At 43.5% G+C, this 122,661-nt stretch overlaps 4 protein-coding genes and 1 pseudogene across 4 annotated transcripts; all 5 read right to left on the minus strand.

Annotated features, from left to right (window-relative positions):
- Nucleotides 1–24,309: 24,309 nt before the first annotated feature.
- On the minus strand, nucleotides 24,310–58,978 carry STX7 (syntaxin 7). The gene is made up of 10 exons (XM_066611202.1): nucleotides 58,860–58,978; nucleotides 54,054–54,193; nucleotides 39,548–39,617; nucleotides 37,812–37,902; nucleotides 35,897–36,034; nucleotides 32,508–32,560; nucleotides 30,983–31,067; nucleotides 28,538–28,610; nucleotides 27,383–27,465; nucleotides 24,310–26,129 (listed from the first exon to the last, which is right to left on the minus strand). The coding sequence occupies exons 2-10, from the start codon at nucleotides 54,136–54,138 to the stop codon at nucleotides 26,034–26,036; spliced, it is 774 nt and encodes a 257-aa protein (XP_066467299.1). The 5' UTR covers nucleotides 54,139–54,193; nucleotides 58,860–58,978; the 3' UTR covers nucleotides 24,310–26,033.
- A 14,422-nt stretch (nucleotides 58,979–73,400) lies between these two features.
- Nucleotides 73,401–74,423, minus strand: LOC136647086 (trace amine-associated receptor 5-like). The gene has a single exon (XM_066622744.1). It carries the CDS (start codon nucleotides 74,421–74,423, stop codon nucleotides 73,401–73,403), a length of 1,023 nt encoding a protein of 340 aa, XP_066478841.1.
- A 6,506-nt stretch (nucleotides 74,424–80,929) lies between these two features.
- LOC136637054 (5S ribosomal RNA) lies at nucleotides 80,930–81,046 on the minus strand (annotated as a pseudogene).
- A 2,204-nt stretch (nucleotides 81,047–83,250) lies between these two features.
- TAAR2 (trace amine associated receptor 2) lies at nucleotides 83,251–84,183 on the minus strand. The gene has a single exon (XM_066622745.1). The coding sequence runs from the start codon at nucleotides 84,181–84,183 to the stop codon at nucleotides 83,251–83,253; it is 933 nt and encodes a 310-aa protein (XP_066478842.1).
- Nucleotides 84,184–95,235: 11,052 nt separating this feature from the next.
- On the minus strand, nucleotides 95,236–96,243 carry TAAR1 (trace amine associated receptor 1). Its single transcript, XM_066611203.1, has one exon. The coding sequence runs from the start codon at nucleotides 96,241–96,243 to the stop codon at nucleotides 95,236–95,238; it is 1,008 nt and encodes a 335-aa protein (XP_066467300.1).
- Between the last annotated feature and the right edge of the window lie 26,418 nt (nucleotides 96,244–122,661).

A 122,661-nucleotide genomic window follows, 5' to 3' on the forward strand; every position in this document is an offset into this window, starting at 1 on the left:
GTGTTCTACTGTCAACAGAAGTGTAGCTGCTGGTTGTTCCATTCAGCCTTCTCTTTGTGATGCACTCCTTGCTTTGCTGGGATGCCCTCACCACTTGTACTGCTACTGATATTGCTGATATTGTTATTGGAGTTGTTTTTTTTTTTTAATGTGTTTAATTTTAGCTTCTTTTCATGTATCTGCTTTGTTGTATGCCTTAAGCCTAATGGAAGGGGAAAGTGGAATGGAATGGGCCTAATGGAAGGGAAAAGTGCAGGATAAAAAAATATTTTAATAAATGAATAAACACAAAAGCCCTCTCTCTACACCAGATCGCGGACTAATTCTCTGCACTGTTCACCAGTTGTTGTTTTTCCATTCACAGTACACATGGAATTTCAACAGTTCTTCCACATGGCAGAAACAGTAGGCGGACCTTCCCCCCTGTACCCTTTCTGCTTCTCTTAGTACTTTTCGTTGTGGCCACAGCAACCTGGGTTCAAATCCCAGTCATGGCAAAGATATTTTGGCAGCAACTGTTACCCTGCACATGCCCGACCTTGTCTGATCTTGGAAGCTAAGCAGGGTCAGGCCTGGTTAGTACTTGGATGGGAGACCGCCTGAGAATACCAGGTGCTGTAGGTTTATACCATAGTCTTTCAAGACTGAAGGTTGCCAACCATGTGGCCTGTTGCATTTGAGGATGCACTTCTTAACAAAGAAAGTGCTCAATGCAGAAATTGCACTGTAATATTTCTGCTCTCATTATTGATAGATTTTCCCAATTAATAGATGCAATGATTTAAGCACAAGGAAAATGCAGGTGGAAAATCATGTGAACCCCATGTGGGGAGTGGGTGATCAAAATGTAACAATTCCAGAATAAACACCTGTCTGAATGTGCCCTCAGTCAGTCCTTACCCTCCAGTTTAGCACCTCAGTGCTAACTCAGAAAGGCAGAAGGAGCTGCCCTGAAAAGTGTTTGGAAAATTCAATTGATACATAATGTGGTGGCAACATTGTTAACCAAACCTGCTTGGATCACATTACCCTAATTGCTATGAATTGCATTGGTTTCCAGTTTTGTTTCTGGGCTCAGTTCAGGGTGTCTGTGATAACCTTTAAATCTCAAATGGAATGGGACCTGTATATCTTAAGGATTGCCTCATCCCAGTAAAGGAAGGACTGCCTTCCCATACAGTTGGTTCATCAGCTCTGGTGTTGCCGTGGGCACGCTTGCCCTCAAAGGTGTGACAGACATCCACCAGGAGAAGGCCCTTTGCAGTAGTGGTACTGACTCTATGGCATGCCTTCCTCACTAACATTCATTTGGTCCCTACCCTACAATCCTGGGTAAAAACTGAGTAAAACTTGGTGTTTTTGTTAAGTTTTTGTGGGGGATTGAGAGTTGTCATGGTGAAATTAGGATGGTCTTCAGTTTGGATTTTTTTTATTGCAATTGTTTTCTTTGTTAGTGTTATTGTTGCTTTAATCTCTGTTCTATAAATCTCCTTGGGTTGCCTTTGTGTCAAGAAAGGTGGTATCTAAATATTAAAAAAAAAATAAGTTGAACCAGCTGTGATCTGACAGAACCTAACAATGCAGTCCTAAACATGTTTTCTCATACAAAAGTTCTGCTAAGTTACATGATATTTACTCCCTATAAAGTGTGTTTAGGATTGCAGCCTTAGGGCCCAATTCTAGTCAACGTTCCAGAGCTGATTCATCTGTGCCAACATGGCATACACTGCATCCTGTAGTGCTGGGGCGGTCACAGAGGCCACCTCAAGGTAAGGGAACATTTGTTTCCTTACCTTTGGGCTGCATTGTGGCTGCATCGGTGCTGGAAAGTTGGATAGGATTGGGTCCTTAGTTTCTGTACACAGCAAAGAGACCTCTTACTGTAAAGAGAAATCATTCTGAGAGCATTAAATAGTCACTTTAAAATAGAAATAGCAACAAACCACAAGCAGTTGTGGTAAGGAAGTGAAATTCCAGAGAGTTTCAAAAGAGCCACATTTGGGCAATACCTTCTCAGGTGCACACAAAATGTCTTCTTGAATTATATACTGTCTAAAGTACATTAATAATTTTCTCTCTAATTGTATATTTAGGCTTCAGGGTAAAGAAAATGTGGGGAATAAAATCTAAACTACTAGAAGGGGGGAATAGCAAAATGGCATCATCTATATGAAAGAAGGGGAAATTTCCACCTTCCAACCACAATGTACACTTTTCTCACTTCAGTCCCTAAAGGATGACATGACCACATCATCACAGAATTAAAGGGATGGAAATCTTTACTAAGCAAAATAATGCAACTGAGGAAAGAAGTCAGCTTTTATAATCACTTGGTATTTTTCTATGTCGTATGTGTGGTATATAATTCACAGACAGGTATGTGCATCTCACTGCTAAAATAAGGCATGAGGTCACATGTTTCCTTTTAACCTTTTTAAACTTGCTTTTTTGAAATCTTCTCTTAAAAATGTTTGGTGCAGGCAGTTTCAGATGCAAAAGCTTCTGCTCCAGGCCCTTGCCTCTTCATCTCAAACACCTTCCTTCGTGGATCCTGGTTCAATGGGGCAGATGTTCTGAAAATGTCTTCAGATCTTGAGTGTCCCTTGGGCCTTCAAAGAGCATTGCCTCCAAGCTATCAAGCTCTCTCATATACTCACATGCCTCCTTTAAAACTCCTGGATCCATCAGTGGCCTGTGTTCTAATTTGTTTGGAAGTTAGCAAGCCTTACTGCACTATATATCCAGAGTAGAGGTAAAGGACCTCTGAATAAAAGCAGAGAGGAACAACTGCAAACTAGTGGGTAGAGGAAACTCCAGAAAACTTTTCCAAATAGGGTTGCTAGTGTCAGCAGTGCATAACTTTGGAAGTGCACTTTATACACTGAAGTATAGGAGGCTAGTTGGAACCATACCTAAAAACATGAGAGAGGACCATGAACATGCATGGACAAGACATCATCCAACTACCCTCAAATCACATGGGGGGGTCAATTAAACACTAAAGTAGTGTTTAATTCACACTTAGGAGTAGTTCAGATTAAGCCATTTCTGCCCAATGTTGCATATACACAACAGGAAACATATGTGTACGCCTGTAGGCCAAGCAAAAATGGGTTAACTGCCTCTGAGCAATTAGAGGGAAGCAGGAAGACACTTCAGGTCAGGGGAGAGACATGCACCTGTGCCTTTTTCTCCATGCAATGATGTCAGATCAGCAGATGGAACACCTGAAATAGTCCCATGTTAAGAAGCATAACAGTAGAAGAGATGCACTTAATGCAAATCCAAGTTTTAAAATGAAATCCTCATTACAGAAAGGTATATTGTATACATTTGTTCTCAATAACCACAGTTTCAACCATTTATTGATAGCCCTTATCTGAGAATCTGTGTAGGGCTCTCCAGTGGGGAGTCTCCACCATGGATTTTGTAGGGCTCCCATTCATGCATGCAGAGCATACACATGTGAAGTCTATGCATGGGTGAGCGATTTACTCTTTTTACTAAATGCACCTAGGGTGAGCCGAAGCCTGCTACCACAGTCCTGCTCACTCTGCCTCGATTATCCAAAAAATACTGATGTTATTTTTCATGTGACAACCTTTTGAGGCAGGTCATAGTTATTCCCATTGCTCACATGGAGGGAAATGAAGCTGATTATGAGACTGACTTTCTCCAAGCAATTCCATGGTAAAGCTGGAATTTAATTTCTAACCATCAAATTCATTGCCAATTCCTTCTCTGGACTTCATTACACCTTCCAAACACTCAGTGGATGTAACATTAAGAAAACAGGGATCAACTAGGTTAATATGAGACTATGCAGTATACATTCTGTACATTTCCATTGTCAGCTGAAGTAGTGGGAGAAGGCAGGCTGATTGAGGAGAGTAGCATCTAGTGCAGTGTTTCTCAAACTGTGGGTTGGGACCCACTAGGTGGGATCGCGAACCAATTTCAGATGGGTCCACATTCATTTCAATATTTTATTTTTAATATGTTAGACTTGATAGACTAACATATTACTGGAAATGGAAAAGGTGCAAAAGAGAGCGACTAAGATGATTACGGGGCTGGGGCACCTTCCTTATGAGGAAAGGCTATGGCGTTTGGGCCTCTTCAGCCTAGAAAAGAGACGCTTGAGGGGGGACATGATTGAGACATACAAAATTATGCAGGGGATGGACAGAGTGGATAGGGAGATGCTCTTTACACTCTCACATAATACCAGAACCAGGGGACATCCACTAAAATTGAGTGTTGGGCGGGTTAGGACAGACAAAAGAAAATATTTCTTTACTCAGCGCGTGGTTGGTCTGTGGAACTCCTTGCCACAGGATGTGGTGCTGGCGTCTAGCCTAGACGCCTTTAAAAGGGGATTGGACGAGTTTCTGGAGGAAAAATCCATTATGGGGTACAAGCCATGATGTGTATGCGCAACCTCCTGATTTTAGGAATGGGTTAAGTCAGAATGCCAGATGTAGGGGAGAGCACCAGGATGAGGTCTCTTGTTATCTGGTGTGCTCCCTGGGGCATTTGGTGGGCCGCTGTGAGATACAGGAAGCTGGACTAGATGGGCCTATGGCCTGATCCAGTGGGGCTGTTCTTATGTTCTTATGTTGATGCTACCATGGTATGTGACTGCATTTGGGAAAATGTTACACACCTGTACTTTTAACAAAATACTATGTATATTCTTTTAACATTGATAGTCAATGGGACTTAACTCTGGGTAAGTGTGGATAGGATTGCAGCCTGTTATTGTTAAAAATTTTCCTGCTTGATGATGTCATGACACCAGTTCCGGTGAGTCCTGACAGATTCTCATTCTAAAAAGTGGGTCCCAGTGCTAAATGTGTAAGAACCACTGATCTAATGGTTCTTGCATCCCTGCTTGTGCTCTGTTTTCCTGTTTTACTGAGACTGCAATCCTATCCACACTTACCTGGGAGTAAGCACAACTGGCTATAATGAGACTTACATCTGAGAAGACATACACAGGATTGGGCTCTATTTAGCGTATGGTATATAATACATGGACTTATACATCAATTAGACTAGATCAAATGTCAATGTCCAGTTCGTCTAGCCATTCAAGGACAGAGTCCTTCATTGAAAAAGTCAAGACCATGGGTCAGAATATGCCCTCAGTTTGCAGCCAGACACAATGTGGTATATGGTTTGGCAGGAGAACCCACAATCACACTGTGGGGTAGATACTAGCCCCCATTTAAACATTGAGTCCTGACTAACACCATGTAGAGTACGGATCCTGTTCAAAGTTTTCCATTGCTGGTGAGGTAAGTCGAAACCTGGCACCTTAAGTGTAGGATCATCTACATAACTACTATGTTCTGGGCGTTCAACTGCCCAAATAGCTTTCCATTGGACATTGATGTTAAAATTGTTGTGCAGGTGTTGTGCGAGTGTCAGAAAAGGCTTTCTAGATTTAAGCCTACCGATTGACAGATGAGGACGATCGGCAAGTACTGGTAAAAGTGAGTTGTTGGTGATTTTTCTATAATCTTTCACTAAAGCCTCTTGTCTCCGTAGGGCTGGTGGTGCTATGTGGCTCAAGACGGGGAGCCAACAGACAGGAGTGGGTCTTATACAGCTGCTTATGATTCTCATGGTTTCATTTAATCTGGCATCAGTCTTGCTAGTATGACAGCTATTCAGCCATAATGGAGCACAGTATTCTGCTGTGGAGTAGATCAATCCTAATGCTGATGTTCTGAGAGTAGTGGCTGAAGCTCCCCATCTTGTTCCTGTTAATTTCTGGAGTATGTTGTTCCTGGTATTGATTTTTGAGTATGCGTTCTCAAGATGTGGCTTATAAGAGAGAGTCCGGTCCAAAGTTACTCCAAGATATTTTGGATGGGGATTGTAAGGGAGTAGGTTGTCATTTAGATAGACCTTCGGGGCTGCATTAGCTAATTTATTGTTAAGGTGGAAGCATGTAGTCACTGTTTTGCTGAGACTGGGTATTAACCTCCAGTCAGGAAAATATTTTCCCAGGATCTTGAGATCTTCTGAGAGGAGGCCATCCAACGCTTCCATGTTTTTTCCCTGCACTGCTAGAGCCAAGTTGTCGGCAAATCCAAATTTATGTCCCCTTGTTAGTGGCAAGTCTGAGATGTACAGGTTAAATAGTGTGGGTGCCATTACAGAGCCTTGTGGGAGACCATTGTTTAACCTTCTTACCTTACTTGCATTGTTCCCCCATTATGATCTGGAAATATCTGTCACTTAGCATATTGTTGACTAATCGATATAGTTTTTTACATGGGATGATGTGACACAATTTATATAGCAGACGCTCCCTCCACACGGTGTCATATGCTGCAGTTAGGTCGATAAATACAACTGTAGTTTTTAAACCTCATTGAAAGTCAGCCTCAATATAGCTTGTCAAGCTCAACACCTGATCAACACAGCTACCATTTTGTCAAAAACCCGCTTGTTCTACAGGCAGATGTTCAGCTATTATAGTGTCAATTCTGGTTATGATTAGTTTCTCCAAAAGTCTGTAGCATGAGCTCAGAAGGGCATTTGGGCAATAACTGTCTACTCTGTCTTGCAGGTTACTGGGTTTCAGAACTGATATTACTTTAGCTTTTTAAATTTTTGGTGGAAGGTGTCCACTAGAAAGTATGTCCGAGAAGAATTCTTCTGAGCCACTTCCCAGAATGTACAAAAAACTCAGGATGGATGCTGTCAAAGCCAGGGGCTGTGCCACACTTCAGACTGCTGATAGCTGCGTTGATTTTGTCAATTGAAAATGGGTGGGAAAATTCGGGATGTGTTTGGGACGACCGCCGAAAAGCTGTAAGGGCTCTCTTGATGGTAGTAGAGTGCTCTTTCCCCCTAGAGGCTTTGAAAAGGGATACAACTTGAGAGGCTACTTGATCAGGGGTTACACTGGGTATTTGTCATGCGGGTTGACTGGCACCACCCAGTTTCCTTAAAAGGCTCCAGGCTTTCCTGCTTGATTTCCTGAAATTTAATGATGAAGTGCAGGCACTGTGTGGCCTGCACTGTGCTGGCTGCTGCATTGGTGCAAGTGGGGTTGGGTAGGATTGGACTGCTCATCCTGGTCGTATTTTGATCGTATGGTTAGTTTAATGTCCATCATGCTGAACTGAAACTGATTTAACGCTGATCAACAGCACTTTCCACTGGAAAATCTGGGAATCTGTATATGTTCTTATGCAGTTCAAATTTTTCCCACTTTTGAAAAGGAGTATAGTTTCCTCTCAAACCTTAGCACAAGACAAAATATGTGGGAACAGAAGTCTTGTGCATGGAACATTCATTAAGCCATAACAGCTGCTGCTGGGTGGAGTGAACTGATCAGTACCTGTGGCCTGTTTTGCCTTTTGCCTGCTGCCTCAATATTTTTCTCATGGCTCAATATACAATATGCTTAAGCACCTTGAAATCAAAGTTAGTAGCTTTCAACAGGACTTCAACTCCACTTTGACTAATTTAAGCCTGGTTGATGTCAATGGTACTTAAGCATGACTAACTTTCTCTGGATTTAGGCCAAAGTGTCCTGGGAAAACCCTCAGAAGAGAAAAAAACAATATTTCCACAAAACACTTGAGATAGCAAGTTTTAACAAAGCTTCCCCCAAAGGCAAAAAATAAGGACAGTGCAAAACAGATGACCTGTTCTTCTGTCGTTCAGTTAGACGTACTCCAGGAAAGTGTGCATAGGATTGCAGCATTACTCTCTCAGGAAGTCTCTACACAATTCTCCATGAGAACACAAAGAAAACCTTAAACAACCATTCAAAATTCATTTAAACCTTCCTTAAATTGGATATCTAATTTCATTCCCTTAATGACTTAAGTGTAACCCCCACTTTGCCTTTGACACTGGGATAATAAATGGTTCAGGTTCAATTTATGGGTAAATTTGGCATGAGCCCCCAGTCTAAAATGTTTTAGGGTTGTTGTTTTGTTTGTTTTTTAACACACAGACTTTCACACATTCCCCCAAGTCACACTTTTACACACACACGCACGCACGCACGCACGCACGCACACACACACACACACACACACACACACACACACACCTCTTTCTCACATTCTCTAGACAAAACATGACATGTTCAGAAAACATATATTGTTACTTCAGAATATTCACAGAGAAATAGTTTAATTATCAACTAAGGAAACTATACACTATTTACAGCTTACTAAAACCATAGCATAATAATAACAACAGCGATAACGATAACATTAACAACAACAACAGTTCCTGGTTGCACTACAGAAGAGCCTGTTCCCTGTAGCCCATTTTTTGTGCCCTGTAGCCCAAATTCAATCAGTTGAGAAAGAATGTAAGTTGAACAGCACAGTTCCTCATGCTGCAAAGCAATACAAGGCACATGATGGATGAACCCAATGTAATGGTAAACTAAGGTTAAATGGTATCCTTGGAGGGAGGATCAGAATGGAGACAGGCAGCCCAGTACTATGCCCTGGTGACATCCAGCGGCACTGCGGTACTGAGATGGCTTCACTGTATCCTGTGGGGGCAGGGCAGCCACCAGAGTCTCCTCGGATAAGGGAACAGATGCTTCCTTGCCCCATATTGATCTCCGCCTTCAGCAATGGGTCTCCGCAGATCTGCCCCTGCTATTTGGTGAGTGCAGAACCGAGGCTCATGTTGGGCTTCCAGGTGCGGGAAGGAGCATAGGATTTGGTGGCAGACTGTGCTGCCAGCCCCGGCCGCCTCCCAAGCCTGATCATCCCCTCAGTCCCCTCCACTCCACCCAGTTCACAGAATCAGGTTGTAATTCCACTGTAAAGAATGAGAGTGAGGACCCAATCCTACTCACTGTGCACCAGCTCACTGCCAGTGCACACTGTTGCAAACGTGCCATAAGGGAGGAGGCAGGGAGGAGGCGTTCTGGGGTGGGGGAAGCGGAGGGAGGGTGGGGAGAGGGCAGGAAGGAGACCTGCCGGGGGAGGGAGTGGGGCGGGAGGGAGTGGGACTGATGGAGCTTTTCTCCACCAGATCCTGAGCCTCCATGAGAGACTGGCCACCCAACACAGAGGCTCTGAATTCTATACGACCCTTGGGTCACCATAGAATTGAGTAGCCCCATTGCGGGACTGCTCACCTTACCCGGGGGGAGGGGGACAAAAAACCCCTTCTCCCTAGGAGGCAGCAGCAGCTGCTGCCTGGAGCGCACTGGAGGCGGCAGCAGCCATTTTTGGCACCACTGCAGCCGGGCAGCTCAGGATTGGGCTATGAAACATTTACTCAAGTGCCCTTGGAGTACATTCTAGTCTCAAGCTGGGAATGCTTAAACAGCGGTGATTTCTGTGAGATTTGGGAATTCCAAGCTGTCCACTGGAATGTGGCCAGCATGTCTAGTATTTTTAAAAACCCCAGTGGCTCAAATTTCTCCCATTGATTTGCCAGTATTAAAATACCACTGATTTCAAGTAAGGTGGGATGCTGTGGAACTGAGACGTAAAAAGGGAATTGTGAAATGTTAATACTTGACAGTTTTGATCTGATGAGTTGAAGAACATCCACAAATGTCTTTATGCTAAACAGAATTTACAGACACTGAGTGCATTCCTGGTTTTAGGCTCTTCAGTCAGTCTTACTAATCATTTTTAATAACAGTGATTAAAGATGAGCAAAGTAATTAGGGTGTGGAGGTAAGAGGAAATATCCAACTCTGTTTCCAGGCTAAATATTTTGAACCCTTTACAAGTATATAAAATAAACTCTGTCAAAAGCTTAGAAAACATAACTGTATTAGTAGAAAGGTGAGAGTGTAAGCTCAAAACAAAGAATGATTGAACAAATCAGTGGACAGAAAGAATTACTCATCATAGCAAAATCCTAAAACCAGTTAAAAAACACAGCATAAACCAGACCTGTGCTCAGCTACCAAGTGCAACTAAGATTTAGGGCACAAGCCTAACCAACATTCCAGCACTGACATAGCTGTGCCAGTGGGGCGTGCACTGCATCCTGCAGTGGGGTAGCAGTCAAGGGGGCCTCCTCAAGGTAAGGGTATGTTTGTTACCTTACCTTGGGGCTGCATTGTGGCTCGGTCAGTGCTGGAAAGTTGGTTAGGATTGCACCCAAAGTCACTAATAAACCCACTTGTTTGGCGCAGAGTTGATTAGGAGCAGAAGGGGCTGGTGGGAAGTTGGTCCGAAAGTGGGTCTTTAAAGCTATCTTTAACCCAGAGAAGCTTGCAATCAGTTCGGTTTAACAGCACAAAGGCAGAAAATTGGATTTTGATGCTTCCCCCCACCCCACCCTTGTTACTAGGCATTTAAAGGTGGACCCCGGTATCGGTTGTGAGTTGATTGGCAGTGAATGGCAAATCAGTGGATACCAAGGTCCCACCTGCACCTCATTAACTCATGCTACACCCAGTCAACATGCCCTTTCTGTTCCTTCATTTGTCCTTTTTAAATCTTAACCAACCGCGTTTTCTGTACACTGCATTACTCTCTCCTGGTCTGAATTCTACTACTCTCACTCTCCCTACAGGATAGCCCTGTACAGCCTGATGCCAGTCTAATAGCCCAAGGCCAGTTTAAGACCTCCTGATGTCTGAGATGGCATGCTGAATGCTGCTGCCACCCCCTCCCCTGCAGTTCAGTGATGTGCCAGCCTCCGCTCCTCTTACTATCCAGTTTTCCAGCTCAGCACACTCCTCCCCTCCACAGTTTCTCCCTTCCCCTCCCCCCTCTTCCTTTTCCAATTCCAGGAGTGGAAGGAGAAGGAAGAGCTGTGGAGGCAAGCAAGTGAACAGAAATGGATGCCACCCACCAGTCTGGTGCTCGAGGCGACCGTTTCAGTTGCCCTCATGGATGGGTCAGCCCTAAGACAGCCTCTCCACTTTTCTCCTACTATAGGTTGAACATGGGACAGAATGAGATGGGATGGAGTTGCAGAGGGACAAGAGAGAAAGTGACCTGTATCAGAAAGAATATGAATAAATGACAGAGGATGTCAGAAGCAGTTCCCCCAACTGTGTTGTTTTTTTTAAATAAAAGAAAGTTGTGAGAGACTGTCATGTTGCTTAACCCTTTCCTGATCCAGGCATTTGCCTGTTCAAAATTGCACACTCACCCAAGCTGCTTTTTCACTGTTGGGGAAAAGATTGGGAAAAATTTTGGGTAGACTAATAGCTGGAGAGAAAAAAAGTGAAGCAAACCCTTCTCTTGTCTTCCTTCTGCTCTAACTTGTAGCCTCCTGGGTCACCTTTTGGTAAAACAAATGTCAGGGGACTGATAGCACTGTCTGCCACGTAATATCTCCTCTGGCCCAAAGAGAATAGTGATCTAAGGAAGTTCTCAACACATGAGCTGATCATAACTGAAATAGCCTTGAGGGATATATTCTTTGGATGAAATGAGCCCAAGAATTTAATCTCCTTTGCATTAATTGTGCTTCCTATTTTTGTCTTGCTCAATCTTCCTCCCGGGAAGAGAAAGCAGCAGAAGACAGGCAAACCCAGCAGCTAGAAATCAGAATGGGAAGAACTCATTTTTCAATCCTGATATCCACAATTAAATCTAAATTAAAAAGTTCTTGGAAACTTGCCACCGCGCAAGTGATAAAAGCCTGCCAAATTTTGTTTATGCACAACTGCTGCCGATGTTATGTTATATAAACTTGACTAAAGCTATGTTTATCATCATATAAGTCCAATTGCAAGTAATAGGCCATACCTCTAAATCAATGTGCATAAGATTGCACCATAAGTAGGGAAGAGAACTGTTATCCATAATGATATACCATTATGTAACGTGGTTAGAGACTCCTTCCAACGCTTCATTCCATCTCATGACAGCTAGAACGAGCAGAAGGATTCAAACAAAGGGGCCACCATAGCTGCAGTTAGCCACAGCTGACCAGGGTGGTCTACAAAAGCAGGCAGAAAGCCTGTCCTTGCACATTTTGGGATCTGAATGTGGGCAGCTCACTGCAAACCAGGACCCAAATGTCCATGTTCACAGTACTTTCCAGCAGCCACATCCCACATCCAGCAGGCATGCGAATATCCCTTGTATTGTAGGTCAGGTTGACCATCAGCTATGCACATGAAAATGAAATTCAAGATCAAGGAGGATCCACAGGGTAAGCTTATCAGCTGATAAAGAGCTATGGCCACAGAGAAAGCTGGAATGAGAAAGGGGGAAAAAATCAATAGCCAAAAGTTTCATGTAGAAGAACACTTAAGATACTTGCTGAAATACTTTATTGGCCTGAAGCCCAGCCTTGCAAACTGCTCTCGGAAAGCACTAAAACGCTCTCTGGGGATGCAGAAAAGCTGAAGAATGGTGAGCTTCTACACAATCATAAAAGTGTTCAAATGTAACATAATGTTAGATGTTGCCCTTTAAGGATGTGGCCTTCATCACATAGCCATATTGACATTTAAAAAATTTTTCTTTTTAGAAACAGAAGTTGTTTTGTTTTTGCTTATAAAATCCACATGACCTGCTGAAGACACATCTCTGGTGTAAAGTTTCAGATGATTATTCACATGCCAGGATGGGCATTAGCCACAACCCCCTCAAATATACAGAGACTTATGCAATTTCCACTATCCCAGGAAAAGGAACTAATAAAAGTTTCAAATCCCAAAGCTTTCAGGGACACTGGATTTAGTTGGTTAAGAAGCATACTGTACTCCAGAGAAGCTGTGTGCTTAAATCATCTTGCAATGAAAAGATCTTCTACACCCTATGATATTTATACCATTTTGGTTCAGTGTGTGTGTTTTTAAGCTATGACTTTAATAGAAATGTGTAGTGTTTAGACGACAGCTGCATAAATACTGCAGCCCGGAGACAGCACTGACAGATGCTGTCTTGCCGACAGATTATGAAGACAAACATGTAATTATTCTGTCATATAAAATTTTCCAGAAAATTTCAACATTTGGTGGAGCTGTAGTCTGTTTCAGCTGAAGACAATAACTTCAAACCTCCAAGAACCTATGGCATATTTTCTTACCTGGATAAATACAAAATGATATTTTGATATTCGCTTCTGTGCATGGGAGGAAGGAAGGAAGGAAATATGGGTGATTAGCAGAGTTACAGTCCATGAAACTATTTAGTTGACCCATCTCTGCGATTTAGGACCCACATTCACGTCTACATGTAACGTGTCCAACAGATGTGACCATCTTCTGAAAAAATTGACCTTCATTTGTTACAGATGATGCTCTTCTTATCCTCATAATAAAATGTAAAGAGTAACTGCACAGCCCTCTCAGGAGTAGTCTGAAGTGAGGCCCTCTGAGCTCTGGAAACACCTTAGGGAACCTTTGGAGGAAGGGTTGTAGTTCCAGGTAGAATTCATGCTTCATATACTGAAGGTCCCATGTTCAATCTCCAGCTAGGGAACGACCCCTGTCTGAAACCCTGTGGGCTGCTGCTACTCAATTAGACAATGCTGCATGAATCAGAATTTTTATATGAAGCCCCCTTTCCCATTTTGAGAGATACTTTTGGGGCATTGGCAGAATGGCTGCCCTGCTACTCCACGGAACAGGAGCAATTGGAATGTGTTGTAGCCTTTGAAGGCATCATCTGCAGGGGAGTGGTGCTCTGAATCACAAGCAAATAATTTGCACATCATCACTCTTGGATGACAAAGCAACTGCAGGGTGACATGAAAGAAGCATACTGTACTTGTTTCTTCTGAACACATGTGACTGTGAGATAGCTCAAGGCATTCCCACCAAGTCCAGCATAGGTCCTTTGTTCCAAGTGAAAAATAATGAAAGAGCGGATGAAGGGGACTCATGGATAATCAAAACCAAGAATAGTCTGCCTGAATGCAAATATGTACTTATCAAAGTTCTACCTTTTAAAAATCAGTTTGGACAGTTATGAGGGCATGAATATTTTCTTTTAATTCAGAATGTGTGGTTTTAATGACTTATTGGAATGTCCAATCTTTTGCTATTCAGATTGGAAATAACATTCATGTCCTGATTTTGATTATACAAGAAGTTAGTATCTCAGAATGTCTGGTATACACAGGTTGATTTCCAATGCAGGGGCAGCTTTGCCAGTACAATACAAATAATAATCCTTTATTTTAACCATTTCATTCTATGAAACTGTAAAAAATAAAAATAAAAAATAAATGTGGTCTCCTTTTCCAGTTTCTCATTTGTTCCTTCTCTCACAAATGCCTTCAATTTACAGGTGACTACATGCTCAGGTTGTACTAGGACTACAATCCTATACCCCTTTTCCAGAGAGTAAGTCCCATTGAACACAATGCATAGGATTGTGCTGCCATATAGGAAAGCATGGATGGAAAGGAGCAAGGAGGAAAAGTAGACCTTCAAATCCACTCAGGCTGTTTTGAAGAGAACAAAAGGGATCATATAGGACTTGTTCACAGAATGTGGAGTTATCAACTAAAAATACTGAACATGCTAATCCATAGGTAACAGCATAGTCTTTCATAGCAGAGGTGCAAGTCAGGTATACTTTAGTATGCTGGTGATAACACAGCATTCGGTAGAGAATTCTGAGAAACAATATTCAGTGTACAAGAGGGCACGAAGGACTGTGGGTCTCCTTAGAATGCACAAAGAACATAAGAAGGACCCTGCTGGATCAGGTCAAAATCTGATTCCGATGTCTTGTATCTTACAGTGGCCCACTAGATACCTCTGGGAGCACAAAAGTTAACATGATGCATGCATCTTGTTGCCACTCCCTTACCCCTAAAACCTAGAGGTTGCATACAACCATCATGACTCGTGTGATGAACTTTTCTTCTATGAAGATGCCCAACCCCTTTCTACAGGCATCTAGACACCTGCTATCCTGACCCCTGTGCCACCTGGAAGCAGGACCACAGAATGCTCCTCACTGGTTGCCTTTCTTACCTTTGGGTCTGGGGCCACACACAGCCTCCCTAGCCCTCCAGAAGGCTTCTAAGGCCTCTGGACGGCCTTTAAACATAATGTCCAGTTTTCATTGGAAAACTGGAAGTGACATTTAGAAGCCCTCTGAAGGCCTCAGAAGGCCTTCAAAGGGGTGGAGAAGGCCACCTGCAGCCTCTCCAGCACTCATAAGGGCTTCAGAGGGTGGCCAAAGGCAGCAGCAGGGGGCCTGGGTGATGGCAGAACCCCCAGAGGTGTGGTGCTCCGGGGCATTGGCCCCCTTGACCTCCCCAGGTATGTCAATGAATCTAGACCAGGAACCATCACAATATCCTGTGACAGAAATTCAACAGATTAAAGAAAACAGCATGTTTGAACATTCCCATTTGTCAACATTTATCACATAATCAGTGAAAAAATATTAAAATACAGTGCTTAGCTGCAATTTGTATTGCATTGTTCAGTGAAGAAGCTGTTTAAAATAACTGTGTCTGCTCAGCAGGAGATGTTAAAAAGGTAGTGAACAAAAGTGATCAATTCCTAAACATCTCCTGAGAATAAATAGGAAGAAAAGCAAGAATAGAGCAACCACTGACTGAGGATCTCGGACTGTGCAGATTTACAGCTTCCTAACCTTTGCTAATTTGAACAGAGAGAGAGAGGTTTTTTAAATGAAATGTAACAAATCATTACTCTATCCATAATACAAGCCAAAGAGTGAGCTCATGACCTTAGTTTTCTCCAGAATGGAGTGACAAATAGTTGTCTCCGTTCCATTTACCCACTGGAGTTAAACCCTGCAAAACCTTTTGTTTAAAAAAAAACCATACACAAAAACAACAATTCCTTTGCAGGTAAAAGCAACATCTACATCCGAGCCCATGTGGGAGTGGAAGGAAGTATATGAGTTGGAGTTCCAAGGCTGAAATGAGATCTAATCCTTCTTCGGAGAGGCAATTAGATCTGAACTCTTCAGGGACATCCCTACCCCACGTTTAAAATTGTGGGAAGCAGGAAAAGGTCATCGAGGGGTAACTGACTATTAGTGAGGCTGTTGCTGTCACAACTGTGTTTTTTGTGTGTATCAGCCATAACCACTAAAAAAACTCCACACACCTTGCCCTTATGTCAAGACTCCTTCAAAATGTTGGGAAATAAATAACCTCAAGGGCAGTCCATCCATTAGGCAAGCTGATGCAGGTTGCATCAATGGAAGGCTGCATGAGGAGCAAGAGGGCAGTGGATTCACCCCAAGGGCGAATCCTTCTCCCAAAGTCTGCTGTGTCCACGGACTCCCTCCAGCCTGCTGCCACCGATGCTACCTGCCCAGATCTGCTTTCTGCCCAGTAAAAGCGAGTGGAAACTGGATCGCCCGTCTCCGTACTTTGCTCCAGGCACAGCTTCTTTAAACACAGAAGCGCAGGACTTCCAATTTGATTGGCAAGAAAGGAGCTCTTTTTAAACCAAACCAAAAATCCTGCTGTGCTGCAAATGAAGAGACGGTGTAAGGAGCGTGGCAAGCTGCCTTTTTGGGGAATTGTGCAGAGACGGCAGATCCGAGGTGGCATTGGACAGCTTTCCAAGTCATACTGCTGCTGAATAACTTCCTCTTCCCAAGCTAGTGCTTGCTTCAAACACACAGGCACTGCCATGCATTACCATCTCAAAACTGGCATCCGTTTCCACTACAGAGCATTTTAAGTAAACATCTTCCTTTTCAATACAATTGAGAAGCAAATGTTTTAAATAGATGCCCGAGGGCAGATTCTTTCTCAGCCTCTCTCAGGTGTTCATGGAAACAGGGCCAGCCTTAGGAGTTGTGGGGCCCAATACAAAACATTTTGGGGGGCCCTCCTACCTGTGAGCCCCCCCCACTTGCTAGGATGAGCAGCAGTGGTGAGGCACTTTGGCAGTGGCATAACTGCCAACTGCCAGGGGGGGCTGATTTTAAGCACAATCAGACCCAGGGGCAAGAGAGAGGGAGGGCCGTCCAGTGGTAATGCTCTTTTCACCTCACTTTCCTCACAATGCCTTGCTATGGAAGGTTCCATGCTGGAGCGTCTGTTACAGAGAAAGGTGCTGGCTGTGGGCGCTCTGCACACCACCCTACTGGGGGCCCCCTTCAGGCACAGGGCCCAATTTGGCCAGATTGCCTTAAGGCTGGCTCCTCATGGAAATAAGAAATACACACTCTGGAAAGTTTCTTTTTCTCTGGTCTCCTGCTTAGAGAGTTGACACACTTCAGCCTACAGTTGGGCACATTCAACTTTCATTCAATAAAGAAACACACTAAAAAGTGTAGGTGGAAGGATGCAAGATCTCTCTCTGGCTGTTGGAAGGCGAAAGGTATTTTTCTATAGAGGGTAACTGCAGCTTTTTTTTAGCGTTGTACTAACAATAGCACTTGGCGCCCTACCGACTCCATCCTCACCAAAAGGAAAGGCTACTTTCACTGTATTGGAGAAGGACCATTGGCTGTTTTATGTGTAGACCTATGCTTTAGTTCCAGAAAATAGTAAGCTCTAGGGGGAGAGGAGACTGGAAAGGTGGCAAAAAAGAGGAATTTCACTGATGAGCTCTGAAAATGGATAGATGAAGACGGACATGGTAATATGTTTCACAGGCACCAATCTATAGGCACTCATGACCCTCATGATGCAACTATCAACCTCATGGGAAGGAAGCTGAATAGTCATACTTAGTAGAGGCCAAGAATTTAACATGTTTTCTGGGAAGATAGACCCTTTTTCAACTGTTGCAATAACAAGTAATTCCAAGGAATAGGGGGTCATTTCTCCAGCAATGTGGGTTTTTTTTTTTGGGGGGGGGCACCTAGTTGATTCATAGCGGAGCTGTCATCCCTGGAAAACCACAGCATCTGGAAAGATTCTCAGGCACAGACAATTGGTTAAACTTCACTTTTACTAATTAATTCTATCCGCAAATGGTGGGGGCATGGGCTCAACAACACACGGTCCCATAAACAAAACAATGTCATACATAATTGAATACACATTTGTGGGTGGCTGCCATCATTGACCCAACACCCCATTTAATGAGCTTATGTGACTCTGTAACCCCTCATGGGAAGATGAACAGTTTCTTTAGATTAGTATCCCTACCCTCTCAATTCAAGCCCATGTCACCAAGATCAGTCATGACAGCCATGCTATAGAAACCAAACAACTGCATGAGAGCAATGGACTACACATTGGACTCCATGTGGTGTAGCTGCATCCTGGTGGTGCTTTCTCCAGTGAAAATCAATTCTGCAAGAGGCAAATAGAGTGAAGAAATGACAAAAGCAAAGGGAGAGGTGCTTAACCTTTTCCCCACTTGCTATTTTTCCTTTCTGTATCCCACTCCCCAAATATTTCCCATCTCATAGGATTTCAAGAGCATGTTTTTACTGTGCCTCCCAAGGAAGCATGTGAACACTTCCCTCATTCCCCTTTAACAATATAACAGCAGCTACTCTGATTCCCATTTCTTGATCTAATGGGAGTGGGAAAAGAAACTATTCATAGCCTGGAGGGAAGGAGGGCCTCCTATTTTTCAAGAGCAATTTACCATACCAATTAACAATGGTACATTCTGTCAACATAGATTTGATTGTTGTGAGGGTCAAATCAGAACATGCAGAAAGCTCTGCTGGATTAGACCAGTCTAGTCAATCTTTCTCACAATGGCCCACCAGTTCCCACTGGGAAGCCTACAAGAAGGACTGAATACTTTCCACCTGCCATTACTGCTTTGCCATTGATATTCAGAGGCATACTGCTGCCACTGAACCTGGCAGATATGGAACACTGTTACTGGCAGTGCTTTTCAATACACATGTAATATGTGCACACAGATGAAAAACAATCATTTGCAGGGATCCTATTCATGACCAGTAGCTCAGCTATGTAATTCAGTGGGGAAAGGAAAATGGAGACAAGGGTGAAGGTACAAGAGAATCTCATTTTCAAAACCAAGAAAAGTGGAGTTTAGAACTAAGTTAACTGAAGTAGTTCACACAGGCTGCAATTCCATCCACACTTCCCTGGGAGCAAGCCCCATTATTTATAATGGGACTTACTTCTGAGTAGACATGGTTAGGACTGGGCTCACACACACTTAAAGTAGATGGGGAATTTCTACAGCTAACTTACACACTATGGAGCCCTGGGGGAAGCAGTTAGCAGCAGTGGCGTAGCTAAGGAGGTGCAGGGGGTAGCAGTTGCATCAGGAATCAGGCTTTAGGGGGGCAACAAGCTGAGCTTGACACTAGTGACCAAAATTGTGAAAATCTTGGTGTGTATAATAACATCATGTTATATATCATTGGAAAGGTAATTTAATGCAGAATGCAATGCAACAAACTGCACTGGAATATCTATATTCTATCAAACGGTATGGCCAATTAACCAGAAAATGAAAACACAACTGCCTTTTGGAACAAAAAAATGGATGTGCTTAACTCCAAACCAACCTATGAGACTGATTGTTCTGAGTGCCAATGGCACGTTGTTATGATACAGTAAAGAACCAATAACTTTTTATTTATTTACTTAATTAAATTTGATTTTGTCATGCAGGGGGACTACAAAATCTACTTTGACCCCAGGTAGCAGATATATGCCTTAGCTATGCAACTGACTGGGGGGAGACAACACAGCAAGTGGCTGGTGAGTTGCTGGCGGGAGGAGATAGATTCCTCCCAATTTTCACTTTTTTAAAAGAACGGGCGTGATGTCAGTTTCGGTTGTGACATCACTTCCGGGGCAACACTTTGAACTTGGCACTGAGCTACACAATCATTAGCTACACCACTGATTTGGAAGAGAAACTAGAAGAGGGAAGGGAAAGGGAAGCTCCTTAGAAGAAAGATGCAGAGCAAAGTGAAGGAAAATGTGAAAGGGAAGGGAAGGATAGGGAGACTCCCATAGGAACCTGGGAGAGGTAATGGAAGGTTTGGGAGTGCAAGGGAGAAGGAAGAGGAAAGTTAGTAGGAGAGAAAGCAGTTCAAGCTGCTGCTAAAGACTGTAGCAGTAGCCTTGGTGGGAGCAGGGAAAAATCTGCCTTTTTCGAAAGGAAAGGGCACTTAGAGAGAAAAGCGGTATTAAATAGTGGGTCCATGCGAATAAAGGAAGGCATAGAGGTAACAGCTCAACACATTTATTTCATCTTCAGAACAGGACCTGGCAATGAAAACAGAAGGCAACACCCCTGCCTTTATACCCTTAGCTCCGCCCAGGTCCCCATGACAGTAGGATTTCAATAAGACTGGGTCAATTGGTTATGCAGGATTTCGATCCTGCATACATACATACATCCTGCATACATAACAAGCGGCATACAAGGTTAGCTGACCATGCCGCACTGTCTCAGCAGCTACCACTTAAGGTTATCCACATCAGCCTGCTGCCCAAAGTGTGAAAGCAAACACTGCAACAGAGAGCGCAAGATCACTATAACTGCATGTTCCTGTTTATAACTATTTTCTGCATCTGTGTGTGCTAAATTTGTGGTTCACTTAAACAAATCCTATATAAATTAACACAGAAGTTAGTTAATTTAACTATATAAGTTAACCTAGCAGTCTTGCTAGGTCCAATGCACTTTGCTATCATCACCATGCACAGGATTGCAACTGGAAACTGATCCATTAGTGAAAGTAATGAGTAAATTTCAGTAACATTTGAGTAAGCATGCATAGGATAAAGCTGCACAGATCCACAGAAATATTTGCAGTACTGTATTGCTTCGACTCCAAGATAGATACCTGGATCCTATAAGCAAGTTTCTACCCTACTAAACAAGAATTCAGTCTTTCTACTACCCCCCTATTGTACAGATAAAACATCAGTACCAACCCTGCTCAGCCATCTTAGCTGCCCAAGGAATGCAACCCTTATGCAAGCAACTGCAGGCTGACCCATCTCCACAGGAAGTGGCTCGTTCAGACTGAAGTAGCAGCTCAGCTGAGAAGTAGCAGTGGCATGAAGGAGATACAGGAGCAGCTCCCATAAAGAGGGAACTCCCACATCCTGTGTGGAAAGCAGAATGCACAGTTCGGATGTGTGTGTAAAGCTGGGGAAGGCAGGGCAAGGCAGAGCTTCATTTCTGATGAGGTCAGGAACATGAGTCATCTTGTTCCAGCAAGACAGGACACAGTTTTATGATGCTTTGGTCTTATCGCCATGAAAACCTTCAAGGTAAGATTCCACAAGATTCTAGGCAGCTTGTACCCTTGCTGATCTGCTCCAAGTTTCCCCCTAAACTTCTTTTTGGGTGTCTTAGGCTGCCTAAATGTCTTTTGTTGATTTGTATTAGTATTCCAAGCTTAACTTCACCTTGATGTGAAGTTGGCCAGCTCATATATAAAGTGACAGGCAATACACTATAAAAGAAGCAGCCCAGACTTGTTCTAAAACTTTATCCATTCTCCACCCCAGCCATGATCCAATGAAGCTCTGTGTGCATCCACAGATGAGGCCTGCACACGCAGCTTTCATTGACGTTTTTTGGTCCAGCATGTCTCACTGAGAGAGAGAGAGAGAGAGAGAGAGAGGCATAGGTCCAGTTCCTCTGAGCAGGCCCAGAATCCAGGAGCCCCATTTCTCTTAAAATTCAGCTGATACCACTATCATCATAACAGCATCTCTTGCCTGAAAATCTCTTTCAGTAAGCATGAAGAAGACCATTTACCAACAGAACTTCCTGAGTAAATAGTCTAACTGCAAACTTCTTATACTAGGTTAAAACTTCTATTCTTGAAGATAAATATTTTCCAGTTCAGCTTTTATTCACATTAAATACTTGTGGTTCAGTACTATAGCCAACCACCTTTCCTGGCATTAAGAGCCAGATGTTTTACACTCGGTTTAAATATCCAAGGTCAATTGGTACAAATTCCTCTTGAGGAACTTCTTGGGTTAAGGTTTACCTACAACTGTGCTGTACTGTACAGGAATTAAGTGGGCACTCAAAAAAAATCCTTTAAACCCAAAATATGTATAACATAGTCTCTAAACCAGTCTAAACAAGTCTCGCCTGCTAACGAAGCTGGCACTGAGACCAAAGTCAAAACAAGCTGAGGATGAGAGGCAGCTCCAATACCCTCTTGTCACGTAATGCAAAGGAAAGGAAAACATGGAGAAATTTAGGAACAGTAATATAAGCCACAGCCCATCTGAGTACCCATTGCATTAAATACAATCTAGGAGGAAAGAAAATATAAATCTCTGGGAAGCAGTGGTAATTTTTTTGATGTGCAGGAGCTCATCATGACACCCTACTTAAGCACGCCTCATTAAGATTAGATTGCAAAACACACACTCACAAATTCAAATTTCTTCATTCAAGTGTTTTCTCGTCCTGCCATTTATTCCATCTTTGAGAGTTAAGTACAGGTTGCATATCCCATCTCTGGACTACTTGGGATTGAAAGGTGTCTAGATTTCAGATTTGTCTGGATTTTGGAATACAGGAGGGGCCTCTTACCTGCTGATTCGACACCTGCAGATTTGCTTCACTGTGGATGCTGAACTCCTCGGATAGCCCCACTGAAGACTGCCCAAACATAACTGGAACCTTGTTCTGGTCTTCTGGGAGGTTTCCTGAGCCTAGGAGAGGCTTCAAGTCACCAAAAGAGACTCCTGGCAGCATTCTGTGCCTCAGAAAGACTGCATACAGCCTCTCTGAGGCTCAGAAGGGCTCCAGACATGACAGGAGCAAGACTCTGGTCATGTTCAGAGCTGAGATAGGCTCTGAAAACCACAGATTTTGTTATCCTTGGAGGGTCCTGGAACCCCCATGGAAAACCAGGCTCCAACTGTAATGGCATAACATAATCGGGAAATATCTCCTCTTGCTTTTTTCGACTGTTATCCATACAGGTGTCTGCTGGTCTCTTTGCCATTTTTCAACAATGTCTGTACAGGTACACACCACAGACCAGAGAATATAACTTACAGCCTGTTCCTGCACAGTAGGTGGGATTGAGCACAAGACCTTCTAGTGTTCACAATGCAGAAAGTTAAAAAAAAAATATTTGACTAAAATGTCTGGATTTTGGATGTTCAGGTAAAGGGTAATCTACCTGTATTTCATTTAAACTTCTAATCTAGCTCATTCCATCCCAAACCCTTGGAGCAGGTTGCCATAGAACAAAGTTTAAAGACTGAACTAAAAAAACTTCCCAGATAAATACAAAAGACCTATTAGAGTGCTAGTCTCTGCATGTTTTTTCCAGAAATCCCACTGTGTAAAAGAGAACTTACTCCCAGGTAAATTCACATAGAATTGTATGTGTTACATGTTACATTAAGGGAAACTGACATTTCTCTAAAGGCATATATCTAGGCCTTTTTCCCAAGCCTGTGCCAGTTTCCCTCCTGAGCCTTATGGTTAAACTAATCTTTTGAAAAGTTTCCAAGGCAGTTTCTGAACATTTCTCTGCCTCCTCCCCAACTAAACCCCTAGTTAAAAGGCACAATTTAATGATACTACTATATATGATTAAGTGCCTAGTGTTGGACCAGGAAGACATGAGTTCAAATCCCTATCCAGACATAAAACTGCAGAGAACGTAGGAATGAAGAGTCATCTTCTCTCATCCAATTTTTCACTCCCTTTTCCTTCCCATTCCAAAGGGAAACTGTACGAAGAATTGAGGGCATTCATTTTGCAATGAAGGGTGTGAGCAATCAACATTCACCCTCGGGAGGGAATAATAACCATACCAGGCGACTTAAAGCCTACATATAATGATGCACCACACAGACAAAAACCCTCCTTGAACTACACACTGAAAGAGCTGTACATTTCTCTAGTTCAGCTTTGGCCACTTTTCCATATGTGGTGAAGCACTGACCGACACTTCCTACAGATCCATGCATTACAAGTAGCTCAGGAATGAACAAGTATGCAAGCATTCAGTTGCCCTTTGGCAAAATAAATGGTTTTATATCCATGCAACAAGGCCATGAGGTATAATCCTATATTTTGTCAAAGCAAATCAGCAAAGAGGCTGAAAATGAATATCAAGGAGAGCCACTTTGGATAAAGGCTGGGGCACAAGGACTGGTGGCTACAAATTAGACATTAGTAAAATGTGATTTTGCCTGGTATGACGTGCTGATATGCCGTCTGATATGCTTTCCCCAGCAAAGCTGTAGGCCCAAAAATCTCACTGCATGAACTGGAGAACTGAACATGGAGAACTGAATAATGGCATCGGCACAAGTGAAATAGCAAGCACATAATGAACTTCATGCTCTTTATGCAAGCTTTAAGTATGTGTGTTCTTGCTTTCAGTTTGGACTCTGTTTTAAGCCTGCAATTCATCCCCTTTTAAAAGCCAAGATTTAATCCCATCAATAAAAATAAAGGAGAAAAGACATCTGCAAACATTCGCTTTGAAAACTACCTTTATTTAAATGGTGCAGTCTAAATTTAGTTTGTAGGTACTTTGATTTCTCCCCAAAGTCTCCAAGCATCTCATGTAAATGCTGTTACTCTATCAAACTGCTGTACAAAAGAGGTATAAGACAGAAGTAACATTATACCATAAATTTTAATTAGTTCAGTAATCATCAATTTAAAAAATGCAAAATTGATTAGCTAGCAAATACCTTTGTATTCCTTTTCCAACATATGTTACTACAAAATGACACAAAAGAAGTTTCTTAAAAACCTCAACAATACTTGAGAAACTGAATTTCATTGTTTAGAAACCAAAACATCACAAAGCTGTTTTGGGGTTATTTTAAATACTTGCACATCCAGGGAAGAGAAAATTAATCATTTTTTAAAGAAACCAGACAGGGCTTGCTGCTTACATTGGGTAGGAATCACTAGAATTTGAGGTGCATTAAATTAGGAACTTGCATTAATTGCCACCAAGAATCTGAAGACCAAGACCTGTGGCTGCATCTCCTGTGATTTTTAAACAGGTACATGCAGCTGTGAGTGGTGGCAATTTAGATTGAGACTATAGTGCTGGGGAGGGAGTTAACTTTCCCCGGTCCCATTTTCAATTCTCATTTCCCCTCCCCACAGGTATCTGGACCTGAACTCAGTCCAATAACAGAACTTCAGCTGCCTTGTCTCATTGATTCCTAAGACAAATTGACTAACAGTTCAATTTATAGTCAGGTCTGTGTATATTATTTGGAGATTTTAAAACAATAGGCAGTAGTGCAGGTCCAACTTTTCAACAAGACTACGGTATATATTAGTTTTTCCCCATATACTTTAAATATTTGATAAGTGTATACACTAAGGTGCAGATCTGAGCTAATTTTAAGAGTGCCCTGAAGTCTTATCTTTAAAGGTAAGCATAACATACACAATCTATATTACCCATCAAACCCTTCTTATTAGATAGGCTTTGCCAAATTTGCCAATGTCCAGTATCAGGTTTGTATCAAAATCTGAAAGAGTGAGATACTTAAGCAAAAGAGAAAGTGCAGAATTAATCCAAAAGTTTCAGAAATAAACAGAACAATCTCTAACATCCAAACTCAAATGATGCAGAGGAGTGCATACCTCTCTACTAGTTTACAAGAAAAATAATTGGGACAGCACATATGGCATCTCAAAGATGAGACGGAATTAAGTCTCATTCAGACTAGAAATACAGATAGAGTGACAATCTTCAAAAGTTATGAATGGTTTAGTAAATTAAGTTTCCTCTGGAAAGTCATGGGTTCAAGTTCACCAGTGAACCTGGAGTTTACAAGGTGTAGCCTGCAAATGGCTTTCCTTGCAAAACTTCAAAGGGTGCAACAGAAAACCCTGTAAGGTGAACGTTTGGCCCACTATTAAAAGGTCATTGCTGGACTAAGTGCACAAGTCATGTACCCAATAACCATCATTACTTGGCCTGGAGGCAAGACAGGCCATCAGACAGGAAGGTGCTCTCACCTAGTTGAATTTTACATTGCTGCAGCCAGTGCTGCAATACAAGCAAATTAATCTTATGATGGAAGCTGGGGGAGGAGGCAGGGCGGAAGCACTTAGATTAAAAATGCACTGTGTAGAAAAGCAGAAGTGATAAAGACAGATACATCATTTACCGAACCGGTTCACAATGAGACACAACCAGAGAAGTTCTCCTGCATAATTTAGCACATCAATTTTTTGTTGCTCCCCATATGATTAGGGCAAGGATGGCTGCTCCTACAAGTACTACGAGGATGAGGATACACATTTTCTTACGAGACTTGCGCTGCAGAGGCAAGGAGAGAGGAGACTGTTAGTGGAAATGCCGGAGTGGGACACTTAGGCCACAAGTGTTCTGTCACTGTTTCAAGTAAGCTGTATTAATATACATTAAGGAAGGAACCAACCCCACCTTAAGCTACAGTACATGAAAAAATCGGCACAAGAAGAGCCTTTTTTAGAGTAAAACTTCTTAAGTTGCAAATTAGTGACTTGCAGACTTTCAGCAACTGGTTGGAAACAAACAATTGCACTTGGTAACCAAAGTCATTCAGTAATGCTACCAGCTAGAAGCTTCTGATGCCATTAACCCATTAAGGCATCCTTCTGGAATGCCCATCCTGGTTAGCTGTTGGTTCTAAAAGGTGGTGCTGGAGGATTTTTATTATAGTTCTTGACATTCATGAAAGGTCTCTATTATTATTCTCCACGTAACTTATCATTAGATGGCAACACAGGCTGAAGAGATTAATCTTCAGATTAATCTTCAGATTAATCTAGAGATTAAACGGAGATGCCATCAGTACAATGGGATCACCCAGTCCTGTTTTTACACAATATCCAATTCTGCCAAAGAGAAGACATGTTGTGCAAGTGTCTTGAGCAGGCTGGATTAGGGCTAATAAGGTGAAATGCAAGCAAAATAAGACAGGTTCTGTACAAGAAGTGGGTCTTCATTCTGGTAAGAATTGCTCTGGGAAACATTCCTGATTTTGCCCTATTTTTCTTTAATCCATCCAACCATATACTTCAGATGCTTCAGCCTCCTAAGAAGCTGTTCTCCCTCTCCTGGTGTCACTAACTACTCTTTCCGGGATTGTCTACAAGGTGCCATGTCAGTCACCATCACCTCAGAAAAAGCCTGAAGGTAACTGGGAAGGTCAGGAGCATGCTGTGTGCCTGCTGCATCACAGCAGCCCCACCGAGGTACACATATTTTGATAAACTTAAACATGACCCTGGACAGTGATTTTCAAGCAGTGTGTCATGGCACACTGGTGTGCTGTGAATGGTCTGCAGGTGTACCACAAGAGTTTGGAAGAGGATCATATATCAGGAGGGCCATTGTTGTGGTGTGCCTTGTTAATTTTAGCACCTTCTCTGTGTACCATGAGATGAGCAAGGCTGAAAATCACTGACCTAGAAGAAGATCTTAAGCCTCTGAGTCTTTCAATGAACTTGAAATTCTTCAGTTTTAATACATAATACAAGCAGACTAACATTTGCCAACATAATTTTGTTACTTATTTTAATATTTACCTGGTAGTCTGCAGCTCTAGACAACTGTTGATTTGCTTGCTGAACATGGACTTCAGCTGTTTCTACATTGGCTTCTATGCTATCTTTGGAAAAAAAAAACATGTTTGTTTTTTTACATTTGAAGCTTGAATATAATCTGCAGTAACATGAGACCCTACCTATTCAGTCCTCTTCAGCGAAGATGACATAGTAAAGATTTAAGCTGAACATTGGTTCAATTAACTGAAGCTACAGGTTACAAAGAACACAAGGCTGCTGTGAAAACATCTGTTTTTAAGCACATCTTACACACACAATATCCTGATGCCATGATGATGTAGAAGGGGGCACAGACCTACACATCCTAGTAACCTCAAAACACAAGGTGTGTTGAACTAGACAATAAGGACCTCAAAAAAGGACTGCCATTTTCAATGGAAGCCCCTATATTCTTTTGAACAAGGAATCATTCCATCAAGGTAAATTGCTTAGGACTTAAGACATTAGTTCCTCCCCCCACCCACCCCCACTCTTTTCTTTCATCTAGATGTGCAGGGGAAATAAGTGAAAATTCTACTCCAAGGTATGGACTGAACCACTTTGACACAGCCAGGTTTCTGGATAAAACTGATTGTAATAAGAGTGCAGCATTGATCCCTGGACATCTGGGTTGCTCACCCACCTTGCAGAGACATATAAACTTTCATAGTGTTCAAGGTTTCTAACTTCATCTTTGTGGTTCATAGATATGGTGACACAAATTTATATTCTTTCCCTCTTAAGCATTAGTTAGTTTTTTCAATGCCTCATTCTGAACACGGTGTGAAGGAATTAGTATGTAGGATCAACTTCTTTGAAAACTGAAAGGGTATGAACACTTATTAACAGAATCCAGTCTGAAAACAAAGCTTTCCACCAGAAAAAAAGTGTACAGATGGAGTATTTCATTTCTAGAATGAAATACGAAATGTCTGTGTGTCAACCGATAATATCCATAAAGTGAACAGAGAGGAGGAGCATTCAGATTCTCAGTATACATTTCATCTTACTCAATTGCTACTACTAAATGTCTCTCATATCTTGTGAGATTTATACAAGCTGCTGTGATTTAACTATTATGCCTATAGTAAAAAAATAGTCTTGAGTAGCTCTGCCAAAACACTGTTCTCCACTTACCTATTACATCTCCTTGTTCATGGATCATCATCCCCAAATCTTTAAATATTTCATTTATGTCCATAATATCAGACTGAAAACACAGAAGAGGAGTGAATTTATACAATCCTATACAATGGTGAGCACAAATACAGGAACTGATTGTTAATGGTTTTGGAAAAAAAAAAAAAAAAAGGAGAAACAAGATAAGGACAAATAGAAAAGGGAAGAGTGAATCCACCTAAGACTACAGCAAGGTCACACACATTTTTAAAAATTCTATTCATAATGTGACTGAACAAATCTGGATGCCCAAGAGTTTTGCATATGGAATTTATTAACCAGGATGTAAAAAAAATTATTAATTGGTTAGGAAACAACCCAGGCAAAGCCAAGCAGTTGGAAGTTCAATCAATTTCAATTTTAGAGACAGTTGTCACACTGAAGACAAGGGCACCCCAAAATGCCTAAACCTGACACATCTCATGCTTTTAATTAAGTTACAATCAGGTACTTAGTTTTTAAATGGGAGAGATTTACTTCTCCCAAGCAAACCAATAAGACAAGTGAAACTCAAACTTGGTTGGACTGTGCCAATTAAACAATTAGTTGTTTTAAGATTTTCTGTTATATTTAATAGGGATAGCATCAGAGATCACAGCAAGACTTGGCACTGGCTGAAGGTCCAACCCAGAAGCAAGTCACCAGCCAGGTCAACATGCAGCCATCACTGGGGGGGGGGGGGAGGCACCAGTTCATATATGTGCTCTAGGGCCGTGTTTCTTGAACTGTGGGTCAGGACCCACCAGGTGGGTTGCAAGCCAATTTCTGGTGGGTGCCCATTCATTTCATTTTTAATATACTGGACTTGATGCTACCATGGTATGTGGGTGCATTTGGGGAAATGTTACAGATCTGTACATTTAAAAAGCTACTATGTATATGTTTTTAACAATGATAGTGAATTGGGCTTACTCCTGGGTAAGTGTGGATAGGATTGCAGCCTAGGATTGTTAAAAATTTCCTGCTTGATGATGTCACTTCTGGCCATGACATCACTTCTGGTGAGTTCTGACAGATTCTCATTCTAAAAAGTAGGTCCCAGTGCTAAAAAGTTTGAGAACCACAGCTCTAGGGCCTCCAACAATCTGGTGCTGGTGTGATCTTTAACAATTGAAAAGAAATTATATGTTGGAACAAGAATTTGAGGTTCGGTAAAATGATGTACCTTTGCTTTGGGTAGTACAGAATTACTGAGGAAAAAAAACAGACTTCATAATTATGTTCCTGTTGTGCCTCCACGGAGTTATTAAAAAATTCACTCTTCTGTTTTTATCCAGGTAAGTAAAAAGAAAAGGAACAAGAGGACAAACAAAAACAAAAGTTGGAAAGGAGGGAAGTCACTGTGTGCTGTCTGAGAAAGGAAATGCAGAACTGAACTCCCTTAAGAGAGTCACATTTATAAGTCACCAGCCATTCTAAAGCAGAATGACACATAGCCAGAGAAGCAGCCCTTCTACTTTGTAAGATGTACAATGCCACCTGGTGTCTGAAATGCACTACACAGGTTATTCCAGTGAGCACACTGCAGCGTAAGGGCAATAAGCTCCACAATAATTATTAACAAGGACACATTAAGAGAAGAAAATTGTGCTCTTGATCTCCTCGGCCCATTTCAGAAAATTCAATTATGGTTTAGTGAAGCAGTTCTCAAACTGTGGGTCTGGGACCCGCCAGTGGGTGATGATCCAATTTTTGGTGGTTAATGAAATCAACAGGGCAGATTAGGCTATATGCATCAAGGGTTAGCCAAGCTGCTCCTGGGGACTGCCTAATCACCACTATAGCTACACCCCTTGGCGTTTATAAATCAGCAGCAGCCTCTAGGACCTCTAAAACACTAGTTTAGTCTGCAACACAAATCAGTTTGGGCCTGCTACATGCTCAAGGGTTCTCTCCTGCCATGTCTGAGAGCATTATGTCTGAAGTGGGCCATTATGTGTCTGAATCAGTGGTTTCCAAACTGGTGGGTCACAACCCACCAGGGGAACTGGAAGCAGGGCAATCCCCCTTAAGGGGAGTGGCCCTGCTCCAGTGGTAGCGACACTGCTGCAAAGATCACAGTGCTGCAGCTGCCAAGGGGCTTATTTCTTACCTTGGGGGCATAGCTGGCCTCCTGCAAAGTCCTGGAGGTGTGCAGCCCCCTCCAATGTCCAATGTGCTCTGAGGCTTCTGTAAACAATTCCTATCTTCAAAGCAGCTACTTCTGTTTTTGCAGGAACTACCAAGGCTAGCTCTGCCCCCCAAAGTAATCCCTTGGCGGCGGCGGCAGCAGCACTGTGACTGCTATGATGCCCTTGCCGCCCCTCTCTTGTCTCCCTGCCTGCTTACTGAAATACTTACTTGGTTTCCAACTCCCCTGTAAGAGTTTGGGAACCACTGGTCTAAACACTACCCAAGGCTCACCTCAAGCTGCCTGATGGCAGACTCTCTTTCTTCAATAAGACGAATGTCATCTTCTGTGATTTCTTCATCTTGTACTTGAGCTTGGCTATAAGTTAACAGGGAGGATGCAAAGAGGATTATAATACTTTATGCACAAAACAGAATATCTTAATTCCATTAAAACTGCATTTTATAGCATGTCAGGAGACTTACAACTGTATAATGAAAAAGTGATCCAACAACCTTTTTTATACTCCCCCTTGCTTTATAAGTTGACCGGCATGAACCACTTCAGCCATTTGGGTTTTGATCCTGGTGGCAACTGGACAATAAACACATCTTTGATCCAGTTCATACCTTCAGCCAGGATGAGGCTGAAAACAGTGTTAAGGGTAACATCAGTGCTCCTCAAAGTTCCCCAATCTGCAGTGCAGTGTGCAGCTCCTCAAAGCAAATGGTGATGAAAATGTTGCCAGTTTCTGGGTTCAGAGACCGAAATGCTACAAAGAGCAGTAAGAGGCTCAGGATGGCCAGGCTGACTTTCCAAGCACGTTGAAACCAGGTGCAGGAGCTCAGCCTACCAAGTCGACCCTCCTATTGTTCTTTGTAGCATCGGGTTGTGGTTTCACTACTGGCCGGCTGGTGTCCCACAACACCCCAGCATGTTCGCGGAGCTGCCCCAGAAGCTGTGACTCACAGATTGGGGACCACTGGGTTACATGGTTCTTTCCCAGTTTCAGGGTGAAAATTCATACCAACTAGACTATGCAGGAGAGGAGTTGGTTTCTTGCGCTTGCCACAAAAGGTTGCCCGATCCTGCAAGTTCCTTACAACTGCATCCAATTCCGATGAGACAGACATTTCTGCTCAGGGACTAGGCCACGACCGTTACACCTGGCAGCCAAAATTATGGACCTTTGAACAATTCCTTAGTAGTGAAGGTCATTAATGGCAAATGTGAGAAAAAACAGGATTACAGATTTATTTTTCTAATACAGCATAGGTAGAGGTGGGAGAAAATGGTGATAATGAAATAAAAACACATAGCTCTGCTTTCTGTGCTTCTCATTTTTGCAAAAAAAACCCTGAAATTTGCAAAAAATGTTTTATTTATTATTCAATGGGGTGCATGGCTAATGAATGTGGCTGCATCTGCTGACACCAAACCACCTACAAAGTACACTTTTAAAGCAATTATAATTTACAATGTAAATTCTGAAAAAACAACACTTTCTGCACTTCTTTCTTTGGAAAACACCGAAATTTGCAAAAAATAAAACAGTTTTCCCCCACCTCTAATCACAGATTTATAAATTCATGCTGTGCTTTAGTAATAAACAATCATCTTTATTACACCACAGTTTCATAATGTTGCCTACTTGGCAATGATTCAAGATTTATGGCTATATTGTTGTGTAAACAAAAGGAGGGAAGGAACTATGTACACCAGCCTGATCTCCTTAGAGGAAGGGCAGTATAAAAATGAAAAAAAATAGAGAAACTAAGGTTTTGTCCATTTTTATTTTCAGTAAATGGCACAACTTACTTGTCCCAGGACACTAGTGTTCCTTCTCTGTAACTTTCCTCTGGAGCACCACCCTGTAGACATAAGAGGGAAAGCCATAAATTTCCTTTGGGGTGTGAGTGAAGGTCTATTTCATTGTTCATCAGCACTTCCACAGAAAATTGAAAACTGATCTACTTAAGAGGCATCCTGCCCACCAGAACCAGAAGGGGTCAGTATCCCATCTGCATGCAAAATGCTTAAAATGGCTATCTCTAGACATGAGGATGAAATGACACAATTTGATAAGGGACTACTTACCTACATCCCACACTCCTTACCACTCTATGTCTGCAAGCAAAACATTGCTGAATTGACTTTTTGCTTAATAGTGACAGAGCTGAATACATCAAGAAAGTAAACGTGGCTCCTATTTTGTTAAAAAGAGGAAGGAGTATGCATTGTGGTCAAGAAAAAGCAGAAGAGACCATACTGGGAAGCAAAAATACAATCACACCCCTACTGAGTCTAGGATTTAAAATCAAAGAATCCTCAATTGTCCACCTAAATAGGAGCCTGGACTTGACAACCCATTTCCACTCATTGGGGAGGAGACAGTGTGGGCACAGTTTGCTGTCTGGACAATGCACGGCCAGATAGGCTCATTCTCCTGGCAAAAAAACCCTGAAATATGCTTAAAACTAACTTTTCCAAATTCAATTTTTAAATGGACAAGCAGCAGGAATACACCTGAAATAATGCTCAATATCACCGTGCTTTGGTAGCTTTCCTTATATTCCCTCTATTTCCCAGACAAAAGAGCAGAGAAAATAGAAATTCAAGCATGCAAATTCATTTTGGCGTTTGGAGCAGCTGTTTAGGGCAGACCTACAGGTGCATTCGGAGGCGGCTGGGGGTCTTGGGTCTGGCATCTTCTTCCGCGGTCGCTAGTGCGCTGCACCGTGGCCCCGGAGCTGGGTGCAGGGCGGCATCACAGCCGACCTTACATTCTTGGAGCTTTTCCCAATAGTGGTAGCAGTGCATATCTGGAGTTCAAGAATGCCACGGTGCGTTTCTGGTGCGATAATCAGGCAGTCGTGGCAGTAGTGAACTCCATGTCTTCCAAAACCCTCAGGGTCATGACACTTGTACAGCATTTTGTACTGCAGTGCCTATGCATCAACGCTCTTTTCGTAGCTCAGCACGTTCATGGGGTGGAGAATTGCATTGTGGATGCTTTGTCAGGAGAAACGTTTTCAGGAACTCGTCCCTGGGGCAGCGCTGTCCCCGAACAGCATGCCTTCCTGGCTCTGAGACCTTGGCTTGCAGAAATAAACAAAGTCATATGCGCCTCACTGGCGCCCAGCATGCAGCGGGGCTACTCCCATAAGGTAACAGAGTTCGCAGAGTTTAGACAGGTGGCCGGCCTTTGGCCAGCGCTGGCTGAACACCTGCTGCTCTTCTTACTCCGCCTGCAGAGGTCCGGGAGGGCTGTTAGCTCCCTTCCAGGCTTGTCTGCTATAGCCTTTGTTTCCAAAGCAGCAGGATACCCTGACTCCACACAGGATTTCAGGGTGCGGAGGATGTTGGAGGGCTTCTCCAGGAGAACACCCCCTATGCAGGACCCCAGGCGTCCTATCACCCCCGAGTTGCTTGGGGGCATCGCAGGGACCTTCATGGCCCTCTGTTCATCGCCGTGCAAGGTTCGACTTTTCAGGGTGGCCCTGTTTACGGCGTTCTTTGGCGCCTCTCGACCCAGTGAGTTCTTAGCAAAAAGCAGGGCTGATAGGCCCTGCAGAGGGTGGACCTAACTTGGGTGCCTGGAGGTGTTTCATTTACTCTCAGATGGTCTAAGATGGATCAAAGGGGCCTAGGTTTTGCGGTTACCCTTAAGGAGGTAGTGGGGATGCCCTTGTGCCCAGTTACGGCGCTACAGGAATATTTAGCACTCTCAGGGGCACGAGGGAGCCCTGTTCCAGCATCTGGATGGCTCTCCTCTCACCTTATTCCAGTTTCGGGCAATTTTTTCACGCGCCTTGGGGGCCTTGGGGTTGCAACCAAGGGAATTCGGCCTGCACTCCCTCCGCACTGGGGCAGCCTCTGCGGCAGCCGATTTGGGTTTATTAGGGGAGGACATTCAAAGAATAGGCCAATGGCATTCGTTGACTTACAAGCGCTACGTGTGCGCTTAATGCGGGTTGGGCAATCAAGAGTATCCCACGATTGTGGGCAGGCAGCATCAAAAGGGGATGCCTGGCAATAACCTCTCTGCTTTCATCTTGCAGGATGCTGTGGTAGTCCAGTGCACGTGTTAATCTGTGGCCACTCAATTGTCTTTTGGGCCCGCAAGAGGGTGACCGCAAGCGTCCTTGGATCACAACTGGGCCTCAGCCCCACAGTGCAGGTTGCCTGGTTAGCCAGGTGGGGGATGTGGTGGGGCCAGCTGCTGCCTGCGATGATGGAGTTCCTGAATATGAACCCCCCACTAGACGTTTTGGTCCACCTGGGCAAAAATGACCCGTGCAGGATGTTCGGTCTGACTCTGAAGAGCAGAGCATGTGAGGACATCGCCACCCTTCTGGGTTGGCTGCCTGGTACCACTCTGGTCTGGTCAGATTTACTGCAGTGTTGTGTATGGCGGGGGGCGAATTGCTGCGCTAATGTCTAAAAGATGCGCAGGAAGGTCTCCAAGGACATTGGCTTGTTTGTGTCCCGCGCTGGTGGCTGGGTGGTATTGCATCCTACAATAGTCTTCTCGCTACCTTACCTGTACAGGGGCGATGGTGTTCATTTGTCAGAGGAAGGCGCAGACGTCTTTCTGTGGGACCTGCGGGACGACCTTAAGGTGCTTCTCCCCCTGGCTGGGAGCGGGGGGAGGTCAAGCACTAGGCTGATCCCTCCTGGTGGCAGGTGGTGCGGGTTAGGAGGTGTGAATTGGACTTCGGGCATGCACCTTCAGGTGGCATAGGCAGGGCAGAACCCAATTTCAGTCCTCAGGGGCTCGGCGGCATGAGGAAGCAGAAGGGGCCCTGGCCGGGACCGCAGGGCCCACCTCAGAGGGTCAGCGGCTCGTGGTGGCACAGCCCGCGGTCCGGCTGCCATCCCCTTAATGGACAGACATGGATGAGCTGTGCCACCCAACAACGGGGCGCAACTTGGAGTCAGGTGCATGCCCGCCTGGGGGCAGATGTGTTCTGGTACCGCCCAGAGGTCCCGCCTCCGCACCACAGGGGGCTTTGCTGCCTCGGATGATGCAGGTCTCAGCTTCCTCTTCTGTTGCAACTGCTAAATAAAGTGGCCATTTCTCCCATATCTGTTGTCTCGAGTGTTCATTGGACGGTGCAAAAACAATCAAAGCATTCAAACAGGTATATTTTGTCAAATTCTGCCAAAACTACAGCCAACACTACTGCAAGCTAGCACATACTTACCGATACCCTAGAGCTGGCTCGAACTCTTGCTACAAATTCTCTCTCTTTTTCAGCAGCTTGCCTTTGTACCCGCTGGAAGTTTGTAAGCGCTGTAGTGAATTCATTCACAAGACGATCCTTCTGTATTTTTCTTTGACGCTAAAGTTCAAGACGGGGGAAAGTATATATTATTACATAGAAAGTTATTTCTTTAAAGAACCAATCAACACTTTCAGGAGTTTTTGCTGTTCAATGCTGGAGTCTTCTACAGGCCTGTTTTGCAGCTACTGGCAATTCCACAGGGATCTGACCATGTAATATTTTTGTGTAACATGCGCATCAAGTAGTCAAAAGATTTCATCACTGGATAAAGGACTCCACAAACATACACCCCTCAATTCTTCCTTCCAGTTTACATATGTAGTTAAATTAAAGCAAGTCCAACTAATATTGCAACACTTTCTATGCACAATGCTTCTTACTAAAGATGTTGAAACTTTGCCTATCAGTGAAGTTCAGTCTCTGAACGAAACATGATGGTACTTGCATAAATAGGCAATATGGGTAATGCTCCTAAGTTCCACCACACCGCAGCAGGCAAGAAATGTATTTAATGGATTTGTATTCCATTTTTCCCCCTCAAAGGAAGGCATTTACTTCAGCAATTTATAAGAACTCTGACAGGCACAATAATGAGTTTTCCAAAGCCTCAAACAAGCTTTGTAGCCAAACAATTTAAACCTGTCTCCCCATAACTATAGCTAGCAGCCCCTACCACACACCAACTCTGAATTTCTTTTAGGGGGCAGGGATTAATCAGCAGCCACTTAGAAATAAATGATCATCACTTGCTATTGAGTGATTATGTTCAACTGTTCAGCAGAGATGTGTTGACAGAGGTAAGTTGCAAGAGTTTTCCTTTTGAAAACATACTAGAGAGGACAAGTCCTTGCAACAAATCCAGACAGCAATAAACTAGACCAGAGTTTCGCAATGTTTGTCCCCTGCTGTACTACACTGCATGGTCCACCTACTGGAAGTACCACCGGCAGTCACTGGCAATTGATGTCACCAGTCACTTCCAGATTGGAAGGCCAGATGTGACAGAATAAACACTGGTAAGAGGTTCATGGCAGATGGGAGGGCTTTTCTGAGCAGGTGAGAAGTACATGCTGGGGCTCTGCCCGTTGAGCCGAGCTCCCTACTGCTGCTTGTTGCTTTGCATTGCTGGTCTCGCTGCCAGTTGGCAGGAGTCTGAGGGTCCTGCAAGTACCACTGGACACCATCTCAAGCACCAGCAGTGGTATAAGTACCACTGGTTGAGAAACACTGCTCTAGATTGGACAAAGGAAGGGAGAGTGTAACGGATGTCACTTGCACTGTACTGGTGGCATGCTGTAGCTATACCAGAGGATCCAAATTTCATGCTCTGTGTCTTTTAGCACAAAAATCTCACTGGCAAAGAGTGGTCAGAAGGCTGAAAAGAAATCCAGAGCAAATTTCACAATTTCCTAAATCTTCACTTTGCCGGGCACAGAATAAACACTAAAATTGCCTTCTGTAACTGGGTTCTTTCTCTCACAACCTTCCCCAGCCCACACGCATGGAGAAAAAGAGCTGCTTTTGAGTACCGTTTGCTTGCAAGGTATTTTAATTACATTCTGCATACAACAGCATGCACACACATTCACAGTTTAAACACAAAGGTTGCAATTCTGCTCAGGTTTAAGCAACCATCCCATTAACACCAATAGGATTTAAGCAACTTCGTTGTGCACAGGATTGCAGTCAATGTGGTTAAAATGATCTCACACATCCCACACTGTAAAAATGATCAGTTAAAAACAGAGTAGCAGCCAGAGTTGCTCTTCCTCCACAGCAAGTCTCTCTGGATGCAATCCACATCATTTAAATAACTGTTACTACATTTTTATACCTGCTCACTTATTGAAGGCAGAGATCCAAACTCTTTAATGTATTTGTCTGTCTCTTTGGCCAGTTGGTTTGTATACTGCTGCTTCTGTTGCCTAAAACAGAAAGTTATAGTTTTTTATTAACATGTATGCTTCTGGTCTCTTTTGAGAAAAATCTTCAGGAAAAGAGGCTGCTTATTGAATCACCTTTGCAGTATCACTCACATTTCCATAGAATCACGGACAGGCAACTGAGAAGTGTGGAAACAGACATCACTTTTAAATGGAGTTCATTAAAGAACATAGTCACTGCCTGAGATGCTGATAGAAGAGCCATAGCAAAGTACATAGATTCAGGATTTCTACATGTAAGTAAGATGCAGGGGAACGACATCATTTTAATGGTGAACACCACCCCACTGTATGTGAAACAGTTTAGGAAGGTTTACAGAATGTTTCTCCTCCTCCTCCTCCTCCTCCTCCGAGAGAGAGAGAACACAAAATCCTACCTTTTATGAATGAGCACAATTACACAAAGGATACCATGATCCAAGAATCTGTACACCTGACTGATGACGAAGAGCTCACCTCAGTCTAGTTCCCAATACAAACTCATAGGAGGGCAATTTAAACAAGGTGGCCAAATTGCAGTTTTCCTGCTTTAAAACTCAAGGCACTGACTGATCAATTCCCTATATGGCAAAGCGCCAGCAACCAGACCTAGAAGCTTGTGAACAGTAAAGAGACAGCACTGGGATGTTCACTGCTAAATTAGTTCTTTCAAATAGCCTACATTATATGTTATTTGTATTCAGCGGTATTCACTGTATGCTATTTGTATTCAGCGGTTCTCAAACTGTGGGTCTGGGACCCACTAGTGGGTGATGACCCAGTTTTTGGTGGTCTGTGAAACTGACAGGGCAGATTAGGTCATGTGCATCAAGGTGTTAAGCAAGCTGCAACTTGGCGGGGGGGGCACTGCTGCCCAATCACCATTGTAGTCACACCCCTTGGCATTTACAAATCAGGCTGCTGGCTCAAGGGCCTCAAAGTTTGAGAACCACTAGTGTTGCTTTATGTTACCCCAATAATGGCCTTCTTCCAGGAGATGCCATTACTATTGAAAGTAATAATTACGCATCCAAGTTGGGCACAAAGATACAACCACCAAGGAGAACAGAACTGTATTTAAGTATCTGTAAAAAAAACTGTAGGTGCAAGATTCATTAGGCAATATTACTGAGGCACACAAAGAATAAATTTTATTTTCTGCAGCCTTCATATGCACCGGTGAAATCAGACATTTCACCTCTGTCTCTCTTTATGTATCCCTGGTATTTTAACATGCACTCCTTTATTGGTTTTCATGCTACCCTATACATTTGCACCAAAATTATAAAGCATTTCAAAAAGAAAAAAGCAGCAACCCTAACTTGCTGGAATACATATGGCTAAGCTTGTAACAGAAATTTCCCCCACAAAAATACTTGAGAAAAGAAAAATGAAAATCAAACTTTTAAAGCAATTCCACAGCCTTTGATACTTCTGTATACTGCTGTTTCAAACACCATCTGGATGCTTAAAAGAGCCAACAACATAACTTGGAAGATTAGCAAGTCAACACAGAGATAAATGTTAGATTTCCCCTGTTTTTGTTCTCAAACATTTTAAAGATCTGAGCACATTGGGAAGACATCAACACATGCCAAGATGCATCTACAATGCCATTAAATGAAAGGTCATCTCATGAAGCACTTACAGCTGTTGTTGCAATTCATGCGTGTCTTGTGGTGTTCCAAGTTGATTCAGTACTCTTTGTATTTCTGCAGCTGTTTCCAGAAAAAGAGGAAGACGGGATTTTTTTAAATGATACATTTTCACCACAATTTCATGCATTTCTGATTGACAATTCAGAATCATACACCAGTTGACAGAGCTGTGGGAGGTCAAATTCAGCAAGTAATGATATATATGTACATACCAGAAACCAGAGACTGGTACAGTTGAATTGTCTGAAGCCTTCAAACCCCATTTAAAATGTAAATATTTCATGTACTATGTACATTGCCCAGACAAGTAGACATTTGGTTTGAGCGTACATCCACGCTAATAAGGAAAAAACCTCACAAATGTCATGGCCTTCATATGCCAAGAACAAGAACTCCAAAAACAACCAGAGTTTTCTTGCTCTCTTGAGATTTGCAAGGCTCTGGAACAACTTTCTCTTGGAAGCTGATCCCCCCACCCCCATGGATTTTTGTCATTAAGCAGGTGCTTAATTTTCATCTTACTACTACTAATTTTCATCCTACAACATGATTGAGACATACAAAATTATGCAGGGGATGGATAGAGTGGATAAGGAAATGCTGTTTTCCTTCTCACACATACTCTTTTCCCTGTCACACAACACCAGAACCAGGGGACATTCGCCAAAATTGAGTGTTGGGAGAGTTAGGACAGACAACTGAAAATATTTCTTTACTCAGTATACAGTTGGTCTGTGGAACTCCTTGCCACTGGATGTGGTGATGGCATCTGGCCTAGATGTCTTTAAAAGGGGATTGCACAAATTTCTGGAGGAAAGGTCCATCATGGGTTACAAGCCATGTTGTTTATGTGTAACCTCCCGATTTTACAAGTGGGCTACCTTAGAATGCCACATGCAAGGGAGGGCACTAGGATGCAAGATCTTTTGTTGTCTTTTGTGTTCCCCAAGGTATTTGGTGGGCCACTGTGAGATACGGGAAGCTGGACTAGATGGGCCTATGGTCTGATTCAGTGGGGCTCCTCTTATGTACTGCAGTTTGTGTTTTTCTACTCTTAATACTAGTTTCTTTTACTAAGTGGAACTGACTGGGTTCTTTAATTTTATGTTTTATTAATGCACTATATTTTGAAAAAGTTGTAGGCCACCTCAGGTGCCTCTTTGGAGGCAGAATGGTAGGATATGAAATGCCTGGATAAATAAGAAACACAGTACGATATTTTAAGGCACACAAGGTAGCTTGGCGTAATCCGGAAAAATAACCAATGCAAAACTGTCATGTTAGTTGGCATCTCTTCCTTTAAATACTTTTCCTTATCACTTTGGGTTTAATTCTGCTGAGCTAGTCCTAGTGTAACCTACCGCAGTTTCAGTTTTAATAATCTTTTCAGAAAAGTGAATTATTGGTGCAAGTTCTACTCAGACATGTGATGGGTGAAGGGTAGCTTGAATTTACTGCAATTCATGCACATCCCTCTGGAATTAAGAGTACTAGCAATTAAGATTACTGAACAATTCAACATTGCAGGAAACTGTTCTGTTAGACCTGCAAAGGAAACTAATCAGACACAGCACTATATTAAAGCTATGGATCAGCACCACTCACTTACCCCAGTATTGTGATACATAGTGTTGCACCATAATAGTACTAGAACTATGTGATACAGGTTGCAATCCTAACCACACTTTCCTGAGAGTAACCCCTTTGAACAAAATAGGACTTACTTCTGAGTAGACCTGGTTAGGATTGTGCCCACATTTGTATTCTGATTACCAAAGCACTCCAGATACTATTCTAGTTTTAGAATCATCCTGTGAGGTAGATTAGGCTGACAGTCTCAAAACCACCCAGAAAGCTCAATAGCTGAGCAGGATTTGAGCCGAAGTTTCCCACATGCAAACCAGCATGCTAACCACTATGAGTACAATATACTGAAATCAGACACTGAGCTACAGAAAATGCTTGGCACTCAGACTACTATGCAAATTTCAAAGAGCTCAAGTTTCAGAAGTCATCAGGAGTTCAAAGCCATTCCCACCGCATGGAATTGATCTTCAATCTGAAAATTCAATCTGAATTGATTTTAAATGCGAAAAGGCAATCCCATCTGATCTATAATAGTTTACTTCAAATTCAGTTAAGCAAGAGCTGCAGATAAATGTGGGTTATTTTCTCTACTTTTTAAATGGGTAATGCGATTCAAGTCATTCACTCCAAATTCAAAGAATTAAGTAGAATATCAAATAAATTAGATGCATATATTTCCTGTAACTTTGCACAGTGTTTTTAAAAATCATTCTTAAACTAGAGGCTGGAATTCAAGCATAACAGATAATAAAATGACTGGTAACTTTCTATAGTTAAGGCAGGGGGTTTACATCATTAGCACATGAATGCCACCTGCTGGCCAGTTGGCTCATAATTCATCAACTGGGTCACCAAAAAAAAGTAGTGTGTCAAACTTTATAAGATCTACACTCAAACAGATCCTGAAGACTTCCAGCCCTGTTGAACTTCAAGCAGGGCAAAGGAAATTTTGCTAAAAACCTACTTTCACACTTTAGGCAGCCACTTGGGAATCTCTCCCATCATGGGCTCAAAAAGCTGATGGAGAAATGCCTGCATTTGGCACACAGGGTTCATAAGCAGTGCTCCCCAACCCAACACTTAGTAGATTATTCTTATTCAGTCTACAGAATAGAGAGGATCGAGGCGCTGTGAGAGAACAACAGTGGGATTGCAACTTCCTGTTGTACTCCTGATTCCTTGGATTGTGGCTGCTGTCTATATGCCAACTATTCAGAAAAATGCAAAGTGTATTGACTGAAACAGAACACTAAGAAGGTCTGGTAAACTGGTAGATTCCTACTGGACAATTTTAACAGCTACAATTATTTTTATTCATGACTACTCACCAAGACAGGGCAGACCTCGTTAGTTAAGATTTTGCGTGGTTTGTGCTTTAATTGAAACTAATACTTTCAAAGCAGAATTCCATATCCAGTTCTCACATCTTACTTGTGTTTGCATTCTAGCACCCAATGCCAATTCTATATAGAATATTAGAATGTTTTGTTTTTCAAAAAGATGGTCATACTGCCATCTGGAGCACATACAGAGAAATGCAATGAAAAAAGTTAGCAACCCAGTTAAGCTTTTTGTCCCTTCAGTATCATCCCCTTTCCAGTTAGCACCACAGAGCTAAACCAATAGTCCAATATACGTTCTAGAGAAGGGGTGTCCAAACATTTTGGCAGGAGGGCCACATCAGCTCTCTGACACTGTGTCGGGGGCTGGGGAAAAAATTTACCATTTAAAATATGAATAAATTTACATAAATGAATATATTAGAGATGGAATATATATGAATGAATGAACATCTTGCAGTAGCTCAAGGCCTATAAAAAGCCTTGCACAAAGCAAGGCCAGCCTTTCCTTCGATGCCACTGTTGCATCACAGATGTGAACCAGCAAGTAGTGGAGAAAGCCCTTGTCCCACAGCTCAGGTGAGAAGTCAAACAGTCATACTCTTGCTGAGAACAGCTGCGTCGGTCCAGCACAGGCTCCAGCAAGTCTCTGGAGGGCCAGAGGCTCATTGGAAACTGGGGGCTCCCTGAGGACCTGATTGGGAGCCCCCGAGGGCTGCAAGTGGCCTCCGGGCCGGGGTTGGGGCACCCCTGTTCCAGAGGGCAACTTTGCTCACAACTGTAAAGTCCATACCCCCAAAATTTTCCCTCTGCCCTAGAACAGACATACAGGTCCGCCTGCGTTATGTGTGAATTTCCATATCTGCAGGTCACCCCGAATTAACAGGCGGGCAGACCTGGACCCTCTGGAGGTCAAGGGAGCTGCGTTCCCCTTGCCTCTGGAGAGTGTTTGAGCCCTAGAGAGGCAGCATGTGCCTCCCAGCAGCCTCTTTGGGCCTCAGAATGGCCGTTTAGGTAAAAAAACCGCTACGTCTGCTTTTTTTAAAACTGAAAATGACATTTTTATGCCTTATAAGGCATTTTGAGGCCAGGGGAGAGCTTCCCTGGGCCTCCGAATGCCTTAAAAGGTATAAAAATGACACTTCCAGTTTTATGGGGAAAAAAACAGAAGTAGTACAGGTTGAGTCTCATTATTCTGGAGGGTTCCCAGAACTCAAGTGGATGGCAAAAAAAAACGCACTAAAGCAAATCAATTTAAAAAACAAGTCCTTTTGCTCCGGTGATTTAAAAACAGCCTTGCTGACCTTTGTGATGTTAAGACACAATCACTAGGTAGACAATCCATCAATCAGTCTCTCTCCAGGGGAGCCAGCAACCCCTCCCTTCACCCAGAGCAAAGTGATCTTTCTTTCACATGGTCAAGGGAAGGGTCCCTTTGCCTTGGAGAGAGAACCAGCTGGCTGCTCTCTCTCATTAACAAGGCTATTGTTAAACTGTTTTCCTTTAATTTAAAGGGCCCTTCTCATAAAGTTGAGGCAGAAAAATCTGTGGAATCTGTGGATAATTAGGTTATACCTGCAATCCCTTGCGTGACTCTCTCTACAATAGTAAGAAAAGCAGTTTTTTAAACTGTGATTTTAAAGGCATGCATTTTCCCCTTCTCCAGGGATTAGCACATTCCTTCTCAATTGCAGTAGCCATTCGTGTTGAGTCAAATCTGTGTATAAAAAAATCCGTGTATAACATGGTTGCACCTGTATTTTCTTCAGCTTAAACAGCCAGTCTGAGGCCCAAAGCGACAGCAGGTGGACATGTGCAGCCTCTGAAGAGCCTCCAGATGCTTCAAGGGGCCCCTGAAATCCACAGATTTGAACATTAGCAGACTCCCTTATCTGTGGGGGTTCTGAGAATGGAACCCCCATGGATAACGCGGGATGCCTGTATATGTCTGTCAGTAATTGGGAAACACGAATGGGACAGCAGATCCCAAACTGTGGGTCCGGGATGCACCAGTGGCTTATGACCCAATTTTTGTTGGGCTGCAAAACTGACAGGTCAGATCAGGCTACGTGCATCACTGTAATGGCCATCACAGCCACGCTCCTTTGAATTTATAAATCAGACAATAGCCTCGAAAATGTTTGGGAACCTAAGAGAACCAGTCTTCCAATTTAACCAATTTTTGCCCGGCCCACAGGTATACACACTTGATCCTTGTTGCATATATGCAATGTTGGGCATAAATGGCTTAAAAATCTTTCTTATGTGGAGAACGTCCTTGCTCATCATATATGAACTACTTGAGTATTATTTACTGGCTGAAGACATCCCATAATTCAGATATTCATATTTCTATTATGCAGCAATTTAAAAACTAGCTCCCTATTTGAATGTCCAGACCTCACACAAACACCACAGATAAGGATTTTCAGTAGAAATTGCCAACCACAACAGGAATTGCCCTCTATGGCAGTTCTACACAAAGTGTGGTACATGAACAGGTTTACAGTCTGTGATCATCAGCAAATTGCCAGTCTGCAACAGTGGACACTATGAAAGCACTGCTACATGGGAAACAAGCAACATTAAAGCAGGTTTCTAATAGGAAAATTTCCCTATTTAGGACTGGAGGTCTCCAGGATCTGCTTGAGTGTATAACATGTGTTATACCAGACAGTAAGAAAGTATTCAGAATGCAGTCAGAAATCTCAGTAGTGCATTATGTGGTTTTCTGAGGCCAGACAAGTCAAGCATCAATGAACCACCGGAACAGGTGTGGCTACACCCTCCTGCTTCTCATGACCACAGCAAGAAAGCAGATTAAATAAAGGATGGGTTTCTGAGAACAGCACTAAAAAGTCAAAGGGGCAGGAAAGAACGAGACTGAAATGAGCCCCTGGGTGGAAGGGAAAGACCCAAAAGTGAAGCTCCTTCACATTGCTGAATACCACAGCCAGAAACCGTCACCCGTCTCACAGTTAGAAAGCTAAAGGAGCATCTCTGAAACCATTGAGTGAGTTGACACTCACTGCATAGCAACTCAAAAACTTGGAATCATTACAGTTTTATGCTACTTTTTATCAGATTACAGTTTACATAATAAAATAAATGTTAATGATAACGATAATGTTTATTGTTGAGAAAGCAGACATGGTGCAGAATGAACCAAAGATGCTAATTGTGACAATAATAGCAACTGATTGCACTGAATAGTAATGACCTGAGTCTAGGTCGACTAAGGCGGGGGCAGGGAGAATATTCAAATGTAGCCTTGCATATGGAAAAGAGGGGGAAAAGGAAAGGCAGATATAGGAACAAGAAGGGAAGAGACCTCAATGTGCAGAGAAGGAAATGTGTAGCCCTTCAAGGATCATAGCTTTGCTGGGGATGCTCTTAATTCTCTCCTTTCAAGGAGGAAGCAGAGCTGCCTTTCATACCGTTTCAAAGTCTCTGCACCATGAAGTCTCTCCCCATTTTGCTGTTCCGCATGGAAAAAAATAACTGACTGAATTATTGGAAACTGTTGAGAAGCACATTTTGAGGGAATTTTCTCAGTTCCGTACCAGATGAAGTCCAGTGACTGCCAACAGAGCTTACTGGAACTTACTAGAATGTGCAACTGCAAAGATTTCTAGAGCATCTGGGCACAGCAGAGTATATTGGAACAAAAGTCAGACTTTTTCCTATGTTGACCTGTGCAAGACCTTACAATTGGCAATTTGTTTTCATTATCATAAAATCTGTGTCATCTTTGACATACCAAATAAAAAATGATTGCCTCTGCTCATTCTTCTCCAAGTTTTCAGTTTTTGCAAGCTGTCATTCTGTTCTACTGTTTTTGCAGCGGTGCACCAAAAACTTGATAAATCAGCCTTTCATCCAGTGTTGACACGAAATAATTTCTTCAAATGAGGAGTTGGAATTTCCTTCTCTTGAAATTTTTGTTTTCTCAGAGGATAAAAGGGAGTTCCAGTTCTTGGTGTGGCACTTTGGTTTGCCAGCAGAGGGCTCTGCCTGCTAAAAGAATGTGCTGACTGACACTGTGTTGATGCTGTGAGGATGCTACATGCCTAGGATTTTTGGCATTGTATTCTTAGCCAGTAGTTTGGAAGATTATTCCACCATGCAACAGCCCTTCTTTTCCAGTTTGATAGAACTGGAAACAAGAATTGTGTATCCTGGATAGCGGTGCGTTTACAGAATTCTGTGCCATTGACGCAGTTGGCTTGTGCCTGTTTTTTGTATATTGTGCATTATTGTTGTTAGCCGCCTTGGGTGCCCTTCAAGGAGAAAGGCGGAGTACAAAAAATAATAAATAAAATAATGGGGAAATGCCCCAAAGGGGCTCACAATCAGAGATACAAGGAAGATACCAGCAAGATAGCTACAGATAAATATGTACGCTGAGGATATTTGATAAGAACATAAGAACATAAGAACAGCCCCACTGGATCAGGCCATAGGCCCATCTAGTCCAGCTTCCTGTATCTCACAGCGGCCCACCAAATAACAAGAGACCTCATCCTGGTGCCCTCCCCTACATCTGGCATTCTGACTTAACCCATTCCTAAAATCAGGAGGTTGCGCATACGCATCATGGCTTGTACCCCATAATGGATTTTTTCTCCAGAAACTTGTCCAATCCCCTTTTAAAGGCGTCTAGGTTAGACGCCAGCACCACATCCTGTGGCAAGGACTTCCACAGACCGACCACGCGCTGAGTAAAGAAATATTTTCTTTTGTCTGTCCTAACCCACCCAACACTCAATTTTAGTGGATGTCCCCTGGTTCTGGTATTATGTGAGAGTGTAAAGAGCATCTCCCTATCCACTCTGTCCATCCCCTGCATAATTTTGTATGTCTCAATCATGTCCCCCCTCAAGCGTCTCTTTTCTAGGCTGAAGAGGCCCAAACGCCGTAGCCTTTCCTCATAAGGAAGGTGCCCCAGCCCCGTAATCATCTTAGTCGCTCTCTTTTGCACCTTTCCATTTCCACTATGTCTTTTTTGAGATGCGGCGACCAGAACTGGACACAATACTCCAGGTGTGGCCTTACCATCAATTTGTACAATGGCATTATAATACTAGCCGTTTTGTTCTCAATACCCTTCCTAATGATCCCAAGCATAGAATTGGCCTTCTTCACTGCCACCGCACATTGGGTCGACACTTTCATCGACCTGTCCACCACCACCCCAAGATCTCTCTCCTGATCTGTCACAGACAGCTCAGAACCCATCAGCCTATATCTAAAGTTTTGATTTTTTGCCCCAATGTGCATGACTTTACACTTACTGACATTGAAGCACATCTGCCATTTTGCTGCCCATTCTGCCAGTCTGGAGAGATCCTTCTGGAGCTCCTCACAATCACTTCTGGTCTTTACCACTTGGAAAAGTTTGGTGTCATCTGCAAACTTAGCCACTTCACTGCTCAACCCTGTCTCCAGGTCATTTATGAAGAGGTTGAAAAGCACCGGTCCCAGGACAGATCCTTGGGGCACACCGCTTTTCACCTCTCTCCATTGTGAAAATTGCCCATTGACACCCACTCTCTGCTTCCTGGCCTCCAACCAGTTCTCAATCCACGAGAGGACCTGTCCTCTAATTCCCTGACTGTGGAGTTTTTTCAGTAGCCTTTGGTGATCAACATAGCAGGTACAAAACAAGCCTTTGCTTCATAATTAAGACCCTATTTTGTACTAGATTACTGCTAGCAAGTAATGACCCAGAGAATGGTCTTAAGGCAAGAGTGACATACGGTAAAGTGAACTGCTAGGGAGGCACCTGCAGCAGCACCTCAAGGCATTCCAGGGACTACCTGGAAGCCTCACAATCACAGCAGAGACTGAGCTCTCCCTGTAACCTAACGGGCCTGTTGAGCTAGAGCTCTGGCAGCAAGAACTTGGCCTCCCCTGTGATCACGCAACCCAGCTTGCATGCAGTCACAGGGGAGGCTGAAACTATCTTCCTTGGAGTATGACAGGCGACTCCCCCAATTGCACTTCCCTACAAGGCACATAATTCAGGGCCCAATCCTATCCAACTTTCCCTTTGTCTGATTTTTAGCAGGCACAAACAACTGCATGATCTTTACAATATATAAGAGCTATGATTATTGAGAGACTGTATACTGGGGAGATGTGTGATTTTTTAAGGTTATTTTATTGTTTTTACGTTTTGTTGTCTGGGATGCCAACAATGGTTTCTGATATCTGATATCTATCCAACTTTCCAGCCCTAGTGCAGCCATGAGGTAAGGGAACAAATGTTCCCTTACCTTGAGGAGGCCTCTGGGATTGCTCCCCCACCACAGGATGCAGTGCATACCCCATTGGCACAGCAGCACCAGCACTGGAAAATTGGATAGGATTGGGCCCTCAGCTGCCTTGCTAAAGGAAGATCGGAGACTAGGTACTATCTGGAAAACTGTAGATGCCACCTTAAGGCAGGATAGACATGAAATAAACGTCAAGAGCTAACAAAGAAAACACTGGTTGCAGAATGACAAGATACACGTTTTATGCCCTGAATTTTGGGAGCTTTGTATTTGCCACCCTGAACATAGAACTGCATTATAATTAACCCCTTAGCCACCACATAGGTCAAAAGCATGCTGTACACAAAGTAATAGCCCAATTAAAAGGAAAACAAGTTATACCACTAGAACTTGTTTGCCTTGCTTAGCCCCAAGTATTCATGTATCAAAGCAATTGTAGGATCCAGTTTGTGTGCCACAGCAGTGAATGCATCACCATGGACCTATTTCCTCAAGGCAAATTCCTGGTACCATTGAACTCACATGCTCTTCCATGACCCACAAATACCATCAACTTAAAATATAGTTCAGGCTGGAATAGTTCAAGCAGGAACAGATCCAGTGTATGTGCTTGGGGACGGATGGACGGACCACTACCAACTCCAGAGCCCAGGTCAACCAGACGAGTAGACCTGGGCTCCCACATGGACTTGGAGCCCAGATCTGCCAGCTGTGTAGACCTGAACTCCCATCTGCGCCATTGGCTGGAATGGGAGCCCAGGTCCACCCAGTTGGTAGATCTGGACTCCAAATCCAGGGGGAGCCCAGGTCTATTGGATGGGTAAACCTGGGCTCCCATTCCAGCCAATCTCGCTGGCACCCCACCCAGTGGGCGTTCTCCTGGTGCCTGATTTTGCGTCCCAGCCCAGCGGGAGCCCTTCCCTGCTGGGCTGGCAGACAGATGAGGGGGGAGCCATGCACTCAAGGCTACAAGAGTTAGGGCAGATCTTGCTACTGACAAAGTCTAAGCTCCACTTTTCTACCTGTCATTCATACTCTCTTCTTTCAAGGACTTCTTGGTTTCCTCTGAGGTCAGTTTTGGGTTCTGAAGCGGCGAAATGGGCAAGAGAAGTAGCGTTTCAGATAGTAAGGGAAAAGAATTGTTTGGACTTGCTTCGGTCCCCATATCAGTACAGGAGCAAGTGGATTAAAATAAATTCCAAGAAGGTTCTTCAAAGGAAGTTCTCCCACCTTAAATACAAATATGGAAAAAGGTCTTGACTGCTTCAGTCATCAAACAGCAGGGGAACTGGATGGCAAAGTCTAAGATCGAGTTGTTTCATCTTGAAGAGAATTCTTTTCCACTTGCCCTTTGAACCCCTTTGAACCCCTACTCTAAGTTGAAGTCAGAATCTCTGGATGCCATCTAACATGGCTCTACCTAATCAGGGGCTATGGGTCTTCATCAGTATCTGTCAGTTTTATAAAGCAAGTGGCTTTGTGTTATAACAGCAGCATGCTACTACCCTAAACTCTTTAAAAATGAAGACCCTCTTGACAAGCACTTTTATGAGTATGGCTGCCCCTGTAGCTTTTCCCATACCTGCCTATGTAAGTGCTTGGGCACTCTTCTTGCTCCTGCAGTTGGCCTTTCGTGCTTGCATGTTATGAAAGCATACAATCCCCCTTCTCAAGACCTGGAGCATTGCTTGCATATTCCATAATCATGCAAGGAAAATGCTAATGTAAAATGCAACATGAGTTTCATGCAACAGCCACGCCAAAAGAGGTGTATGTATGTGGGAGGGGGGTGGTCTGAATCAAGGCTGGTCTACACATTCAGGAATCGCATGATATTGTCCTCTGTATGTATTTAGACTGGGGCACAGAAAGGAGTTAAAATAAATGCTCCTCACATCAACTCTCTGCCTGTGGAAAGCTAACATGTAAGGGAAAACTGCTGAAGCTTACCCTCCTCCCCAAGATACTAGTTTTTTTCAGGTAGAATATATTTTATACATTTACAGAACTTTCCCAGAAAACAAATACCTAGTAGTGTGACTAGCTGCCCATTTCAATTCTGAGCCCAATTCAAGGTGTAGCAGATTACCTCTAAAATCTTATATGACATGGGACTGAAATATCCAACACTGGACTGAGATATCTTAAGGACCTCCTTCTCCCACATAAGCCTGCTCATCTCCTACAAACATTAGATAGGGGCCTGCATAGAATACCACCACTAGCTGAAGCCAAGGGAATGGTAATAAGGCACAGGACCTTTTTTGTTGAGACACCACATCTCCCAGTGTGAATCGAGGAAAGCCCCTTCTTTATATGTTTCCAGCAGGGTTTAAACACACATCTATTTCATTTTGCTTTTGAAAAATGATGCTCCTAGGGTCCCCTTTTAAAATCAGTACATATAGGTTTTGCTGTTCTATGCTGTTCTTACGGCTTTACTTTTGCTGGTATTATGTGCCTATTTGCTCCTGTATTTGTAATTTTTCTGTTTTACATGTTTTTAGCTATTTTTATTGTTTTATTATGTTTGATTATATACCACTTTAAATTTCTGGAAAAGCTGTCTATAACTCTTAACTAAATTTATAAATGTTAAATATACTGCAGATTAAATAAATATCACATATGGAGGTTTTCCATTCATTTTCACAGAGAAAAGAAACAAGTCTCACTCGGATCAAGGAGGCTAATCACAAATTGTTGTATACGATTGTGCCTTTATGATGAAAAACCTATCAGACAGGGTGATTCATCAGACATAGCTTCCTGAAGAATCTTAGCTGTGCAAGCTTGATAAATCCCATCAGTGTGTCTATTTCCCAATTGATTAAGTCACTCTTAGCTAATTATTCTTAAGTCACTCTTAACTAAATCATTCTTATCTTTCACTCCACAAATGTCTCCCTTCCTGAGCTGCTGAAAGTAGTCTTGGATATGGCACCCAAGTTTCCCTTTGCAGGTTGTCCTGTGGGACTTCCAATATCCATGCTAAGTCTCCTTAGGAAGAAACAGCTTAGGATTTCATGGCTGTCATGACAACCATAGACCTGTTCCACATAATAACTAGGTCCTGCTTGATTTGAGGGGAATGACTGGTGGGTGGGGGAGCAAGTTGCTCCCTTGTTATGAACAGATTACTATCTGGTAGAATTTAGAATCACTGCAAGTTCAGTCCTCCATAGAGGTGGTTTCTGCTATGACTGGTTTCTGCCTGGTTTCCAGATGGCTCAGTAGATTGGAGATTTTTCATTTGCTTGCAACTCTGGCAACTGGAAACTCTTTTGAAGCCCTGGTTCTCATCTAAAATACAGAAGCAACTCAGGCAACTGACAGTTGCTTCTAAGCACTCTCTGAGGCTTGATGAAGCCTGTGTGGCTCCCTAGTTTACCAGGGACCCAAGGCCAACACTCCAACAGTAGCTTGAGTGACACTGGAGAAGACTTGAGATTAATCTCAATTGTAAAAATTGGGGTTTTTTTAATGCATACTTCTTGGGCACCATTGTGTCTGTGTGATGTATGACACTGGAGGCATTTTCAAGTGAATTGCTTCATAATCCCCTCCTAGAATCTAGCAATGAGCCCTTGTAAGCATGCTTTCACCAATTTGCACAACATTTCACACATAAAATTGCTTGCATCCATTTCCACTTGAACTCCAGATTATCTGCAATGGCAGAAGGGATGCCCCAGGCATCAACTTGTTCTGCTTTGGATTCTTTCCAGCTTGTGGACAATAATTTAAGGTGCTGGTGTCAAATGCATTTCATACAGTGAGCCAAATAACATTCATAGTGCCTGCTCAGGGTCAGAAGTTATATCATTAAGCAGGTAGTTATGTCATTAAGCAGACAATGGTCAGAAATGAACACACTGTTTTCACACAGAAACTCATTAGCTACAAATGTCACAAGAGAAAAATGTACAAATCTTGATCATATTTTCAAGATACGAGAGAGTCCAATTATCATGCAGGACGCCCTTTCAGCAGCACCACTTCTTCGAAGGCACGCATTCACAGTCCTCTCAAGGACCTTAGCAGTTTCTGTCTCTCTCATTCTTCTTGGTTTGCCCCTTCCTCTCCTAACATTCCTTGCCTCCTTCCATCTGTCCCTCCCAGAGCCTTGGCAGAAGCGGTGTTGCTTATACAGGTCCTACCTTGTTAAACACTGATTTTTTATACACAGATTTGATGCCACACGAATGGCCACTGCAAATAAGAAGGAATGTGCTGATCCCTGGAATAGGGGAAAAATGCATCCCTTTAAAATCACAGTTTAAAAACTGCTTTCCTTACTGTTGTAAAAAAGAATGCAAGCGATCGTTACATTCTTCAGCTAAGCCAGGCAAAGGAAGAGGGTCCTTTGCATCTTTAATTGCAGACTGCCTCACTATAAGAAAAGCTGTTTTTAAACCACAATTGTAAAGAGACACACTTTTTATTTTTTTGAACTCTTTTATTTAACATATTTTATGGTATCAGCGGGGAGTCTCAGAATCAAGCGCCTGCTAATGTTGAGGCATGACTTTATTAGGAACAATGGAGGGGCAAGAAGTGGTTCTTTAAATCTATTTTTCCACTGTTTTTTTTATCCACAGAGTTTTTTTAATCCACTAGGGGTTCTGCAACAGAATCCCAGAGGATAACGAGGGACAACCTGTAGTAACATTTACCACCACATTTCATCTGTTCAAGTGGGCACTACTTCATGAAAGTTTGTGCAACAGTTGCCAGCCTTTAAAGTGTTACATTTCATACTATCAAGTTCATTTTAACCAGTACAAGAAATTTAATTTTTGTTATAAGAGATTCTACTGCCAAAGTAGGCCACAGTAGGCAAGCTCTGCAGAGGGCATCTGAAGATCACATATGCAAGTACATTACACACAAAGCAAACCTTTTCTTTTTAATGCATATCTTTCCACACCAATCAATTTTCAGATGTGCTTTCCTATTACAAAAGAATCGTGCAAGGTAAATCTATTACTCTTAACTCAATCCTTCACCACCCAGAATATGCACAAGTTTCCAGATAAGATTGTCAAGAGGCCCAAGTTGTGGCTATGTGCCCAAAACTCCTTAGAAGACATATTTAAAAGGAACTATATAACTCATGAAAAATTTGCTAACAAAAGGATTTCAAACCAATATCAAATCACTATTTGCATGATTTTTCAAAGAAAAAAATTTGTTTCAACAAAAGTTTCTGATCTTGGTCCATTAAGCAAAAGGCATTCTTTTTGAAAGAATTCTGTTTATGGTTATGAATTGGTTTAAGTCTAACTTACTGCATTGTGTGATTTTCTGGATATTAGAAGTTATACGCTGTGCTAATTGGTTCGGGTCCCCAGCGACGCCTGTGTTGTACTCCATGGTCGATTATAAGACCCACAAAGATCATAGACAGTAGGTTCGCCAATATCTTCACCTGAAAATATAAAAAAGTTACTTAAAAGTTACAAACCATGGTACTGCAAACCTTCACATATTCAGAAAAGCTTTGTTAATAACCAAATCCACACCCTAGCACTGAAGTACACTGGATCAACAACTAACAGCATGTATTTTATATCAGCATTTAAATACAATATATTGTACTTCATACCAAACAGGACACAATAGAATTTACAGTGTACAATATGCGCAGCCCAATCCTATGCACATGTACTCAGAAGACCCATAAAGTTCAATGGGAGTTACAACTGAGTAAGGAAGCACATCTATCATATACGCCAAATGAAGAATGTACTCCACATCACTGTTGGGCTATCGCATCGCCTGATCATCTCAGAAAAAAAGTCTGAGGTCAATCCCAATGAATGAAGATAGAACAACCAACTGGGAAAGTAGTCCCCCATCAAGACATGGAGAGGCAAACCAGAAAAAAACTGTAGCAAGATGGGGGGGCTCGCTTTCAGCAGACATTTCCTATACAGTTGTTTTCACGTTGCAGAATTCTGTACTGTTTTTAGTATATTTTCAATTCCTTTCTTTACAAAGTAACATCTGGTTGCATTTCCTCTTCTCTGCATTCAGTTGGTGACTTTTTTTTTTTGCATCACTGACTTTTGTCAGTGTCTCAAAAAACTATAGGCTCACTGAGCTTCAAGATTGCTAACTGTCCTAGCACAACCTGCTTGAGATGGCATACACTGTACAGGTATGAGAAATTTCAGGTCTTATATAGTCCAATTTTGAGATTGCTAAGCAAAACAAGAAGTAACTGGCACAAAGGTAGGGCCAAATTAAGGAAAGAAGTTTTGAGGGGAACCAGGCACAGTTATTCTGCCATAACACCATGGTGTTATTGGCTCTCACAAGGGGAGCAGAAGTGCCCAAAGTGCCACATTCCAGGATTTTCAGCCTAAACAGGGTACTATCACCAGGGCATCCCAACCACACCGAGCTCATTAATGTTACATCTAGTTGTCACCCCTAAACACATATTTGCCCTTCTATTTTTTTAAACTATCAGCAATCACATCTACCTTGACTGAGATTACAGCATGCGTTGTGGTGTGAGGTAAAGGATTAAAAGCATACACAGAGACACAAACAACAAAAATTCCCCCTCAAAACTATTTGCTCAGGGAGATGAGCTGCTTCTAGTGTCAACAGCAGCTTCAGGGACATGATTTTTAGTAAGACTTCAACACAGGGAGAGAAGTGTTAAACCTCCTTTCCTCCCTAACTACTACTTCATTCTCAATCTAGATCTGATTTTAAAAATCACAAAAATGGAAGGCTAAAGATGTATTTATCATCATGTCTAGTTTAAACCCAAGCTGATGCAAGGATTCGTGAGATGGCATATTAACAAGAGTAATTTTTATTAAATACAGGTGTGCCCCCATATCCACAGGGGATCCGTTCCAGGGATCCCCCCCCCCAGGGATACAGGGCACACCTGTAATAATATCGGCCCCTGCACACCTTAGCATTGTTTAAAAGCGTCTCAGCGAAGTATTTCTTGCTTTAACAGATGCCTATAAGCCAGAGATTTTCAGCCTTTTTCATCTCAGGGCACACTGTCAAGGTGCTGAAATTGCCAAGGCACACCATCAGCTTTTTGATAATTGACAAGGCACACCATGCTACTGGTAGGGGCTCACATCCCCCAATGGCCCTAATCATAAATGACCCCCCCCCCAAATTCCCACGGTATACCTGCAGACCATTCGCGGCACACCAGTGTACCACGGCACACTGGTTGAAAATAGTTGCTATAAGCATTCTATCTTATAGCACAAATTGAGCAGCCTGCCAATAGTGTGAATGCAATAATCATTCAAATGGTAACAGGAAGCAAGAAGTTAACTGCTTCCTGTTACCTTTTAAGCTAGTTTTGTCAAGCATTCAGGCTGCTGGCAGCCTGCTCATCTTGCGTTATAAGCTTCAATGCTTACAGCGACCTGTTAAAGCAAAAAATACTTCATTGGTAAGTTATTAAACAACACTAACGGGCATGGGAGACAGATACACAGATCACTGATCCGGTATCTGCAAATTCAGTTGATAACAGGGGGCCGGCCTGAAAATGCATTTCAGAGCAATCAGTATTTTCCATACAAAATTTAGGGAGTTTTTTTGTTTGTAATTATACAAAGTAGCAAATGAGTAAACTCTGCCAGCTCAACATTTGCCCAACACATACTTGTAAGATCAGTTATTCCAAGTTCTGATTTATTTTAAAATGCACCTCACTGAGAGCATTCTGTCTCACTGATGGTATGCCTAGGTAAAAAAAAAACGTTCAATGATCCAAATTAACCCATTTCTGCCCAGCCCACAGATGTACATATTTGCTCCCTATTGGGAATATGCAACATTGGGCAGAAATGGGTTTAATATAATTTGCAAGATACACTGGGAAGCATGAGAGACACTTTCAACCTTCAGCTTTTCCTTCAAGTAACCAAAAGTAACATTTTAAGAGCACCAATAAGAAAATTAGCTGCCTCACGCTGTAAACCTATGCACACTAGCCTTGGAGCAAAACCAACCTATTATACAAAAAGATACGCAGAGAACAGGATTACCCAGTCAGAGACCATTACAAACACTATTGAAGTGATAGTTTCATATGCCTAAAGTCATTTGGGTATCAAGGTTACCTGTTACATAGTTTCCAAATTCAACTATTTACAATAGATACACCCTGGTATTTATTAGGGAGACTGTATTACTAATAGTTACACAGATGGTAGAAAATGGGCATGCTTCACACCAACTCAATAGGAATTTAACAACTAACAGCGTAATCCTAACTTGTGCTGGAACAGGCAGGCCACTAGACCTGCACTGTATCCAGCACAAGTTTGGGGCTGACCGAAGCTTGGCCCAGGCAAGGGGAAAAAATTCTCCTTACCCCAGGGAGGGCTGCAGCGGCCCCAGTGGGTCTACTCAGATCTGTGCCATCTATAGATTTGGCACAGATTTGAGAAAAACAGAGTGGTCTGGAGCTGCTCTGTACCTCCTGTAAACAGGACTAGGCTGCAGCATGACTGCTGGGTCCTGGCCCCACTCCTCAACCATCCACCCACAGGCCCGCCTGCTCTCTCCCACCCCAGAACACCTTCTCTCCACCCTTCCCAAGTCCTCCCAGATCCCCACACCGGCTGGCCAGCACAGACTTACTGGGTTTCAGCACTACAGAGGCTGGATACAGCCTCTACGGGCTGGTGCACATTGCACTAGCCCAGTTGACTCCAGTGTAGGTGGAAATGTGCTTTACAGCACATTTGCGACCCTCCTAGGCCGGTGCAAGGAACTAGAGCCATCCCAGGATGCAGTTAGGATTATGTCCGAATTGGCAGAGAAGTTTGAAAACAACGTTGTTTATTTGATTCAGAAATAAGCCCACTGTGTGGGCCAAGCCCATGGCTTGGGCCGTTGCCCAATCTTACTCACCGGAAACAAACACCTCTACTGATTGGTGTTCAGTAGAGAAGGCCAGGCCTCCATCCTGAGAACAAGGAAGTGGTTGCACCCAACTTTAAAGCCTCCACACAATATCTGCATAAACCAAACAAGCTCAAGGATGAAGGCTGAAACTACACATGCTGCGCATGGGCAAGTGACCCCTCCTCACATAAAAAAAAATCCTCCCAACAAGCAGTCACAGGGGGAACAGACAGGGTCAGGGGCTGCTCATTCTCAGTTGCCTTTTTCCTGACTAACATTCTCCCAGTAAAGGAAAAGATCCATGGGGCCGACATTACAACATGCCCTGGTAATTACAGCACATTCACAGAGGGTTGTACTGTTGGCTCTGGTTCCTTCTGACCAAGAGTGTATCCTCCCAGGAGTGACGAGGCAGGTGTGCTCACCCTAAAGGAGCAAGAGTAATTACACAAACAGAAGCGAGCTGGCAAAAACATTCCATCATCAGCCACACATCCTGGACTCTGTCACAGAACTCCACAAGGAATGAGCTCTGCAGAAAGCGACCCATCCCATAGCCTTGCTGTTTTCCATCCATGTGTCTCCCCCCCCACACACCCCCACCCATCCATTCATTCAGGCCTCATTCCATTTTCTTCCCCTCTCTGAAGGCCCTTTATTGAAAGGAAAACCTGTGATACCTCATCACATGATGCTTCCAGCCCAAGGAGGGAGGTCCCCAGGGAAGCTGGAAAGGCAGGCTTGGGCTCCTTCCCTCTCCTGCCTCACCTCAGGCACACGGTGCCCCCTCGCCCCAAGCACCCCCGTGGGAGGTGGGAAGTCTCCTCCTCGGTTGGGAAACCCCCTGGAGGAAAGCCAGGCGTCCCGGGCAGAGCCTCGCCTGGCTGCGAGGGGTGCCGCGCCAGGAAGAGGGGCGCCCGCCCAGGAAGCGAGAGGGGCGCCCTGGGGGCAGCGAGAGCTCTCGCCTCCCGTGCGGGGGCCTGCCCGGGAAATGCGGAACAGCCACCCGCAGGGCGGTGCAGCTGAAGTGCCACCCGGGCGTCTCCGAGGCTGCCCTGCCTCGAGCCCTTCCCCTGCTGCAGCTCTGCGCCAAGGCGGCGGCCACCTGCGCTCTGCCACGCACACAGCTGGCTGGCCGGCCAGGCGAGGCAGGGCGCCCTTGCCAGGGAGCTGCGCCCCGCGCGCCTTACCCCAAGACACCAGCTCTGGCCCCTCGGTGCGTCCCAGCGCTGCGAAGGCTGCCCGGGCTCCAGGCTTGGCCGCTGCCGCTCAGCTGACCCGCCGACGACGACGCCAGCCGGCCGGCCACTCCCCTCCGCCCAGCCCAGCCGCAGTGCCCGGAACGGGGGAGGCGGAGCGCAGCCTCGGAGCCCTCCTCTCGGAGCGACGCGTCCCGCCCGCCAGCCAAGCCCCTTTGCAGGGCGCCTGCTGGGCTCGGAGAGGCTCCGCCTGCCTTCGCTCTCGGCAGGGGGCGGATCCTCGGGAAGAAGAAGTGGCAGTCCCGGTTTGCCCCCCACGTCTGCGGCAGGGAGCGATTTGCCACAACTGGGGCAGGACCTTCAACTTGGCTGGGTGCGCACTGTGGAGCTGCCGCCGCCTCCCAAACCCGATCCTCCCCGGTCCAGTGTGGGGCGCATTGAGGTGCTGTCATCCCCCGCAGGGAGGGTTGGGACTCTGAAGAGGGCACAGTGGAGCCCCCTGATTCTCAAGGCTTGGCCTCCTCCACCGATTCGAAGTGCAACCAGAAGTAACGGGTGACATCGTTGCTGATCACTTCTGGGTTGGGAGGCCAGATGTGAGGCAACAAACACCAGCTCAGGGTGAATGGGAAGGCTTTTCAGAGCCTGGAAAAGCATGCTTTGGAGCTCAAACCAAGCCTCCTACCACTGTTTGTTGCATTGCATTCCTGGTCTTGCTGCCCGGCGGCACGGATCCTGCAAGTACCACCAGACACCACCTCTAGCACCACTGGTGGTACCCGTTCCACTGGTTGAGACTGGGATAATCTGACCAAGAAATAACATGGGTGTTCAGAAGAAAAAAAAGAGGTGGGATGTGTTAGAGATACATGAGAACCATATTTTAAACCTGAACCAATTCCAACAGCTTGCTTTTATTAACTCCTTCTCAGCCAAAACCCATCTAGAACATGCCAGTCCTGACATTTTTTAAACTCATTGTTAAAAAAAAATTGTGCAAGAGACAGTGGCATATGCTAGACATTCGTGAGAACAATATTTTGGAAATGAAATAAATGCAGTATTGTAACTGCAATACCTTCCTTCTCAGTCGTAATTCATTTGAAAAATATTTAACATAAGAACAGCCCCACTGGATCAGGCCATAGGCCCATCTAGTCCAGCTTCCCACCAAATGCCCCAGGGAGCACACCAGATAACAAGAGACCTGCATCCTGGTGCCCTCCCTTGCATTCCAATTGCTTGGAATGACTACTCCCAGGGCCAGCCAAAGACCTTCTGAAATGTGTCCCCCCCTTACCTGATGGTGCACCAGCCTCAGTCCCTCTCACTGTCCAATGTCCTGGCTCAGGACTCTTGTCCCCTCACATTTTCTCTTCCTCTCTGTCCCCCTCTTCCTTTTCCAATTCAGTAACTGAAAGGAGAAAGAGGAGCAGTGATGCCAAATTGGTGGACAGTGATGGGTGCTGGTCCTGAGTGCTCCTAAGGCATCCAGCAAATTCAAACTTAAACACAGACTAGGTGGGAGTGATGGAATGAGTCAAAAAAGTTCCCAAATTCCACATTCTGGGGCTCGGTTCAGGCAGTAAACAGGTTTCTAGAGAAAGGGACCAAAACACCAACTTCCAAAATAGACAGATCTACCAAAATCCCAGGTTCTGTTGGACTAATGGGCAGTCCAATCCTATTTAACACCCTGCATGGTGATGCAGTGGTGCCAATGTGGTGCCTGCTGCATCCCATGGGGGAGTTTTGGTCTCCAGAGGCATCCCTGGGAGAAAGGAGCGTTTGTTCCCTTATTCCAGGGTAAGCTCCTGCTGCCCCAATGGGTCAAGTTGGACTTGTGCCAACTATACTGCTGGTGCAAGTCCACATGGACCCATGAAGACAGATTGGGTGCAGGAAGGGGTTAAGATTTGGCAGATGCTTCTGCCACTGAATTCATCTTTTACCACTGGGACCCACTTTTTAGAATGAGAATCTGTCGGGACCCACTAGAAGTGATGTCATGATCAGAAGTGACATCATCAAACAGGAAAATTTTTAACAATCCTAGGCTGCAATTCTACCCACACTTACCCGGGAGGAAGTTCCATTTACTATCATTGTTAAAAGCATTTACAGAGTAGCCCGTTAAAAGTACAGATCTGTAACATTTACCCAAATGCAGTCACATACCATTGTAGCATCAAGTCTAATAAAATATTGAAATGAATGGGGACCCACCTGAAATTGGCTCACGACCCACCTAGTGGGTCCCAACCCACGATTTGATCTTGGCAAACTGTCTTACCTTGGCAGTAGGTGTCCTCAGTCTGTCAGCATGCAGATCCAGCCATTCACTGCTCCCAGCAGCGGCTAAGCTGCACTCTCTAGCACAACCATTTTCAACCACTGTGCCACAAATGGTCTCCAGGTGTACCGTGGGAATTTGGGAGAGTCATTTATTGATAGGGCCATTGGGAGATGTGAGTCTCCCATTGGCAGCACAGTGTGCCTTGTCAGATGTCAAAAAAACTGGTGGTGTGCCTTGACGATTCTAGTGCCTTGCCAGTGTGCTATGAGATGAAAAAGGCTGAAAATCTCTGCTCTAGCATGTCTTGTTTGCAACAGCTGAAAAGTAAGTTATGCCCCTGAAATGCACATTTTGGCAGCATAACTGGGGCATAGGATCGGGCCATGAGACTATAGGAAAACCCACAAAGTCCCCAGATTCCATGTTCTGATCCGTTCCAGACTATAAATAGTTTTCCAGAAAAGGGGGGCAGAACACTAAGCTGTAAGCAAGGCAGACATACCAAAATCAAAGGTCCCATTGGATTATTGGAGACTTATACAGGAAATCACAAAATGTCCCCAAATATCACTTTCTGGTAATGCCACTATTCTGAGTAATGAAAGGTTTTCTGGAAAATGGGATCTGAATGCCAACTTCTGAATTAAGCAGACCAACAAAATTATATGTGCCATTGGACTAAGTGAGATACAGGAAGCCACAAAAACTTGGTTTGGAACCCATTTCTGGATAAAGGAGCTAGAATACCAACTTCCCTGGGAAGTAGACTAAGCAAAATCACAGGTTCCCTTGAGCTGCATTGGGGTAGAGTAGACATACATAGGATTGCACTGTTGGAATAATGGAGAGTGATGGCCTGAGCCACCAAGCTGCATAAGAATCTTATTTCCTTGTGGCTGTCTCAGGCAGTTTAGCAAAAACAAAAAACAAAAAAAAAACCCCAAAAAACAGACAAACAAAAAAGTTGGAATATTTGATGTTTCCAAAACATCAGCAAAACTGACATGGGAATAAATAACTTGTTGCAAGCATTTCAGATAACACAATGTATTCTTCATAAATAATGATTTATGAAGAATAAAAATTTATGAAATTTATTATTTATGATAATAAATCATAAATCATAAATTTCTGATTTCTGATTTATGAAAATAAAAATTTATGAATGATTAAAAATAAATAATAATTCATACATAAAGGTATGTATATTTTACCTTTTTTCTACATCACAACGAGACTGCTTTAGTCTGTATAATAAGACAAACCCACTGCATAGTATCTTGATGGGCATTCCATCCCTGTTTACATAAGAACATAAGAACATAAGAACAGCCCCACTGGATCAGGCCATAGGCCCATCTAGTCCAGCTTCCTGTATCTCACAGCGGCCCCTCCAAATGCCCCAGGGAACACACCAGATAACAAGAGACCTCATCCTGGTGCTCTCCCCTACATCTGGCATTCTGACTTAACCCATTCCTAAAATCAGGAGGTTGCGCATACACATCATGGCTTGTACCCCATAATAGATTTTTCCTCCAGAAACTCGTCCAATCCCCTTTTAAAGGCGTCTAGGCTAGACGCCAGCACCACATCCTGTGGCAAGGAGTTCCACAGACCGACCACGTGCTGAGTAAAGAAATATTTTCTTTTGTCTGTCCTAACCCGCCCAACACTCAATTTTAGTGGATGTCCCCTGGTTCTGGTATTATGTGAGAGTGTAAAGAGCATCTCCCTATCCACTCTGTCCATCCCCTGCATAATTTTGTATGTCTCAATCATGTCCCCCCTCAAGCGTCTCTTTTCTAGGCTGAAGAGGCCCAAACGCCGTAGCCTTTCCTCATAAGGAAGGTGCCCCAGCCCCGTAATCATCTTAGTCGCTCTCTTTTGCACCTTTTCCATTTCCACTATGTCTTTTTTGAGATGCGGCGACCAGAACTGGACACAATACTCCAGGTGTGGCCTTACCATCGATTTCATTGTGGGTTATGATCTCTAAAGTTCAATGTTTATGTGATCAGTAAATAGATAACAAAATATATAACAAAATATATAAAATATATAACATATACAAAATATATAACAAAATAGATAACAAAATATGAACTCCACACAATTTTAGTTCAGGTCTAATTAAAATCTAAGGGGTTGCCTATGTCACTAGGAACCTATCTTTCAATGGGCTGGCTTTACCACTATTATAAACAAAGTCACAAATGAGAGTGACATGGTCTAATGGCTTTCACAGGTAGATTAGCCAGCTATAACAGATGTTTCTGGGCAGGCAATTGGTGATGTCAGATTTTAACTGGGTAGGCTGAATGTTAAAGGCACATGTATATTATTTTAGACAATTTTGTTTCTGGCACATTGTTGTCATTCAAAATTTTACAAATATTTTCACAAAGAGCTGCACTCAATTTATAAATGGTAAGTGCTATCTTATGTCTTTTGATATCTCAACAAAGCACCTATTTGTTACTTTGGATAATATGCACATTTGTTTAAACTGATAACTTCAATCAATATTCCATAATCAGATGAAAGTGTTTGTAATAATGAGTACTGTCTAAGGAGGGGATATTAATCCCTCACACTTTAGAAAGGTTTGCAATCAGCAATGTGCGTTATGTAATATGCTCCCTAGGAATGTTTTCAGAGAAAGTACTGCTATTGAACTATGAGTAACAAGTGGTCAGAGGAGAAGGATTGCAGTTTAGCCTTTCTGCCTCCAGGGGGTGCAAAGAAGCCTGCTGGTTATTGCAAAGAGAAAATGACCTTCCTATGCTGTCCAAACAAATCACACCCAAGCAAGCAGGATTTACATCAGAATTTACTCATTCCATACAGTGGACTGAATCACATTCATGGCACCTGCTGAGGGCCAGAAGTGACATCATTAAGCAGGCAGTTATGTTATTTAGTGGATAATGGTCAGAAATAAGCACTTGGTTCTCACATAGAAACTGAATTGCAAATAACAGAAAATATGCAAATCTTGATCATAGTTTTAGTATATGGGAGAGCCCATTATTATGCTGGCTATCCTTTCAGCAGTGCTACTTCTGCTACAGTGTTACTTCGCAGCTCAGCAGCTGACACCTTGGCAGAAGTGGCTCTGCTGAAAAGGCAACCTGGGTAATAATTGGGCACTCTCAGCGCCTTAGCAGTGTCTCCCTCTCTCACCCCTCTTGGTCTGCTCCCCTGTAGTGTTCCTTGCTTTTTGAGGCCTCTTTCCATCTCTCCCTCCCAAAACCTCAGCAGAAGTGACGCGGCTGAAAGGGCAGTGATGGGATAGCCCAGTTATCACGGAGGCCAGATGAAGAGCTTCCGGGTACCACATCCAGGCTGTGGGCCTTATGTCCCATGATGCAGAAGCAAGTACAGGGTTTCCCCCATACCTGTGGGGGACTCGGTCCACAGACCCCCCCACGGATAAGAAACCACAGATATGGGGGGGTCACATGTATTAATAATGGCTCCTGCATGCCCCCCTGCACCACTCACGCTCCCATTAGTATTATTTAAAAGCTTTCCAGCAAAGTGTTTCTTGCTTTAACACACTGGTTCCCAACCTGTGGTCCGAGGACCACAGGTGTTCCATGAGACCCTGAGGTCTCAAGAAAAAATATTGCTTTTGATCATTTCCAGCGTCTTGTTGAGCTAGCAGTCCCCCATCGGCCACCAGAGAGGGCAGAGAACGAACTGCCTGCAGCTGCAACTGACAGTAAAAGTAGCATATAATAAATCTCTATAAACAATAGATATCTAATAAATCTTTTCTAATTACAGGCGGCCCGCATTATCTGCGGTTCAGTACCCATGGATTTCTTCTTCCGCAGGTCCCTGAACCCATAGTGCAGGCTGATCTGGAGCCTCCAAGAGACTCTTCTGAAGCTCACAAAGGCTGCATACATCCATCTGTGGCTTCTGCGGGCTTCAGAATGAAACCCAGAGTTGTTTAAATGCAACTTTTGGTTTTAAGCAACCAAAAAAAAGTTTTTCATTTTTTGGCACACGGGCTCTGAGGACTTCAGAAGAGCCTCCAGACCAAGCTGAGTTCAGCTCCAGTCAGGTTCAGGGATGGGCCAAAAACCATGGCCTTCAAATACCTGCTGTTTTCCTTATCTGTGGGAGTTCCAGGAATGAACACCTGCAGATCATGAGGGTTGCCTGCAATACAAATTTAAATGTATTTTTTGTGTGCGGGGTAAGGGTCCATTGCCATGTGGACCATTGCCATTGCCATGTGGATTCCAATTTTTGCCTCAGTGATCCGTGATCTCCTAAAGGTTGGAACCACTGCTTTAACAGGTTGCTATAAGCATTCAAGCTTATAGAGCAGGGGTGCCCAAACCCCGACCCTGGGGCCACTTGCGGCCCTCAAGGCCTCTCAATGCAGCCCTCAGAGAGCCCCCAGTCCCCAATGAGCCTCTGGCCCTCCAGAGATTTGTTGGAGCCTGCACTGGCCCAATGCAACTGCTCTCAGCGTGAGGGCGACTGTTTGACCTCTCGCGTGAGCTGTGGGATGAGGGCTCCCTCCAATGCTTGTTGTTTCATGTCTGTGTTGCAGCAGCAGCAGCAGCAAAGGAAAGGCCAGCCTTACTTTGTGCAGTCTTTTTATAGGCCTTGAGCTATTGCAAGACCTTTATCGAGTATATAAGTTCATCTTTAATATATTCATTTATGTAAACCTATGTAAATTTATTCAAATTTTAAATGTAAATTAATTCTTTCCCCCCCCGGCCCCCGACACAGTGTCAGAGAGCTGATGTGGCCCTCCTGCCAAAAACTCTGGATACCCCTGTTATAGAGCAATGAGAACAGGTTATTAAGCACATTGCCTCTTTGCGATTGGCAATTTGTTTCTTAAGTACTGCAATGAAACATTCAAAATTATGATATTGGCCACCAGATGGCATAGCAATAACACTATTTGCTATAAGAAAGCAACACTAGTTGTAATAGAGGTGTGATGTTACTACAGCTGTCTGGGTATTTTTCTGACAGACCAAGCAGCTGACTGCCATCTTAAAATGGCCACTTCAAAAGGCCTATGTGTATGGAATAGTGGTGCCATTAATATTATCGCAGCTTTCCTTTAGCACTCTTTACCCTGTGAATGGCAAATGTGTTCTCTCTCCACAAGACAAAATCATGCAAGGCCAATTCTGACTCTAGTATTCCACATTGTAGAAATGTCTCCATGGTGAAGAATGGGAAAACACCAATGAAACCTGGAAATTTTTTTTGAAAGTCAGTATTTTGGAAATGAACTATTTATCATCATATTTTACACAAAGTTTATTACAGTACATGGTTGGCTCCATGCACTGTGGGCTTGTGTCCAGACTACCAGGATTTTAGGTAATCAACAACGACAACAACAACAACAACAACAACAACAACAACAGGGTATTTATATACACTTTCTGGTCATCAGATTACTGATGATAAAACTGATAAAACTGACAGTTTATTCCTGCTTTCTGCTGCTTCCTGTTCTTTAACAAGTATTTAATCCATGAAATGAATTCAGGAGCCTTTTAAGACGAACTTTATCAAATGCTTATTGGGAGCCTAAGTACATAATGGGTACCAGATTTCCCCTATCTACATGCCTTGTTGGTACTCAAAGAATTCTAAGACGTTGATGAGTCAGGAAGACTTCTGATTCCCATGTTGATTTTTATAATAATAATAACAACTCTGTATTTATATACCACCTTTCTGGTCATCGGATTACTCCTTGGACTTTATTCTAGGCAGTTTACATAGGCAGACTGTTTCTAAATCCCTCAAGGGGATTTTTACAATCACAGAAAGGTTCTTTCTTTCAAGAACCACACAACATTTCAGATGGATCTTTCACCATCTGGTATCACTTCTGGCCTCCAGTTGCCTCCCATGCAGGCTGACAAGCAGCTCCTTCATCTCTCACATGAAGGGCAGCCAAGACACTTCTAAGCTCACACCAAAGAGCAGGTGGAATAACTCAACTTGGCTTGTCAGCTGCTTCAAGGTCTTGCTGTTCACAGAGCTGCCGGTGGCCTCGATCTGGCAAGCTTCTGATGTTATCTTTGGGCCAACGAAAGCTCTACCCTCTAGACCAGGGGTGCCCAAACCCCGGCCCTGGGGCCACAATGTGGGCCTCTCAATGTGGCCCACAGGGAGCCCCCAGTCTCCAATGAGCCTCTGGCCCTCCAGAGATTTGTTGGAGCCCACACTGGCCCGACGCAACTGCTCTCAGCGTGAGGGCGACTGTTTGACCTCTCGCGTAAGCTGTGGGATGAGGGCTCCCTCCACTGCTTGTTGTTTCATGTCTGTGATGCAGCAGCAGCAGCAAAGGAAAGGCCAGCCTTGCTTTGTGCAAGGCCTTTTATATGCCTTGAGCTATTGCAAGACCTTCATTCATTCATATAAGTTCATCTTTAATGTATTCATTTATGTAAACTTATGTAAATCTATTCAAATTTAAAATGTAAATTAATTCTTTCCCCCCCCCCGGCCCCCGACACAGTGTCAGAGAGACGATGTGGCCCTCCTGCCAAAAACTTTGGACACCCCTGCTCTAGACCTCCTGCCCGTTATTTAACATTTTATAACGTTAAATAATTAACATTTCTCATAATATCATTATCTTCAGCCTGGCTTTTAGGACCGAGACATCCTAGAATATGTTAGAATAGTCCAATTGTTAACATATAAACATGAATGAAATAACTACATTAGGAATTTTATGCTCTATTATCTTCAACAGTTTCAGCAGAGAAAGATTTAAGCATGTGATTATCTCTGCCATGGAAACAAATATGACTTTTGTTGTAAATAGAAATTTATTTCATTTGGAAAATAGCATGTATAGGCGGGGCAGGCATACTGCTTAGAAAAGAAAATAACCCTGGTGTGCTTGCAATAATGTCACTAACATCATGTGTTCTTTGGCCTTCAAATGTGTATAGCTTTGTCTAGATGGTGCCCTTCATGACAGGGTAGTGCTTTGAATTATCTTATTTGAAGTGTATTGCAACAGATTATAAAGGCAAGCTAAGTCATCCTCACAGTCAACAGCTAATTAATGAAAGGGGATGGTTTAGATCTGGCTTTACCTGTTGTAAATTAGCTGGATAAATTGTAATTATCCATTGTACAGCTGTACATCTTGCTGAAAACAGAGGTACCACATGAAAACTCTGATTTAGGGCCCAACACTATGTGATGCACACTGGTCCAGTACTAGAACTGGCTCAGTGCAAGTGGATCAGTGGAGCTCAGCCCTGCTGGATCCAAAGCCCTGCATTGGGCCTCCTATTCTGACATGGAGCTACTCTGTGCCAGCTAAATAGCCAGGACAGAGTCAAGTCGCCCCATAGCAGGGCTTCTTCCTTTACCCAGGGGAAGGAGACGAATGTCCCCTTTCCCTGAGGAGATGTTGGGAGCTGCCCTGGATCCAAAGGATGCAGTGCTGCTGCAGCCCTTGGTGCCAGTTAGCTCAGGATTGGACTGCCCATGAACTAAAGTTAGAATAAAAAGCACAGCAATCCTGAATACCTGGAATGAGAAGTTAGTTCCACTGTTTTCATTGGGACTTACTACTTTACAAGTGAGGCCCCAGCCAGGATGATGCAAGCCAGCAGAACAGAAACTGTGATGACAACACACTCCTCAGTCTCAGGAAAATAACACCAGTTCCCAGTTTGCCACTATCCAGTGCTTGTGCAGAGCTGCAAGCTAACACACATGGAATTTCCGCATGTACCACTTGTCATCTCTTCTTCCCTCTTCAACACAATTGTTAAAGATCCGGGAGCCCTAAAGTTGAAAGGTTGGTAACCCCTGGTTTAGTGTCATCCGCAAATTTGCCTGCTCACCACTGATTTCAGATCATTTATAAGTCCATGAAATAGGACCATCCCAACAGCAACTTGTGGTGCCACAACATAAATGCTCCAGCCCCTGTTAAGACTGTGAGTTGTGAGTGTTTGTGCACTCACAGCTGCTGCGGTGGCAATTTTTAAAGAACTTCAGTGGAGAGGGCCTGCCTCACCTGCTGCCCTTACCGTGCAGGTTGCTGCATTCCAATACATTTCCTTGGAAGACTTTGGGCGCAATCCTAACCCCTTATGTCAGTGCTTTCCAGCAGTGACATAAGGGCAATGCAGCTCTGAGGTAAGGGAACAAACATTCCCTGACTTTGAGGAGGCCTCCATGAGTGACACCCAACTGCAGGATGCAGCACATGTCCCATTGACACTGCTATGCCAGTGCTGGAAAGCACTGACATAAGGGGTTAGGATTGTACCTTTGTTGTTTACTTCTTTCTATTGAGAAAACTGTTCTTTTATTCCTGTTCTCTGCATTGTATTGTTTATCCAGTTAAGGTTTCATAAGACCTGTCTTCTTATACCTTGACTGCTACAACAGAAACAAATTACTAATTATTTGATTTCTCTTTTGTTAGTGTAAGAAAAGGCTCACCAAACCCTGGCCTGCAGGCCAGATCTGGCATTTGCCAAAATCCCTCCCCTTCGTGAGTGGCGCTTACCATTCCACTGCTCTGCCACTTTGTTCATCACCCAATCTGGGCATAGGGATGCTCTGGGCAAGCGTGTTTTTGGCTCAATGTCCTAGTGGACTTTGCACCAGCATATACAGGCCATAGACACAACTGCCCAAAGCATCCCTATGCCCAGATCAGGTGACAATCAAAATGACAGAGCAGCAGAACAATAAGTGCTGCTCAGGATGAGGAGGGAGTTTTCATTGTACAGTGGTCCCTAGTTTGGAAAGCACTGTGCAACGTAAGCTCCCTCCCTGTCCCAACTGATTCACTAACAATGGTTAGGAGATAAATCACCAACACAATCTTATGCATGTCTACTCAGAATCGACATGTAAAGGATAGTCAATGCAACTTACTTCCAGGTAAGTGTGGATAGGATTGCAGCCCATAGCTGCATCAATCTTAAGAAGCCACCATAGTTTAGTGATTTTTTAAACATTACTTGGCTCAACGATCTCTGACACTCTTTCTCTCGATACCGAGCTAAACAAACTCATCAGTAAAGCAGCTACCACATTTTCCAGACTTACAAAGGGAGTCTGGTCCAACAAGAAGCTGACAGAACATACCAAGATCCAGGTCTACAGAGCTTGTGTCCTGAGTACACTTCTGTACTGCAGCGAGTCATGGACACTTCGCTCACAACAGGAGAGGAAACTGAATGCTTTCCACATGCATTGCCTCCGACGCATCCTCGGCATCACCTGGCAGGACAAAGTTCCAAACAACACAGTCCTGGAACGTGCTGGAATCCCTAGCATGTATACACTACTGAAACAGAGACGCCTGCGTTGGCTCGGTCATGTCGTGAGAATGGATGATGGCCGGATCCCAAAGGATCTCCTCTATGGAGAACTAGTGCAAGGAAAGCGCCCTACAGGTAGACCACAGCTGCGATACAAGGACATCTGCAAGAGGGATCTGAAGGCCTTAGGAGTGGACCTCAACAAGTAGGAAACCCTGGCCTCTGAGCGGCCCGCTTGGAGGCAGGCTGTGCAGCATGCCCTTTCCCAGTTTGAAGAGACACTTGGCCAACAGTCTGAGGCAAAGAGGCAAAGAAGGAAGGCCCATAGCCAGGGAGACAGACCAGGGACAGACTGCATTTGCTCCCAGTGTGGAAGGGATTGTCACTCCATCGGCCTTTTCAGCCACACTGAAAAGACGCTGTTCCAGAACCACCATTCAGAGTGCGATACCATAGTCTTTCGAGACTGAAGGTTGCCAACAACTCATGAAAGCAGTTTCCATGTACATAATAAGCAGTGGGCATATACACCTTGCAGCTGATCAAATATCTCAGATTTGCCTGCTCATGTAATTACAGCTGAAATGAAAATAGAAAGAATTCTGCTATTTACATTTCTCTTCAGGTCACAGTGTGGGAGTGAACTTTAGTTCAAGTTATGCAAACAGAAAAACAATCAAATACAAATGATAATACTTTCAAAATATGTTCTTATTGTTAATGACAGGCTTGGTGGGTGAAGTTCTTCCCAGCCTCACTCTCACCTCTGAGAAGTTCTTGGAAAGAACTCCTGTTTGGCAACGTCTGTACCAGCAAAGGGGACCCTGCCTTGATCAAAGAATTCTACCTGCTCAGCCCCACTCCCTTGCCCTTGACCCCTTCCATCAAAACTGGTATCTGACTCTAGGGAAGAACCAGGCACCATTATCTACGTCAGTGATTTTCAACCTTTTTCATCTCATGGCACACTGACAAGGTACTAAAATTGTCAAGGCACACCATGAGTTTTTGACAACTGACAAGACACACCATGCTGTTGGTGCAGGGCTCATATCCCCCAATGGTCCTATTAATAAATGACCCTCCACCAAACTCCCGTGGCACACCTGGGTACCATTTGCGGCAAACCAGTGTGCCACGGCACAGTGGTTGAAAATGGCTGATCTATGTGATTATTTCAGATATGCTTTCTCTATTGTATTTTTATTTATTTGCTAAACATTTTGATTTTTTTATCGGCAGCATAAAAATATCATCAATCAATAAATCCGTCACAGATGTAGTTCACAGAGAAAAATCCTGATTTATCTAGTAACATTGAAATAGCTTTATTAACTGCAAGAGAAAAAAAGGTCCAATACTCGCACATTTTTTCAGCTAGCTATAAATCCCCTAAAACTGTTTCAAAAGGCTTGTTTGAAGGCTGTCAGCCGGATAAAAGATTGACAGCTGAATCCAAACTAATTTCCCACATTGCGATGCAGCGCCGCTGGCATGGCCTCCGCTGTACCCATCATGGGAAGAGGCTGCTGGAGATCTCCCCAAGATAAGGGGACACTTGTCCCTTGTCCCAGGGTAAGCCCCAGCAGCCACTATGGGATTACTCAAGTCTGCGCCAACAAAATTGCTGGCTCAAGTCCAAGCAGCCTCGTGTCGGGAAAGCAGGCCCAGGAAGAGGGATAGGATATGGCATGAGCCAGCCCTGCCAATCCCTCCAGGCATGATCTGCCCCCTTCTCCACCCTTCTCTACCCTGTTACACCTCTCCCTGCCCCCCCCCGCCCCCCAGTTACATCCTCTCCCTGTCAGGCACAGGACTTATGTGCACAGGCCCTGCACTGGTGGCAGCAGGTTGGTGCAAGCCTTCCCACCGGTGCCACGATTAGCCAGTGCCAGTACTAGCCTGGTTAGGATTGCGCTGTGAGTTGGATCCATCATCTACCTCTTAACTGATTAATTAAATGATGTTTTTAGAAACAAATAGGTCCCAAACATCAATATAATTTATTTTTTAGAATATTGAAGAAATTGTAAGGAAATTTACAACTTAACAGTTATTAATTTTAGAAGTCAATGCCTTTTTTATTTTTTTTATTTCCTACTAGAGTAAAGTAACACATCAAACTCCATCAGCCAATAAACAAGCATGCCCTGAACTCACCAACTCACTGGTTGAAATTTGTCCTTAATAATGAGAACAAATTAAATATAGATATAATTTTTGAAAATTATCTCCTACTAATTAACCACCTGTTGCTCTAATTGATTAACAGAACAATCCTATACCTGCTTACTCAGAAGTAAGTCCCTTTGTGCTTAACGGTGCTTCTGCTCACATAAGGGAGCATAGGATTGCATCCCAAGCTACTGATTAAACCAATTCAAGCTTGAACTCCCATTTTTGTTCAAATATTTTGAACTGATATTATTATTCTTAGAATATTTCCACTTTTCAACAAAAAAGCAGTTCATAACATGGATTACATGTGAAGATGAATCGATAAACAATTCCACGTCCCCAAAAGGCTCACAGTCTAAAAAGAGGTGTAGAAAAGACATCAGCCACTGGGAAAGGCACCATGCTGGGATGATCTGAAGATGCCTCCCTGTCTGTTTTGTGATACCCCCTAACTAAATCTGTAGTTATTTGGAAATCCCTAAAGAAAATGAGTCAGTCTTCACAGAGTGGTATCCCCTTTTGCTTACACATTTTCAGTTTCTTCCTTATTTCACACTGGCTATATTAGACAATCCTGGAATGCCTCTAGGTATGTTCAGCAGAGAGGTAGCCAAGTGGACTCTTGGGGTAGTCCAGAGCAGACTTTTAAGCTGCTTCACAGGAGTAGCCTTTGCAGACTTTTTCATATGCAACCCTTATAACAAAGTTCATACAGGAGACTTTTTGTCCCCTGCCTCTGAAGCCACTGGATCATTCCTCCTGATATAAATTGACAGAAGATGTTCTTGCATAAAAGATCTGACGAGTCATGACTAGCTTTACAGCTTTCCTGAACCAACGATAAGAAAACACATAAATCAAGGGGTTGCAGGCAGAATTAAAATAAGCAAACCAAATCAGAACATCAAACACAACAGGAGGTGTAATAAAATCTAGCAGACTGTCCACCATGGTATCTATAGTGAAGGGTAACCAGCACAGGAGATAGATACCGACTGCAATACCAAGCGTTTTAGCTGCCTTCCTTTCTCTCTTTGTTGATGCTAACTGATGCTGAGATCCAGTCCTCTTGTTCATGCTGTTTATCTGTTTGGCTTGCCTGGTTGCCACAATAAATATCTTGACATACAACCCTATCATTATGAGACAGGGGAAGAAGAAAACTGGGAAATTTATCCAGCCCCAGAGTTTGTTGAACAGCAATTGACAGCTACCAATGCAAGGCACATCCTGCAAGAACTGCCCTAACCCTTCCTCAATTGCTTTGGTGTAAAGGAAGACGGAGGTGTAAACCACAGGCACCCCCCATCCCATTGCTATATAGATGCAAGCCACTCGGATGGTGACCTTTGTGGGGTAAAGCAAAGGGTCACAAATGGCACAGTGCCGGTCAATGGAGATGAAGCAGAGGTGGAGTATGGAGCTCAAGCAAAACACTGTGTCCAGGAAGGTGTGGAGCCGGCAAAAGTCATCACCAAAATACCAGCAGCTTTCCACAGAGCGTATAGTGCTGAAGGGCAGCACTGTTAAACCCAGAAAGAGATCTGCCAGGGCAAGGGACAGGAGTAAGAAATTAGTGGGTGTGTGAAGTATTTTGAAGCGGAAGACAGAAATAATCACAAGCAGGTTTCCCAGGACTGTCAGCAATATGCCCAGGGTACAGACCAAATAGATGGCCACCTGGGCTCCAAAAGGATGTAGGGTTCTGTAGCAAGAACCATTCTTCTCAAAGCACAGTGGGATTGGGGTTGCGTTTTCCAGAAAAGAGCCCATTCTTCTTTACCATCAGCTACAATGTGCTTCAGCCTGTATTAAATATTTCAGGTTTACCAATCCTTCATCTGAAAAATATTAGGTAATAGAGAGGATGATGACTGAAAAGATCACTACAGTACAGAGAACATGTCTTTGTATTTGGTTGAGGAGGGGACTACTGAAGTTACACATGGAACTATACACCTGGTGTAATCCCATTGGCTTTATTCACAAAATCACATTCTGTTTTTCTTGATTTCATGATTGATCTGGAAAAACTATCTCTCCTGGTTCTATATTCACGTTCCAGATTAAAATACCTATTCAACCCACAAGCATGCATTAGAAGATTCAACAATATCTGTCTTCTCATTTTGTCATCATTCTGATTGTAAGTATAGGTGAGGCCTCATTGCAGACACTGAATTTGAAATCCCCCCAACAGAAATAATAATGAACTAAACCTTTGCGCTAAGTTTAGACCCAAGTACATTTGGCCGTTCCACAGATTAGCTCCTAGTCCTTCTAGGACTTCTGAACAGCTCTTCTTCTGCTCAGTACTTGCCCCTATGAATATAAACACTGCTGGACAGCTCCCCTGCCTGTTAGTGTTCTCTTGTTCAATTACCACAGCATGTTGCTCACGTACCATATAGATTTCCCTATTGCACAAGAATTAGCAAACTCTGATATTGATAGTGCAGGGAGTGCTGCCAGGTGCTAGTTTTCTTGCTTTGCTTCTGGGCACCCTGAGCATGACCGCTTTATTTTCCTCTGCCTACTTGTAACAGAACACTGGATCCAACACTCAAAGTGTTTTTGAGTTATACGTAACTAGTACCTACAGAAGACCATGTTTGATTGCTTGGAGGCCATAGGTAGAGTATTTGAAAAGCCATTTGAAAAACACCCTGTCCCACTGTAAGCAGAAAGGTAAATCCCGTGCTTGGCAATGGAGGCAAGTGTAGTTCAGTTGTCTTTTAAAAACATTTTTAGTGCTTCCCTTAAGTTTAACAACATTCCTAGGGAGGCTCACAAATGTCACATACAAAACAATGTAAAACACAGCAAAGTAAAACTTAAGTAGGGAGATAAAAAACCCATTGAGATAGGAAAGGTCTTCAGATTAAGAAAGATTGTCAGATATGGCACAAGCTTAGATGGTGCAAAAGGATATCAAATTTGGTGCCAGGTAAACCACCATGTGATTGGAGGGGCACACCACATGCAGAGTGTTATGACTGAATAGGCCCTATCCATTCACTACCTGCCTCATCTCAGAGGGGGAGCTGGACTTGGGAAACAACCTTGATGAAGATCTCAGTATTTGAATAGGCTCATTTTGGAGAAGGTGCTAGACTTGTCCTAGGCTAGACACCACTATCAGGATAGTCATGCAAATAGAACCTAATTATTGTAAAATAGTGTTTAATCAATTGAAAGACGTGTATAGAGGCAAGCTCTGAAAAGGATTTTACAGTGTTTTCCATGGCAGACAAAAATGTCTATTATAAATGTAAACCATTGATGCAAGTCTGGGCACATTTGTGAATATTTGCAAGTGGCAACTATATTACTAACACAGTTTGTTTATGTTTCTTTTTAATGAAAGCTAGGAATTGAATTAAAAAGAAGAAGGGTTCCTTGGAAGAAAGAATAAATTGTTTATGAAAAATCTTATTGTTCACAGGATTACCAAGAATATATTTCTCATTTCAGGTTCTTAGAAACAAAGTGTAGGATCAAATTGCTTTCCTCACTTCCAATTATTCCAGAGCTATAAATAGAAAGTATTATGGAACTGAGAATCTGACATCCAATAGATTTCACAAACAATTGCACCATCATTGACTGTTTAAACATTAAACTACTATTATACAAAGCAAATAAACCAGGATAAAACATTTCATAGTATATGAGTAACACTTGTATCAATGGAAACTTCCTAGTTTAGTTTTTTTTTTTTTTGACAGATCCAACAGTTAGCCTGTATGATTGAAAAGAAGTCTTTATTACATTCCTTAAACCAGCATTGTGACAGAGCAATCTAAACAAAATATGTTTTTTCCCTTAAAGTGTTTTAAACATTATTGAAATGCATGTCAAACAATATAGAAACTTCCATTTTGAACATATAAATGCAAAACAGTTTCACAATTTCATGTATGTGCATTGTAATACACAAATACAATGGAGATTACCTGTGGTGTCCCTTGTATTAACTTTCCGAGTCTCTCTTCCTTACACGTCTGGAAAGTATGAAATCAATCAATTCCTTATATAATCTAGCTGGAAAAAAACAATTCTCTCTAAAGAATAGTGGGCTGGAAGGGATGGACAAAAGCAGGCATGTTCAGGAGCAATGTTGCCTGGTATCAAGAGCCCTGCTGCGCCCAGACATGTATTTAAATAAATGCATGTAAATAATGAGTAAATAGGCTCATTACTTGCCTATTTAATGTTAACAGCTGAATCACAAATTAGTGCTTATAAATTATCCCCCCATAATAGTGTCATCATATATAAACTTTCCACTATATTACCTCTCCCTTTTCAGTCTAATCAAAATGGCTATATGTTTCTACCACTCCAGGAAGCAAGCGACAATGCTGCACTCTGCAGGATTTTCTGTATTTTCTTGTGAGAAATTCTCCCCTCCCCCAGCCCTCTTCTACATTTATTTTATCGCAAGTTTCTGGAAAGTCCTCCCTTTTTTCACCCATAGCAAATTTGGATGAGAAGAGGGTACAGTAATGGCATCAGACAGGGCAGAGCCAGATTTGAGTTCCTGAGTTATGTGGAGCAGATGGTGTGATCCTGACATGTCACTATGTTGAGCAGCCCGATCCTAAACAACACATTATGCAGTTTGGCTGCTGCCACAAGTAGCAAGCAGCCAAGTCTATGCATTCAAAGAGCTGCACAGAGGGATCTTCAGCGGCAGGTGTCCAGCCAGGGTGACCAGAAGTCCTCTTTTTCTAGGACGTCCTCTTTTTTAGCCTTGTGTCCTGGAAAAGAACTTAAATCTCCTCCTTTTTCCTGTGAGCGGGCCCCTGCAGGCAGCGCATACTTGGCGGATTGGTGGAGGCCTACTCTGCTATATCCTAACCCCCCCTTCCACTCCTATAGGTGCAATACCAGGTTTCCAGGATTTGTGCCAGCAATATAGCTGGCGCAAATCTGATCAGCTCCATAGAGCAGGCTGTACCTCCTAACCTGTGCTGGATACAGTGCAGGCCATGCAACCTGGCTCTGTCAGCGCAGGTTAGGAGTGGGCTGTGACTCACACAAACTCACACTTAATTAAAAGAGTGCCACTGAGAATATGCAAAGTGCATTTCCCTGCCTATTGAATGGCCTCCCACCTAACTTCCAGATGTTCAGAAAGGCTTCTAAGCCAAAGGTCATTGCTTGTAAGCAAGCCTTAGTCCCAACAGCTCTGTATAGAAATCAGTACCTGATCTGGCTGCTGACAGGCAATCAGAGCTGATGTATGTCCCTTTGCACTGAAGATTTGGGGCCCAATCCTAAAGAATGCACGCTGGCTTACTGCCAGTACGCACTGTCGCAAATGTGCTATAAGGTGTGTTTTTGGGCCCTAGCACTGGTGGAGCACCTGTGCTAGCCCAGCACTGGCTGGCGCTGGGCTAGCACTGGTGGAGCACCGCAGCTCCGCTGCTTGGTGGATGCACAGACCGCCAGGCAGAGGAGAGGAAAGTGGGGCATGGGGGAGGCAGAGAGGAGGTGTTCCAGGGCAAGGGGAGGTAGAGGGAGGGTAGGGAGGAGGGGTACTGGGGGAGGGAGCAGGGCAGGAGGGAGGTGAGACCGGTGGAGCTTTGATCCGTCAGATCCTAAGCCTCTGTGTTGGGCAGTCTGCCTGACATGGAGGCTCTAAATTCTATGCTGACCCATTGTGGGGCTACTCGCCTTACCTGGGGATAGCCTTACCCGTCTGGGGCACACTGGATGCAGCGAGCAGCAGCCATTTTCGGAGCTGCTGCAGCCCCGTGTGGCAGGCAGCTCTGGAATGGGCTATTGGTCTCCATACAAAAATATGCACTCATGATTCACCCACCGTCACAGTAAAAAGCTAGGTTTAATAGGAATAAACTCCACTGTGTTCTCCTTATCAGACAAACATTATCTCAGATAAGGGTAAGGGTGCAAGAAGAAAGGCAAATAGAATAATATGTTAGGATAAGGACTTTGTAATTTTTTACAGTAATGCGCATTCATATGCTCCATTTCTCTTGTACTGCTTTATTCTCTGACGGAAATTTTTTAAAAACCCTGTGTTTTGCTGCTATAACTAATTGATTTACAGATTTTGCACGCAAAGGACTGGAAGTGGTTACGGAAACTAGTGTGCTTTCAGTCACCATGCTGTCCACCATGTTTATCTCTGCACAGTACAGTAAGATCAATCCAGGCAGTCAACAACAGCAACCTCTGGGCAGTCTCTTCCCTGTCAGTTTCTACTTCTTAGGTAGTACTTTTACTCTCTCCTCCCAGCCGCCTGCACTTCCTGCTTAGCCTGGCCATGTTAAATCTGCCATGAGAAGGCTATTTAGACAAGCCATAGCATTATTTAATGGTTCTGTGGCCAGACACAAAAGTAAGCTAGTAGTTACATGCACACACAGTCCAGCATTCATATTATGTCTGCACAATGGAGCTGTTCATAACATGCATGGAAACAAAGGCGCATATGTTCATTATTGGTTTAGGTAATATGGCCATTGTCTTCCAGACTGCATGCTTTGAGCAGCTCTGTTTAATTTGCAGTTCACACATCTCCCTTTATCTTTTATGTCTTGAAGTCAAATAGACATTTTGCTTAAATGGAACCAGCAACTTAAATGGCTTAAATGGAACCAGCAACTCCAGTCCACCTTTAAAATGGTAGGTGAAAGTAAACACGACTCCTGCTTTAAGTAAGCTTGTCAAATAAATACATCATGGGGTTTATTTTTCAGAAAATATCCGGCAGAGCTCACAAGAAGAGCTTGGGGTGAAGAGCTGCAATAATTGTTTGGATTTGGCAAGTTCCCAAGTGTAGGGCACAACTGTGGCATGAAGCAGACCTCTCAGAAGAGACAGAAAAGGAAGTAAGTGAGCTCAAGGGGAGGTGCAATATGTTTACCTCTTACAAGCAGAATATTCCCCTGTGAATATTCTTTAGAAAAGTATTTTCCTGAAACTATTTGAAGCATATTTTCCTATGGAAACAGCTCCCTAAGTCTAGATTGATTTCTTTTGTGTGGCCCTGTGCCCATAATTGCCTGATTACTGGGCTTTCCTCATTTACTAGTGTACTATAGCAGGGATTCCACCCTCTCCTTGTGGTTCTTTATCCAGTGACCTAAGGCAGGAGGGCAGTCTTTGTAGTTACCAGGCCTGTCTTCCTACTTAACATTCAGTATAGTTTCTAGATACAGAGGTGTCAAACTCATTTCATACGGGCGCAGAATCGCATTCATGGTGCGTGCTGAGGGCCAGAAATGCCATCATTAAGCAGGAAGTGACATGGCATTAAGGAAATGATGGTCAGAAATGAGCACTTCGTTCTCACATAGAAACTCATTAGCTGCAAGTGACAGAAGAGAAAATGTGCAAATCTGGATCATATTTGCAAGATATGGAAGAGCCTAATTATCACAGGGGCCACCCTTTCAGCAGCACTGCTTCTGCTGAGGAGCCACTTTACATCTCAACTGGCGCAGGTCCTTGTTGACCAAATGCACCTACTGGGCCTTACCCTGGGGCAAAGGGGCAAATGTTCCATTATCCTGAGGAGACCTCCAACATGCAAAATTCCCCTCCAGGATACAGTGTAGCCCTTGCCAGTGCTGCTATATTGGCACAGGGTGTTTGGGTAAGATTGGGTTATTTGTGATTCAAAACTGCACTTTAAACACGATTGGAGTAAAAGGCAACAGGGCCACAACATTTCAAAGGGTGATACTGACTGTGACTGACCATGTTTCGCAGTAAGGACAACATATTCTAAGCACACAAAGATGTCCACTGCAACTCCTAAGGCAGCTTGCAGGGTTTCTAGATCTGTGCTGAACAGGAACATTTGTAAGGTTTGGTATCCAGTCTCCTGCAGAAGCACAAATGATGCTGGAGTAATACCAACAGCTGAGAAGAAAAGCCAGACAAGAATATGAAAGTGGAAGAGCAGGGAAGCACCAACTATGATCCTGGTCTCTCATCTTCCATTGGACAGTTCAGTAATGACATGTAGGACTGGCCTTTCCATGAAGAAACCTGAAATGGTTGCATGGCGCAGCGGCCTGCAGTGCATCCTCTCCAGTCTGCAGTGCCACAGACACACCATTGTCCTAACTGGTTGAGACAGCCAACAGCAGCACCCCCCTTCTTCCTCTAGCACTACTAGAGGGAAGGGAAGGCATTGTTCCCTTTAAGCTGCTGAGCTCAAAACCGAGCTCCACACAGTTTGGAGCACGGTGTTCCCCAAGTCTGGTTGGCAACCTTCAGTCTCGAAAGATTATGGTATAAGCCTACAGCACCCAGTATTCCCAAGCGGTCTCCCATCCAAGTACTAACCAGGCCTGACCCTGCTTAACTTCCGAGATCAGATGAGATTGGGCATGTGCAGGGTAACAGTCGCTGCCATTCACCTGGGAATGCTGCTGAGCTGCCACATAGCAGGCAAAGGAGTCTTTGAAGAAAGAAAGAAAGAAAGAAAGAAAGAAAGAAAGAAAGAAAGAAAGAAAGAAAGAAAGAAAGAAAGAAAGAAAGAAGGTGCTGTGGCTCTAAATTGCGCAACCAACCAGGGCTTACAAAGCACCTTGCGGGCAGAGAGGCAATGTGGATCTTGCCACCTTCCTTTCTCTTCCCTTCCCTTCACTTAGCAGGAACAAAGCATGCAGCCTTCTTGCTTTGTGTCACTTCTGTTTCTAATGAACAGGAATGATGTATGTTGGGTTCCCAGAGTGCACTGCTTCTGTTCATTTAAAACAGAAGCAGTGAGGAGTGTTATAAAATGCCTATATTTTATGTGTCTTCCTGTGTATTTTTTTTACCTCTTTCTCTACATTGAGAACAGGCTTAAAGTCAATAGCACCAGTCTGTATCATTCACAGCTGGGAAGTAAATTACAGAAAGCCTTGCTAGACAGGGAAAGAAATGCAAATTTGATTTGAAGCAGCTAGGACTAAATAAATGGCTTCAACCAGGTTCAAGATGTGAGTCTCCCCTGGCCACATTGATGCAGAGACCCCACCCACGTGCCCACACACATGTATTCAGGTGCTACCTTGTGCCTCAGAGGTTTGTGTGGGGAGGGGGTTGCTTCACCTGGCATCTGCCACCACCTAAGAAGATTAGAGCATAAGAAGAACCTTGCTGGACTAGTTCAGCTTCCTGTATCTCGAAGTGGCCCACCAGATGCCTCAGGAAGCACACAAGACAAGATACTTGCATCTCACTACTACTTCCCTGCATCTGGCATTCTATTTACCCTTGCTCCCCCCCCCCCCCCAATGAAGACACCAGACTATGGCTTGGCTTTAACTTGGGCCATTTTATTAAACACAAGTGACCAATTTTTAAATTTTGAAACCTACTGAACACAATATCCCTCCCTTGCCAGTCTGGGGTAGGTGAAAAAATTGGCCAGTGCAGTTATTCCTTGGACAGGGGTTGGGTCCTATAGGCTCCTGGATCCACTCCATTGTTCACCTCCAGGAAGTGTGCCTGGCCAACCAGTCTCATCATCAGTGTGCCCTCCCTGTGAATAACCTTCCCCCAGGAGTCAGCCCCTCCCTTTTCAGCCCAATGGCCCCCTGATCCTTCATAAGGATCCTTACATGCTAGCATTTTATATTGTTTTGATATTTGTCTCTTCTAGCAGTGTCATAAAACTTGAACTGAAATTCACAGGCAGCAGCCTGCATGCAAGAGATTCTGCAGCACCTCAGTACCAGCCAATTTTTGCCAGATTCAATTACCCTTACGCTTTTATTTTGTATGCTTGGTTTTGTTAACCCCTTTTGCTTTTATTGGACTTTAATAAACATTTTACAGTTTAACCTTGAGTCTGCCTGTTCTCTAGTATGGAAAGTTTAATGGATTATCAAGTCTCCTTGCTCTGCAGCTGATTCTACTGTGAGAGTGTTTTTGATAGGAACCCCTGAGGTTCAGTATTATTCTAGGGGTTCTGCCCAAGGAGCCCCTCTGGCTAACCTGATCTCCTGGGCAGGTGGCAGCAGATTCATTTTACCAAGATGTTTCCCCATTCATCTGTGTGCCCAAACAGGGGAGAGAAGAGTTGTGTCGCAGAGAAGAATCCTGTGTCTCAGGAGTTTGCTGGAGGGTCATTTATTAATAGGACCATTGGGGGATATAACCCCCCACCAACAGTATAGTGTGCCTTGTCAATTGTCCAAAAACTGATGGTGTGCCTTGACAATTTTAGTACCTTGTCAGTGTGCCATGAGACAAAAAGGTTGAAAATCACTGCACTAGATACTGCTGCCCTGAGTCAATGTGCAATTGCTGACAGCCACTCTTGACACTGACGAGGAGGAAAGCTGCATGCCACACACTTGGTAAGGGAAGGGGAGGGAGGTGGGGCATACACATTAGCTTGCCCTCCCCCTTATCCATAAGGGAGGCATAAGTGCATGCATGGGTGGCATTTTGTGGGGGATTCAAGGCAGCACAGGAGAGTGACTGATGATATGCTAATAATCCCCTGCCACCCTTGCCATAGATAGCTTGAGTTCCATTTACACTACCCACTCTAAACCACTCGAAGGATTCTATTTTATGCTAGAGAAAACACTGAACACTTGGATTTGATAAATGAGTGAGTTTACTCATTTTCAGAAAATAGATTGGCAGTATAGAAATGTTGGTGGAATATCTTTCCTAAGAGAATGTATCTAAGTGCTTTTTGAAACCACGGGTAGAAAAAGCCATATATTAATGGGTTACAGGTGGAGTTGAAGTAGCCCAACCATGTTAAAGCATCAAATAATACCACGGGAGTTGAGAAACCTATAAATGGATCCATTAAAATGGTGATGAAACATGGAAACCAGCACAGGAGGAAAACTCCCATGACTATACTCAAGGTTTTAGCAGCTTTCCTGTCTTTACTCTTGGAAAGTTGGCTCTGTTTTTCATGATGTGAACTTTCTGGTTTGCTTTTCATGGCATTCAGATGCTTCCTGGATACTTCAAAAATTTTTGCATAAATCCCTATCATCACGCAACTTGGAACAAAGAAGCCAAATGAGAACAGAATTACTCCCCACAGTTTGTTAAACATAACTGGACAGGTACTAGAACATGTGACTAGGATCGCATAACCTTCAATGCCAGAAGCATACCCTTCAGAGAAAACCAGCCCAAAAGCAAAAGCAGCTGGTACTGACCAACAAATGACTATCAATTGCCTAATGACAGGGAGAGTAATTTTGCATGAATAATGGAGAGGATAACAGATGGCGTAGAAACGGTCAACAGCAATGGAACAAAGGTGGAAAATAGAAACTAAGCAGAGCATCAGGTCAAAACTGTAGTGTATTTTGCAGAATGTGATCCCAAAATACCAGCAGTTCTCCACAGATCTAACCATGCTATAGGGCATAATGAAGAAGCCAAGGAGGAAGTCAGTGACCGCCATGGAGAGGATGAGAATGTTGGTTGGAGAGTGCAGTTGTTTAAAATAGGAGATTGAAATTATGATCGCCAAGTTCCCAAAGACCGTGATGATGATGACTCCAATCATGGAAATGTACATGATACCTCGAACGGTTGCTGACCTGAAGCTTTCAGGACAGGATCTATTTCCAAATTCAGAGCAATCTATGACATCATTGGAGAAGTTAAAGACAGACATGATCTTTAATCTGAAAATAAGGATATTTCGTGTTAGATGCACCTTCAATTAATGTATGCTATTTATAGTTCCCTATCAAACTTCTGTAATATGAGTTATCTGTTATGAGCTATACATTGGCATTTGCGGGAAGTACTCTATATGCTGAGCCTGAAATTTTGTTCTATGAAGAATGTTAGGATTCAACTTCCTTTGCACAAAAAAGCCAAAATTGTCTAGTGACAATTTTGCTGTGGCTTAATTTTACATCTCTAGCTTGTTTGCAAATTATGGCTCTGTATGCCTTTCATTAAGATATAATCACTTTTGGCCTACTAGTGGTTCATACAGAGATGAGAACCCTAAAGTGTTCATTAAGGGTGACTTTTGCCCTGAGTCAGATTGTTGATCTCTTACTCTGAATGCACAGAACTTGGATCCTACATACATAGAGTCAGTATGAAACTTTCTGAGGTGGCAGGGCTAACGATGCCCCCCTTCCTTGGCGGCCAGCCTCTGCTTCTCCTAGTCCCTGCATTGCAAAAGAAAGAGGGGAACGGAGTGGAAAATTAAGTGTGTGGGAGAGGAGGTGCTCTAGCCTACCATTCTCCTCTTTTCCACACTTCTCCTCCATTTTCTTCATTTTCCAGTCCCAGGCATTGGAGAAAGATGAGCAATGAAGGCGAGATGGCAGATGTAGGTGGGCTGCAACCCCCACCAATCTGCTTGCCTGAGATGACTGCCTCAGTTGGTCATAAGAACATAAGAAGAGCCCCGCTGGATCAGGCCAAAGGCCCATCTGGTCCAGCTTCCTGAATCTCACAGTGGCCCACCAAATGCCCCAGGAAGCATACAAGACAACAGGCACAACCTGCATCCTGGTGCCCTCCCCTGCATCTGGCAATCAGAGGCAGCCTGCCTCTAAAACCAAGAGCTTGCATATACCTACTATGACTTGTAACCCGTAATGAACTTCTCCTCCAGAAATTTGTCCAATCCCCTCTTAAAGGCATCCAGGCAAGTTGCCATAACTACTTCTTGTGGCAAAGAGTTCCACAAACTAATTAAATGCTGGGTAAAGAGATATTTTCTTCTGTCTGTCCTAATTCTCCCAACACTCAGCTTTCATGGATGTCCCCTGGTTCTGGTGTTATGCGAAAGGGAAAAGAGTGTCTCTCTATCCACTCTGTCCATCCCCTGCATAATTTTGTATGTCTCAATCATGTCCCCCCTCAGGCGCCTCTTTTCTAGACTGAAGAGGCCCAAACGCTGTATCGTGGATGGGCTGACCCTGAATAGATAGTCTCTTGGAACCTAGCTCTACTAAGGATGAAATCCTAAATGGGAGCTCAAAGCACATTTGTGCTTCTTCTGGTGTTAGCTGGGCTAGTGCAAGGACATACACCAGCCCACAGAGGATGCATCCAGCCTCCGCGGTGATGAAACCAGATAAGTATGTCGGCCAAGCTCAGCTGGCTCAGGGATCTGGAGGGTATGGGGAGGGTGAAAGAAGTCATTACGTGGTGGGGAGAAGGTGGGTGGTAGGTGGGCCCATGAGCAGGCAGCGGGAGAGTAGAGGGTGGGGCCAAGATCTGGCACTTGTGCTAGATCCTGACCCCGTTCCCAGGCAGCCTGGTGCAGCACACAGAGCAGCAAGAAAGTTGCAACACTCAGGGAGAGGCAGGAGGGACAATATCAGTTCCTCTGTCTTATTGTGATCGAGGATGTCCTTGTTGCTCTGTCTCTGCTTTGATCATTCTGACAGCTTAGAAAAGCTTAGAAAAACAGCCTAGAAAACTGCTTAGAAAAAGCTGTACATGTAAACATACACACAAATCATTATGAAGTGACCTGCAAACATATCACTGTAAAGTTGTGAAACATTATTGTGTAAGAGCAATGGGTTTTTGCAAAGAAGACAGAAAATAGGACATAAAAAACTACTGGAAAAAAATGAGTTTAAGCACTGGATCTTCACATTAGTATTGGTGATAGATTATACAAAAGGAACTCACACAGACTTGTCATCTGTTGAATCATTGTACTGCATTGGCTGCTACACTTTTAGAATGTCAGATAGGTTGCAGCCATTCTTCTCTCCCTTACCTGTTTCTGTCCCATTCTGAGCAATTAAACAGCTCTGGATAACACTAGAACCACAGATATGGCAATGGAAACAATTCTTGCTTTGTTGGCAGTGCCAGCCTATTCTGCCCCATCCAGGGCGAGTGTTATCATTAGACCAACTAGGCAGCTCTAGGGGGCACAGTATGGACCTTTGAAGGGCACTGTTCTATATAGATTAGTTTGTTTAACCCATGTAAAAAATGCAACTTACAATTTTTATATTTTTATTTTATTTTAAGATAAATACCACAACAGTGCTATGGAATATTGTTAATTAATCTTATGAAAAAATTCTATACTTTTTAAAAATTGCCTAGGGCACAAAAAAGCCTGGCATCAGCCCTGGCCCCACTAATAGACCATCCTTCTTAAGACTATTTGCATCATTGATCCAACATCAGGCCTTATGATAAGGCACAGAAGTCATTGCACCTTTAGCTTGACCTCTCCTTTACTGGTGCAGCAACTGATGGGATTGACTCTTAAATCCTATTACATTTTATTAGTTTAGTTCTCCTAAATAAGCTGCTTTAACTAATGTGGCTACAAGGCTGCCTAAAGACCAATCTGATGATTAAGAAGAATTTCTCTGTGTTGCTAAATGCATTCTGAGAGCTATGAGTGAATGAGACCTACATTAGAACTACAAATGAAAAATTGTTTAGTTCTACTTTTAAATACTTTAAATTTACAGTGATAAATTGACTCACATCTCACTCAGTAAAGGTAGGAAAGAGTCGAGCCCTGTCCTTTAGATGCTTCTGATCAGCCCATCAGTTTATACCTATATAAAAAGGAACTCCAGTTTAGCTTTGTCCCAGTTATAAAATGATGTATAGCTTTATCTGCTGCACTTTTTAAGACTGAGCAGTGCCCCTACACATTCACAGAGAACCACCAATCGCTTTGTGAGGAAGAGAAAAGTCAGCAGGACAAGAATCAACATCAACACCAACACCGGCCATGCTTTTTAAAGGCTGAACTCTTTTTAAACTGAATTTAATCTGCCTTGAGGGCCTTTTAGGAATTGGAAAGGCAGCACACAAATGCCCCAATAAATTAAATTCAGTAATTAAATTAATTTGACATTTTTGGGAAACTGAAATTAATTATGCCAACATAATTAACATTGAGAATTAACATTAATTATGCCAACTGAAAAAAATGCCAACAAATTAACATTGAGAAGCGTGGGTGCTGATCCAAACTGAAGATGTAGTTTGATTGTAGTAGAAACTGGATCAATCACCCCATTTTTGGTGACAAACAAAACATCCTTTGCCCTCAAGCATCCTGAACACCAGTTCCCAGATCCTTCACAGTGTATGGCGAAGGAAAGCACCCATAACATGCCAACATGTTTCTACGGGCCATGGCCAGCTGATCAGGTCACTACAGCTGACTCCAGCTTTGGAGAAAAGCCATCAGCATTATTTGTAATGGTGTGTGGTAGCAAGGCAAAAGCCTGATCAGAACTGCAATCAGCCAGCCATGATGCATACGCATAATAGCTTGCTTGGTACAGTCTGAAATGGCTGCAAGTTCCCCCAGGCTAACTTTTTCTATGCTGCCAGAGGCTGAGGTTGTGTGAACTGACCCAGCGAAAAACAGCCAAGCCCTTTTTTCCCCCTGACAAATTTCATCTCTGTGATTCTTTTCCTATAGAATTCATTGCAAAAGAACAGAGTACAGTCAACCCAATATTTAGGACAGCCAAAATGGCATTTGAGACTATTACAATTAGTCCCTTTCTTCTCCTACCTGAGACTGTTAACATTATAAAGCAATTTAAATGTTAACGAGAAGTTAGAAGCCAGATCCAATCCTTTCTGGTACCCTCTTCTAAACTCTGCAGGGTTATAATTATGCTATGTTTTTATGACAAAGCAGTCAGGTCTCTAGGGGGTTGCCAGAAAAAGTATAGATTAGTTTATTTTTTTTCTTTTTTGCAGCAACCAGAGCTGCCAAAGCTCCAGGAAGGATCACATGCTTCCAGAATCACGCATATCCTTTGTTTCACAAGACAGCACCCAAAAGGCCTGGGGGACCCAACAGCAAATGACACCCAATAAAAGACCTTGAAAAGGAATAGTGGCACAATGACCCATGGCAGTAGTAAGCATGCCATAACATACTTCTAGAAGCTCAACATCCTTCCATGGTCACACTTTCATTACCATGCCCCATGGGCAGCCCAAGCCTACCTAAACTTCCCTGTGCAGTGCTACATCCCTCAAGGGAGTTTAGCAGGTGGAAAGCCTCCCTAGCATAAGGGGACATGTGATAAGTCCCAGCCTATGTATATAGCTGGCACACGTCCAAGCTGATCCATCTTGACAGATTGGGCCCGGGAAAGGGGATAGGATATGGCGTCTGCCAGTACCACCAATCCCACTCCTCAAGGGACTGATCTGCCCGCCCTGACTCATTGCTGCCTTACTCCATCCTTCCCCACTGCTCCTACTACACCAGACCTACCTGCTCTGGTGGGCACCACTCTTGCACTGGTGCCAGCAGGACGGCTCTGGCTTCCTGCTGTTAACTCGGATGCCACCACTGTTAGGAAATAGCAACACTGAGTTGCATTTTCCAGCAGAGGGCAGCCTCTCATGTTCTGCAGTGATACCTGCACCTGTTATTGTGCGTCCTTGGCCATTTCCTCTTCCTTTACGGTATATATTCTCCTCCTTCCTGACTTCCTTTGTGTAGATGTATGTTTCTCAGTCTCTGCTCTCAGTTTGTTATTTTATTGTACTTTCATGCACCCAGGAGCAGCTATCTAGGGCTCCTGGTCTTCTAAGCGTTGGGAATTCCTAATGGGACTGAGGGCGCAATCCTAACCTACTTTCCAGCACAGGCATAGCTGTGCCAGTGGGGCATGTGCTGCATCCTGCAGTTGGGGGCAGTCACAGAGGCCTCCTCAAGGTATGGCAATGTTTGTTCCCTTACCCATAAGTCGCATTGCTCTTATGTTGGTACTGGAAAGTGGGTTAGGATTGCACCCTAAGTTTATGTATGAACTTCCATGGAATTGTGAGTAAACCTCCTTTCAACTTTGAAACTTTTTGCCTCCAGTTTTTTTGTGCCTTATTAATTGCAAGCAGCCTGGGTAGAAGAGCAGCTTCTTTGGTTGGTAATTGCTCAGTTGAGCGTTGCCCTATTTCAACAGCCACAACATGCTTTGGGCATATTTGCAACAGTCTGTACTGGTGCAGAGGATGGTTAGGATTGGACCTTAAGACTACACACACACAAAAGCCAGTTTCTTTATATACGTACTTCCTTCTCATGCCCCTAATTTCAACTTTGAAACTTACTGTGTGACATCTTTAAATGATGCATATTTTATCCCAAACTCTTGGAGTGAATTGAAATAGTTCAAAACAAATTTATTTAAAGATGAAAGATGAGATTAGACAAGCAAAATCCCAAGTAATTATAAGAATGTTATTAGAGTACAAACCTGTTCAGTACAAACCTAGAGTACAAACCAATTCCTGTCTCCTTGTACAATTAAATTAAGCAGGCAAGGCCCCACTCTCAACCCAAAGGGGCATGTTTCAGGATTATCCATTCTCTCCTCTCTCACTCCTTATTCATTCATATGCAATTCCTTCCCTGTGTGTCAACCATCTAACATTTGGGGGTGGCCAGGCAAGCTGGAGCTTGTACCCAGGCAAATTTCTCAGCTGAGTCCGAAGCTTCTTCTCAGTGAAGACACTTTGAACAGTTTTCAAAGGCAGCCTCTAAGTGTTCCTGCTGATGGCAGCACCACTCCTGCTGAAGGTGTCCCTCTTTCTTGGTGTTCCTCTTGGTGTTCCTCTTCCTCACCCCTTCTTAGATTTCTTAGATTTGGTCTAAGAAATGAGGAGAAGCGAGCAGTCGGAGAAAAAGAATAGCAATGGGGCTAGAAAAGGAAGACTGGGAGAGTGGTCCGCAAGAATGAGAAGAAAAACCAAAGGCCATAAGCAGGGATAAGTTGAGCTTCTTGTAATTAGCTACAATAACGACTACATCTAGTTCACTAAGAAAATGCTTTCATATACCAATCTATAAAACTTTTTTTTAAGTTTGCCGGGAAGTTAACCTTATATCTTATACTGAAGAACTCTTGGAAAAAAACAAAGAGAGAGAAGGTAGCAGCCATCTGGGGACTGCTCAACATTGCTGAGCAATTAGACGTGTTGACAGCCAATTTCACAAAACCCAATATGGTAAATGAGGCTTTGAAGACATATTTGTTTGCATTCTCCGAGGCTTTCTTCAATCCATAATGGGATCATCAGGCAAAAGCGCAAATCCTTCCTCTCATGCGCTGCCCATTTGCTGGGCTTAAATAGAAACCAAGAGACTTCATTAGCACATCTCCATTGCATTTCAGAGGCATAATGACCTCACTTTCCAGCACTGCTGATTAGGTGCTAATGAAGCCAGATAGCTGAGAGCTTTGGTGAAATGTTGGTCTCCCTTATGGGACTATGTATTTGGAAAACAGAAGGCCACCAGGCACTTTGGGAAACTGCAAACCGACCTAAGCAGGCACAAGAAGAAGTTATTTCCAAGTTCAGTCACACACTGAAAAGTGGCCTCATGCTGTACAGCATTACAAAATATTCTTTTGATATCTACAAGGAAGGAATTTAAAATATAGTTCTATATATCTCCTTCACAGAATGAAGAATGCATTTCAGGAACTCGCAAAACAGAACAGGTATTAAAACAACGAATGAGAAGATAGTTTACAAAGAGTAGTCAGGAAGAATTACATTGACGAAAACCACACCCATTTAAACATTTGTTATGTAATGGAGGTGATTTTTTAAAGGTAGTGATTTTTTCAGGAGAATCGCTGGATCTTCCCTTTACTTCTGCCTGTTGCAGTGAAACCCTGTTACTCAGTTAGCTCTATTATTTATTTCCAAATATGATTTAGAGAAATCTTTGCTAGAGGTAAACAGGTTGCATGGCACCTGTGACCCAGTCATGCATCCCGAAAGCCAGCTCTTCCTGGCTTTCAGCTTGTTCTCTGGCTTGAAGCCATGGCATAACTCCATTAGTTCTAGCTTGATCCCTGGTTCAGTTTCCTGGCTTCCATGGTTATAGCTTAATTCTGAACCCAAACACCTAAGATCCAAAGCAATCTCATCCCTTCTTTAACCATCCAAAGCTCATTGCAATGTTGTACTGAGAGCTGAAGCTCCTTCTAGACAATCCAGTGCCTCTGAAATTGAAATTTATCTCTTGCCTGTTTCTAATATAGATCCTGGGTTATTAGTCTCCTTTAATGGAAAAGTCCAGTTTTTATTCTTATGGTCTCACAACATACTATCTTATACAAGCCCTTTCAAGACTTTGGATGATCTGACTGTTAACAGACAACAACAGACACTCCAGTGGACGACTGTTCCAGGTACCTGCAATGTGAACCACAATTCATAAGAACATAAGAACAGCCCCACTGGATCAGCCCCACTTATGTCCTTTTTGAGATGTAGCGACCAGAACTGGACACAATACTCCAGGTGTGGCCTTACCATCGATTTGTACAACAGCATTATAATATTAGCCGTTTTGTTCTCAATACCTTTTCTAATGATCCCAAGCATAGAATTGGCCTTCTTCACTGCCGCCGCATATTTTCATCGACCTGTCCACCACCACCCCAAGCTCTCTCTCCTGATCTGTCACAGACAGCTCAAAACCCATTAGCCTATATGTGAAGTTTTGATTTTTTTTGCCCCAGTGTGCACGACTTTACACTTACTTACATTGAAATGCATCTGCCATTTTGGTGCCCATTCTGCCAGTTTGGAGAGATCCTTCTGGAGCTCCTCACAATCACTTCTGGTCTTCACCACTCGGTGTTGGTCGGTCTTCACCAGTTTGGTGTCGTCTGCAAATTTAGCCACCTCACTGCTCACCCCTGTCTCCAGGTCATTTATGAAGAGGTTGAAAAGCACCGGTCCCAGGACAGATCCTTAGGGCACACTGCTTTTCACTTCTCTCCATTTTGAAAACTGCCCATTGACATTCCCTGTTTCCTGGTCTTCAATCAGTTCTCAATCCATGAGAGGACCTGTCCTCTAATTCCCTGACTGTGGAGATTTTTCAGTAGCCTTTGGTGAGGGACTGTGTCGAACACCTTCTGAAAGTCCAGATATATAATGTCCACGGGTTCTCCCACATCCACATGCCTGTTGACCTTTTCAAAGAATTCTAAAAGGTTTGTGAGGTAAGACTTACCCTTATAGAAGCCATGCTGATTCTCTCTCAGCAAGGCTTGGTGTCTATGTGATTCACTCTCAATCCTGAACATGGGTATGTTTTCCTGCCCTTCCAGTGGCAGCCAATGACTTGGAGCAGGGTTAAGTGAAATGCACAGATGTGAGGACTTCATAACATTGATAAGTGTTGCTATGGGCTACAGGGGATGAACCTGGCAAGAAAGTGCCATTTTCAGTAATGTCATAGGGATGTCAGCAAATTGTTCTTGTTTCAGTTTATCTTCCATAACATGCAGTTCTCCCCTTCTTGTAACATACAAAATAAAGCCTGGATGAAGCAGGTTTTAGAATCCCAGGCATTAGTGCCAATATGGGGCTAGAACTACTGGCCTGTGTTCTGTTTTATACATTGTATCTGTTCAACCTTTACATGTTATTATGGAGACACATTCTTCTGTTCTAAGAGAAACTGATCCTGTCAAAGTTACCAGGGATTTCTTCAGGGAAACGTGATTGTGTAATGGAAGATCAGAAGATCATCAGGAGGATGATGTGGTGTTGACAGCGATTCCATGTTTTGACAGCTGGTTGACAGCTCTGGAAAGGGCAGGGCTGGCTCCACAGCTGTAATCAATCAAGGCCAATGGAGACTCTGATGGACACCTGAGCTTCATTTGACCTTGATGGGGCTTTGAATGGACATGGACTGAAGAGATGGCTCAGCTGAGCCTAATTTGGACTTAACAAGGAGCTAGCAAGGTAGCTCACAGCTGAGCTGCATTTTGGATTATGAGACATCCAAGGATAAAAGGCAGCTTCAGAAGGACCAAAGGCTACCCTGACCCAGAGGGAGACGCTACCTGACCCAGAGGAGACCTGACCTGACTGGAGTTTGACCTTGGACTGTGACCTGGCATATCATTTCTGGACTCTGACTTTTGCCTGCTGCACTTGTGAGTTTAACAAGGGAAGCTAATTAGCCTTAAGCAGGCACAAGGTCCAGTGGGGAGGAGCTGTGGCAAGACAGATTGCAAAACAGAATCACTCTGGTGCCATAATTTTCATTTTAGCATAGTCATCTCATGTTTAAGAAGCAGATGCATTGCTTTAATTATTTTATTTCAATAATATTTTATTGTCATCTCCTAAAATAACACACTGGTCAGTTCTGATGACTGCACAGGTTACTTAAATGAGGTTTCATCCAGTGAATGGTAACAGATCAGCTTGACTGAAGTAATTTATAGAATTCAGAATTCTAGAATTTGTAGAATCCAGTCTGTATCTCCTCAGGTTGATTTTCACTGGGTCTCTTGTCATAATCACTTCTGCTAATTTTCAGCATCATGTAACATCAAACTCTTACAGTATGTTGCATTACAAAAGTTAGCCAATTTAACTGGAATTCACATACACCCGTAGAGAGAACAATGAGAATCATAGTCTGATGAGTAAGTGTGTGAGGGTGTGTGTCAAGAAATACCCAAATTCTTCATTAAACTTCTGTTATAAGGTATATTGGGGAAGCTAGGATGCTGAAACTAGTTAAAACTAGCTTCAGTTTCTCCCGATTAAAAGCAAAACAACAGAATATTAAGATTAACATGTTGGCATTACTATGCCTTCAAGCTGCTTTACTCAAGATGTTAATGAGTTTTAAATCCATTTCTGACAGATGTACTCATTTTTGCATGATCCAAAGGTACATTCCATTACTTTGCCAGTAATCTCAGCAGATTCTGGAGCACACTTCACTTGTTGCACAATGTAGCTTATGAATGAAGCAGTGTACATTCTAAGTGGACTTCCCAATGAACTCTTGCAAAAATCACAAGGACTCTTGGGTCACGCATTGCAGCTTGCTTGCAAGCACAAAATTTCTTGCATCACTCATCCCCATGTTGCACTATATCAATTTCCAACATGAAAATGTTGGATGTAGTGTGGTGAGATTTCTGAATTCCAAAGAAACATTTCTAAAACAAATGCTGGACTGTCCTTGATGATGGAGGGGATGGAGCGGAGTGGAAATAAATTCAGTCTATGCTTTCCAGGCAGACGTGGCGAGGCAGAGCATATGCAAAGATGCATTGACTTCCAACCCACAAGGTTCCTTGCATGGTAATAATACCTAGCTTTTGTATAGCACTTATAGGTGTTCAGAGTACTTCACATGTATTATCTTGATGTAACCCTAACAAGAACGCTGTAAGATAAATCAGTACTTTACAAGTGGGGAGCTGAGACTGAGCTCAAAAGGTTTGTCCAGGGTCTTCTAGCTAGTACATACCAGAGTCAAGAGTCAGACATGGATGGTCTTGATTCACATGTCAGTCTCCTGGTCACAACACTATACCAGATCGGTGCTATATACAGGCCTGAAAATATATATTTTCTAGCCCTTTTCCAGTATAGTCAAGGTAATTTTGCTAGCATTAATGTTAAAATGATAGAAACTAACAGACAGCACTTCTCATTCCCTTCTAAAATGCCACTAAAACTGTAACAATGTTGTGATCTGCTCTCTGTAGCTCTCAAAGCTACATTTCTACACCTGACCCAGTTGGAAAAGGATGGCCTCTGACAAACAACTGAGCAAGTGAGGGGCTAATGTCCATGTGTTTCACTCCAAAAACAGCTGAGTCCTGGATGAGTCCTGCTGAAAAACCTTTCCTAATAAAATCATCTTCAAGGCTCTTCGAAACCACAGGTAAAAATATGCATAAACAATGGGGTTAAAGGTTGAATTCAAGTAACCAAACCAAACCATTGCATCAATGAGAATAGGGGGAATTTTATAATTCATAAAAGGATCTGTGGCAGTACAGAAGAAGAATGGAAACCAGCAGAGAAGGAAAACTCCCACAATCGTGCCTAAAGTCTTTGCAGCTTTCCGTTCTCTGCTGCGTGAAATGTGATGGGTCACTTCAAATCTTATTTGCACATGATTCACAGCTTCCTTAATGGATCTGGCCTGCCTTTGAGCAACAATGTAGATCTTCCCATAGATGCATAGCATGACAAATCCAGGGATGTAAAAGGAAATCATGGAGGCCACCACCCCCGCAGTTTCATTGAAGAAGACAAAGCAGCCTCCCACGCAATAGATGAGCTTATAAAAGGTTTCTTCTGCTCCAACCATGTTTAGCTCCAGAAAGACCATCCCAAAGCCAAACATGGCAGGGAATGTCCAGCTTATGAAAATCATGGTTAATATGACGCATGTATTTATCTTCGATTTGTATCTCAGCGGGTCACACACGGCATAATAGCGGTCAATAGAGATAAATGATAGATGGAAGATGGAGGCTGTGCTCAGCATGATATCCATACTGGTGTGGATTTTGCAGAAGAAGTCACCAAAATACCAGCAGTTCTCAACGGACCTTACCATGCTGTAAGGCATGACAAAGAATCCCAGGAGTAAGTCTACAGTAGCCATAGAGAGAAGGAGGAAATTGGTCGGTGTGTGGAGCTGCTTGAAATGTGATATCGAGATGATGACAGTCAGATTGCCAGCCACGGTCGCCAGGATCACACACAACATGAAGACATACATAGAGAGACGAACACTTATGGACCAGCTGCTCTTTATGCAGGAGCCGTTTATGGATTCACAGCACACCTGCATGCTTCTGAAAGTTTCAGATTCATGCAAACACATATCAGGTCCCGTCTGATGGCTGTCGTTTGTGCAGTCCTTTTATTCTTCAAAACAGAATTGCCTTAGTTCTTTGCTATTCGGCAGATGGGGACTATCTGCCAAGAGAGAAAAGAAGAAGATTTTAAGATTGTTTTTATTGCCATTTCAAAATGAAGCCAAGGTAAGCACATACATTAACAAAAAAAGTCACATCTGGTTGACACAACGTAGCACAATCTTAGGAATCGGGCAGCCCAATCTTAAAGCCGGTGGCTCCGCTGGGTGCAGCGGCACCAAAAATGTCTACCGCTGCATCCAGGAGCACTGCTGAGACTGCTGGAGGCCCCAAGCCACACAATGGTGCTTCTCAAGTCTCTGCTGGCTAGTTTGCCCACTCACACTTGAGACACTCCATGTCAGGCCTTCTGGCCTGACCATCCCACCCCCTCCCTCCCTCCCCAGTTCCTCGCTCCACCCTCCCCCACTCATACCGCCCACGTTCTCCAGGCTAAAGAAACTTTTGTTCCCTTACCCTGGGGAAAGGTTCCACTTTCCCTTTGGGTTGTCTTGGTTCTGCACCCTCTGTCTGCATAGTGCTCTACAAAGAATAAGAACATGGGTCCCCACCCCAGAAAACTCACACTTAAAAAGCAACACTAGAGAGGAAATGGAAGAATCTGAGAGAAGTGGAAGCAGAGATCAACTGGGGTAGAATATGCAATCTAATAAACTTCATAGCTTTATCATGAAGCCAGGTCAGAGTGAAGGCAGGAAGCATTGCAACTGTTGGCAAAATAGAGCAAAGAAAGTGAGTGCAGAGCCAAAGTTTTCAAGAAAAATTTGCCCCTCTCCTCTTGAACAGACTCCATTTGAAAAGGCTTGCTTGCGGACTCTCAACACTATTCCAATATAGTTCACTTTTTCATGCATTCCCAAATCAGCGTACTTCCCTAACAATCATCTGGGAACCGAGCCATAGCTGTGGTACAATAAGCCAATAGTCCAGCTACTGAAATTGTGTGCGACAAACTAGACTTTCCTGACTTGTGACCCACCAAGCCAAATGCAGCTCACCAGCTTGCGTGGTTGCTCACCAAGAATCTGTAACCCTCAGATTTTTGCTTCCTGCCAAGAACCGCAAACACAAAAGCAAAGGCATTACGCATTTGGCAGACCATGGCTGGTGAATTATGTTTGGCTGAGCTTGGGATACACCTTTGAGCGTCAGCCCTGCACTCATTTTCTTTGCTCTAGTAATTTTTAATTGACGTAGTGTTTTGTTTTTTAAAAAAAGATCGGTGCGTAAATAAGATACAGGAGGAAATGGCAGTGCAAAAAGCCTTCAAACAATTACGTTATTATTAATGGACAGCTTCTTTTTCCCAGAGAAAAGCTTTTCTTGGAATGTTATTGGATAACTAAACAATATGTTAACATAGCATGCAAACTTGCATATGCTGATAATTGTGTGGCTTTGTCAATGGAAATATAACAATGTTGACATATCTACAAAGCATTCCCTGTGCAAGAGGATTTAGAGTCCAATCCTAAACTGGTCCAGTGGTGGCACTGAGCCCTAGCACCAGTGCTGGATGCCATAAATATGCCATAAAGCATGTTTACGGTACCCTCAGAGTAGAGCGCACTGGTACTGGGCCCACGCCAATCAGGCGCCAGGCCCAGCACTGGCAGAATGAGGACACATCACCACCAGGGGTAAGTGTGACTGCCAGGAGGCGGTGTGGCCTCTGGGGGGTGGGGGAGGGTGGGAGGAACTGAGGCAAGTGGGGGGCTCTGCTCCACCATTTCCTGAACTCCATGTCGGACCAGAAGGCCCAACATGCGGACTCTCAACTCTGCTCCTGCAAAACAGCTGGCTCAAACTTGAGAAGTCCCATTGTGGGGCTTGGGGCCTTCCCCTGAGGAGACTTTCAGTTGCTTCCCATTCCCCTTTGGAAACAGCAGTAGCCACTTTGTTGCCATTGGTCCAGTGGGCCCCAGGAAGCTCAGGTTTGGTCTGTTATTCCATTTATTCCAGTGAGGTAACAGGTTGATTCAATCAACACAACTAAGTACCAGACATCATCATCACTGAGGAACGCTCAGAGTGCAGTGCAACTTTGGTCTTCTAGACCAGGGGCCTCCAAACTATGGTCCACAGTGCACCTGCATAACAATCTTGGGTGCAGTGCAGTGGTGGCAAAGCCTTATTTTTTGCAGCCTCCTCTTCTTGTGCCCAGTCTTTGCAGAAATGGCCACTGGGCAGTCACTTCTGCTGCCTTTTACCCCAGAAGGCTCTGCATCCTGATTTCCTGGGGAAATGGCTGCCTGGTGTAAATTTCTGCAAAGATCAGGTATGAAGATAGGAGGCCGTGGCATGGAACAGTGAGGATTTGCCATCGTTGCACCACACCGATTGTTATGCAGGCACACTGGATCCAGCCTGCAGGCCAGAGTTTGAAGGCCCCTGTTCTAGACAGTGTTGCAAATTCAGTGCATAATTTGTCCAGGAATGCTGCTCCATCCCAAGCTATTGCCCATTCCTCTGAATGACATTGCAACATTTGTAAGATATTGCTGGGTAATCTATCCCACTTGCCTTGCAGAGAACAAACATTTAAGCTGTTATGGTACAAATGGAGTTCAATTTATATCAGAAGAACTGGAAATTTGAACCACATTGGACCCACTCAGTCCAATGAATGCCAATAACCAGAACAGCATCTCCTGAAGATCACCGCATGTTAGTTTTAGTTTCTCATTGTGCCCTGGACATGACATCCATGCAATATGGAGAAAATATCTGCCATGCCTGACAATGCTCCAATGAGAACTGAGAAAATATATGTGTGTGTGTGTGTGGGGGGGAGATTGCAGCCAAATTGCAGCTGCTTGTAAGATGCTGGAAGGAGCTCTTTTTACACTTAAAATGGACAAAAAGCGCATCATCTGCCACACTACAAGATACACACCTTCACCTTTCTCTCCTTTGCTGACGAAATGAATGGGGAATGAAAACAGATGGAATTTGCCTGAAATGCACAGGAATAAATGAATATTCCTTCATAAAATAAATGAATAAACGATGCAATGAATGGGGCTTATGCAACTCAAGCAAATGAAGCCCTGAAATGAAGGGGGGGGGGAAATCTTGCACACCACGAGGTACAAGCCTAATCTTGAACTTTCACAAAACTTTACTTACAGTGGCAGCAAAAAACAACGCTGACTGATAAGAGGGGAGAATGCCTAGTATGAACTTATTCCAAGTGCAGATCAAGAAATTAAATACGTTTGGAAGGGAAAAAATACACAACTGTACTCTTCTTGCAAAGTAAATGGTTCCTTTGGTAATCTCTTTCCGGGCATTCAGCCCATGAGATTTCCATCCAGGTTTCTGTTAATGGATTATCTTCCCCTGGTGATTAAAATAGTTTTCAAGACAGTGAATCTTTTTGTTGATAAGTTGAAAGTTTTGCATTCCATTTTAGATGTTCATAATATGTCATCCAGTGAGGCATGAGACCATTCTAAGGCCTTCTCTGCAGTAAACTTGGACACAAAAGCCCAGATTGAAACAGCTGGAGAGGAAAAGAACTTCCTTTTCCACTGAGAAGATTCTTTCAAGAAGATTCAGCTGATCTGTATCTTGAAAACATCATCTATGCAAAACCTGTTGGAATTTTTTGGAATGATGTTGTTTCAGATCTGGATTTTATCAGGTCTCTTTAGGCCAACAGATTCAGAAAAAAAAAAAGCCATCTCTTCGGGACACTTAGATTCACTGTTATAGATTAATGTAAGGTGGTGGATCAGTGACAGTGTTCATACTGCTTGTGCAGAAAAAAATGAATAAATATGCTAGTTAGAATGTGTGTTTTTTTTCAGCTGGACAGAACTCTAAAGGTCCTTTTCCATTTTATTCATGCACAGAAGTTTCATGCACAAAAGTTCTCATAACTTAAAATGCTGGCATGGAAAGGAGTTATGCTGTGGGCTACTCAAGAGTCAGACCACTATCTGCAGTGGGCAAGTGTGCATGCCAGCTAGTTTCTTCAGTGAGCCTGAGCAGGCAAGGGATTGGTCAGCAAGCTCAGACAGGCTCTTGCTGTTCTAAACATGGCAACTGGCAGTTATTCCCATCTTCCACAATGACAAATTCACAGATAATGACAGATCTGGCTAGTGCTAATCCTGAGCTGCCCGGGGTGTGGGCTGCAGCAGCGCTGAAAATGGACAGCTTTGGACAGTCACTGGTGGCTCCTCAGGAGAAGGACTTTCAACTCCTTTCTCCAGATAAAGAATGTAGCCCCATAAGAGGGCTACCTGATTCATCGTCAACGAGAAGGTTGGCGATGAATCAAAAGCCCCTGTATCGGGTGGTGAGCCCACCAGTGGATCCGGTGGAGCATTGCCCGTTTGCTTATTGCTAACAAATGGGCTGGAGAGGGGTCTTTAACCCATTTTTGCCGGGTCCACAAGTGTACATATTTGGTCCCTGTTGCATATATGCAATGTTGGGCAGAAATGGCTTAAACATTCCTGAAAGATGTGGTCAACAAAGCACTGAATGCATCAGATGTGGTCAGCAAAGCACTAAATGCATCTTTTCTAAGCAACTGGCCTCAGATGGCACCCTCCAAGTCCAATCACTTGAAGAAGTAGGAACGCAGCTCACCCAGCGTCATCTTGGAGATTTCATAGTTGAACCCACCGCTGCAAGCAGATGGACTCTCAGAATGCAGGCCATTAGCTGCAGGGCTTTGAAAAGTCATAGTGGTTCTCCCTGCCCTTCTGAAACATTCTGCTAGTACTCTTGGGCCATACATTTCACTAACCTCTCTCTAAGGAGAGTCCAGATGATCCCATGATCAAAAAATTTAAAAGTTCTTGGAACACACTAGAGGATTAGGACCCCGTGAGTCACAATTGATGGTACAATACTAGATGGGCCATCAGTTTGACTCTGCATAAGTAGCTCAATATATCCTAACAGAAAAAGAGTGAAGAGTCTGATTTCAGTAATTTCTGTAAAATTTCAGTAAAATCTGATTTCAGATTTTCTGTTAAACTCTCAGTAAACTGAGGGAATTTCACTGCTGAATTTACAAAAAAAAAACACCCCAAAACAACCAGCACTGACAACCATGCAAACCATTCTATTACTACAAGGGCTTGACTCTTCACTCTTTTTCTGTTAGGACAACTGTGTAGAATAGTTTTTCTCCCAATTTTGTCTTCAATGGCCCTTCTATTTCTCAAAATGTATTTCTTTCATTCATTCAGTATGTACATTACTTTTCTCCCAGATGGGCACACAACCAGCCTCAGTCACCTGTTAATAAAAGGGCATATGAAATGCAAGCAGTATAAAACCCTCATAAAACCCACACCACATTCAGTGTTAAAATGACCAGAATAAAATCAGAAGGCTAATCTAAAAAGAAATGTTTTGGGCCCCTCATTTCCTCACTTTATTGATTCTCTCACTCTCTCTTCCATCCAATGAGGATACATGAGACTTTCTTTAAAAAATGGTTAATCCAATTCAATATCTAATGAACAATGCTTTATATTTTTCAGTTAGAGAAATGCTTAAACAATTACATTAAACAAATTATTCCCATCCATTTCCTTCAACGGACCTGAATTAAGAGGGGGAATAATAAAATCATACAAAGGAACAGCTTTTAGGAAAGTGGTTTAGCTAAGAGAACCATCTATTTTACACTGACAGTAAATTATAAGTAAGCCATTGTTTAGAAACATGATAACTTTTAAAAAGATAAGTAGCTAACACAGAATTAAGAGAGAGCCTGCGTTGGTTTGGATGATAGTCAACTGGCCATTCTAATCATGTGGTGGAGGACTTCCTACATGGCAAATGATTCCCCAGATACCCAACACCTACCCTGCAGGTGGTGGTTTTGACAAACCATCCTTAACATATGGATGAATTCTTACTTAATTACATTAGTAATGCTTGATTGGGTAGCAGGACAGTACCGTCGGACAGACAGATCTGGCACCCCTGCTGGTTAGGCTGGTAGTCACCTGGTTGAAAAACCAATGGAAGCTTTCCTTTTCCTGTTTAAAATAGCACATGGGGCACAACTAGGAGTGAAACTGTGGTGGCAAAGTTCTAAAGTCCTCCAGCCCCTCCCCCCATTCTGCTGGTTTGCATCCCTTGGACTAACTTTTAAAATTATTAAACAAATCACAGTCCATGTTACACAGCATGGAACAACTCAATCCTACCTAAATCCCCTTCCTTGCTGATGTTGCTACATCAACAGAGCTCCTGATCTGCCTCTCACCCCACCTGGGAATTCTCCCATTCTACTCCCTTCCTGCCCTGTTCTTCTTCCATTGCTGCTGGACTAACCTTTCCCAGTCCAGTGGTGGACCTCCCACACTGGCATCATGCACAAAATGGCCAGTGGTGTGCTATGCTTATCATAAACCCTTGCTCTGCTGTCATAAACCCATCTGTGTACTGGCCCACTCCTGAATAGGACTGGGCCATCAATATAATGTGTAATTTGGCCCTCAGAGTACACTCCTCAGCCTGAGAGGCATTTTGTTGTGTGACTAGGTACCTGCCTATGCTTGATTGCTGCTCTGGACTCAATTTCTCCCTGGTCTTGATCATTGCTGACCCCTCTGAGCCACAAGCGCTGACTTGCAGCTTGGCTCCTGGTGGTTTTGGACCACACACCTGGGTCTAGGCTACCTTGACTGAGAGGCAGCTTCTCCTAGTCTCAGAAGCTGACTGCCTGGATCCTGATTCTTCCAAGGCCTGGCAGACCCATATGGAAAGATCATCAATGAGTTTGGCCCAACAAGTTCCAAAGAAGTGACAAGAAAGAAATATCACATCCTATTTACATATTTCCAGCATGAAAGGCTGATCTGAGCATTGCAACTGTGTGAACTCTACATGTATCTAAAAATTGTGCCTCCAGAGGTGTGAAAAATACACCTATGCAAGAAACCTTGTATTGACGAACCCATTTTGTGGGGGCAACCCTCAGAATTATTCAGATGCTTCTCAAGGTCCACCATATTTTCTTTTAGACAAAATTCACTTGCGTCAACTTTGCTTAAGAGGCGTGGAAAGTTTCTTGCCCAGTTCAGATTCAGTGATGAGGAGAAGATGAAACATTTGCATTCTCTTTGCAAGTGCAGGTTCGAGAATGTGCTTGCTAAAATAACATGCCTCAGCCATAAAGTTCCTTGACTGGTTTTTAGGTCAGTCATTCTCTCAATTCCATCTGTCCTACATGGGGAAAGTTATCAGGATACAATGGAGTAATCTATATGCCCCACAAGTACTGTATGATAAATGATATGCCAATGACTACAGGATCAAACAGGATTAAGCTGCCAGGCAACAGGGATCTGCTAACTTCAGAAGGACAACACTGCCAAATTAACTAGATTATCTGGACTTGATGTTTTTGTACATCAACCTTTTGTCTTGGCTTGTGTGTGTCGCAATAGAAACAGACCATAGATGAGCACAAAATCACAAAGCCCTCATATTCATTTATGTACATACAGCACACAATCTACCAAAATGCTCTACATTGTCTTAGAAATACTGCTTTGTCATGGTGGTTTAGCAAAAATCTGTCAGTGCTTGCTTGATGAGCATGCAGTGTTTCTGCCCTACACATTTCTAAAGTGCAGAAGTGATAACAGCTGAATTTTTTAGAATATTCTGAGAAGAACCTGGCACATTTCCTGTTGCACAATATAAACAGAGGCAATGACAGATTGCATGGTTTTCTTAAAAGGCAAGCAAATATGAGCCCAAACTACATGAAGCTGCAGCACAGGCTGCAGATTACCATATCAATATACAAAATGTAATAACACAAATGATAGAAACACTTAATCAATTGAAATCTATTTGTATTTGATAGTACAGCACTGTGCGCGGGAGAGGTCAGCCAGGTCGACCAATTTAAATCAACCCAAATTCTGCCTGTGCCATAGCAGTGTGCCCTATAAGGTTTCAGCAAACTTACTGTCTTTTAGAGATGTGCAAGGAAAAAAAAAGTTCAATTATGCCATTAGTTTTGATTATATAATCCTCATTTGTTTAGCTATTCATTAGAAACCACATTAGTTTTATAATGATGGCCATCTGTTTTCATTATTCCCATCTGTTTTTAGAAGGGGAGGCTTACCTATAGCATACAACCAGCAAGGGACTTTTTTTTCTCTTATTTAAACTATTGAACGTTTCAAGAGGAGTGGCAGATCATTTTTCATTTTCTCCTATAAGGCTCCATGCCCGGTCTGGCCTACAGATGGTGCAACATGGAAGAATTATGCTGAGTGGCATCTTGGAGGGCGCAGAAAACTGCTGAGTGCCCCCCCCCCGTCTGCCAAGGAACAAACGTTCCCTTATCCAGAGGAGACCTCTACAACTGCCACTCCCTGAAAGACGCATCGGTAGCCATTTTGGGGTTACCGCATCAGGACTGGGCTGTTTAAATATTAATAGACTACCTCAGTGGTTCCCAAACATTTTAGCACCAGGACCCACTTTTTAAAATGACACTGTATCAGGATCCACTTAGTCTCACAAGTCATTAAAAAAAAAAAAAAAGTGTTTCACTTTACCATTTTACTATCTCTGAAAATGTCCAGTCCCTGGTGATCACCAGCCCAGTCAGTGGCAAGGGTATTCAAAGCAGAACCTTCCCAAATGAATGGGAGTAAGAATGGTTATGGGGGTACGGGGGTATGGTTATAAAGGAGTAAGAATTGCTTATGATAACCTTGAAGCCTTATAAGGTTGGGGTCCGGGTAGCACTGCCAGTTTGAAGTGGTCCGAAGCACATGATGGCCCAGTGGAAAAGATGTTTCAAAACCAGCAAGATATGTTCTGAACCACCTGTGTGAGTCAGTATTCTGCTGCATTTTGAACCAGCTGAGATTTCTATCCAAGGACCTCCATGTCCTACACATTGAAATAGTCAAGACTGAGTAGATAGCCAAGGCCAGGCAACCTATGCTCCAGAGCAAGGAACCTATGTACAGCACCTCCATCCTGTTGGGCTGACTAGCAGTGCATTAGTCCACATCCAGTCCATTACCAGTCCTAGACTGGTAATCTGGTAGACTGGTAATTCAACATTTCTACTGCTTCACTGTCTTCACTAAAAAGGGCTAACTGATCTGGGTGTTAACAGCACAGTACAGGTGCAGCCTATTTATACACGGATTTTTTATACAGGGATTTGACTCAACACAAATGGCCTCTGCAAATGAGAAGGAATGTGCTGATCCCTGGAGAAGGGGAAAAATGCATCCGTTTAAAATCAGTTTTAAAAACTGAACTGTCCTTTAACAACAGCCTCCTTAATATGAGAGAGAGAGAGGGCAGCTGGCTGACAGTCCATCAATCCTTCTCTCTCCAGCGGACCCCTCCCTTCCCCTGAGCACGTGAAAGAAAGGTGATCCCTTTGCATTGGTGAAGAGTGGGGCTGAGTGTAAGCTCTCAGCTCTTTGTAAGCTCTTGGACTGATTGATGGATTGTCTTGTTAATGACTCTTATCTTATATCATAAAGGTCAGCAAGGCTGTTTTTAAATCACCGGAGCAAAGAAACTTTGTTTTTTTAAAATTGATTTGCTATAGTGCATTTTTTGCCATCCACTTGAGTACTTGGAACCCACACAAATAATTAGTCTCAACCTGTATGTCTCCCCACTCCAAACGTTAAAAAACAACAACACAGAGAACAAAACAGAGATCTTCAGAATCCCTAAAATCATGTTCTTCACTTCTGACAGGCTATCATTTTGTTGCTGGGAATTCTTTGTTGCTGTGGGTGGAAGAGGTACTATCTAACAACTCTGGGGACAGAAAGTGGTGGCTGTGCTACAGAAACTGCTGATAGATCACTTTGAAAGGTGAAAGCTGCAGTAATGTCCCAGCCTTCTCCACTTTCAGGAGGAGCGAGGAAAAGCAGGGTGTAGTCAATGCATCTTATATATATATGATGCATTGACTACACCCTGGTCATATATATATATCATCATATATATCATAATGCATCTTATATATATATGGCATATCATTTACATATATAGTTTAGCAATCTTGCCTCTTAAACAAAATTAATACCCTCAAGAGCATTCTCTGTTTTAGACGAAAGTTTGAGCAACTGCAATACTAATTAAGTTTTGTTATAGCGGTGCTTAGCTAAGGCATACTGTACTTAGCTGATGTATGTTCCAACTAAGATTAGAAAAGTCTCTCAAACCCAGAACAGCATTTTTTTCCTAGTCATGACCTTTCCACTGTGCATTTAACTATTCATCATCCTGACAACACTGAGAAATGTTTGATTTCCGAAGCTTTAAACTTTTTTCAGGGGTTGACACATTACAGTTGGCAGTAAAAAGTAAACTGTAAATCATATCAGTTTTTTTTTAATCTATCTCATTTTGTTTCACAAGTGACAGGCTGAAAAAACATAAAAAGTTAATGAGATGTAGTAATACCTTCTATTGGATGGCAAGTGGCACCAGGAGTGAGAATGGAGTTTGTAAAGTTAAGGCTAAATATTGTGCTGTCAAGAATGTCTGGCTGGTGCAGAACATCCTAAAATGAGTGTGCAAAAAGTAGGGAATCAAGTTGCCAGGAGTGGACCAGCATCTCAGCAGATTCTAGACCTGGAGTCAGAAGCCTATCGGCTGCATCCAGCCCACCAGCCAATAAGCCTCTTCAGACCTGAGCCAGCCATATTGCTGGTGCAGAACTGAGTAAAGGAGAGGGAACAGCTAAAGGAATGGGGTTAGAAACCTGGCTCATTATGGCGTCACTGGGATTCACCCTCTCCCACCCCTGTTCTGCCTCTAGTCCACCCAGCCCAGACACTCTCCTATTCCTCCTGCTCCCTGTTCCTCCTACCAAATACCCTGCAACCAATTTACTGGCACTGGCAGTAGAAGGCCTCTCTCACTGGCCTGTGCACATGGCTTCATTGCACACACTATGGTGGCAACATCTGCTGGTGAAACATGCATTTTGTCAGCACACAGCCCAGTTGGAATTGGGTTGTAGACCACCTTGGGCATCTCCTGAGGGTAAGGGAAAGACAGCATATAATCTGTCAAATAAATAATTTGACTTCTTGATAGTGGTGCACCAGAAGTCAAAGGCCTGGCATTTTCTGAGTTGGAATGGCCTGTTAATATCCCCTTATCATTTTATTTGATGGTTGCAGTTATTTTATTGCGGTTTTGTACTGATCATATTTTTAATTGACTTTTGTAGCAGTCTTAACTTCCCCAAAGGAAGAAAGGTGAGGTAGAAATTGTTTCAATGAATGAATATTTTAACTAGAGACTGCCTCCTCCCAACTAAAAATGATATCCCGGACGTGATGTCACAACCTGAAGTGGCATCACTTCCAAGCGTCATGCCTGGGCTTTTCAAAAAAGTAAAAACAACAGACGAGCAGCTCACTACCCACTCACTCTGCTGCCTCTCCCTAGCTCCAGCCCCCATCCTGCTTCTTTCTGCTCACCACCAAGCTCCTGGAGCAAGAGGTGGCAGTAGTCAGAGGCCGTGCTTGCCAGTCTGCTGCCTTCTGCAAAAACAATGCCAGTTTTTTTTTAACTCTGGAGAGGAAAAAAATCAGCACTTTTTTCAAGAGCTGTGGGCAGCAAACACCGTGTCTAACTACTGCCCCCTTTTGCTCTGCCACTTCCCCCTTCCAGCACCAGGCTTCTCCTGTTTACCCCTTCCAAGCTGCCTGTTTGCCCCCCAACCCCCTGAATACGAGGTGACAAGTGGATGTGTTCGCTGCCGCCTCTTTAAAGAAAAAAAAGAAACTGTTTGTAAGAGGCAGTCATTGCCACCTCTTGCTCCATTGCCTTCCCCAGCACCAGTTCTCTCCTGATTGCCCCCCAAGCCCCTGGTCACCTCCTAAGCAAGAGGCAATGAGGGGCCCCCAGCACTAGCCCCCCAAGCCCAAGAACCTCAGTGGCTGCAGTCACTGCAGGCTGCCGTAGAGTGCACATCAGCTGCTATCATCTTGGTGGTGACTGTTATGATGCCCACCCAGGATTGGAGCCCAGAAATTCTATATGAGGGGAAGGGTGCACTATTTTTTCTTTATCACTAGTACTTTTTCTTTTGATATTTTGTGCCCCTAAGAATTTAGCACCTGGGGCAACCGCCCCTGTGGCCCCGCCCACGCTACACCACTGCCTCCTCCCCTGGGTATTAAGTACGTACAAGAGATATTTTGGTTACATTCACCTGATGCAATTTTTGCTCACTGAAATAAAAGGAAGATAACAGTGACCACCAACCTAAACTCTGTAAAAAAAAAAAAAAAGATTTTAAAGAAGTCTGCTCTTCCTACCTTCTCCCTATATCTAGAATAAGGCTGTTTGCAGTATCATCATTTTGCCGTTCTTTTCATCCAAGCTTTTTGTATCAAGTCTTCTTCATACGAGAATCTAGCTCATGCTGCCGTGACAGCTGAAGAGAAGCATACTTCTAAATCACACAAGTCCCACTGAGCAAGGACTCCACCACGCTTGTCCTAGGCTGAACAGTAGACAAACAATTGCTCGTGTGAACAGAGTGCCGGGCAGACTGTTCCATCTGTGTCTTCCTCCCCACACACCCACCTCCATCCATTCACAGTGCAGTGCTATTTGTGGAAAAGGGAAGGCAATTTTTAAGTCACCACTCTTTAAACATTCTTGCCGCGTCACAAACAAAAGGAGCAACATAGCATACAGTATTTGCCTTACGCACACTCCCATAGAAGTCACAAAATGCATGGAGCTGGCTTTTGTGCTTCCTTTCAAAGGGTCGCTATGTACCGAAAGCAACACTCAACAACGTACTTCTGCTTGCTCTGTTGAGTAAACAGGCTTAATCCAACAGACTAATCAGTTAATATTTTTTCTGCAGAGCTGAACTACTAGATGTGTGTTTAACATACAAGTGATTGCCTATTACAAGACACGGGAAGAGCAGCACAGGAGCAGTACTAACTGCTTCCTCTATGATTGAAATGGCATAGAAGTTCTATTTTATTACTGAAAGACAACACTACAATGGACCATTACAGCATTTTAAGTATGACAACCCTTCTTTGAAAGTGAGTTCTGTCACTCATTGCTCCACATAGGATGAAAAGTCTCAAACATATCTCAAACATAGCCCATAAAATATTCCACTCCATCCAGTTCATTGTCTGATTTTCCATTTGAAGAGTATTACAAGTATTCTTAATCATTCTTAATAATATTATTTCCTAATTTACACTCCCCAATTTGTACTGTGTAAGTTCTCCCTATCATAACAAATACAATGCACCACTCAATTCAAAATATGAAGGCTAGTGAATTTCATATATAACATTTTTCAGTGCCTCTTCAATGCAGATTGAATCCTGGATCACTAAAATCATTTGATCCATATAGTGAAAGGACTTTGCATATACATTCTGTAGTGGAACTGGGGGGCTTCTGCATTCCTAAGGCACTGTTTTGCTGTAGTTGGATGCAAATGCAATTGAAATGTAGTTTCATTCAGCATTTAATATAGCACTGTACAACTAGCAATGACCTTCCCCATTGCCAAGATCCTTCTTCAATGACTACTCAGAAGTGAACTCAAACATCCCTCGCAAATTCAATTAAAAGTTTATTTCCTTGCAATGTAGTCTGTTTTATTGCTTCCATTCATTTTGGCTGGGGATTAGTGAGTAAACGTCCCTTGCATGGTCCTCTTTGAAAATGGCCCCATATCAACTTCTGTTCCCAAAGAGAAGGAAGTCTTTAATCACTGGTGTCCTCTCCTTTTGTCTTTTCATTTTTTTGAAACAGTGAGACAGCACTATTTGAGAGGGCCATTTGATGGCACAAATTGGAAAAGACCAAACAGTGAGGTCAATTACACAAGGTATTATAGGAACACAGAGTGCACCCTTACACAGAGTCAAGCACTGGGCCATCTAGCTCAGTATTCTCAAAACTGACTGGCAGAAGTTCCCTGGGGTTTCCAGCAGGAATCTTTCTGTGCCATACCTGGACCATTGAAACTGGGGCTTTCCACTTGTGAACCAGGTGCTCTTTCTGTGAGCTACAACTTTTCCTTAGTAGCATGATGGGAAGAACCCACCATTAATCATTGACGTGTTGATGTTCTTTAAATTGAATGTTTCCGTCTCCCTAAGAAGTTTTATAAGAAAACCATATGCTGTAACTTAGGAACTGAGCCAAAGAAACAATACTCCCAGTCATTTTTCTTTTGTGTCAAACAAAACAGATGTTCACTCTTAGACTTCACCCAACTGGTTCTAATATTACTTTTGCTTAATCTGTAATCCCAGGAAAAATCCCCAACATTTTTCTGCTTGTCCAGAAATGTAAACAGTTTTGCTTGGACCATGCCTGGACTTCCCAAGAAAGAATGGAGACAAGCTCCCCTCCACCAGCAGTTGTTTAGTTTTTCTGACTCTCGGCTTTGCAAAGAATTTGAAGACAAGACAGTTTTAGAAGCACAGAATTAGATTTTATATGGACTAATGGATTTTTTTCAAAATGCTCATGCTACTGTGGCCCACTCTGGTTAAGATGCTCACTGTGGATTTGTTTACCCCGGGATTACAAGCACAAGGACAGAGAAAGCTCATTTGTGAGGCTATGGGAATAGACTCTTACTATGCAAAGGGGATGCATCCATCTTGTTCAATAAGAAGCAGCCAAGTGACATATCTACTGCCATGTAACCAAACTTAATGTAAACCTTGGGATAAGTTTTTGAGCTTTATAATTGCATTTTGTTGGTAAAAGCTGACAAAGTGGAAGATTTACATACGATATGTACAAGTGATCCAAAATCTGTATTGTCCCACAGAAAGTTATTTATATATAAATTGAGTTCCCAATGTTCTATCTCTCATATGACCAAGAATTAGAACACAGATATGGGGCTGTGTAGACAGAACCTGGTTTGATCTTCATTGGCTCCCATTGAGCTGTATGGGCCAAAGTACACGGGCTTCAATCTGAAATACACTGGAAAAGCAGCTCCACTTTCATTTCCCTGCTAACTGGTTAAGAGGCACTTTTTCAAGTGGATACTTCTCTTTTATCTAGCAGGGAGAGAGTAACTGGCCCACCTCACCCCAGCAGTGTCTTTTCTAGTGGCTGTCTGCTGGTGTTGCATCTTTTTAGTTTGTGAGCCCTTTTGGGAAAGGGAGCCATTAGTTATTTGATTTTTTATGTAAACTGCTTTGTGAACTTTTTGTTGAAAATCAGTATATAAATACTGTATATATATATACACACACAAGGAGCATGGAATAGGTTTAGCCTACATTCCAATGATGTCCCTGGGTGAAAGCCTTGATTTCTCCCACATAAGCAAATGGCAGTCTGTTATTCATTCATTGTTGTTGGCAACCTTCAGTCTCCAAAGACTATGGTATTCATTCATAGGGGTAAATCAAAGTGCTATTTCAGTACAACATTATAGCAGGTGCAAAACAGTCCACTGCCCTGATACTGGATGGTCTAGTCCAGGGGTGTCCAAACATTTTGGCAGGAGGGCCACATCATCTCTCTGACACTGTGTCAGGGGCCAGGGGGGAAAAAAGAATTAATTTACATTTAAGATTTGAATTAATTTACATAAATGAATTTATTAGAGATGGAACTTATATGAATGAATGAAGATCTTGCAGTAGCTGAAGGCCTATAAAAGGCCTTGCACAAAGCAAGGCTGGCCTTTCCTTCACTGCCACTGCTGCATCACAGACATGAAACAGCAAGTAGTGGAGGGAGCCCTCGCCCCCCAGCTCAGGTGAGAGTTTGAACAGTCATCCTCATGCTGAGAGCAGTTGCATTGGGCCAGCATGGGCTCCAGCAAGTCTCTGGAGGGCCAGAGGCTCATTGGAGACTGGGGGCTCCCTGAGGGCTGGATTGGGAGCCCCCGAGGGCCACAAGTGGCCCCCGGGCCGGGGTTTGTACACCCCTGGTAGTCATAACTAACAGGAATGCACTGGAAGGTAGCCATAACCCTCGTCTCCCTCCTGTAAACAAATTCTATAGATGAAGGGGAGAACAATATTGTTATAAGTTTGGACAGTTTTGCTTACTGCAAATATTGCTTTGGTTGCCTACAGTGTTACCTGATGCAGGTATTACTTTTACATGCTCTTAAATAATGAATGATGTGTATATGTGATATACCTGAGAAACTAGTTTCATAGAAAAAGCTGTCATTGGGCTACTGCCTTAATATTAGGGTACCAATCACATCTGATATGATGAATCCATTCACTATAATATAAAGCTAAGCAACTAACAGCCCAATTCTATGCATGTCTACTCAGAAGTAAGTCCCATCCAAGTCAATGGGGCTTACTCCCAAGAAAGTGTGGATAGGATTGTGCTGTTAAAAAGTAAAGAAAATGAGCTTGGATTTACTTAAACCTATCCCCCTGAAAGAGTTTTGGGGTCTCTGGCATTGTAAATGAATTTTTCTTTTTATTTATTGACTTGATTGATTTGCAGTCTGCATTCTCCCATTGGTCAGAGCAGTTTAAAGCATTAGTCTAATTCAGTGGTTCCCAAACTTTGTAGCATCAGGACCCATATAAAAAAAAAGTTTCACTTTACCAGCCACTCAAGCCTTTGTGGTTTGAATGGAGATTGGGCGGCAGTGCTTCCCCACCCCCCAAGTAGCAGGTTGTTTAGCTCTGGATGCACATAGTCTATTCTGCCCTGCCAGTTTCGCAAACCAACACAAATTGGGTTGTGACCACTAGATCCACAGTTTGGTAACTGCTGGCAATTACTAATAGTCTTTATACTAGCACTGTATCAAACTGTTTGGAAGAATTTATTCCAAATAAATTATTTTTCTGTGCTGTTTAGTTGGGGAGTCTTTGTAAGATAGTAACATTAGGATGGATCCTTGAGCAGTTGTCCACATGTCAAATGGGGCTTTCCCACCTACTTCTTCATGCTACATCCCCCCAAAAGCCAATCCTGTAGGTTGGAGGCCCACAGGAATAGTGTGGGAATTGGAAAAGTGTGATACATGACATGGAGGGCTGCTGATGGAGGGAGGGCAGAAATCAAGCAAAGAAAAGTGCTGTTCCTCTCACAAAAACCCACCTTGGGTTCCCACCCTTTCTAAATATTTCAAAGTACGACCTGTAGTGAGATGCTGTCACTTCTATAACATTGTGATAATAATAAAAGGAACTGAACACTATATTCTACTATAACTTTTTTCAACCACAGCCTAACCTTTATTTCAGCTAGAACAGATAATTTAACAGTAAGACAGGCAGTTGACCAGTAACACTTTACAACTCTGACTGGTATCATGTACATATTTGTCACATATCTATTATAACAAGAAAATGAAAAAATCAACAGTCACCTAAGTTTCCAAATAAAAGCTTCCTGAAGTCTTGTGCTGAATGCAGAGGCATTTTGTTTTTCAAGAAAATGTGGGATAAATTTAAAGGGAAGGCAATGGGTTTAATGTAGATTCTTAACACTTTTTAAGAGTCCAGTTGTTATTCATATTTCTTCAGCTGCTGTCTGGCTCTGAATATTTATCACAACAAATAAATTACATTTCTATCATTGTACAGCTTGTGAAGGAAGTTTAAAGTCTGATGAAAATCTTTAGCATAGAATCCCGAACATCTTAGCAGTAGTAGTAGTAACTCCCACTCAAGTTATCAGATTAGAAATGAAACTTACCTCAAAACAAAACAATAAAACAAAAATGTGTGAGACAGATAGCCTGATGAATCCATCAGAAAAAGTCCTCTAAACCATTATAAATGTAAGATTTGGTCATGGCTTATCACTCCTTGTCAGTTCAAGTGGTTGAAGCCGAGTCTCTCCGAGTCTGACTTTCATTCACTGTTTGATACAAAGCTTAACCAACACAATGACGTAAATATTAAATAGACAAGATAAGCAGATGATGAAGCTTTTCAGCCACAGGCTTGCAGTGCCGTGGACAAAAGGCTTCATGCCAGCTGAGAAGCAAAAACATGGAAATAAGCCTGGTAAATCAATAATCCCGATCACCCAATTAAAGAGGTGGTCGGAGTTTGTTTTGGCCTGGCCTGGACACGAGAGTCCAGCCCCTCCCCAAGGGGGAAGTGAAGGGGGCGGGGTCTGACAGCCATGGCGGATGTTTTAAAAGGGGACGAGACCCAGCCCTCTTCCTCCTTGTGCACGTGGGCAGCGTGGGAATACCTGCCCGCCCGCCCTAGAGGCAGTCTGAGTTTAACTGGTCGCTGTTTGGGGCCGGGTAGGAATTTTTTGCTGCCTGCCAAGATTGGCCAATGGGCAGGCAGTTTTTTCGCCTACCCCAGACTGTTATGGGCCTGGGGGTTACATCCCCCCCTGTTTGCAAACTGCCATTGGTCACTTTAAGAGGGCAGGTGGTGCGGGTTAGGAGGCGTGAATGGGACTTTGGCATGCACCTTCAGGCGGCATAGGCAGGGCAGAACCCTATTTCAGTCCTCAGGGGCTTGGCGGCACGAGGACGTAGATGGGGCCCTGGCCAGGACCGCGGGGCACACCTCAGAGGCTCAGCGGCTCGAGGTGGCGCAGTCTGCAGTCCGGCTGCCTTTCCCTTAAGGGATAGACATGGATGAGACGCGCCGTCCCAGCAGCGGGGTGCGACTCGGAGTCGGGTGCATGCCCGCCTGGGGGCAGAGGTTTCTGGTACCGCCCAGAGGTCCCGCCCCGCACCACAGGGGCTTTCGCTGCCTCGGATGCTGCAGGTCTCAGCCTCTGCTTCTCTTGGTAACATGAAATAAAGTTGCCCTTTCTCCCATATCTGTTGTCTCGAGTGTTCATTGGACAGTGCAGAAACAAAGACAAGTATCTGTCACAACTTAATTGACAAATGTTCCACCTGGGCACTTGTCAGCTGATAACAAACTGAGAAAAGTTTTGATATGATCTTGGAAGTCTACTTTGCAGTTAATATTCTATTAGCTTAAATATTAAAACTATTTTTCAAAGTGACATTTAGAGTTGTCCTACAATCAAATCAATCTTTCCCTGGCTATACTTGCATCACACAGGAAAAACTGTAGAATCCTTTTTCCTCCCTAGTTTGCCCATGGCCGGGACTGAAAAAATGCATGTGTGTTTTGCAGGCAGAGATAGTGCCATTAAACCAGTTCTGCAGTCTGTCATATCGGCTTAATGATGGGCAGCCCAATCCTGATCTGCCCAGCGCTCTCGTGGCGCCAAAATGGCTACCTCGGAATCCAATGTGGGGTTCATGTTATGATGAACGCATGCAATTTCACCTACGACATGTCAAGCAAAATAATCGCAACAAACAACTGAGTTGTCTTCCTCTTCCCCGTGAGGAACCAGATGGAGAAGATTCCTGACAAATCAGAAAAGTTTTGCAGGTCCAGATGATTCTCTGTCAATGCAATGGTGCATAACCACCACTGAGTGAACTGCAGCCCACGTTTGATCAGACTCATCACAAGTTTTTCACCACCATCACTTGGGATATCCGCCCAGCCATTTCACTGTTTGCAGCTTCTCGGAGAACCAGGGAGTTGCAGTGGCTCTACAACATAGCGGAGGTCACTAAGGAGCAGTCTGATCTAGCAATTTCCTCAATTCAGAGGGCAACCAGGGCTTTGGATGAGTTGCCACCCCTAGCAGCAAGAAAATCCCCTGGAGCCCTCAGAAAACCTTCCAGGTCCTTTAACCTCTGGTGGTGGACCAAATAATTTGGCCCACCACCTGTGCAAAGATCATGAGCCACATAAACTCTACCAGGCAGTGATCTATCCACAGCAAAGGGCTGATCTTAATCTCCTCCACATCCAGATCCCCCAGCCCAGCAGTAAACAAGTTCAGCATGTGACCCACTGCCTGTGTCAGGGCAGAACTTGTTGGGAAAAGGGGGGTATAAGAGAAATCCAGTTGAAGACCACCTTCCTGTGATAAAAGGGTATCTCCCACTACCCAAGGCTAGATCGGATCAATAAAGCACACACAAAAGAGTAGAGGCATGGCTAAAGGTTTAAAAAGTAAATACTAACATATCATGGTAAACTACATGCATCTTTTGATTAGGATCAGAAGCTCAAACAAGAGCAAGGGACCCTAAAACTGTCGCTTTTGTATGCCAATGTGATACAATCCCACTCACAAGCAGGGAGCTAGAACAGGGCACATCCATTCCCTTTGGAATCTGGAGACCAAAGAGAACATGTGGGAAGAACAGAAGAAATTTCCCACTTTTTGAGTTCTGACTAAAAGGCTTTTTTTCCTCAGGGAGAGTGGTAGAACTTCCTCCTTATATGGACATAGCTCTGGAACCTTCCAAGGGAAGGGTATATAAAACAACGGCCAGGCTATGAGAGTTCTTGTGTTGCTATAGTTCCTCTTTGCCGACGATGCAGCTGTCACTACCCACTCTGCCAAAGATCTCCAGCAGCTCATGGATCGTTTTAGCAAGGCCTGCCAAGATTTTGGACTGACAATCAGCCTGAAGAAAACACAGGTCATGGTTCAGGATGTGGACTCACCTCCCTGCATTACAATCTCTGCGCATGAACTGGAGGTTGTCCATGACTTTGTGTACCTTGGCTCAACGATCTCCGACACTCATTCTCTCGATACCGAGCTAAACAAGCGCATCAGTAAAGCAGCTACCACGTTTTCCAGACTCACAAAGAGAGTCTGGTCCAACAAGAAGCTGACGGAACATACCAAGATCCAGGTCTACAGAGCTTGCGTCCTGAGTACACTTCTGTACTGCAGCGAGTCATGGACTCTTCGCTCACAACAGGAGAGGAAACTGAGCGCTTTCCACATGCGCTGCCTCCGACGCATCCTCGGCATCACCTGGCAGGACAAAGTTCCAAACAACACAGTCCTGGAACGTGCTGGAATCCCTAGCATGTATTCACTGCTGAAACAGAGACGCCTGCGTTGGCTTGGTCATGTCGTGAGAATGGATGATGGCCGGATCCCAAAGGATCTCCTCTATGGAGAACTCGTGCAAGGAAAGCGCCCTACAGGTAGACCACAGCTGCGATACAAGGACATCTGCAAGAGGGATCTGAAGGCCTTAGGGATGGACCTCAACAAGTGGGAAACCCTGGCCTCTGAGCGGCCCGCTTGGAGGCAGGCTGTGCAGCATGGCGTTTCCCAGTTTGAAGAGACACTTGGCCAACAGTCTGAGGCAAAGAGGCAAAGAAGGAAGGCCCATAGCCAGGGAGACAGACCAGGGACAGACTGCACTTGCTCCCGGTGTGGAAGGGATTGTCACTCCCGGATTGGCCTTTTCAGCCACACTAGACGCTGTGCCAGAACCACCTTTCAGAGCGCGATACCATAGTCTTTCGAGACTGAAGGTTGCCAATACAATACAATACAAAAAATAGTTAAGGGGAGGGGTGCTGTTAAAGTGAAACTCTTGTTAGGTTGGGAGGTGGTTGCTCTGGAGGGTAGCTGGTGGCATTGCTTGTGATAATCTGATTTGCCTGCAACTGAGCTGAGAGAGAGAGGCGCAGATTGGAAGGGTGGGAGTGGTGACCAATGGTGATATATGTACTGTGATTTTACTTACCTCTGTCTGACTTTTATATGCTGATCCATCTTCTAGTTCAATTCATTCGCTGTGTTGCCTTACCTTGTGTCTGTATATTGCTAAACTGCTATTCTTCAGGGTCCTAAAATTTTATTGACTGGAGGAAATACTCAACCTGGTGTTTGCTGTGGGTGATTTTTCCAACAGTTCTACACCTCCTGCAAGGACCACAAAGAGGGACAGGTAGATAGTGACCAGACACTGCGCTGCCTTCCAGACTCATGCAGCTGGTGTTGCTTCCAGATTCCAATGGAACTAACCTGAGTCAGGCCTGTGGTAGCCATGGCAGCCATGATATTCTGAACTGCTCCTGTTCTGGGGCCCCTAGAATGGGTGTTGAAGTTCCCCCAGAACTAATAACCTGAGGCACTTCAAGGCTATGCCAGAGATCACCTGGGCCATCTCAGGAAGGAAGACTGTGGGCAGCAAGGTGGGTTGTACACCAACAGAATCCCAATCTAACTCACTCAGTGTAACACATAGACCATCACAACCCCACCTCCCTGCCCTTGCAGGTGTGGCTGCTGCCATACCTGGAAGACAAAGCTGAGAGAAGCCCACTCCATAAGAACAGCCCTGTTATGGTATTATGTGAGAGTGTAAAGAGCATCTCCCTATCCACTCTGTCCATCCCCTGCATAATTTTGTATGTCTCAATCATGTCCCCCCTCAGGCGTCTCTTTTCTAGGCTGAAGAGGCCCAAACGCCGTAGCCTTTCCTCATAAGGAAGGTGCCCCAGCCCCGAAATCATCTTAGTCGCTCTCTTTTGCACCTTTTCCATTTCCACTATGTCTTTTTTGAGATGCGGCGACCAGAACTGAACACAATACTCCAGGTGTGGCCTTACCATCGATTTGTACAACGGCATTATAATACTAGCCGTTTTGTTCTCAATACCTTTCCTAATGATCCCAAGCATAGAATTGGCCTTCTTCACTGCCGCCGCACATTGGGTCGACACTTTCATCGACCTGTCCACCACCACCCCAAGATCTCTCTCCCGATCTGTCACAGACAGCTCAGAACCCATCAGCCTATATCTAAAGTTTTGATTTTTTGCCCCAATGTGCATGACTTTACACTTACTGACATTGAAGCGCACTTGCCATTTTGCTGCCCATTCTGCCAGTCTGGAGAGATCCTTATGGAGCTCCTCACAATCACTTCTGGTCTTCACCACTCGGAAAAGTTTGGTGCCGTCTGCAAACTTTGCCACCTCACTGCTCAAACCTGTTTCCAGGTCATTTATGAAGAGGTTGAAAAGCACTGGTCCCAGGACAGATCCTTGGGGCACACCGCTTTTCACCTCTCTCCATTGTAAAAATTGCCCATTGACACCCACTCTCTGCTTCCTGGTCTCCAACCAGTTCTCAATCCATGAGAGGACCTGTCCTCTAATTCCATGACTGTGGTGTTTTTTCAGTAGCCTTTGGTGAGGGACCGTGTCGAACGCCTTCTGAAAGTCCAGGTATATAATGTCCACGTGTTCTCCCACATCCACATGCCTGTTGACCTTTTCAAAGAATTCTATAAGTTTTGTGAGGCAAGACTTACCCTTACAGAAGCCATGCTGATTCTGCCTCAGCAAGGCCTGTTCGTCTATGTGTTTTGAGATCCTATCTTTGATGAGGCATTCCACCATCTTACCCGGTATGGATGTTAGGCTGACTGGCCTATAGTTTCCTGGGTCCCCCCTCTTTCCCTTTTTAAAGATAGGCGTTACATTTGCTATCCTCCAATCTTCTGGCACCATGGCCGTTTTGAGGGACAAGTTGCATACCTTAGTCAAGAGATCTGCAACTTCATTCTTCAATTCCTTAATAACTCTTGGGTGGATGCCATCAGGGCCCGGTGACTTATTGATCTTTAATTTATCAATGAGGTCTGAAACATCTTCTCTTTTAACCTCTATCTGACTTAACTCCTTGGTTAGGAGGGGCCGTTTGGGCAGCGGTATCTGCCCGAGGTCTTCTGCCGTGAAGACAGATGCAAAGAACTCATTTAATTTCTCTGCCATCTCTAAGTCTCCTTTTATCTCCCCTTTCCCTCCCTCACCATCCAGAGGGCCAACTGCTTCTCTGGCGGGTTTCCTGCTTCTAACATATTTGAAGAAGCTTTTATTATTCCCCTTAATGTTGCTGGCCATGCATTCCTCATAGTCTCGCTTGACCTCCCATATCACCTTCTTACATTTCTTTTGCCACAGTTTATGTTCCTTTTTATTCTCCTCATTAGGACAAGACTTCCATTTATGGAAGGAAGCTTCCTTGTCCTTCACAGCCTCTCTGACTTGGCTAGTTAGCCATGCGGGCACCGTCCCGGATTTAGTGGAACCCTTCTTTCTTTGTGGTATACACCTCTGCTGGGCCTCTATTACTGTTGTTTTAAGCAGCCTCCATGCACTCTGGAGAGATTGGACTCTTTTTACCCTCCCTTTCAACCTCCTTCTAACCAGCCTCCTCATTTGAGGGAAGTCTGCCCGTCGGAAGTTAAGGGTTTTTGTTAGAGATTTGCCTGGTATTCTTCCCCCAACGTGTACGTCAAAACGGATCGCAGCATAATCACTGTTCCCCAATCACTCAGTAACATTTACATCTCTAACCAGGTCCTGTGTACCGCACAATATTAAATCCAGAGTCACCTGTCCTCCGGTTGGCTCCGTGACTAGCTGCTCTAAGCCACAGTCATTTAGTACGTCAAGAAATCCGGTCTCCTTATCGTGACCCGAACACAAATTGACCCAGTCAATATGAGGATAATTGAAGTTGCCCATGATTACAACCCTGTCCCTCCTTGTCACCTCCCTGATCTGTTTCCTCATTTCAAGGTCCCCATCTGGAGGACGATAGCACGCTCCCAGTATTACATTGCTGCACAAGCCTGGTAATTTAACCCACAGAGATTCTAAGGTGGAGTCGGACCCACCTTCAATCTCTACTTTGCTGGATTCTATCCCTTCCTTAACATAAATGGCCACCCCACCTCCAACACGCCCCTGCCTGTCCCTCCTGTAGAGTTTATAGCCCGGGATTGCGGTATCCCACTGATTCTCCGCATTCCACCAGGTTTCCGTTATGCCCACTATGTCAATGTTTTCCCTTGTCACCAGACATTCCAGTTCTCCCACCTTTGCTCGTAGACTTCGGGCATTCGCATAAAAGCATTTGTACACGGAATGCCCCAGGATGGGCTGCTTATTCGCTCCTTTGTCCCCACATCCTCTCATTGTGCCAAACCGTCTATCACATCCCATCACGCTACCTTTCCCAATTTCTTCTCCTACTCTGCCTTTGTCTTGTTGTTCTCCAACCGCCCCATCCTCATCCCCATCCTCATCCATAGGGATGAGGAGTCCCAAACCGAACTCCAAATTAACTGCTCTTGTTCAGGTTAATATATTTTAACCTGGTGGGTTAATATCTTTTAACATACTGTGAAAATGAGTGTTTTAAACACTAAGAGCTTCTATTAGCCTACTTCTGTAGGCTACAGCAGGGGTGCCCAAACCCCAGCCCTGGGGCCACTTGCGGTCCTTGAGGACTCCCAATGCGGACCTCAGGGAGCCCCCAGTCTCCAATGAGTTTCTGGCCCTCCAGAGACTTGCTGGAGCCCTCAGTGGCCCGACGCAACTGCTTTCAGCATGAGTGCGACTGACTGACCTCTCACGTGAGCTGTGGGATGAGGGCTCCCTCCACTGCTTGCTGTTTCACATCTGTGTTGCAGTAGCGGCAGCAAAGGAAAGGCCAGCCTTGCTTTGTGCAAGGCCTTTTATAGGCCTTGAGCTATTGCAAGACCTTCATTCATTCATATAAGTTCATCTTTAATATATTCATTTATGAAAACTTATGTAAATTTATTCAAATTTAAAATGTAAATTAATTCTTCCCCCCCCCCCCGGCCCCTGTCACAATGACAGAGAGATGATGTGGCCCTCCTGCCAAAAACTTTGGACACCCCTGGGCAACAGAATCAAAAATAGTTTTATGATTTAGTTCTTCATTGTCTCTAGCCCACAAGTCCTAACTTCCTGCATGCTGACCACTCTTAACATGGTGAATTACATTCTGCAATGCTATTAATCTTTTTTATTTCATTTGAATTATTCAGTTTAGCATCTAAAGGCTATAAAATACCTTTTTAAAAGCACCCATCTTCTGAGAAGAGCAGGACCACAGTAGACAGGTGGGTTTTGTTTATCTTGGCCACACCAATGTTGTTAGGTGGGGATATTGACTAAAAGAAAGCAAATTATTCCAGCTAGAAAAGAGCTATAGGAAATTAGCCTCACTGTCAGGATTTATCATGACTCCATATGGAGCTGCTTTTAAAAATTGAACTAAGCCAGGGATACAGATTACACTGTAGACATTTTCAATGGATATGCAAACATATCAGAGAGAAATTAGTTTCCTCTTGTCTGTGTACAGATAGATTTTATGTATGTGTGTTTGATCCTTTATAAAACAAAGTTGTAGCTAAATAAAATTCTTTAACAGAATTTCAGAGGGCAGGTTGAGAAAACATTGCCTTGCCCCTCCCCACCCACAGCACCTCTCTCTTTTAGAATATAGCCATCCTATTTTTGCCATCACCTCCTCAGAGGAGAATACATGTGACCCTGTCTGGTGTGAAAGAGGTCTACTATAGAGTTGATTTGAATGGCACACCCTGTTCAGCCATCAAGATGCTGGCTTGTTTGTTGTAAGGAAGTGTCAGAGTAGGAACTTAAAGGGTATTTCATGAA

This window comes from Tiliqua scincoides, chromosome 1, assembly GCF_035046505.1.
Source record: "Tiliqua scincoides isolate rTilSci1 chromosome 1, rTilSci1.hap2, whole genome shotgun sequence".
Taxonomy (NCBI): domain Eukaryota; kingdom Metazoa; phylum Chordata; class Lepidosauria; order Squamata; family Scincidae; genus Tiliqua; species Tiliqua scincoides.

What these genes read in the sequence shown, in the direction of transcription:
- TAAR2 (XM_066622745.1), bottom strand. Translation starts at nt 84,183, where the DNA reads ATGTACATTTCCATGATTGGAGTCATCATCATCACGGTCTTTGGGAAC.
- LOC136647086 (XM_066622744.1), bottom strand. Translation starts at nt 74,423, where the DNA reads ATGGGCTCTTTTCTGGAAAACGCAACCCCAATCCCACTGTGCTTTGAG.
- TAAR1 (XM_066611203.1), bottom strand. Translation starts at nt 96,243, where the DNA reads ATGCAGGTGTGCTGTGAATCCATAAACGGCTCCTGCATAAAGAGCAGC.
- STX7 (XM_066611202.1), bottom strand. Translation starts at nt 54,138, where the DNA reads ATGGAGTACAACACAGGCGTCGCTGGGGACCCGAACCAATTAGCACAG. An exon ending in CTGCCATCAGGCAGCTTGAG is followed by an intron (nt 28,611 to 30,982) that starts GTGAGCCTTGGG and finishes CTGTGTTTTCAG; the next exon opens with TCTGATATTATGGACATAAA. An exon ending in CTAGAGCTGCAGACTACCAG is followed by an intron (nt 26,130 to 27,382) that starts GTAAATATTAAA and finishes TTGCCTCTGCAG; the next exon opens with CGCAAGTCTCGTAAGAAAAT.